The 144,179-nt window shown below is 38.5% G+C and overlaps 2 protein-coding genes across 8 annotated transcripts; one reads left to right on the forward strand and one right to left on the reverse strand.

Moving 5' to 3' along the window:
• Positions 1–2,262: 2,262 nt before the first annotated feature.
• Positions 2,263–67,064, forward strand: FSIP1 (fibrous sheath interacting protein 1). Of its 6 annotated transcripts, none has more exons than XM_063159342.1 (12): positions 2,264–2,600; positions 2,925–3,054; positions 3,391–3,577; positions 4,403–4,552; positions 5,927–6,099; positions 6,968–7,052; positions 8,481–8,579; positions 11,289–11,380; positions 12,095–12,202; positions 15,564–15,728; positions 18,141–18,278; positions 63,948–64,702. In XM_063159342.1, exons 2-12 carry the CDS (start codon positions 2,962–2,964, stop codon positions 64,521–64,523), a joined length of 1,866 nt encoding a protein of 621 aa, XP_063015412.1. In that variant the 5' UTR covers positions 2,264–2,600; positions 2,925–2,961; the 3' UTR covers positions 64,524–64,702. The 6 variants fall into 6 exon arrangements, with proteins under 6 accessions (XP_063015415.1, XP_063015412.1, XP_063015411.1 ...); XM_063159341.1 differs by having other exon boundaries at positions 2,264–2,556; XM_063159344.1 differs by adding an exon at positions 66,911–67,064 and having other exon boundaries at positions 2,265–3,054; positions 63,948–64,494.
• A 6,113-nt stretch (positions 67,065–73,177) lies between these two features.
• THBS1 (thrombospondin 1) lies at positions 73,178–88,854 on the reverse strand. 2 transcript variants are annotated; one of them, XM_063159347.1, is made up of 22 exons: positions 88,764–88,854; positions 88,507–88,601; positions 87,208–87,785; positions 86,647–86,722; positions 86,203–86,399; positions 85,928–86,053; positions 84,282–84,375; positions 83,764–83,937; positions 83,216–83,392; positions 82,741–82,914; positions 82,438–82,565; positions 82,169–82,321; positions 81,461–81,679; positions 80,873–80,980; positions 80,329–80,488; positions 79,828–79,946; positions 77,926–78,160; positions 77,337–77,564; positions 76,862–77,133; positions 76,306–76,403; positions 76,056–76,195; positions 73,178–75,422 (listed from the first exon to the last, which is right to left on the reverse strand). In XM_063159347.1, exons 2-22 carry the CDS (start codon positions 88,574–88,576, stop codon positions 75,415–75,417), a joined length of 3,534 nt encoding a protein of 1,177 aa, XP_063015417.1. In that variant the 5' UTR covers positions 88,577–88,601; positions 88,764–88,854; the 3' UTR covers positions 73,178–75,414. The 2 variants fall into 2 exon arrangements, with proteins under 2 accessions (XP_063015417.1, XP_063015416.1); XM_063159346.1 differs by lacking the exon at positions 73,178–75,422 and having other exon boundaries at positions 75,752–76,195.
• Positions 88,855–144,179: the final 55,325 nt, after the last annotated feature.

Raw genomic sequence — 144,179 nt, forward strand, 5'->3', positions numbered from 1 at the left:
GTTGATAACAAGACAAATTCTGCCAGCTGTTCAGCATATGCATTATACTGTAGAAAAACAATAAATATTGGGGCAGTTACACCTAGCTGCTCGCCATACCTCGCTATGCATAGTGAATGTAATTCCTAATAGCCCCATCTTTTAGTTTAGCCAGTTTGGAACGATACTGTCCATTCCACTGTTTTCTCATGGTCATTACTGGCCCATGTAAACTTGCACATGTAAACATGCATTCTTCTAGATGTTTTTTTTTTTGTTGTTTTTTTTGGGTTTTTTTTGTTTTTTTTTTTTGTTTTTTTTTTTTTTTGTTTTGTTTTGTTTTTTTTTTGGTTTTTTTTTTTTTTGGTTTTTTTTTTGTTTTTTTTTTTTTTTTCCTTCAGATCATGATCTGCACCATCTGGAAAGCACCACAGGTTCCAAACACCACTATGGTATTGCTTTAGCAATCAGAAGACGTTAAAATTTTAATATACCAGAGCCCAGAGCTCAGCATGCTTAGGGAGGAGGTAAAACTACACAGGATTTCCCAGTGCATTTTCTGTTTGTCTTCAGTTCTTAACTGGGAACCACATTGCATTGTGACTACACTAAATACCAGGAAAAATGGTTCTCTTAGTGGCACATGTGACAGTAAAATGCAATATACTCTAATCATCAACCAAAGCTCTACTGCAGACCTCAATACATAACACCACTAGCTAAATAAGATTTATTTCGGCACAAAAATTTGTCAGTCAAAACCTTCATTTAAACGAGATGCACTTAGTTTCTTCAGAGGAAACTGTTTCTTGTGAATTTTGACTGCCAATGAAAACCTGACTAACACGCGTGGGTATCAAAGGAAGCAGTGGGAGCCTGGAGTTGTCTCTGCCGCTTTTTAAGTTAATCCGACCATGGGAATTAATCCTCACACTTTGTTTAAATGCAGGAAAGATAAAAAGGGATGGGATCAGGAAGGCAATCGCGCTCCCCTTATTAATAACGAATTCCTTTTTGGCAGCGAGCATTCACGTAAAAACAGTGACAACAGTAACAATCTGAAGTTTCACCGGGTATATTGAAAAGCGATTCCACTGTCCCCGTGCGCTAGCGCGGCACAGTGAGCGCAGAGGCCCAGCCCGGGCACGGAGAGAGCGCCGCTAACTCCCGGCACGGCGCTCGGTGCCACACGGCTGCGGCACGGGGGGCTCGGAGCAGGAGGCGCAACACGGGAGGGCAGAGCTCCAGCGGGGCACAGGGGGAGCTCGGCCACGTCTGGAGCCCCGCGAACGGAGCGGGAGCGGAGCGGGGCCAGAGGGGAACCGGAGCGGGGCCAGAGGGGAACCGGAGCGGGAGCGGAGCGGGAGCGGAGCGGGACCAGAGGGGAACCGGAGCGGGAGCGGAGGGGAACCGGAGCGGGACCAGAGGAGAACCGGAGCGGGACCAGAGGGGAACCGGACCGGGCGCGAGCGGGACCAGCCGGCCGCCGACGGGACAGCCGCAGCTATCGCGAGACTTCGCGGCCTGGTCGTCACGGCAACGGCAGCGGCGCCCACGCTGCTGCCCTCCCGCGGTGAGGACGGGGCCCCTGCCCCGCTGCCTGCCTCACTGCCTCCCTTCCTCCCTGCCTGCCTCACTGCCTCCCTTCCTCCCTGCCTGCCTCACTGCCTGCCTCCCTGCCTTCCTCCCTGCCTGCCTCACTGCCTGCCTGCCCCGCTGCCTTCCTCTCTGCCTCCCTGCCCCGCTGCCTGCCTGCCTCACTGCCTCTGTGCTTGCCTGCCTCACTGCCTGCCTCCCTGCTTGCCTGCCCCGCTGCCTTCCTGCCTGCCTGCCTCAGTGCCTGCCTCCCTGCCTGCCTGCCTCTGCCCCGCTGCCTGCCTCCCTGCCTTCCTGCCTGCCTCCCTGCCCTGCTGCCTTCCTGCTTGCCTGCCTCGCTGCCTTCCTGCCTGCCTCTCTGCCCCGCTGCCTTCCTGCCTGCCTGCCTCACTGCTTGCCTCCCTGCCTCTCTGCCCCCGCTGCCTGCCTCCCTGCCTTCCTGCCTGCCTCCCTGCCCTGCTGCCTTCCTGCTTGCCTGCCTCGCTGCCTGCCTGCCTCTGCCCCGCTGCCTCCCTGCTTGCCTGCCTCGCTGCTGGCCTCGCTGCCCCGCTGCCTGCCTGCTTGCCTGCCTCACTGCCTTCCTGCCTTCCTCCCTGCCCCGCTGCCTGCCTGCTTGCCTGCCTGCTTCTCTGCCTCCCTGCCTGCCTCCCTGCCTGCCTCTCTGCCCCGCTGCCTTCCTGCCTTCCTGCTCTCCTGCTTGCCTGCCTGCTTGCCTGCCTCTGCCCCGCTGCCTTCCTGCTTGCCTGCCTCCCTGCCTGCCTCCCTGCCTTTCTCTCTGCCTCGCTGCCTTCCTCCTTCGCTTCCTGCCTGCCTCCTTCCCTTCCTCTCTGCTTTCTTTCTTCCCTCCCTCCCTCCCTGCCTGCCTGCCTCCCTGCCTCCTTCTCTCCCTGCCTCCCTTATACTGAAATAAAGACTTGCATTCATTTGAGCCCTCTGAGAATTTCCAGCACGCGTCATGATGCGCTGAGACGTCGATTTCCTGCGAATTCACACAGTTTTGTTGTTGTTTTCTTTTTCAGAGAAACGTGTGTGTCTGTAGTTTAAACTGCAGCCATGATAATTCCTCTGTTCTGAGGTTATTTGTAAGATGTGTGCTATTCAAAGTGTCTTTGATAATAAGCACGTTTGAATGCTTCGGTTGGCTTGATATAAATGTATATTTGTATGTATATTAAAAAGAAAAGCGCATACTTGAGTGGCAAGCCAGTCTGAACTGGAAAAACCTTGCAATATGGAGTTGCTAGAAAGCATTTGAAATTTACCTGTATATCTGAAATATAGCAGGGCTTGTAGTTCTTTATTATTCAACTGTTCATTTGAAAGGTTGTTTTTGCTGGATTTTCCCCCAGTTTTAGGTAACAGTGGATATTACAAGTAGGAGCTTGGATGAAATTTCAAGGCCTGCATCTAGCTCGACCTAATCGTAGATCTTTAAATACATCTATGGAGTTAACAACACCAGAACCATGTTTGCAAGAGGTAATTTTTCTCTCCTTCAGCAGGTTAAAATCTCCATGCCTAATTCTTTGTAGTAGAATGCTAAAGAAGTAGTCTGCTTTTTTAGTACCCTAGCCTGACAACCCCATATCTGACAGTCTGGGGAACGATGAGTTGGAGAATCAATATGAAATCTAAGTAAAAGAGCTCTTTACTAGCATCAGAACCAGACCTGAAAATTGTTCTGTTATTTAAGAAGTACTCTGCAGTGTTGTACAGAATTGTTGTTGTTCTTTGTGATAGCATGTGAGTATTGTGGTTATCTTCTTCACCCGAAACATCCCTGTTTTCATGGTGGCAATAATTTGCATTTTATAGGTAGATTCACCCATCAGTTTGGCTGATGGTTACCAGAGTGGCAGTCTGGAAGATGGCTGTCCAGCAGAAAACAAAGGTGATGACAGAGATAAATCTGATGTCCCGGAAGGAAGAAGTGCTCAGCAAACAGTGGAGAGCATGACCATCTCTCTTCACAAGTGTCTATGGAATCCAATCAAGTTGTCAGGTGGGAATGACTAAAACTTTCTTGTATTGTGTCTAGACCAAATATCAAGTTTTTATAGTTTGGGTAAAATTCTGCTGATTGAGGGAATAGAGGTTGCAAATAGGCGAAATTCTGGAAAAGAAGATGTCAAAATCCATACCTTCATTTTTCTTCACTATTTGAAATCCATCTTTGAAAGAAATGTGTTATTCCTCTTGTACAGTACAATAAATGTCTTGTGGCACCATAAACTGTGATCTGGCTTAAAAGATAATTAAAACTCATGTGTGTGTGTTCCATGGAATCATGTTAGAAAGTGTTTTCATTAAGATGTTTTTATCAAACTTTTCAGAGTAATTGTGATCATTTGTTAGAAACATTGTATCCTAATAGTGGTCCACCTGTCCTAAAACCTGGAATTTATGGTTATAAATTACAGTATTTAACAAATGAACAATGTGAATACTAATAAAGTACTTTCAATGTAAGTATGCAGTGTATAACTTTAGTTGAAGCACTTGCAGAAGGGTTTCATGGCATTCTTCTGTCATTCTATAAATGGTAATGGATTAATGTTCTGGGCTGTCCAACTGTTTACAAATAGAGATGCAAATGCCAGTGAGTGAAGCAGATGTTTCGACACCGTCTTGAAATTTAGTTAAGATTTCATGACAGAATTGGGGTCAAAAGAAATCCCTTGATTCCTGCTCCTGTTTTTAACATGAGTTCTGTTGTGCTACTATATGCTATTTTTAAAATTAATTCATTGCAAGGGCTCTGTGGTGATCCCTAATTGAGAAAAATGTATCTGGTTTATTGTGAAAGGCTTTTCCCTGTGTTTTTCAGGATGTACCTCTACTTCAGATTCTCGAGATGAAAACACTGAAGCACATATGTTGAAATTCTGTGAACCTACCCCGGGACAACCAAGTAATGCAAAGTCAGATACTACTTCACAAACTTTGAAATCCTGTGAAATTTCCCCAGAAAAAACAGGTAATGCAAAATCAGATAGTACTTTTCAAGTGTATAAAATGAGCAGTGCAATAAAACCTTTTCCTTTTCTTATTAATGCTTCTGAGTTTGTAATGGTCATATATTTGTATGTATATTATGTATATATACTGCAAATTGAATGTGTATATGAATTGTGCTTTTCAAGAGGTATTGGATGAATTCTTTATTTAGAGATTGCTTTATTAATGGATATTAATTTTCTTTAATGCTATAGTAGAATTTGACTTTTCTGTAGATTCAATCAGTTTAATAAGGCAGAATTCAGTGGTTATCATATCCAGTGCAGCAGTGTTGGTCACCAAACATGACATTAATATCTACAGAACAGAAATTTAATAGAACTCAGCCTAAAGCTTCACTCAGTAGTTTAAGGTTTATATCAATCTGCTGAGTTCAGGCCAGTTGAAATAAGTGCTCTTTGTTTTACCATCTGTCCTTTGGTCCATCCGTCATCTGTAGCTCACTTAGATTTTTATAGCTCTCCCCTTGTTGTATCTCTGATCTTTTTATGGCATAAAGTAGACCAATGCATCACAGTAAATGGTTGGGTCAATGGCTGTGTAAAGTGTTTGACCTCAAAAGATTAGAAAATGAAATAGAGTGTTGCAGGGTTCCAAAATTTGTAAATCTGTGGGGTTAGGGGCGATGCTACAAGTGTTTCCTCTACTCTTGATGTGGAAGCCAGAAAAGAGGACAGAACATGAGGATGCTATAGGAAGGGGATAAGGTAAAAGTTATAATTACAATCTGCATATTTAGGGAAAAAAAAGGAGACAGTGTAGAAATCTACTTTAATTAAGTAATGGTAGTTTCCATAATGTTTTACAGTTTTTCATTTTTATAGCAATATTTTTCCAGAACCAGTATCGGAATCTGTTTTTGCTAAGACACAAGACTGAAACTTCTCTAATATTTAAAGGCAGAGATATTAGAGGCTCTCTTAACCCTCCTTCAAAAGTCTCTCTTTTGAATTATTAATTTCAAAATGTATTCTACAAGTCAGGCTGAAAAAATTGTTTTATATTTTCAAAGTCAGTGATTTTTTTGCTGATACTGTGGAGATATTGTCACTCCGTCATTATAAATATGAATCAAATTACTTGCCCAAAATAGGTGACTTTTCCTCTCTCACACCTCCATATCCAACTGACACAGCTCAGAGTTTGATTCAGCACTCTTTTGCAAAGACTTCTGTATTTTTCCCTGCTCCAAACAGGTTTAGAAATTAACATGTATTTCAGAATATTGTATTCTTGTCTATGGGTGTTGCCAAATTACTTGAACTGCTTTTTAGTGTTTGTTTGTTTTTTTGACATGCTTCAAGCCAACATTAATTTTAAATATTTTCTCCAGCAGACTCTTCCGACTTGGAATGTTCTGAAGACATGGACATAAGTGCTCGGATTCAAGCAGCTGTAAAGAAAATGAATAAACTTGACACCATACTTGAAAAACAGTGTTTAAAGGAAAAAGCAGTTAAAAAGCAAGGCAGAGAAATCAGGGCAATGCTCTGGGAAGAACTTCAGGTTAGAAGTGTTCTGCTTATTTTGTGACTGATATATCTTAGAGTACTGTCTTAGAGAATTATCATATTTCAGAGAAGCCTTATTATCAAATAACTAACAGTTGGCTAACTAAAATTAAGAAATGGATCTTAAAAAGTAAGATTGGATAGTTTTTAATACATTGGCTAGGCAGGCTTTGAAAGAAGGAGATGGTCCTTAAAAATTGATAAGACAAATTGCCAAATACAGAGCTGTCTGGGTGTAGTTTATTAGCATAGTTATGCATGAGTTCTCTGCTTGCAGGGAGAGTAAGGTGTGTCAGGAGGTAACAGCAGTGAACCCAGGCTGAAAAGCATTTATTCTGCTCAAGGGGGATCCTTCCTAGGCCCAGCTGTTTCAGTACTGTTTGTTGTTGAAGAAATTAAAGATGTTGCCTGAAGAAGACATAAGAATGCTACAATACAAATTCCTTTACCCTATCCCTGTGCTGGCTTCTAGCAGTTAAATGCCTTGAAACAAGTTAGTATTTCCTCTGCTTTACATGAATAGAAATGTGAGTTGCTAAAAAATATGATTGGTTTGACTGCATTTCATAATTTCACTGGATTTGGATTTGGAGCCACACAGACGTTACAGAATTCTTTGTCTGGTGAAGGCGTCTCCACATAAAAGACAGTGTGTAACAGAGACTTTAAAGTTTCACCATACTTTTGTCATAATTCAGGAGATATTCAAATAGCCTCAAGAAGAAAATGAATTGAGAAGAGTAATTTTTAATAGGGTCTGAAGTTCATTAGATCTGATAAGCAGACAATGTATTTCCCTTTAAAGAATTTACTTTAAATACATGACTGTATCTCTGCATACACAGTTTATTTTTTTTGAATAGTGTATCAGAACCACAGGAAGCAATGAGGAGGTGGAAAACACAAACCAGTTTTTGGCTGTGTTATCACCATGGCATAATACAGCTGGTAAGTAAAGAGAAACAGAATTGTGATACATCCTATCATTTTTCTTTTTTGAGAGATAATAGGGATGTGGGATCTGAATGGTTATTGCTGAGCAAAAATCTCAGCTTGAATATTGGAAGTACATGCATAATAACGGTAGCAGTGTGTGGTTAAAATATTTAAACACAACTTACTATTTACAATGTAACCTGCTTTTATTTCTGTGCTAAAGTTTGGGTTACTAAGGGAAGGAAACAATTTGATAGGGGTGATATTTAGGCAGCCTCCAGTAGATGTCAGGGTATATTAAAATAACAGTAGACAAACATGGCTATATAACTGCTAACTCCTTTATCTCAAAAGTAACTCCTGCAGAGACCATGTGCATCATGTGGTTTCTGGTGTACTGCACTGACAAAACTGCATAGTTTAGATTTATTGCTTTCCTCCAGCTTGATCTTTATATTTTCTGTATCATGGTAGAGCCTTACTTTTCAGGTCTTATTTATTTAATTAAACAAATGTCTTAATGGCTGCCCTGGTTGATACTGAAATGGAATACATTTAATATATTTTTGCTTTTCAGAACTTGGATTTGATAGAGTTCATTAAGTAAATTATATATGAGAGCTATTATAGTTTTTAATGTAGCTATGAAATCAAGCACAAGTTCGGGTACAAAATCATTAATAATTTAAGTATTCCAAGCCTTTCAGCCACAACAAAACCTTCTGACACACTCTCAGCAGAAATGTAAATCAGGGGTTAATTAAACAGCCCTAAATTCCTTACCCTGTGCTCTGTTTAACAAAATCATTTGTTCAGTTGAGTCCATTACACTGCATTATTAATGGTTATTGTATGTTTTTTTCACATGAAATCACCTGTAATTAGTTTGGTTCTTTGGAATATGAGTCCTTTTCTGTAAGTGCTAAGTGTATAGACCGTGACTTACTGCCCTAGCTGGTATTTCCAGTTGGCTCATATGAATACTTCGATTGATTTGTTTTTTTGAGTAACTGAAACAACTAGGATGCTTGAATGCTGTTTTTCTAGACTATGCCCTTGACCTAAGCTGCTTGTATGTCTAATAATTCATGCACAGGCAGACACCAGCTGTGAAAACCTGGATGCCTTACTCTCATTCAGAGTTTTAGATGACTTGCCACGTGGTGTCTGCAGAGGCATTTGAGCTTTAGGGCCTTGGGCTGTGTTTCTGAGAATGTGAATTGTCTTCCATGGGCAGTAGTTGTTAAGAACATGAATACAGCCATAAGAAACTGCATAAATATGACTCACACTTTCCCCCTTCTTCATTTCTTGATAAATACAGTGCTTATGTCATTTATCCAAGTGAATTTCTTTACTTTCCAATTGTATGATACACATGATGCTAGATCTTCTATAAATACATTTCAATTAAATTTTACTGGAAAAAATTCCTTACAGATCTCTCCCATGCTAAAGAGGATGAAATATGCACTTCAGTATTTCACACATACATGAATCCTGAGGATGATAATTGCCATAAAGCCCAAGAAAACCAGGGTAAGCTTTATTAATGGTAGAGTTTGTATTTTTAGCAATGGCAAAACGACATATGCAATGGGTGGGTAATGAAGACTCAGCCTTTTTGGCAAGGCCAGTGAAATGTGAAAAAGGAAAGTTACTTACTGGAAGAGTGACAGGTCTTACCTTTTTTGCAAATGAAGGAAGAGAACAGCTATGTGACTTATCTAAGACATTTTACTCAACATGCTAAGAAAATTTTTTAGTGTTGGGTTTATAAAGCCATTTTTCTTTCATTTCAAAAGGAAGAGGTGGGTAACTGATATATTGTAAAATGTGTCATTGATTCTTCATGGCAATTCTTTAAAAACTTTGCTGTTACTCTAAGGTATCTTAGTTTTATTAGTAGGCTTATATTCAAGAAACTATGTGGAAATGACAAGTGGTGCTGAATCTGACTGCAACTGTTCTGTATTTTCTGGTTTTCAGCAGAAATTGTTTGGATTTTTGTCAAACATAAATCTTCAGGCAACTTATTTTATATTTTGCTATCCTGATTGTTGTAAAGTCTGCATTGCTTTTATGAAATAAGTACTTTCTGGCAAAACTCACACACGTGCTGATTCTTTTAGGGACCATGTGTTATCATGCATTGTACAGACATTTCAAATGCTGTTAGTGGTGTAGTGTGTCCTGTCATGTCAAAATAAATGGAATTGTGCTTGTATGCCTCTGTTATTTTCCTATTTGAAATTCAAATTTGTGTGGTTAGTAACTTTTCACATGTGTTGTGATATAAGAATAATAGCTTCACCTGCCATTGCTATCAGCTGCAATTGTTTATTTCTTTGTCAGCTACCATTCTGTGTAAACAGAAGGAATCTATCTGCCTGGTGACTGGCTGAGATGACAAAGATGTGACATAAGTGTATTCCTTAAGGCTGAAGCATCAATGGCAGCAATATCTCTGCAGTTTGTAGAATGTGACTGCCTGTTTTAATTTTTGAACATGGAACTCAGCTCCTTTGTCATTTTAGCACTTGTCTTAGTTACCCAGTGTGTGACCTTATCATTGTGGGCTGGAGCTTTTAATTTCTCTGTCTTTCTACCATGTATTTTCATTCCTCCCTTAAAGTAAAGCTTGACCCTCAGCTTCTCTCTCCAGAATTCCTGAGTTGTGCTGGAGAGCCCTTGGCATAACAATGGCAGGTTTCATTACCAGCATTTAATACAGCACTGACTTCTGGAGCTTCCAGTGCAGGCATGGTTGGGAGTTGCTGTCACTTGCACTATTTTGAGATGTTCTGCACATTCCTGCTTTGGGAATGCATGAAGTAGAGATCACTTACAGCTTGTGAGCAATATATATTGCTTTAAATGACTTTTACTATTTTTGCTGGAGGCTTTTCATGTGGTGTCTGAATAGCTAAGAATTACTGGTTTTGTTGCTTTTGGATTTCTTTTGTTGCTTTGGATTTTCTTCTTTTATGTCATAGCTGTCATAAAGGCAGACCAAGAACAAGAGGAGCTTGTGAAGAAGAATGTGTGCACTAGTTTTATGCTGTTACTTCATCAGTCTCATCAAGATTTATACCAAATCTTTGAAATATGTGCCAAATCTACCAAAATGCATATGGAAAATTTCTTTAGCTGCAATCTCTCATTTAATTACCCTTGGCAGTCTTCAGTGTATTCTTTGTCTCAGTGATCCATGTCTGTCCCTTCTTTCTTCAATGTTCTGAGATGTTCTGTGTGATAGCTCCCTCTCAAAAATGCTGTTCTACAGTCAGGTGGAAGATATAGTTTAGCAGTAAGGCATATCTTGCATGTTATGTTGGCGTTTGATGTGTTCTGCTGCTTTCAGGATGCAACTTTATATCAATGTCATCTTTATATTGATGCTTACATTCCTGTATGATCCATTTCCTTGACACATGATGTTGCATGGTAATGGTAAATTTTGTAGGGAAATAACCCACCCATTTTTCAAATTTCTGCTTTCCATAAAAGCAAAAAGTACCATGCCTGCTTTTGAAACAGTTCTTGAGATTTAGAAGTTGATTATATTTGCTTAGACTTGTTATTTAATGTGACAAATATTTGCTGTTTGTAAAGGAATTGTTATTTTAAGCATGGTGAAAGTCTCTGAAAAACAGAATCATGCCCTTTTTTTTGGTCATGGATAGAAACCTATTGTTGTTTGAAAATCATGTGTGTGTTTAATAGATTTACAGCTCTATGATGAGTTTTAGTTTTTAACAATATTTGTTTTATAAGCTGTGTTATAATAATATCAACTATATCATCTGTTTTTCAGCTGTTTTATTTAGAAAAATGTACTTGATATGTCTCCAGATAGTTCTGTGGTTTTCAAAAGAATTATTGTCTGGTTTTGTAATGATGAGAAAACTGCAATGATGAGAGGGTTTAAAGGAATGCTGTGGCTTTTAAGGCCACCATGTTTAACATTTTTGAGGTCTGAAATCCAGAAGTATTTTAGCCTTTGTAACTTTGAGTGATTTCATATTATAAAAAGTTGAAAATGAAATTAGATTTTGGCAATAGTATGTTTTCAATACAATAATGCATAATATTATTTACACAAATAATGAAAGCATCATACAAAAAGTTTGCTTATTGACTCTATATATTTGCTAAAGGTTTGAGTGGGATTGATGTTATTACAGTTCTTGTAGAATCAAAATAGGAATGATTTTAATGTAGCAACTTTTCTTCCTCAAACATCAGATTATCCAAGTGAATTAGAAACAGAAAAACCAGCAGAAAAAGCACATAGCAAAAATAAAACCAGCCAGCATTTCCTTAAAAAGAACATTGAGGTAAGCATTGAAGCATAAAATCAATAACATTTAAAAAATGTTAGCTAGAAATCAGCCAATAAGTACTTTTGGAGACAGTTTTCTCTTAAAATCAGGAACTTTAGAAGCTAATTAGGCATAAATGAAGAAATTACCTTTCTGTTAAAACTGCTATTTATGGCAGAGTACTGTTTTAGGTAGTTCTCAACTTGGATGCATATTGGTTAGGATAATACTGCCTCTATACATTTGATAAATGATACTGGAAACTGAATTGTTGTGTTTGTGCCTGGACATAGTTTTTTTTAAGGGCAATATCCTAAGACTTTTTAAAAATTTATTTACTGTTAAATAAACTTAACTTTATTTTGTGTTAACCTGATGCATAAATAAGGGATAGATGTACATGTGTTCATGTGTAGACTGGATGGGACCATGTTTTGTCAGAAAATGCATCCCTTGATTTTCTGCTTCTTTTTTTCCAGTGAGGACCTAGTAGGAATCATGATTTTTCATCCAGTGAAAAATATTTGCCTCCCCACTATGTCAAAGACTAAGATAAGATTATAAATTTATTATATGTAGGCTATATTTTTCTGTCAGAGTGATAATTTGTATTGTTGAAATGAACAAGATTTGGCTGTTAATTTCATAGAGTTTAAAAGCTTGTTTTGGAGGTGTTTGAGTTAGTGGAGTTCTTAAGCATGGGTTTCTTTCTTGTTGTAAATATTTCAGCTAGCAAGGGATTCAGGAAACCAATTTGTTATGCTTGAGGGAGAAAGGAAAAGGTTAACTGAGCTACTGAAAGATACAGAAGATGGAACTGAATTGCAAGATCTTGAGGTATGACAAATTTAGTCTGAACTGTTCTGTTGTATTTGGCTTATTTTTGCAGTAAATCTAAATTTGATCTTAGTTCTACCGTGAAATACCCTACTGAGATATAACAGAAAATATGGATAGATCCTGTGGAATTTGTCTCCAAAAATGAATCATCTTTTTTTTTTGTTAATTTTACTAACATCAGAACCTAAAAGAAAGGTTAGGCACAGGAGGAGGGAAACATAGAACAACACTTGGAGAAAATTACCTTTTTTTTTTTTTCATAAAATGTAAAGTTCTGGAGTATCAGTCTGAATGGTTAGTGCTGTAGTCTCAGGGAGGAAGGCCAGCAACTACTTGCAAAAACCTCTGAACAACAATTTTTTGACAACTGATAAGTGGACTTCAAGATGCAATAATTGGGGAAATACACATTTATGAAGCTTCTGTGTCCATTTAGAAAGATAATGTGACATCTTTTTGTGGCTTCCAATTCAGTCTGCCTTAAAAGTACATAAAGTCTGCTTAAACATTAGATATCTATGCTTTAACATAATATTGTTAAACAGTGCACAGTCTACATACTTCAGTAAATAGCAGGAGCTGAAGTGAATAAAAATCATCCTCATGGAGAGTAACAAAGAGTATTTGATTGTCCCATCAATCACTGTTTCTAGGAGATGGTCTTCAGTTTGATAAATGTCATCATTTAAAGATCTGAAGATGTTTTAAACTACCTTCTGTTAGTAAACATAGCCTTCTGACCTAGGGAATAGTGGCTTTTAAAAAATAATTTATTTTATTGATTGCAAAAGCCTTCTCTCAAAACGTGTAGTTACCAGGTTTTCTTTCTCTTTAAGCTAGTGTCTGTCATAGAATTTAGAGGCATTTATACAGACTAACTAATGCAAATTCCAACTAACAGTATGTACTTTTTTTTGCTTCAATTCTCAAGGCATCAAGACAATGGAAAAGTGTAACATTTGTCCCCATTTTGTATTTGGCACATGTCACTATCATGTTGGTGTGTATCTACAGAGATTTCACTGTTAATATTAGATGTGAAGTAGATCATATTACAGGACACGTGTGTTGCTGTATGTTCTTGATACCATGGACAAGAATGGCAATTTGTGGTTACTCTAGTCTGTACTAGATCATTTCTTTAGAGAAAAAAGCTCTTAACTCCCCTATCAAAGTAGAGTGAAAGAAAGGATAATAGTTACTTAGACCTGTCTAGTCTAGTGATGGATTCTTCCTCTCCCACATTTGAATTTTTTTTATGGGTGAGGCATTTCCTGTGGCTACTTTATAACAAAAATCATGAGGAAATTATCAGCTAATGAGTAATCTAGACAACTTCAAGCTGGCCCAGGTAACTATCCAGCTAGTGACCTCTTTCATCTTATTTTATTCTGACTTTTAAGAAGCTGTGCTATCACATTGGCTGGAGTTATGTTTTGGAGGCTGTCAGTCCAGGCAGATCTGGTTATGTTGTATGAATTCCTTTGTATTGTGTAATGTGAATTAGATAACCTCATTTGACTTGTACTGCTATATATGCCAAATATCCAAACAGCACTTCTCACTTTTTGAAAGAATGTTTTATGAGTGTTTAAAATATTTTAGAAGTACACATATTCATGCTAATTTAATTGTAAAAGCTGAAGCTGCAGGGTTATAATTGTTTCAGATGTTCCACAGAAAGCACTGACCGTGCTGTTATAAAAGTTATTGTTCTGAGTTAACACACAGGAAACATTGACAGGACAGAAGCTTATTTTCCAAGCAAAGCTATCATGAAAATACAAAAGAGAATGTGTGAGTCCATTTCATCATGGAGTAAAATGACTGCTGGTGTAATTTGGATATTTGGAGTATGGGATACAGACCCTGAGCTGTAGCTAATGAGCTCAGTTACACCTTATCAGACTCCTGTAGAGTCATTCCTGTGTTTTTGCGCTGTGATTTTCATTCTCTGATTAGGAGGTTGTTAACCTGACATAAATGTAGTACCATGCTGGATACTTATGTTTTTGTGGTCACTGTCTCACCTGAGCAGATGTTTCCACAAAGCTGGCAAGCATCTGAGACATTTGTGAGTGACTGTGTTGGAGTCAGCTCAGGTGTGGTCAGGCTCATTAGTTGTCTCTCATCATACTTGTATGAGAAAGCATTAGAACTGATTTTGTTTCACAAATAAGATTACTCTTGACTCTCTTTTTTTCTTTCTCTTTTTTTTTTTTTTCCATTTATAATGAAGATAATTTATGACAGGTGTTTGGGGTATGCCTCTTTTTTCTTTTTGCAACTAATATGTTTTAGGGTAATGGGGATGAACCACAAATGACCTCATAGCAGTGGCATTGTAATTGGAAGCTGGTATTTCCTCCTCTTGTATGGATGCAACTGCTTGAATAGCCAGAGGACTAATTTGGAGACAAATGGTGGACATGAATTTCTTGCAAGATAGATAATGGAGTCTTAGGGCAAGGTCCTGTTCTGGTAGGAAAAAGAAAGGAAACCAGCAATACACTGATGTCCTTCCACACAACCTTCCTCTTCTAAGCTCCTATCTAGTGTTTCACTCTGCTGTGGTCAGGACACAGAGATGCAATCTGCTGCTCTGGTACCCAGGGGGTGGGTTGTGCAGACTGCTTCCCTGAGTGGAGGCAGGGGGTGCCCAGCTGCTGTGGGGAGCCTGCATCTCTCTGTGGCTTGGCTTAGTGGCCCAGCTCACTCACAATATGTATGTACTAGGAGTATATATTCATGTGCATTATTCAGGTGCTAACTGCTATCAAGAGAAAAAAGTCACGTAAATCATGATCAGGAAAAGAACTCTCTGCTTTGTGTCTCTCCCAGGGTTTCTGTGATAACACACAGGGGCTCTGGAAGGATGGCAGCTACTGACCTCAGAGCAGTTCCTTTGATTTCCTGTGAATGCCTTGTTTTCTTCTTTGGTGGTACCTTGCAAACATCACATTACATCTCAAACCATCCATTTGAGATTTGGCTCCAGGTGGTTTCTGCTGTAGTATTAACCTCTGCAGTTTCATTCCAAACCAAGTTTTGGTTAGGCTTTTTCACTTTTTGAGTCCTTTATCAGATGGAAAGTGGTTGTCCATTTAAGTTGCTCCTTGGTTATATTTAAAAGTGATGAATGTATGAACGTCTCTACTTGTTGTGTCCATAGCGGCTCTTGAGTGTACTAGGAACATGAATATTTGGGAGATTTTAGCTGTATACTGAGATGGATGAAAATGTACATTTTATTATTAAGTAGGGTTTATGTGAATAATAAATTCACTTGGTATGCAACTGCCCTTAAAGTCTGTTTCCTTTGCAAATGAATCTCAAGTATTTTCTGTGCCTCCATCAGGAGAATGTACCTATCTGGCAGGCACCAGGAGAAGGGTACACACCTGAACTGATGGAATTTCATCTTCTGAATGAGATAGACAATAAGCTTCGCCTGCTGCTCTCTGATGGGGAGTTTCCTGCTCTTTCCAGCTCTAGCTCAAAATGTCCAAGCCAGATATATCAGGTAGGTTACAGATCTCTTTTATTTCATTTGATATTTTATTTGAAGTGTATTTTGAGATCAATACTGCGTACAGCTGTATTTGTATCTTTTGCATTTTTCTTTAGGATCCTCTATTTGTTCATAAAGTCTATGTGTTAAGGAGTGAAGTGAGAAATTTTAGCTGTAGAAAACAATGGAAAAATAATTTGTTGTTATTTTGAGTCATAGGTAATTCAAGAACTGACTTGTTTTTAAGAGTTTTTGATTTCACACTTCCAAGATACAGAAAATGGTAACTCATACATTTTATCTGCATGAGGGTGGTATTTTTCAGCATAGAAACAAAATATCATGATAGTTTACCTTTGGGAATTAAAATTAGGTTTCTTCTTATCTCAGGATACCAAAAGTGCCTGTTCACTTATGATTTGAAGGATAAGGCAATGACTGATAAGTATGTTAAAGACTGTAGGAGATGGATTGAAATTGTATGTCCCTTGTTTTTAGTGGCCTTTGTCTTTTTGCCTTGCCAGTAATATTGAGATTTGAAGATTAAGAATCAAGGTCTCAGCCTTGAGAAGTGATTGTTTGACTTTTGTACTTAGAAGACTACAATTTATCCCATGCCCTAGTACTGTTGCCTCTACTATAATGAGGTTTAAAATAAAACCCCCTGATTCTTATTTTTCATTTATTTGAGCAAGCTTATATACTTCTGTAATGTTTTCCTCTTATGGCCAGAACTGATGTATCAGAGAATATGTGTAAAAATGTTCATTCGCAAAACTTTTTTCAGTTACCAGTGTATGAGAAACATCTCTTTAAGAGGCAAAAATACCTGTGGGTTTGGTTTTTTTCTCCTTTTGTAAGGGCACTTTAATGTCATTTTTATTGGCTTCTTTCTGAACATGAGGTTTTGTTTTACCTCTAGCAGTATTTTCTGTAGCTCAGTTCCAGAGGAGTCAAATTTTCCCGTTGATCATTTACCAGCTGGGATCTGATGTGTGAAAAAGCACCTCCCTCTTGTTGGTAATCACATAACCCCTGCAGTTGTTACCCTGAGCTTCCCAGTGATTGCCTGATCTTGTGTTCAGTGTTGTCAGACATCACCTTGAAGTTAATGTGACTTGCCTGTGATAATGAATGCTCTGTCTGGAAATGTTTGTCCAAGTTATTGTTGTTGCTTCCTTTCAGGTAATAGCCCAGAAGTATTTGAACAGAAATCTGCATTTAGGTGTATGCTAATCAAAGAGTAATGTATTATCTTTTTTGAGTAATTTTAAACCTAACAACCAAAACCAGATAGCTAATTCCTTGTTACCTTTCATTAGTGAAAAGCAGTTCCCTTCAGTTTTGTTTTGAAGCATGTAAAAAGCTTTCAGACGTTGTAGTTCTATGTTTAATTTAGAATTAGCTTAGAGTTGGATATGATGAAGTGCACATTCTTTTCTTCCAATAATATGTTTAGAAAAAGTTGTTTACAGATACAGTTTTTTGTATATTGTAGCTGAGAAATTTACTGTTGAATGTTGAATTGTGAAGGTTGTTTTCTTTCCAATTAGTCATGCTACTTGGAATTATTTTCCTTGTGTGTCTATTAAAATTTCTCGAGCTGCTTCTGAAAGTAAGAATGAATAGAGAACTTTTTTATTCTATGGGTGCTCATGTCCCTTTGGGTTGAATTCATTATCAAGTTAGGGGAAGGTTTTTTGCTTAGGCTTTTTACCTTTGCCACTATTGGATTTTTCTATAGAATCTATGGTTTGCAAGAGAAAGCTCTGGGTTTTTTTTCTGATTACCGCATAACTTTGCACTTTTGCCAATACTTTTCATTCTCAATGAACTGAATTATGTGTAAGTACTGAAACCTGACTGTATTTGGGACTGATAGAAACTTCAGAATCTAGTCCAAACCTATCGAAGGATGTGAGAATGTGTAACCCAAATCTTTAACAAAGGTTGGGCAATTAACTCCAACTTACAGAGAGAGGGTTTTTCCTGGTTTACCACGATACCTAGTAAACAAAAGATGTTGTCATTTTTGGCTCAATTTTTTCCTTTTCCTTCTGGCTTAATTCTGATCCCAGTATGGTTAAGAGGATCAAACTTTGAACCAGTCATTCAGTCACCCCTATTCTCAGAGTGCTTTTATTGTTGTAGTCAAAATTAAGTATCCAGGTGTTAGATCTGGAGACTAAGAAATTCCTCTTAAAATGCAAAGGGTAAGAATTTTTTTGTTGAACTATGATTTGCCTGATATTTAGCTATTGTATTTGAAAATATACATAATGAAAAATATTCATTTGCAGAATTTGACATTGATGTGTTATTCTAAGCATTTCACTATTTTCTTAGTAGAAATCAGAAGAGCCGTCATCTGTCTATGAAGCAATATAAAGTTACATGGTTAACTTCTATCAATAATTTTCTCAGGAGCCTCTGGTTTATGCAAGCAGAAGCCTAGAAACAATTCCAGGTGAGAGGGTTCTGCGGGACAATAAGGAAAAACGAGATCAACAGAATCGTCTGAAAGAAATAGATTATCAGCTGGAATCCCTAGCAAGAAGTCTTGTAAGTTTCCTATTTTTTTCATATTTTTCTTCCCTTATTCTGAGAACTTTGGAATTTATCATTCCTTGTGTCTTTAAATAAAATCAAGTTTTTAAGCTTTATGTAAATTTCTGAAGGAATCCCCAAAGAAATATGCAGGCAAAAGCCCCAAATAATTATTGTTAGTCTGAGAAATCTTTTTTTTTTCAGTTGTAATGCATACTTTCTTTGACTTTGAAGTATCCTATAATAAAAGTCATTATTGTCCTCTTTTCTTCCTCAGAGATGCATAGCATAAACAATAATATATAAATGCATCCTTAAAGGAATTTTAGTAGCTCATGTACTTCAGTGTTCTTTGACGGACCAAGTCTGATGAGAATATTGTATACACTAAGTTATTGTGGTAATCTTTCTTTATTATCACTAAATTGAAAGAAAAATAGCATTTTTATGTCTGTGCATTGTAGAAATTTGTTTCCTGTGTGAAGCTGATTTTAGTTTTTCACTTAGTAAGAAGAACATAAATATCTAAGTTTGTTGTGACTCTCCAAAGATCCGTGTAGCCTACCTTTTTCTCTTGGAGGTCTTTATTCAGCAGTAGGCTTACTCTTCGCAATAATTAGATTTAGGAAGAGTATTGTTCCTGTTATCTTTTATCACACTCAAAAAGGGATCTCCAGTGCAGATCAAAAGCTTTGTGATTCAGGTGGCAGCATAACCACAGTGGTATAATCTCAATTACTTACAACACCTTTGCTGTAGTTGCAAAAGCTCCAGCCACTCATCATAAGCAAGGTTTATTCTGGCAGTGCTGGAGTGGACCTGAATATGGGAACAAAGACTTTGGACGAGGAAACAGTGATTGTTTTAGAGGCTGTTCACCTGGGTGTGTATGACTAGAATAAGGAAGCATATTTAATTCTTATTTATTCACAGTTCCAAAACAATAGTAGAACTTCTTTTTTAGTGCACTGTTATGTTGTATTAAACACTTAAAAGAGAGAGACAAATAAATAGGGGAAATCTGTGAGCTTTAGTATGTTGAGTAGGGTAATCAGATAAAGTAAGTCTGCATATTGTAATATTTTTCAGCTCATTGACCTTTATATCACATTTTGTCACTACTGACCTTACTCATGAGGCAAGCACAATCTGAGGAAGTGTGTCTGGGGATTGTGTGATAGTCTACAGCAGGCCTGGGAAATGCAGTGGGCTGTTGACTCATTCAAATATTTTGTTTATAAATGGGTCAGTTCCAAAACTTGTTTGGGTTATAGCAGTTTTGTTTGGTATCAGATTACATGCAGACTCTTGCAATGTACCACCCATTTTTCCTTGACTGGATTGTGTGTATTTAAAACTCTAAATTGATGGACTGTAATGCCAGTTTACACTGTTTAAAAATACAGAATGTCACCTGCACCAATGTGTAGCATTGCTGCCTGCATTGCAGCACCTGGCAGGGCTTCTTTGGGGGACACACTGTCTTCTGATCATTGCTGCTCTGTAGCATGACTGAGATCACGGCATGTGGATGTCAAATATGTGAGTAGTAGGTCCTCTGTGAGATACTTCAGTTGCCAGTGAGGGTAAAGAAGTGTTCAGGTCTGAGTGCAAGTAGGGTTTTCCTTCTAACAGTAAAGTTAAATATATAGAAAGGATGCAATTTCTTGAGTGAAAAAAGAGCTGCCTTTAAAAAAGAGTGCTTTTTTTCTCTTTTTAACAAAACACACATAAATGAATTTTTTTCCCCTTAGATCAGATAACTTATGCGCAGTTTTGTTTGGACCTTGTTTCTATACCAAAGTAATGTTTTGGCAAATCTGGTCTCTGCCAAGACACTGCATGATGAAAAACTAAGCTGAAAGCTTGGGTTGAGGAAGGGAGACTGCATGTTTCCAGAATAATTTATGATTTCTGGAAATACTGGTTTTTATTCAATAGGTGGCACTCTTTGCTGTATGTCAGAAGAGGAATGCCTGGGCACGGTTCTAGGGCATCTTTTGACTGGTAATAAAGTTGTCATTTCTGCTTCATAAAATGCAGGTTCTGAGAGATTTACCTCTCACTTGTGGCAAGAGTCCAAGTGTGCAGCTTTTAGCATTGTTATTTTTCTTTTTTAAATTGTGCATTTAAAATCCATGTTTTTAAAATTCACATTGCATTTCAATTTCTCCTTTACTCTTTCCTAAACCCCTGTAATTTGCTATGTAAAATTATAAACAAATTCTCTGCTCTGAGGAGAGGAGGTGATTTGCCACCAGCTAGGAGTGGTGTTTCTGAATGCTTGGTTGTACTTGATAGTTGTACAATACAGTATTTTACAAACATAGTATCTGAGAGAACTTACATTAAAATATATTTTGAAAAGTCCTTTGGACAAAATATTTTAGGTTTTCCCTTCCTAGGTGGAAATTATGAATAGTTTATCTAATTTATCTAAACAGAATTTAGCTCTGTGTTAGGACTTTGCTTGCAGTAGCTATAAAGGTAAATCTATTAGCTTTTTTTGGTGTGTATGGTAGAATGCTGTATTTTTTAACTACTGTAAAATTGATTATTTAAATTTATTTGTATAATGGTAATGACCTTCTCTTCAAGGGGAATAAATCATATTCTGGAGGAGGCTGTTTGGTAGGTGCTGGCTTCTGGAATGATAATATTTATGGATTCCTCCACTACAGTTAACCTCATATATGCTGTAAGACTTCATGGTCTCAGCTAAGTCTGGGAGTAAACTCACAAAACAAAGCCAGAAGATAAAACTTTAATCTAGTTTGCATTTGATATAAACACAAAGAATCTACTAAATATTAGACTTGAATTAGTGAAACTAAGGGCTTTGGAATCTGAGTTCCTCTTTTCCTTTAAAAAAAATTGTCCCTAGTGAATTAATATACCAAAGAACGCATTGTTGAAATGCATTGTGCAATTTCAATCCAACTGAAATGTATCTGTACCGTGGTATCTGGGCCCTTGCTGAATTTCTTTTAGGTTTCAGTTTGACCTTAGTTCACTTGTTCTTCATTTGAAACCATGTCTGACTCTCTCCGCATTCTTTCATCTTTCAGTTTCCTGGAAACCACTGAGCTTATCTTTGTTTTGTGGATTGCATTGTTAACTGCTGCTTCAAAAAAATACCCAGTTCAGCTGCCAAATGCGTGTTGCTGAGCATTAATGAAAAGAATTTTATATAGAAAGAATAATAAATGTAGTTATTTTTCAATCGTGGCTTTGTCTGCTTGGCCATTTGTGATAATCCAGTGGCATGTTTGATGATGTGTTGAATTTCTTCATGGCAGACAGTAGATTGAAATGCACATCAAAGCAAGCTATTATGTAAGATAGCTTCACCTTTGGTGCCTATAATGTGTGGATTTCTAATGTATTATACTGGAAGCTGATTAATTCCTGCCATTAGTCTACCTACACATTTCTTTTTGGTTTTGGTTAAATATATGAAATCAGAAATACTTTGAATGCATATTGAATATATATGCATGTAATAGCGTGTATGCACACACATAAGTATAGATGCTAATTACCTACTTGGCACTGATACTGATACCTACTTGAAAAAAAGGTGTCCTCTTACTTCTAGTAGGTACTTCTAAAGCAAAAGCTAGATATAGTTACTGAAGTCTTAAATTTAAATTTATCAGATGTCTGTACACCTCTAGGAATCATTTTTTTCCAAGTACATGCAATCTCATGGCCATATGCATTGTTTGATTGCTAATAATTAAGGGGTTTTTTAATGCAAAGTACTATTAGGAAAATATACGTTTGGTTATCGGAATAGCTAAAATTTGCAGAAAGGTTTGCAGCTGGGGAGGATGATGAAGAACAAAAATAATAAATGTGATGATGCTTTCAGGAGCTTTGATTACCTGTAGGAACTTATTCCAAAAAGCATGATTCTTATCATTTTGATGCAAAATAAAGTATATATGTGGGAAAATCTCAGAATAAAATTAATTATTGCTTGGTCCTGAGAAGGTCTTACTGTTCATCAGGGTGATGATGGGGTTTGTTACACATAGTCTTGTTCTAGTTTTAGCCCTGGTGCTGAATGAATTCAGTGTACCTGATCCTGAGTCTGTATTAGGCAGCTTCCAGAAAAGAAGAATAATTTCTTCCTAACCACGGTCATAGTTCCTTTCTTTCCTTCTAAAGGGAAGAAGAGAGTAACATAAAGACCTACCACATATCTGGAAAGTAATTTATCAACCAGACGATGCTGTAATAGGTTATTGTATCACAGTCTCTCCAGAAATTAACTGCTAACACTTTTGATCGCAGAAACCCATCCATATTTTAACTATTCTGTGCATAGTCATTGTAGACTATAGCAGATAAATAGCAAATGTCTTTATATTAATTTATATGGTATCATGTGGTGTCTGGTTTCTAAATAAGCATGTTTTTGTCCATAAAAGTAGAAATTGCTTAATAGAACATTTTCATACGACACTGCACCAAATAAAAGGAAAAAGGACACTCTATCTAAATAAAGTTGAGATATGCCACTCTCTATGTTATTTCTTCAAAAAGTATCAACCAGGTACTAAAGTTGCTTTTCAAGCTGTTGTGGAGCTTTAAGCAAATCTTGTTTATTCAGGTTTTACAAGACTTCATTCTAATTATGTGATTGTACAGAGTTGTTTCGGGGTGAAATGTGGTAGCATTTCCACCTGGGAAAATAGATGTGTGAAAATCTTATTTTCTTCATTTGACAGCTACTACACACTAGAAGAGAGCATTAAAATTAATAGTAGATTGACAAAATGTAAACATTTCACTCATGATTTAAATAAATTTAAAGTGTATTGATTGTTTTCCACTGTACTGTGGATAAGAATGAAGTGAATAAGTGAAGCTGCTTAAAGGATTTGTAAAAAATATTTTAAAACTACATGTTGCATTAACATTCAATAAGACTAAATAATTTTTGTACACATGTTGAATTTTAAAAGCTAAATTACATTAAAATATTGATCAGTTAAACCCTTAAAAATGGTTCTAGTTTATATGAAAAATAAAGATAATATTTATGTAAATGACTATTAAATTGAACTGCATCCATATGATGGTCATAAGTATTACTGCCAGTTGCATCATAAGTATTAGTTACAGTTGATTCTGGATATCAGAAATAATTGCTGGAATTTGCTACCTGTAGTGGGACCTGTTTTAAATAGAATGGATTTCTAGGTGAGAATGATCAAATTTTCTGTCAATTCAATGTGCTGATCCTCCCTCTCCCAAAATGTAACTTCCAGTTAAGACAAGAACTCTGCTGTTTTACAACTATGCTATATTGTAGTGTTTGCAATCATAAAATAACAAGGTAACTTTGATTGCTCACTCATCTCTAAATTCATGTAGCATTACTTATTGTTTGATCTCCTCCCATTTTGTGTCTCTAACATGGCTTAAGTGCAACTACACTGCTTTCTTTTGTTTATTTAACACCATCAAACAAATTATTATTGGAAATGTGCTTTTTCTTAGACAGTGAAGGACTCCATGAAAATTGACTTGCTTCTGTGCTCTTGTGTTATTCAGTATATCTTTGTCACATTGCTGTCCTTTCTGACTTCAACAGTGTTGCTGTATTTGTCTATTACTTTTTTACTATGTCATCAATTTTTCTGCCTCCTGACCTCTCTCATAATCTCCAACCTGGGTTCCATATATCCACTCGTAATGCTCTTTTTCATTCCTTCTAAACTCCCCTTTCAACCTGTTATGCTTAGTTCATGGCTGAGATAAATACATGCCTTCAAAGCAGGATGGTGCCCTTCATCCAATGGTTATATTTGTAAAAAATTGCTCATTGCAGTGCTCATGACTGAAGCCTTCTGGTTAAAGACAGTCAAGCGTTTGAAGCACTGGAGTTTTGGTGTTTTCCAGGTACTTGCCTGTGTACACGTACCTTTTGTATGGATGTACTTAACAAGTTGATTTGAGCTTTTCATTTCTCCTATCTCTTCCCTGTTTGTACACGTAGCATCACATTTCAGTACAATAACTGTGGTTTCTAGCTGTGGTAATGTTGAAGTAATGCTTTAAATTCTGTGGTTAGTACACCGTACAGTTTTCATGATTGGCGTGTGCATGTCCCTCTGAGGCAAGGAGAAGGTATTTACCTGTTGTCACACATCTCTGCTGGCAAATGCAGGACTGCCTCATTCCTTGCTGGAAGTTAGCACTGTTCTTAATCTCTGTAGGAAAGAGGAATTACTTTTGTTGGCCTGCTTGCGCTCTGTACTCTAAGTGAAATAGTCAGGAAAAAGCCCGTTTCTCTGCAAATTTTGTTGGGGAAGGCTGTTTCTACTTGTCCCCAGGATGTCCCATTCAGATGAGAAATTAAAAACAACAGGGCTCCTGTGGATGAGACTTTTTGCAATGTGTACTTAGGTGTAATTTATCCTTTGTGAGTGAGCATCTTAATCTTTTGAAAAGTAGCATATAAATGAATCTCTCCATCTTATAGTTGGTGGCTGTGTGATTTTGAGTCTGTGATAAATGTCAACATAGAAAATTTTGGCTGTAAATTTATCTTATACCTGTGTGTGCCTGTATGTCTCCATGTACAAACTCTGTAGCAGAGCTTTGGTTTTATTCTTGAGACACTTTATCTTACCAGGCCAGGATGGAAGTGTAATCATACAGCATCCCTAAGAGTGAAAGATATAAAGCACATAGCAGATGCACAGATTGGAGATACTCCTGTAAACTACACCAGACTAGAACCCCACGTGGAGTTCCTAGGCCAAAACCTTCTTAAATGTCCTACTGATATGTGACTTCTAGAAATATTTTTAATATTGCTGTTGGCATGTTTATTTCAGTTTAAGTTATATAATATTTTATGTATTTTCATCTGTGAAAGGCAGTAGTGGTAAAAGAAACGTTATTTTCAGTATGATTCCCAAGAATATAAAAATCCCATTGAATTTATAGATAAGAGGGATACTGCAATGAATGTTTTAAAACAAACCGATAGCATACTGTGATAAATCTGATAATCACAGTTTTATGACAACGCTTAGTTGAAAACTTGAAGTATTTCCAACAGAATTTTGGCTTCTAGAAGGAGTTTCCTGTGATGAAAACAGCAGTATTCCTAGCATGAATGTAGTAACTTTATTTTCAGAAACAGGGTAGTCTTGTTTAGAGAGTCAAACAAAGTTGGTTGGAGAAAAGCTTTGGAAGTTTTTTCTCATGTATCTAAATAGTCTAATTATACATAATATTTTTTAGTTGTGCTGCACAGCACAGGTCAGTATCAAAAAATACTTAGGAGGCTGGGATGTCCTCTTTCCAGAAAATCTGCACTTAAAGTATTCCCTCTCATTAGAGCTAAGGGCATTTAAACTTTAGATGGAAAAAATGGGCAAATGCCGACATTCTGCTCCTGAGTATCTGCACTGGTTGCCAGTTTGGCAGGGTTGGGCACCTCGTGGCTTGTCTCATGCTTAAGTCTGTTTTTTGATGCTGGACTGAGCATTCCTTTGTCTATGGCCTGTGTTTGGTACACATGCTCAGAGCGTGCCAGTACACCCAAGCAGCCATAGGTACAAAATGTGTTATCAGGCACGATCAAAATTCTGCCTTTTTTCTTTCAGAGACGTAACCTGGCTTAGAGGACACCCCCACTTACTCAACCTAAACAATTTCATCTCAGTGGCTTTATCTCCATTTTGCTTCAGGCAAGAGAGTGACCTAACCCTACATAGAAATATTTTTCTAAGATTTAGAGGAGGAAGGACATCATCTGTCCCATGGTGCTATTATGATATTCATTAAGGAAGAAAGTATTCAGGGCCAAACCAGCATCAAATAGAGGCCAGGACCATATTTCTCTGGCCTGGTGATGGGTGGAATGTTGAGCACTGGTTGTATCTCTCATGCAAAATTCATGAACAGGTTGTTGGACTAGGAACTTCCTTTTTTTTGATGACAGTCTCATCATTGATCTAGATTAATGGTTTCTAACACCATGATTTTTTTTTCAGGGCTGTGATGAAGCTTTTTCATACTTGCTTATGTCCTAGCCATTGAAGTCTCTCCTCATAAAAAGTGAAATTAGGCTGAGACTTAGAAATGGCTTTCTGGGCATGTACTTTTGTAACTATGCAGGGCAAGTGTAGTTGTCATCACACAAATTGATTGTGTCCTTGTAAGAAGCATGGCCACATACTTTGTGAAAAATCCTAACCTTTAACACAGTCCTGCAGTTCCTAAAGAAGCAGGTTTGTAGGATCATCTCCTTGGCTCATTTTTATGCTGTCTGGTTTGGTTTTGGTTTTGATTTCCCCTCAGAGCAGGGTGCTAATAACAGCAAGGGTGCAGGTTTCATCCCTGTACAAGCCATTCACTTGGTCATCCTTGTGGGTCCCTTCCAACTCAGAATATTCTGTGTGATTTGCCTCCTTATTTCTGCTTTGAGATTCTGAGAAGTGTACATTGGTACATAATACTGCATGGTAATGACCACTTTTTATATGCTCTGTACAACTTATTTATGGAGAAATGCTTTCTATATGGGGTTTTGCCTTTACTTTCAACTTTCAGGTAGTACCAAAAGAAGTCCATTGTAATAAGTTGACATTGGAAGACAGAAGATACTGACTGGACTTTGTAAGAAATGCTTCTTAATAAGACCCATTTTTATTTTTGTATTCTGTCAGTTATGTTTAGGTTTATTTGAATTCCTTCTGTAGAAGAGGTTTCACATTTCTAAATGATTCCTTCAAGAGTATTTGCGCTGTATCTTCATAGGTTCTCTTTCCCTACCTCTTCATTATTATTTAAAGAGTGAATCAATTGTGTAGTTAGTTACATTTCCCAAATGCAAAACCCAGTCAAAATTAAACACACTTCCATACTCAAAATCATCTCCCATTGTATATCCTCTATCACTGCTCTGTTTTTTAAGAACACTTCCCTATTCCTTATGTGGTTGTCTTAATTTTCTGACATGCTTAGACCTCCCCATTCCATTCTGGTGGAATCCAGTCATTATTCATATCATATAGTCTTTTCTGCCTGGACCATTGATATTCTTTGTTTTAAACAGTGTATTTTTCTTTTGACTGCATTAATCTTCCCTAGTGCCTCAATGCAAAATGTAATTATACTGTGGTATGCATATATGTTGAACACTAAACAATATTTGTTGCTAAGAAGAGTATTTAAATGTTCTGAATGCTTTCACTTTTTGAGATGTTAGTGGAAAAGAAGATTAAAACTGAATAACTGCTTCTACAAACATGGGCATGTGGTTGTAGCAGTTCTCTTTTTCTTCCTAGCTGTTTTTCTTTCTGTAAATCAAAGCCTTCCTTCAAAGAAATACCAAGGAAGAGTGGTGTCTCTCAGCAGGGAGTCTGCATTCTGCAGGAAACAAACATTTTGTGCCTGTCCTCTGCTATTGGCTTAAATGTAATAGAAGCCTATTAAGAATGTGCTGGAAGCTTCTGGTTTGTGAGGAGCAGTCTACAGAGCCTTTTTTTTGTTGGAGCCATGTATATTACTTTCTCAGTGTAATTGCATATAAATATAACACAATGCTACAGTTTTTTGATTTTTTATGTATTTAACAGGTGTATGTAATTGAGGAAGGTATTAGAGTTGTTTATGGTTAGAATTTCATTCATATACAATATCTTGTACTTATTTTTTGTTTAGGGTTATTGATTGAGGAAATAAAACTCAATGTAAGTACTAACAAGTGTTTTTATTGCTAGTATTTTTAGAGACAAAGCTAGAAAGCAATAGTGAGGTAAGTGACTTAAAGTGATAGCAATAACCAGCTAAGAATTTTTTATTTAGTAAAGGAGCGAAAAAATGGTGATCTTTTTGGTATTGTATGCAAAGGAAGGCATTGTAAACTATATTTGTGGGAGAAATTTTAAGTATAGTGTAATGGTGGTCCTTCTCAGAAAGGCATGTCTGTGAACTTATATAAAACTAATCATAAACTTGAATTATGTTAATTCAAGAAATGACAAAATTAGTAACTATATAGGACTATATAGTTATAGAGACTATGCACTTATTTGTGGAGAAAGATTAGAGATAGTAACCATGCATACATTATTCAGACTCTGTGAGTGAAACACTTAGACTGTAACCTGTAAATATTACAGGTATGAAGTATGGAGATAAATTAGGGATGTCTGGTGAATTCATGCCAACAGTCATTATGCAAACAATACATTATGCCTTTCTACCTGAATGGTACAAAAATGGAATTTTCAGTGTTTGAAATTACTGTATGAGTAACTTTGTTTTTTCAGTCTCTATCTTATTGCCTAGTGATTTCAGTTACTTTATAAGTGTATCAGTGTATCTCCCTTTTTAATCAATCCACCTGTCGAGCACTCTCTGACTGGGGAAGTGTGAACACCATCCTGCAGTACAAGTTCCAGTACAGAATGGCCTTTTAACTTGTCTTTGTATTCTTTATTTTCAATTATCTGTATTTCTTATCTGTCAGTTTGCTTTTTAAATGTTTATAGTACAATAGTTTTAGTTATTTTATGAAATTTTTGTGCTGTCACTAGGAGTTTCAGGTGCAATATATGTAAGCTAAAAGCTAAAGCATACTGTTGGAAACAGAATTAGTAATGTAAGCAGGAAAATCAGCTGCAGATTTAGATTCCTTATGTTAATGACATGTTTTTATTTTCATAAAAATGAATAAGGACAAATTAGATTATATCTGTTTTATTGTTGCATGCTAAAGAAATTTCCTTTTTTTTCCTAAATGCAAGTGTTGCTTAATAAGAGGATGATCATAGTAGGAGAAGTAATATCTGTATCTTGCTTGTTTTTATACCAGGGGTTCATAACAGCATTTAGCTACAGAGTAAAGTGAGTGGACAAACCTTTTAATTAACCTCCATCATGATGCATCATGCCCTCTTCATTAAATAGCTGTAACAGGGAGAAAAGCCAGTTGTTTCTAATAATTTTCGAGTGCTTTTGTGGTTTGTATACTTCAGTGTTCTGAAGGTCGGATAGAACTACCAGACCATAAAATCCAGCCAGCGAGAGATCTGGAGCTAAGAGAGCTCAAGGATTTATTAAGTGATGTGAAACTCTATTGTTTTGTGCGTGTGTTACATAATTGCTGTCAGTGCGGGGCTGTTAAAATTCCCTGCTAGTAATAACACGAATACCATTTTATAGCTTCAAGAGGAGATAAAAGAAGTTTCTTAGTCAGCACTTCAACAATATCACAGCACATGTCAGTTTTATTATTCTGGGGCCTTCAGTTTTGGCAGATGCTCTCCATTCTGGCCGTGGTGTGGCAATTACCATATAAATTAAGCAGTGAAATAAGCTGAGTGCAGCCTTATCCCTGCTGCCTGTAACCAGGTTGCAAGTATCACAGTGTGAAACAGGCATAATTCAGGCTGATTAAATTTAGAAGGCCACATTTTGAAATCCTGGACCTTTATCCCAATTCGAGTCAATTTTAAAAGTAAATTGAAGCCATTTAGTTGCTGTGCAAACAGAGGGATCATTCTTTCTCTGCAAGGTACTCTCCATAATAGCATTCCAGGAATTAGTTCAATCCATCCTGGTTTGATTCATAGCCACTAATTATATTTCAGCATGCATTCTAACGCTTCAAATTATATGTGTCCCTACTTTAATGAGTTGTAACTAGTCCTTAAATGGGGAGCTTTGCACTTTTCATTTATATCTAACAGGCTTTACTTAGGATTTTATGGGATTAAGCTACTATGGAAAATCTAGGAAAGTAAGCTGAAATTAAAGGTTTTGTTTTATTTTGTTTTGTGCTTCCCCCCCCCCCCCCCCCCCAATACAATTAATTCTGCTCATTTGGGAAGCTTTGGAAATTGTTAAATCAAGAGTCCAAATGCAAATTTTTCAGATTGTAGTGGTAAACCAGATATTTTTCTCCATGTGATAAGTAACCTCATGTGTCAATACTGGGCAAAAAAAATAAAGATTATGTGAGCGACTGATGCTTTTTAAAATCAGAAAAATTGTGTTGGAAAATAAAAGCCTCAAAAGAAAAATAGTCTATTACATAATTTTTTCCTGGTGTTGCACTACAGAAATCAAAGCATTTTAGAGAACTGGATATGTTATGAATGGTGTAGTGGACACAAGAAAACATGGCCAGGGTTTCAGTGGGCTAGTGACAAAGCTGATGATGTAACTGCAGTCTTTTGATTTAGATTTTTCTTTTAAATTCAGTGTTATGGAAAGAACAAGAGCAGAAACTTATGCCATCAGTGTTAGGCTACAGTTAATTGTCTTTTGCTTTACTGGACTATTTTTTCCTACATTAAAATGTGATTCCACAAAATTGCTGCATTAGAGATAACCTCTGATCTTTTAATAGGATGGAAAGTAAAATTTGCTTACTTTCCACCTCCGAGGGATAATGTGCAAGAGATTTAAGGTAATGAATTTATAAGACATATCTTTGCATTCAAAAGTTTCTGAAATTCCTATCTTCTCAATTTACAAGTACTTTTGGAATAAAAACTGTTTTCCCTGTTTTGTTGATTTTCTTCAAGTAGAGCAGATGGATTTCCTTTTACATTCTTGACATGAAACTGGCAGTGTAAACAGTGAGACAAAACTGAAATAATAGGAATTTTAATCTTTATATATCAGAATTGTATTTAACCATTGTAGAAATAAACACTAGTGCCAGAACCAATTCCAGCTCAGCTCATTTTATTATTCCTACTTCAAGTCCTGTTTGGTGTAAGGTAATTCTTTTTTCTGCTCTGGTATGTTGTTTGGTTGGGATCCATTTCCTCTTTTCCTCTTGTCCTTCAGCAAGCCTTTTTCAGTAGCTGATTGACTAATTTTTCTAACTGACAATTTAGATAGTTTCATGCAGCACTTCAGTGGCCTTTAGAAACAAAGGTGGTACATAAAAATAAGCTCTTATTTGAATAGCTGGATTTTGAATTACTAAGGACTGTTAAACACTGAGGTAATCTTTCTATGACCATATTGAATACATTTTGATAGAGTTAAAGAAGAGGCATCTCCAACCTACCAGATGGATGACACATGACATTTAATGACTTTTTCTCTTTTGAAGAATCCTATTTCTTTCTTTCTCATTTTTGTAAACCTTTTCTGAAGATAGTATTAGGTAGATCATTTAAATAAAACCTACATTTTCTCTATGTGTATCTACTCTATGCATTGTTATTAATTCTTGCTATATAATTACCTTCATTAGGGCTCTTCTGTGTGCATTTTCTTAAAAGATTATATCAATTAAGACCTGCCATAATCCCACAAATTTTGAGAAATCACAGAGTAATATGACTGGCTGCAGAGATCTGTTTGGCAGAATAATTTTAATGTTGAATGCTGAAGTTACTACTTGGTTTTGATACTCAGAACTTTCAGTAAATCCTTGGTTTGGTAAGACCTTCATGGGAGTAGTTTCTGTGCTTGACAGATGTCATGTGAGAACACAGGTAACACTGGGTAAAACCAGTAATTGATGCTGAGAATGTGGGAAGGAAAGAGCTTGGTTAATCAGTAGAGATGTGTTAAAGTTTGATAAACTGTTGAGCTTGCTTCATAAGCAAATACATACAACGAAACAACTCCAAGCTACTAATTATATTATACTACATGACTTATTATCTGGATTTTTGCCAGATAGAAAATGATTAGGCCAAATCTTACTTGTATTTTCACAGTTGACCTCCCAGTAATCCCACAGAGGAAGAAAAAAACCCCAAAAAACAAACCCAAAACTCAACCAAAACCCATGGGAAGTAATATTTTGTAGGGAAAAATGTGCTTAAGTGTTGTCAAATTTCATATTGCTTCTTGAAAAATTTAATTCCACTTCCAACCTTTACTCTTATTTGTTCACAACTTTACCTATTACGTTACAAAAAATAGTTTTAAATAAAAGTAAAATGCTTCTTTTATGTAGGTATCTAAGACATTGGTAGCACCTGTCACAGTAACTCCACATACTGGATTATGTATTTGCATGGAGCTTTTGACCCTTTAGCTTTTCCTTCTCTACTGTCTCTCAGGCTTCCTGTTTGTATTCTGTTTGCAATTATTTGTAGTAGGTTTTTTTGAGTTTCAGAGTGTATCAGTGGACTAACCATGTTAAGCAGGGCAATGTAGATCACAGCTGTTCCTCTTATGTTTAGCCAATTTTGAATGTGGAGTTTACTTTTATAAATTCCGTTGAGAAGGCAGATAACAGAAAACAAAATGCCCTGTAAGAACAACATATTTTAATGTACAGTTTTAATTCTGATTAATAATTTTCTCTCATTTTGTTTTTGGAACACAGCATGCAGCAAACACTTTCTAATTCAATTTTTTCTTAATCTTCTCAATTTAAAACCATTTCTATGGTTTACCTCCCAGTTATGTGTTTGAAACTATAAACTGCCAGGTCATTTGCAGATTTGTTAACTGCAAATAAATATAAAGTTTAAGTACGGTGAAAATAAGTAGTGTTGTGTATTTTTGGTACAGGATACCAGAATCTCACGCAGAAATGTTATTTATGTTCTGGTGAAAGCTAGAGAGAGCAGTCAAGTTGTCTTAATTAATCTCCATGTATCATTAAGCCTTACTAGGTTGTTTTTTTTCACTAAAAGGGAAAAATTGTTGCCTGAAAAAAGCCTACACTCTTCTTTTAAAGGTGTCCAAATGTGATGTGGACAAAAGGAAACAAACTAAACAAGGTAAAGATGGGAATGACTTTCAGCTCTCTGATACAACAGAACTGCTGATGTCCTTAACAGAAGTTTTAGAAGCGTGTAAAAGCTAATAAAGTAACACAGTATAGGAACAATACAATATGCAAGACTGAAAATCCTGTTTTTGAGGGATTTATGGTATAGCAAGTTAAATTTTGAATTTAGTGATTTTAACAATCTGTCTGGCTTGAACTAGCTAAACGTTCTCTGTAGGAGAACACTTAAAGTAGTCTAATTAATCATTAATACAGTTTAGGGAAATGAATGCCCCCTGCAATGAGTTTGCTCTGTCTGCATAGCAGCCAGTGGTCAGCCACAGCTGAAAATTGCAAATGATTTCTGCTCTGAAGAAAAGCATTCAATTTCTGGATATTTGTAATTGCAAGAAAATACAAAGAAAAAAAATGAAGGTACACAAGATTTGAAGTGAAATTGTATGGATGTACTCTGAATCATTCTTGCATAGCTGTCTAACTCAAAATGCCTGAAGACAATTAACATGTATTTCAGCTTCATGGACTATTAAGTATTACTTTTGCCTCCAAAAATGCAGTCTTGAAATAATTTAACAATAATTTAAGAAATGCTCTATTTCTGTTAGTTATAACATCATAATTTTGGAAGCTGGTGGAAGTTTTCAGCCTTTTGAATTTCTTTTTGTTAAGAAAGGGGAACTCTGCCCAAAATTCTGTGTGCTGCCAGATCCTTCACAGATTGCCTGTGTACAAGGTTTTAACTGTAGATGCAGTTAGGCAGGTGTCAGGTAAATTCAGAGAGGGAGGTTACTTGTAGAAGTTAAATTTTAAGTCCAATATTAATTTTTTTTTAGGTAACTAAGATTTTTTTCCCCTAGAATAATCTGATAATTCATATTCTGTTTGATCACTGCATCTCTGTCAGATAAGATACATATAAGAACTTAAATCATTGCAAGACCAGTCACTTTAGAAACTCTTGATATTATATAAACACGTGTACACTGCAAGAAAGGCTACATCCAGCTAAATGAAATCCACTTAGTCCTGCATGTGCATTCAAGTGCTCTCTCTGAATGCTGTTTGTACTTGGGTGTCAGCTTGCCTCAAACATATTTAATAAAGCCCCTCATTCAGTTTCTTAGGTTGTGCTTGAAATGTTTACGGAGTCTGCTGAGGTCTCAAGTCAGTTTAAGGTTCTCAGCTAAAGCTGGTCATAATCTATGCTCATGGTTGCCATTAGTAAAATTGAAAAGTCTGTTATGCTGGTTTTTACTAGTTTACCTTCTGAAAAAGTAGACAGATGTCTTTTCATTTTGAGCAGAATACTGTTATTCTATATTTTGAGTACAGGATGGGTATTATAGCTTGGAAAAAATAAGAAGTCTTTCATTCTCAGCCCCATCTAGTTTCAAGGAATGTCATTTATGTGGTAATTTCTTTCAGCATTTATTTCCTGTCCTAAATCTTGAATGAATCAAATGGAATATATTACCTGTGGCATAGATTTTAAAATAGTATCATCTTGGCTATCTCTTTGCATGGAGGGAGAATATCCTGATACTGTGCTGCTTCTTAGGCTTTCGTACAACTCTCTAAGTTAGTTATTCAGAATTATTGCTTCTTTTGAACATTTTATTTAGCTATGAATATACATGCATGATAGTCTTTACAGGTAAACTAGGCAGTTGTGTAATGAGCCATAACATTTATGGCTTTTGGAATGGTTTATCATAAATGTTCAAGAGCCACATTCTTTGTTATGTTTTTGTAATGTGATAGAGAAAAAGCAGAATACATATTTAAAGAAGAATATTCAAAATTGAATTAATTTTCTTTAACGCATTACTTTTCTTCCTTTTTGTAGATACTTTGTGTTTTAGTACAGAAGCCTTAACAAAGAATTCTGGAATAGGAAACTGGTGATAATAGAAACAGTGGTCTTGTATCTCAGACTTCTCTAGTGAACTGATAGTGTACAAGTTGTTCAAAACATTTATCTAATCACAAATATTTTCACTTAACCTAGTGACATAGTTCTGAGCATAGAACTGTTAAAACTATTACTATATAGACAATGCTAGAAATAGTTTTCATCTTGAGTTACCATATTTATTTTTCCATTCTGACAGATTTATCAGGAGTGTTCATATAAAAAATGAAATTGTAGAAAATGTCTTAGGCTTATTTTCTGTGAAAGTGGGATGCATACACATAACAAATGTGTTACTCTTACATTATAGTTTATAACAGCAGGGTGATAGTTTGGCTTAGGGTGTCCAAAATGTCAGTAGCTTATCTCTAACTGTTGGCATCCTTTAATAATGATTATGCTTTATTGGCATATACCTGCACAACCATCTTTAATAAAATGGGAAACCTTGCAATAAGGGGGGTTTTGTTAGTGTGACAAGTAGACTAAACAGTAAAGGTGATTAAGTGTCAGAATTCATATTGGATTTCAAAGTGTCTTACTTCAGACATGCTATTGAGTTCTCTTCCATATCATACATGAAAGACATATAATAATACTGCTAGACATAACCATCTCCTCACTTTTGGTTTCCATTTTTTTCCCTCTCCAGAACCAACATAGTAGTTCTGTTTAAAATATGAGGTCAATATTTGTGTATTTAGATGCTTCTATGATGGTGAAGTTTCATAGATGTTTTAACTATATACTTGCATATATACTTACATCAAGGGGTAAATTGAGCAGCCTTGTCATAATTAGGTGCACATACTTAAGGGCATTGAAGTATGAAAAGAGGAGTCTACTTATTTAATATTTTATGATCTTTTCAATCTGTCTTCACTACTTAAATTCGTATCATAAATGTCTGATCATACAGGTCCCTGCTTGTAACATGAATTAAAAGAACTATCTATGAGTTAGGGTTTTTTTAGGTTTTAAGGGGTTTTTTTTTGTGTTTATTTAGGATGAGGCCTGTAATTTGCATTACTGGAAATTATGGAAGTGGCAAAAAATTAATGTAACTCATTATTCTGGCCTATACCTGTGAGATGGTTTTAAAAAATAATTCAACAAAATGTCTAGACCATTTCAGAGATTTTATAACATAGCAAAAATGCGTGTTTTTAGGATAAAAGTGCAATTTTCTGGTAAGAGGAATGCTTTTTTGCATTTTCTTTATGGCAATAACACCTATGAACTTCCTCCAGCTACACTAAAAAGTGGCCAGAAATATTATGATAGTCCTATCTGTGAAGTTTACTTCTATGTGATTTTTAAATTCTTGCTAGATGAGGTTTATACATGTGTATTTAGTTGTGTATGCTTGCTTAGGTGCTGCCTTGCCAAGTCAAGCCATAGAAACCAGGGCTAAATTTTCAAAACACTGTGGCATCAGTAAAGTCTGCACAGTGCACATAGGCTGTGTACAGAGTCATTTTCTCATGCAAATTATTCTTTGCATATCTAGTTGCTGCTTTTACCATAGTAACGTGGAGATTTGCTTTCACAATAGGAAAGTGCCCATTGTGTGCACATAATAAATTAGATGCATGACTCTAATCATGTGAAAAGAGTTTTTTGCATGACCAGATGAGACATTGCAAGGTAACTATTACGCCTTGAGATGACTGGCTGTGAAAAGAAAGAAAGGACAGATATTCCTTTTTTCCATCTTGGTAGTTGTCTCTTATATTTAATCATTTTGTAGAATCGGTTTTAAAAACTTTGTTTTGTCTCTTTACTGCTCAGGAAATATTAATCTTCTATTATGTAAATCATATCATTGTTTAAGCAATGGTTGATATGCACGAATTTTGTATAAAGGAATAAAGCTTTTTTGCTATGTTATACGGTTTGGCTGGATGTGGTTTCTACCTACACTCTTTAAATGTACAATTACTGATCTACTTAAAGACCAACTATTTTGTACTTTTATGGGAAACAGATGGAATGTCTGGAATTCCACTTACGAAAAGGAATCTGTATCCTGCTGAGTAATAGCAAGACGGTTGTCTTTTTTTCCTAGCTGCAGATGTAAAATTCAATAGCCAAAGGCATGCAAAATATTGAAGGTGATTTATGGTTAAGATTTAATATTGTTCCTTAAATTACATAGCTATATGGAGTATATCTGGCTGCAGGATTAATTTCAAGAGACGTAGCTTAATCTTTTATTAGAGAAATATATTTCTTAAAGGAAAAATAAAAGTAATAGGTTTAAGTGTTTCAGTTGTTCATATTATTTGTATTTTTTATTTCATGTATTTGGTTGCTGTTTGTAAGCATTCATTACATGCATGTGTACTTCCTATGACTTTACCAAGTTTAAACACATACAGCAACTAAAACTGCAATGCATCACTGAATTTTTGCTTATGTTGATGACTGCAGAAACAGGAGATGCTCAGAAACTTGAAAGATATAGCTTTATGTATTATTAAGAAATTTAAATGTGTTATTCTTAAGACTTTAATATCAGCCACTTCTGACAAGAGCAATGAATGAAAATGTTACTTCACTTCCATCAATAACTGTAATACAGATAAGCAGTGCATGTATAATCTTCTTTTATGGGCTGGACATGTATAATTATTTTAAGAAGGTGATAATTTGCATTTACCCAGAAAAATTACTGACATTTTTTTTCATTGATAACGTTTTGTAATTATTTGCTAGTTATCAGCCTTTTTTCTGGCTGGAAAAGTATTGTAATAAGATGAGGACATTAGAAATAATAAATGTAAAGAACCTCAAGCCATTATTCAGTTTGAAGCAGATATGTGGGGATAAAATAGCAATTACCCTCTTTTTTTACTTGTGTGGGTTTTGGATAATATGAACTACGTGACTGCATTCCTCAGATTTGAAGATTTCAGCAAATCATTGTTATTTTTATAATAAATTAAGTCTTAATTTTCTTCTTCAATAAGATACTTGGATTAGCAGGTGGAGAAATGTCACCAGTTTCTGTCTTAAAAATTTTTAATTGAACATTATTTTTTTGCTAACAGAAATCCAATTTTAAATTTGAAGTCCTACATAAAGACTTCTGAGCACTTGTTTGTGGCAAATAGAGGCAAAAGAAATGACTGGCAAGTTGTGTTTTTGACCACTCTTCAGCAGTGCACCATATAAATATACAATTCATAAAGGTATTTTTTAGAATTTAGAAAAGCAACTTAGAATTTGGATAAGCCCAAGAATCTTCACTCTCATTTTTTCTGCAACCCTCTGGTTGTTAAAACCACAGTGCTAATCTGTTATGGACATCTAGTAATTGGAAGAATTCCACATGTCTAGGAAACAGAATTTACAGCTCCTTTTTTTTCATGTTGGGAGAACTCATTGTTGCAAACATTCAGAGTAGAAGTGTGGGAGAACAATATTTAAGTTGTGCCAGTTGTATGTTTGAAGTCAAACACTTCATGCCTCTGAAGAAGTAGCAGTGAGATGTATGCGCTGTTTCAAAGGGGGAAATATGATTTTGGAGCCTGGAGATTTTTTGGTGTAGTGAAAGCACAGCTCATGCTGAAGTAATTGGAATTCAGTTTCCTAACTAGGTTTCATAAATCTCATCTTATAGGGTTAAAATACTTTGGGACTAAGTCATTTAGACCCCTATATACAGATCAGAAGGTGGGTACCTGCCTGTACCTGCCTGTTTACCAGTTTGCCTCTTTTTTCTAGTTTAATTTATCCTCTTTTGATTGCTTCCATAGATTTTGGGATTTGACTTTTTAGAGTATTTAAAGGAAGTAAGTTTGTTTTACTGTTTTATTTCTGCCTTTAAACAGTGAGTATATTACCATGTCCATAAGTCGTGCTCAGTAAATTAATGTGCTTTAATTCCAGAAAGAGGAGCACTTTGTAGGTTCCCTTAAATAAAGGACAAGACTTTTGGAGAGAATGCTGTGATATGGGGGGGGGGACGGACCTGCAAACAATCCACCACATTTTCCTTTGACACATTCTCTGTGGCTGAGGACACACCTTTGCTGAACATTTTAGAAGTATGAAATGTCTATAAGGATGTTAGAAATGACACAGTTATACTAGTGTCTCTGCTTATAAAATACTACTTTATCATGTTGAAAGCATTGTGGTACTAGCCAGAGTGAAAGGTAATATAGCCATTGTAATATAGCCAGAATACGAATCCATCTCCACCCACTTGTCATGTTATTTCTTGTTCTGTGTAGAGCACACCAGTAACAAGAGGCTAAAAGCATTTATTTGGAGGAGGTGAACTGTTAAGGGAACATACAGCATTCGTACTGTTTTCTGAAAATTTGGGTTTTGCTGTTTGTTTTTAGCATGAGATGCCTTTTTAGTGTGTGCTTTTTTCCTCTAGTGATTTCAGGTAGTAATGTAGCAGGGCAGTTGATCGGATGTTTGGAGGTGTGGCTGATTCATTGCTCTTGATAGAATTTTGAGGCAAATCAACTGTTTTGATGAAGCAGAAAATTATCTATTTTTCTTACTTCTTGTTTCTCAAATTTTGATTGTGTTGTATTTCCCACATGTACTTCTGCTTGCCTTTTCTGGTGTCATAGTCCTTTTTGCTTCCTTTCTTTCCCTGTTTTTCCCATAATAGAGATGGCCCCTTTTGGGTTGTTATTGAATCATTATGATCACTGCAACCTGCTCATCCCTTCATTGCTTACAAAGTCTTTCTGCCTTTAGTGCTGTCTCATGCTTTGTGTTTTCTTCTTTAGTTTATGTAGCTTCCTTCTTTGGCCTCTGCATGTTCCTTCTGTTTTGTGTCCTGCAAGAAATTTCTGATTATTTAGTCACTGTAGAAATAGCTCTTTGTCAAGAAAACGGAGAGGGGAGTATAAGAATCTCTTTTAAGATCTTTTTCTACTTTTGTTGAAGAGAAGAAGGTAGAATGGGAAGTTCTTTTCCCTACTCTCAGTACCTTTTTGGAAGCACTTTTTTCCCCTACTAAGGAAAGTGTGTAAAGCTTTTAAATTCAGGAAACTTTTAGTTGCTGTAAGTAAGACTGGATTCAAAACCAGGTGGCAGAGATGAATAAACAATGTCTGTTAACAGTGCTGTGTTGAATTCTACATCACAATACCTACCCTGATGAGATGCCTTTCTTCATACTGAAATAAGAATTTAAGTAGTGTGCAGTGGATCACTGGAAAATGCTTTAAGAAATATTTTTTAAAAAAGGTATAGCTATTGTTTTGGTATCTTTGTCTGTTTCTTTGTTGTCTAAATTCAAACTGTTTTTAATCCTTCAACCCCTGTTGTTTCTTGCATTATTGCCCTCAATGCACCACACATTGTTATTTCTGCCCAAGTTCCCTTCAATGAGACGGGGTTGATCCATTGTCCCTTCTAACCTCATACTGTGGGGAACTGTTGAGAGTGTGAACTACAGAGATATATTTTTGTATTTGGAGTACCACTATGATTATTAATATAGCTGTATTTTTTCTTGTTCTCTTCACTCTTTATTGCTATGAGCATGTAATTGGGTACTGAATTTGGTATTTGTCCTGAATACTTGCCTCTCTAGAATATGTGACTCCAGGGGAGGAAAATTCTTCTACTGTGACATCAATTAATGGTATTGTGTTGTATAGTAGGCATGAATGGCAGAAACCCAGCCAGTCAGAGGAGGCATGTAACTTCAGGTTCTTTTGTTGTAATATTCAGAGTTGGTTTAAGCTGGATACAAAGCTTTGACTAGTGCATAAAATCCCATCACTTTGAAAAATTTAAACATACGTTAGCTACTGACTGATGTTGGGAGGGAGATATGGATGATTTCTTGAGATTTTTAGTCATGAGATTCGTAGCACGGATAATGATTTCCATAGAATGGGATGAAAATGGGAAGAATTATTTACATAGGGGTTTATAAAGTACAGTGTATTCTGGTTCAAGTTTGAAGGTGATGCCAGACTGGGGAAGGGCAGAGAGGGTGATGCAGCTCTCAGCCCAATGCACTTTAGAGCAGGGCTGCTGTCCAGAGAAACTTGAGCAAGCTGGGGCAATGGGCCAACAGACACTTGGTGAAATTCAGCAAGGGTAAAAGCAAAGCCTTCACCTGGGAAAGAGACCTGCCAACAGCAGTTCTGGGGACCCATGGGCTGGAAAGCAGTTCCATTGCAAAGTGCTTGGGGTTCCTGGTGGACTGGGGGGCCTAGCTGCATGGGAGCCAGCAATGTGCCTTGGCAGCAGAGCAAGCCAGCAGCACCTTGGACAATATTTACAGGACAGAGGCTCCATATGGTTGCTTATATTCTGTTGTTTATTATTGATCCTAATTTCCTAAAATATTTTTGTATTTGTAAACAATGAGCCCATAGTCTGCTGCCGTTTCTGTTACTGTCCTTTTTACAGATTTTCGCTTCTTCGACTTTGGGCAATTTTCCTTTCTTTTTGAGGGCAAACTTGTATATATGTGAAATGTGCTGCTTCATCTCAGCATGTTGACTGGAAGCTGGGAATTCTTCTCATGAAATTATTGCCCTTCTCACATAAATAATTCCTATTATTCTAAGTGTCTGTATCTTAAATGAAGAGAAAAAGATGTGTTTACATGATGTTAGTCCATTGTGGTGGAGATTTTGTGTTTTGAAAAGAAAAAGCTTCATGTTTGCATGCTTGTCCATCTCTTAATAAGTAGCTGCTGAGGAATGCTGCAAGGCTCTGCCAGTGCTTTTTATAAGCATGAAGGATTGTACAGGTATTTAAAATCTGTAGTAGGCATTCTCCAATTATAATCAACTCCTACTTTATTTAAACTCAAATCAAACTTGCTAGTTGACCACCTAGTGAGTATCAGCCTGGAGCATTATGAAGGTGGGAACATATCTAGCAAGTGGGAGCCAAGTTATATAGGACTGGCTTTCCTCATATTACTACATTCATATGTTTATCAACGTATTTTAAATATAAAGATTTACCCCTCTCAATTTTTAAATAGTGACAAGCCCTACTGACCTCTGTCTTGCTTAGGCTTAATGCCTGTCGCTTTTAAATTACTTTTACTGTCACCTACAACGTTTAAGACAAATCCAAACCAACGAGTAAATGTAACCCTTCACAGATGTTAGCACGTTTATAGCATAGTTGTTTTAATAAAGCACAGTAACAGCTTTGTTTCAGGAAATGTGGGCAAATATCTCTTCCAGCAGAAAATGTGGGAAGAATTTAAGGAGAAAGAATATTGGGGCACTTTAGGTGGTAAAAGTAAAACCTATATGCTTAAATTGCTGAGGCATCTCTCTAGCACATTTATTTAATCCCCCAGTTTTAGATCTAATTCCTGTTGGGGCTGGTTGTCCTATAGAACTCCCATATGTCTCTAGGACAGGAGGAAAGTAGGGCTTTTTTATTCAAAAAGCCACCTAAGTTGTGAAATAGAAGTTAATCAGATCTCTCTTGTACAAATTTGGAGTGGGATCTGGTTCCGCTTTTACAGCATGCATGATTGCTGCCCAACAAGGCTATGGAGCAGCTCATGAGTGTGATCACAGCACATACAGGACAACAAGGCATCAGACCCAGCCAGCTGGGGTTTGGAAAGCCAGGTTCTGCCTGGTCAGCCCCTGCTGGCTGGGTCTGATCCCTTGTGACCAGGTGACCCCCGTGGTGGATGAGGGAAGGGCTGTGGATGTAGCCCGGCTCCAGGCCATGGTCTCTCCTGGAAAAGCTGGCAGCCCATGGCTTGGACAGAACCCTCTTTGCTGGGTTAAGAACAGGCCCAGAGAGAGTGGTGGTGAGCAGTGCTACATCCAGTGGGCAGCCAGGCACCCGTGGTGCCCCCTCATGATCAGTGTTGGGCTGGGACCTGTTTAATATCTTTATTGATGATCTGGATGAGGGTTTTGAGTCTACCGTTAGCAAATATGCAGATAACACCAAGCTGAGTTAAAGTATTGATCTATTGGAGGGCAGTAGTTCTCTGCAGAGGAGCAGACGGGCTGGGACCAGCAGCATGAGGTTCAGCAGGCCCAAGTGCCAGGCCCTGCAGTGCCCCGTGCAGTGCTGCAGGCTGGGCAGCAGTGGCTGGACGGGCTGGGACCAGCAGCATGAGGTTCAGCAGGCCCAAGTGCCAGGCCCTGCAGTGCCCCGTGCAGTGCTGCAGGCTGGGCAGCAGTGGCTGGACGGGCTGGGACCAGCAGCATGAGGTTCAGCAGGCCCAAGTGCCAGGCCCTGCAGTGCCCCGTGCAGTGCTGCAGGCTGGGCAGCAGTGGCTGGAAAGCTGCCCAGTGCCAAGGAATCTGGGCGTGCTGGTCAGCAGCTGGCTGAACACCATCCAGCATGTGCCCAAGCAGGCCAGCAGCATTCCAGCCTGTGCCAGGAATGGCGTGGCCAGCAGGAGCAGGGAAAGGATTCTCCCGCTTTACTCAGCACTGGTGAGGGCACACCTTGAGTGCTGTGTCCGGGTCTGGGCCCTTCCGTTCGGGGGGACATGGAGGTGCTGGAGTGTGTCTGAGGAAGGGCAGCAAAGAGATGGGGTACTATTAATGGGGTACAGCCTTTCCCAAGTCAGGCCAAAGAATCAGAAAAGTAAATGCGTCAAAAATTTAGAGAAATCTTGAGTTATTGAATGAATTACTAAGGTCTGAAGGGAAAATTGGATTAATTCAAAATAGCAGATCACCACAGATCAATGAATGTATGCAGACTTTTATAAGCAGTTAACAAAGCAATCTAGGATTTGGTGGTATGACAAAATGTTTAATTACCCAGATATCCTTTGAGAAAGGTATAATAGAGTAAGTTTAACAAGCATTCACTAGTGACTTTTTTCCTTTTAGCGATGTCATAGTGTTTTGGTTTTTCTTTCTTTAGAAGGAAAATGAAAGCAACTTGCTGGAAAGTTTCTATAGATGTAGTTTTAAAGAGTGAGAAACCAGCTAAAAATGGCTAAGTGAAAGGCAACTTGATTGATGTGACAGTGCAATGATGGTACTCACAATGTTTAGTAAAGAAAACAAAATAGAAAAGGTGGATGTCAAGAAGCAGACTCTGAGAACTAATAGGACTAAACTTCTCAAGGGAATAAGGATTGAAAGAAAGCTTTTTAAAAAAACAACAAACCTCCCACCCCCCCAACTTTCAAACTCTTTTTAAAAGTGAAAGGTCAGATGTGAAGGTAATCCAGTTGCAAAAGAAGGCTTGGAACTAAAATGTTGATTTCAAACACATTAAGACAGTATATTAAAAGGGAAAATAATATTGTATTCATAAGATAATGTGGATAAACATAGCAGAAAAATACCAGGTTAGAGAGAGAATTTTATGAAGGCTAACGCTGATAGGCTCGAAAATCAAGTATGTCAAGAAAGGAACATTGTATGTTAGAAAATCCTAATACTAAAAGGAGGAACAAACCTGTTTTAAGTCATGCTAGGGACAAAGTTCTTCATTTTAATTTTTTTTTGGTATCACATTTTGCTAAAAAGTTGTATACAAGTGTTAAACGTACTATTTCTAATATCAGTGAACTAGCATCTCTATCCATAACAAAAAAATTCCCCCAAAAGTAAGATAGAGTCTCCATGCAGACTGAGTATTTTCAAATATCTGGTTGATAATCAAACTTAAATTACTGCAAGAAGAAATCTCAGAATTGTTATTAGTCAAAATTAAAAATGGCCACAAGAGTGGTTACTGAGAGACTGCAAATGGAAAAAAGCACTTATTTTTTAAAAATAAGGGAAAAATAACAAGGATGAAACAGCAAACAGATTTGTCAAGAAAAGGGGATCACAAAAAAGAACTTCCTGTGCCACTATGGCTTTAGATAGAAGCAGTAGATTGAAATTGGATTCAAATCAATTTATATGTGCAGGCTAGAAACATTAAATGTTCACTAGGGAAAAGTCAGTGAAACTTGACTGTGACAGGATTTCTCTTTGGCTCAGTTTTATTTTGAATTTTCATATGACCTGGAAATTGAAATTAACAGTATGCTTATTAATTTTTTGGTAGCATGAAGTTGACAGAAATGTCAGTATCTTAAAAAAATTAGTGTTGTATACAAATGGTCCAAAAATAGTTAGGATGCAGTTCATCAAGGTGCTGATTAGAAACGACGGCACAAATACAAAGGACAATACCTGTTTTGGTGGAAGGCTTCTCAGGTCTATGGCAGAACTGCCTGAGTCATGTTAGACCATCAACCATCATATCTGTGCAGGTTTGTTAGGTCTCAGTTAGAATCCCATGTTCTGTTATGCAAACCTTAGTGAAAGAGCAGTGGACTCTTTAGTGAGAGAGCAAAGAAGAGCATCAAACCATGTCGGGATGCCTAGATCACAGACCTAGAAAATAACTACACCAATATGGAAAGACCTGGGGTGAGTTGGAATGAATGAGAGAACTCTTGGGAGAATGTGGTAGCAGTCTTTAAGTATGCACTTCTGCAAAGTGGAATGAAGGAAATGGTTTCTGTAGTGAAAAGTCAAAAGAGAAATTGTGCTTCATTTGAAGAACAACAACAACCATAAAAAAAAATCCAGATGAGCTATTAAGAAAACAGTAAATAACTTGGTATTTTAAGTAACCTATACCCACTAGGGGCGTGAAAACAGATTAGACAAAAGCTGAATTGGAAAGGGCACGAGCATAGTTTAATACTTCTAGAGGGCTTGGAATAGGAGATTTTTCATAGCTTCTTCTAGGTAATTTTTCATGTTTCTTTTCAAAATGTCTAATTTTCTATATAGGCGAGAGGACATGTCAGAGAATTTTATAGAAGAGCTAGATGCAGTGACAGACAGCAGTAATAGGGAAATGCAGTCCTCAAAAGAATTGGTTATTGCAGGACCTAGAGTGTATATATTGAATAAGACATTATGGGGAGGGTGCAGTTTCCCTAGATTATCAATACATCTGTACCTGTGAAATGCTGAATACAAACCATGTTTCATCTGAAGGTAGTCCAGTAACATTCATCTGTGAAATGCCTGTAAAACATCCTCAGTTAGTAAAGAAGAGAATTAAGATAAGCATTCAGTCATGAAAAGAAGATTGATCAAGAGGTACTGTGTAGTGTAATTTATTTTTGTATTTTCGTGTATTGACATTGTCAAGCAAATTTTTTCTTTGATATATTTCATATTTTACTTCATTGTTAATTCTGTTCATTTGAAAGCATTAACTATGGATTTGATTCTTTGAACAGTCATGAAGCTTTAATAAAAGCTAAAAATGCTTTGCATCTCTAAGTTATGCAGTATTAACTTAATCTGAGACCTGGAATTGTTTTCAAAATGTGAACACCTTGTTGTTATAGAGTGAATCACTTAGGAAAAAATGTAACTCTGGTACAGAAGAGTATTTCCCCAAACATTAAAGTCAATTTTGGTCTATCCATGCACAGCTTTAGACTCAGACATTTATTTTATATATTTGACAAAGAAGAGTTGTATGCTAAAAAGTTCTTGGTAAATGTTTGACTTGCCAACAAATTCCAGTGTAAAACTCAGATGAATTTAATCCATTCTTTCATACTTGTCTGGGCTTTTTTGAACCTTTGTGTTGTTAGCTGTTGTATGAAACCCAGCAATTGGCTGATGATTTTAGCTTTTTTACAGCCATGAAGTAAATAGTGACTTTAGCAAGCCCAGAAGATGATGTTCATGAACAATGTGTTGTTAAACCGTTATGATGATTTACCGAGACTCTTAAAGGAAAATTAATTAACTTGGTGTTAGAAGCTGAAATGTGAGATAGAGAGTCTTCCTTGTAGTTATTGATGGTGGCACATATTGTTTGAGTTTTCTAAGAAGGAGCGTTAAAATCTTGTGCTGGTTAGGAGTATTAAATTCCTGGCATTGTGTGAATGTTTTTCAGACACTCCCTTGTAAGTATTTAGGGTTATTGAAGTTTAACTAGACTCAGAATGCAATTGGTGGAAACTAGCTCACAAATCATGCTTCGTAAGCATTATTTTCATATCTTTTCCTTCAGAAAAAAACCAAGAGGGGTACAAACTGGAATACAAGACATTCCTTTTAAACACAAGAGGGAAAAATCCCAAGCCTTTGAGAGTGCTCAAACACTAGTATTGGTGACAAAGGGGTTGTGGAGTCTTCTTCCCCAAAGAGAGTCGGAAACTGACTGGACACAGCCTGATCAACATAGTGTAGTTGATTCTGCTTTAGGCAGAGTTTTTGGACTAGGCAATCTCCAGAGGCCCCTTCCAATCTCAGTTATGATATGATCCTGTGATTCTATATTTCATGACATGAGTTTGTGTCTTTGAAGAAGTCTAAGTATTTGATGCCTACTCATACTAGTTTCTTTCAACCTAATGATTTTTCTTTTTTATTATTTTATTGGATATAGTGTATTGGTTGACTGTCTCATTCTGAAAAAAACAGACAAAACTAGTAATTTTAATGTTTATGAAGAAAGGAGGAAATCCATTAAAAGCATAAATATGAAGTTTTTTGTTACCATGTGTATGAGCACCATGCTTCACATGTTATAACTACAAATTACATGATAGTAGCCCTTGACTTTTGGCAAGGTTGGGATAAAGTACACGTATGAAAATTTAGAGTGGAATTTTACTTAGATATATTTATCTTGTTTTTGGAAAATACCCTGGGTAAAGGTGCTAGAGGATATAGATGAACTCTAAAGGTCTTATGATTTACAGGAAGAAAATCCTCTGAAGCAGGGAAATGCGAACAAGTATTTAATACTGCATCACAAGAATTTCAGTTATATTTAGATGCTAAGGAGAGTGATGAGTAGGAGAATTAAACTGTAGTGGACTACCCTGAAGTGGTTTTGAAGCACCTTGCCCCAGAGCAACCCTTTGAACAAGCCAACATTAAAAAAGGAAAAGAATTTTTTTTTTTAATCCTTTGCCCTTTATGTTCTGTGGGCTGTGAGTTCCTTGGTACTATTAAAAGATGCATCAGATAATCTCACATCTGGATTGTGTCTGTGGCTTTACTCAAATTCCTTGTAGTTATATGACAAGAACATTGAAATATGCAGATGTAAAGAATATATCAGTATGCCTTGGCTTTACCTTGTGATATTTTCTATTGTTTGAAATATTCATATGCTTGAAATGTAATTTTCTCATCAGGTAGTGCTGTAGAATGTCCTAGCTAATCCCCTTCAGAGATTCCCCTTCAGCTGGTCCCCTTTGGCACTCATCTTTAGCAATGGTCTTAGTGTGTTTAGTAATGCTGTAACTTCAATTCCAGTTCAGTACTGTTATAGTGGCAGACACAGTGTGCAGTAGGTGCTGTGTGGATAGTTGGCTGTGTAGGATATATAGCAGTCAGGATTAAATGGCAATAAAGGAGTCACTGAGCTGCACTAATAAACCAGCCGTGATTACAGTCTGTGCCAATGCACAGGCAGAGATTACAAGATGTGTGCTGATGAATAGACCATAGACTTTCTGCTTATGGTATTTTTCTTTGTGTGAGGTAAGTGAAGAGAAAATGGTGGTGTAAGAGTATGGTCCTAAATTACATGAAATATGTAATGAAGGCAGTATAATTGAGGAAGTTGAATTAAACATTCCTTCAGTTTTGTGAGGTCACCTCTTGTTTTTAGTTCTGTTCATCAATGTTTTCCTCATTTCAATATTTTATAGTAATCTTACTGTTTCATGGTTGTCAATAAAACACTTTGCTTTACTGTTCAAATAAACTAAAATTTAATCACTTGAAGTGTCATGCTGTGTCTAATTTCAGAAGAAATATGGAATGCAATTTGCTCTTCATTGTTGGACTTTTTTTGTGCTTGCTTTTCTCAAATTCTAATTTTTTTTTTTGCTGTAATCTCAGTTTTGTGATCACTTGTATGAACAAAGACACAACGTTGTTCTAAAAGATTTGTAGGTCTGATTTCTCATTTTTAGCATATACAATATCGCATAGTTTGCCCATATTAGTATTCTTTCGTGCATCATATAATATATTTTATTCAAGGAATTCAGAGTCCTCCAGTCAAGCTTTCGACCAAACCATTTTGTCCCTTTAATAGTAATTTTTTCAAATAAATTAAAGTGAGATACAGTAAATGGCTAAGCAGAAAAAATTATATAGTAAAACCAGGAATAGAAATTGCATTGTAAGCAAAATTTATCCTTTTATGGGTACAGTATCTTTGGTCTTTATTTCCTTCATGATAGTATATAGAACTTCTAGTAGCGCTTGAAGTTTATCTCCTCTGGTTTACTTTACAGCAGCTTCAGAATAGCCACAGGTGTTTGTTAAATTTAGGATCAGGTTCAATTTGTTTTAGAATAAGATGTATCACTGGTTCCTTGACTGCATAGCTGTTCCTGTCTCAGGATCTGTTGGCCCCTTTTCTGCAGTGCTGTAACTTCAGGCAGGTGTCTTTATGCTGTGGCTGTGACCAGATGTAGGCACAAAGAGCTTGGCAAGGCTTTCGCTCCTCTTTGTCACACCATTGCTCTTTTTGCAAGGCCAATACATTACTGGCCCCTCTCAGCTGTCCAGAAGCCACAAGATTTTCTCTTGGTAAAACTCTCAACCAAGTACTGCTCATCTGTTATAAAGAGGCCCCATTTGGAGAAGGAAAGCTGTCATTTTATGTCTTATGTCATTATATTTGGTTTTTATTACCAAATATCCACCACTTCTTGTTTTCTTTTTTTTCCCAGAGTAGCCTTTTAAACATTTTAGTGTGAACTTTTTTCCTGTGTCATGGGAAGAATAAATCTTAAGTTTCTCATTATAGAAATTGTTAGAATTCTTTGATGAGTCTTGTAAAAAATATTCCTGAATATTTTTAAAAGATTGACTTTTTTCCATATGGTTTGTTTCATGAGCATATGGGTCTGCTTTGTGGTTTTGGAAGATACAATGATCCAGATTTTTTTTTTTTTTTTTGCATGTCCTAGAGTCAAATATTGGGATTTTACAAAATTCTTTAATTACATATTGCAGAGTAGAAATTTGCATTCCACACATTCACTTCGCTTACTAATTTATTCTTAATACTTTATTATTTTGTACAGGTGTCATTTGCAGCTTTTTCCTGTGTCCACCCCAATATTTCTGGTTTTGCGAATAAGCCAGTAAATGTTTTATTAACTCATTAGGGTGCACAGTGGGTATGTGCATACATACTTGCACATCCTTACCCCATTCCACATGCACAGTATGTGGAAAAAATCAAGAGAGAGAAAGAGTCAAATCACTGATTCTTTTTCATTACTGAGCCTTCCTTTTTTTATTTTTTCAACAAGATGTGAATTTCTATCCTAGGAACATGGTGAAAGTCAGGTAGGTGCAGTGGCTTAGCACATTCTGCCCTCCCACCTTGGGCAAGTCAGTTAAAGCTGTGTTGAGTGAATGTATGTTAATTCCTGGGCTTTCTCTGCCGTTCAGGGTGAGGATTATGTGGGTTTAGAATAATATTCAGAGCAGCCAGTTTACTGAGCTGGGAACAGCCTAAGGCTAACTAATAAGAGGAAAAAAAGCCTGAACTCAGAACCCAAATGTCTGTGGACTCACCCTTTCTGGAGTCTGTTTTTTTTTAATGTGGGCTCCAGTCAGGTGCCTTTGTCTTCTTAAGATCTAAAACCTAGAGGAATTTTTTAAAGCTAGGCACTTTTAAAACATTTTTGTCTCAAACAAGGAGGAGCTCTTCTAATTACTCAATTTATCTCATGGTTCAAACATTCACTTGGCAATGGGGGAACTAAATTTAGTTCTTTGTAAGCCTACTGTTTCAAACTAAAAGTGTGGTCCTCTCAGAGAAACCTATCCATCCTTGGCAGAATGCTGTAGAGTAGATTGGTGCATTACTGTGCATGGCTGTTGATGAAACTGCTCTGCCATGTGAGAAAGCCAAGCCAAAGAGGGTGTGCCTGAAAAGGTGCAAGATGCTGTGGCACAGTGCTTAGCCCTTCCAGCTCTGAGCAGGGAGGCTGAAGTGCCTTAATCCTCTTTCCAAGAGAGACTTGGGGATAAAATACAAAAGTACCTATGTCATGTCCCTTGCCTTGTTATTTTCTCCATATTCCATTTTATGGCTTTTCACTATGGTGCCTGACAGCCTATAACTCCCAGTAGCCAATATTAAACTGGCTCACATAAAGCTACCAATGACTCACCCATGTAAGGAATATTTTTCCAATAATGCATAAAATAAAACATAGACTGTGTCAAATGCATCAAGTGCATTTAAATAATTCCTGTGTGAGGTGGTGCTTAGTACAGTAAGGGGATACATGTGTGAATAGATTCCATAAGGCAAGAACAAGCTGTTGGTGTCTCCTGCCAGGCAGACCAGTGAGATCCGCAACAATTCATTCTTAAAATTCCAGAAGGAATGAATTTCTGATGTCTCTGGAAAGGATACAATATCATTGTGTGGCTCAGATCCCTAATGTGTCTTTCTTAATTAAAACTCATTCATTTCAGGAATTAAATATAGCTCTCAAATTGTGCCAGCCAGGCTGGTGTACATACATGTAATCACATTGTGAAGGCTATACTAATACACAGCTTCATCATTCCAGATTGTGGCTGTAGCCAGCCTTGGTATTTACATATACTTTTATGTCTGAAACAACCTGTTAGATGGTTATGTATGTTTTTCTTTTTGCCATTAGCATAAAAAAAATCAGAAATATGGACCTTCCATCTCTTCTGATTTCCTTTTATTGCATCTTATGCAACATAATCATGCTGGAAACTGCAGCTGCTCTATGTTTTCAGAGATGTATATCTTTCTAAGGATATATATTATACTTACCTTATTTTTGATATAGAAACTATTTTTCAATCTGGTCCTTGTTACATTTCATTTGAATAATTTGAATAATCCTGGAAGTCTTTTAAAAGTTTGAAATTTTAATAAGCCTAATGGAAAATCATGTTAACCTAAGAAGTGAGTGTCCTTAGTTAAAGAAGTTAGAATTTTTAAATATTTGTCATTCAATCTAAGTTCTGATTTTTTGTTTCAAAAAATATGATCAGTTCTTTTCTCAATGTTTTTTTAAAAGGAACTCTCTATCTGAATTAACCTAATGAATAAGTAGTTTTCTCCTAACTGCCTGGAAGAAGCAAATAAAGCGCTTGACTCTGTCACTGCCTAGTGATTCAGTAGCTGTGATTCCACATAACTGAGAGTAATATAGTGTCCTCTAAAACCAACAATGTCACCATTAATTCATCAGAAACACAGCTGTGAACTTTGGTTATTCTTTTTTACCAAAGCAACTGGGCAAAAACATTCCAATGTGCAGTAAAGAAAGTTCCAAGCAACTGGGGTGCACAGTGCTTTGTGTTTAAGCCATTGACCTTGTAATGTGATCACACAGACTTTTTGTAAATTAATCTTTCAGATCTTATGAGTGACATGTGAACTTTGACTTTATGGGCAAAAGACAGACTCCAGCTTCAGCAGAGTCACCTGTATCCCAAATGCATGATAAATTTACATAACTTTCTTTTGAAAAACATGAGCCTCTCGGTGCTTTCATGTCTTTTACTAGGGGAAGCATTATACTGTTTTTTTCCTTTTTGTGCTGTGGTGTACATCATTGAGTATAAATGGGATTGTCAAAAGCTTAATTTAAAAATATATTTTTTATCCTATTGCAAGTATACATTTCAAACTGCAAAATATAAACTTTTCTCTGAGTTACATGCATCTGTATCATTTTACATTTTTGTAATTTGTTTGTTGTTTCTAGAATTGTTTTAATTTCTCTAAAAGCAAAATTTCTTAGCATCAATATTTACTCAGCTGTTTTGAATTGCCTTTTACGTATGAGCACATTCTGCACAAAATGGTTGAAAAATTCAAACACTAAAATATTCTTCTATCATCAAAACTTTTTTTTTTTTAAACCACGAGTCTTTTTACTATAAAGCCTTCTACATGAGTGTAACTATTTTTTCTCCCTGGTGCAGGAAAGCTGGTATGCTTATGCTTAGAAATGCTGTTTGGTCTGTCTGATTTCCTGTACCTCTGTCACTTGGCTTGTGGCCTGCTCCTTGGTGACGAGGAGGAAGTACAGGAGCCTGCCCAATATGATTGTGTGACCTGTTGAATGCTGTTGTTGCTTCTAGTTACAGACACACAGCCTTCTCTTACCCACCAGGCATGGATTGGCCAGGAAAAGTGAGTGGAGACAAGGAGAAATGCACTGCAGTGATGTGTGTGTTGTCAAATCGACTGACTGCCTCTCCAAACTGAGTGAAGGGCTTCCTGCTTTTTATCTGTATGCAGATACCTGTGCTTCTGATTACATGAACCAGGAAAATAACAATGAGGAGCTGCAACACTTGGAATGCATGGGCTTTTTCAGTTGTCCTTGCCACAAGACGTAGGGAAGAGAACAAACAAAGATGCTGAAAGTGGTTTTTATTGCTAAGGCCTAGGGAATTGAAAACTATTACAGTTAGTGGCAGAAAGTAGCTGAGGTTTTCTCTCATTGCCTCAGATGGAAAATAGAGGGGTTTGTTCTCTTACCTGTTCTTAAAATGTTTATGCTGTTTCTAGTTTGGCAAAGACATAAAATACATGGGTTTTTGGTTATAATAACATATGAAATTTATCATGCCAGCAGGTATGTAGACAGTACTTTTGCACATTTACTTTGCTAGACAAGCCTGAGAAAAAGTGTGTTTTAATAAATAATCAAAACGGAAGTTTACTTTAACAACTAGACTTTCTGTGCAGTGCCTTTTTTAGTTAGGAAAAAAAAAGTTATAATTTTGCTTTTTTATGTGTCTTCATAAAAACAGCTGCCAAACATCAAGTGGTAACAATACATTAGCACTCATATTATCTTAGTCTCAGCTTTTTTAATGTGATTGTTATGTGGTAAATGAGAATTTTCTGGTAATATATATATGAATGTTTCGAGCTTTAACTCCTACTATTGTAGTTACTGAAAGATTTTGTGCCCCACCCCCTATCCAAAATCAAGAACGGGTGCAGGAAGGCTTGAAACTCCAAATAAAATGTTTTGCCTGGGGCAATATTGTTCATCACATTCTTCCTAAAGGCTTTTGGGTTTTCCTTTTGAATGGAAATACAAGAGCCAGATGCAGTTACCTCATTTCAAAATACCCTTCCATTCTTCAGTAAAGAAAAAGCTTCTTATTATTCTCTTCCTTTCTAAAAAATGTTATTTCAGCGCTCCATAAAATACATGCCCACTTTGACAAACACAGCTACAACCTGATGTTCCCTGTAGAAACTTTGCACTTGCCTTATGGCAACACCCCCACCAAAAGAACTGATGAAGCATTTTGTTTCTCTGGCCTCTCACAAGCAGAGACAGAGATGTGGCACAACTATCCACACCCTTAGTCATTTATCTATGCTTATGTACAGGGATCTTTCCCTTAAAGACAATGACAGTTTCATAGATTTTAGATGGGATCTTCCTTTATGGCAGTAATTATCCATGCCATGAATTGAAAAGTACAGAAACATTTCAGAAGCAGTGAATGGGTACTTGATTTTTTCTTTTTTTAAAGACACTTCATAGTCCTGAGACTGTGAGGTAGGATTCCATATTTGCGATTCACAGAGCTACAAAGATTGACAACTTCTCTTCTTTATTCCTATAAGTTGTGTAATTTTTGGTACTGTTAATGTTCTAGATTTTAGCAGTGTAACTAGTGTGATACATTATGGGTCTTGTTATTTAAAGGTAGATAATAGATTTGCAATTCTATATTTCAACATATTTCTTCACCACAAGTTTCTGAAAAGTAGTATATTGCTTTTTCTGTGACTTGCCAAATTTATTTTTTAATATTGATTTCTACTTCTTCCCATTTATTCTCTTTTGGTTGAGTAGCCTTTTAAATGTTTTGTCAGAAAGGCTTCAGTTTAAAAAGAAATTAGTAAGCAAAATCTTAACTGTTCTGTCCTTAAATTTTATCTGGGTCGAATTACAATTCCCAGTGCTGGTGTCTCTCTGCTGCCTGTGAGGACCTTGGGGAGCTACAGCTGACATTAGCACTTGGCCAGGGCTCTTGGTTTAGGTGGCGTTAATGTGAAACAAAGAGAGGATGTCAAAAACTCTATAAGAAAACCACATGCATAAAATAGAATTTGATCAACCTTAAGTTGAATAACTGAGATTGTACCCTACCTATATTCCTTCACTGGAGAACTCTGTGGGTTTCTCTATCTCCTTATTCTACACATAGCAACCTTCCTTCAAATAATTCTTCTGCTGTCAGAAGAGAATATTTACGCCTTCAAAATACGTACTGCAGGTCAGACTTACAATATACATTATCGTGTTACTCAGAAAAAGTCAGTATTTAGAGGTGCCTGTTGCTATTGATGCACAAAGCCAACCAGTTAAAAGATATCCCTGAAGAGTATCAGAAAACTGGGTCTGAAGCTTCTGTCTGTGGTTGCTTTAGATGAGTCTTTATGGCCTGCTGCTCCTTGGGCCAGTCCTTTCCATATTTTGTGAGACTAAAGTGCTCTTAATTGCATAGGTCATCTAGTTCATGTGTTTGTGGCTTCTCTGTTTTCACAGCATTGCAGAAGGACAGAATGGTTGGGTTGGAAGGGATTTGAACCTCATCTAGTTCCACCTGCCCTGCCGTGGCTCGGGATCCTCCACTAGGCCAGGCTGCTCAGAGCCTCATCTAATTGGCCTTGAACACTTCTGTTCTTAAACATTTTCTGTTCCTCCAGCAGATTATAGACCTGTAAGCATTCCTAAAATCTCTGGATAGCTCAGTGCAGTTTAAAAGATGCTGTATGTGAGGGTGATCCCATTATGCTACACTATTCCTCGGAAAAAAATATTAAGCCAATATGACCAAAAAAAAAAAAAAAAGAGAATAAAAAGAAATGAGGTTTTGTAACAGAAAACAGCTGCAGCCACATCAAGGCATTTTTGTCTACTCTACTGGCTTTACTGAAAATTAAAGCCACAACTTAATATTCAAGGAAGAGATTTCTATGGAATGAAATCTGTTAAATGCTTAATAACAAACAGTTAGAAACACAAAATGGGATATTTAGGAAACTGGTTTTGAATGCTAAATACTCTAGATTGCAGAAGTTCTGCTTCTTCAGGAGAGGCTAGAAAATGAGAGGCTTATTCTGAGTAATGGATTGTAAATACCATTTCAGGAATTTGTGTCTTATGTTTTCACACACCGTCAGTGTGTTTAGTTAAAACCAGCTTGCTTCAAATATAAGAACTCTTGAAACTGTACGAAATCAAGTGCTTTAAAAACAGGGAGCTATCCATTTGTTGAGAAAGGTTATAGAAATAAAAATTTTTAAAGTGGCTCATATATGGAAAAATACTTGGACTTTTTTTCTATCTGCAAACACAGTAGATTAGAAGAGATAAGTTTTGAACTAATCTTCAGTTAAAGAACTGAATTCCTGCAAAACATCTGTTGACAACCTTGGAGTAGATGGATTTTCAAATTCAAAGTGATTTAAATCAGACACTTTTCTCATAGTTCAGTGTTTAAATGAAGGGGAATTTACATCATTATTTATGCAGCTTTAAAAATTCTTAAACTTTGAAATTACATTCTCTAAGGAACACTCAACTCTTATTGTTTAGTGACTAGTAGGATATCCAGTTAAACAGGCTCTTTATATCAAGTCAGTATCTCTTTGCCCTAGTCAGGAAAATATACTCTGTGCACATTTAATTACACGATTTAATATATATTTATTTAGAATTTTAGTTCTTATCTTCAGTTAAAGATGCTGAATAAAATTGCTTCCTTCCTTAAATCCTGTTTACTTGAAATTTGTGCCCTGCTGCTAATGATGGAAACTGGAGTAAAATTGAATGGCAGAACAATGTTGAAACTTCACAAAAGAAAATTTTTATTATACAATATATACCAAAGTAAAATGTGCTATACAACTGATGTTTGGACCTTAGGGGGAATGGTACAATATAACATGATGCATAAGTCTTATATTAACTCCAAAATTACAGAAAAAGCCATCATACTAATGGAAATACATATTTTGATGAGTTATATTTAATATTTTAATTGTTTAGGTTGAATCCAATACTGCTTAGGGTCTAAATGTTAAAAATACCCTATCGGTTCAGATAATGAAAATGGAGCTTCAAAGTCATATGTACTTAATTGAGGAAAATGATGATGCAGAGTAATTTTCAGTTACTTGAAAAATGCTTATTTTTTATTACAAGGTGTGCTTGATAGAAATGTTACAAACTTCAGGCCTGCGTGACATTTGCAGGTTCTGTTTCCTAAAGTTACCTTCCTAAAACTTGGTGGGGACATACTAATTTAGATTTTAGTGCCCATGGGTGAGAACCTGGTAATATGTAAGCACATATAAAACGTTATGCAACCTGTAGATCAAAACCTACCATGAAATGAAGTTAAAATTGAAAATTAGGGTAACAAGTACAACTTGTAGCAATTCAGAAATACAGCTTTTTGGGTCTTTAAAAATGATGGAATCATTTCCGTAGGGTTCTAAGAAATAATTCCTGCTTACAAACCTCTTCATTATACCCTCCTATAGTACCATGAAATCTCCGCAGCTGTAAGCAACGTTGCTTGGTGTCTGTAGTGTCAAATGAAAAAGAAATTATTGCATAAGGTCTTTGTGCTTCCTTTTTTTCTTTTTCCCTCCAACTTCTGTTACCTCTAGCAGCCAGTTGCTTTCTCTTTCTAAAGTTTACAGTGTGGCATAGCTGGTGAAACACTCTTTTCCTTTATTGGCACATTCAAGCCACAAGCAATTGACTTGATATTTTTGAGAAAGGCAAAATTTAAACAAGTGTCACACCTCTTTGTAATGACTAAAATAGGCATGTTTATGACAAGTTCTTGGAGGCAAAACTGATTTAATTGTTTTTACCTCTATAACCTATGGGCTACCTTTAAAAAACTGCTGCAACTATCATGGCTTGTCTCCACAGTTTTCACCTACTTTGCTACTCTAAATAATATCAAAATTCTATGAACTCATGTCTCCTTTTGATTTGTGTTAAAATTTCTCTTTGTCAGAGAAAAAAGGGAAAAAATTCTGTTTTTTTTTTTTCAATTTCTTAATGAAGTTCATTTTCTCTTCTGAAATTCTGATTTTTTTTTTTTTTTAGTGGAGATTTTATTTTATTACACAAGGCATTTTATTCCAATGTATAATCACTTTGATGTTGAGTTTCTGGTGGCTCATAATGTTACAAGTTGAATTTTCTTTTCAGACAGTGATGTTACCGGATGCCCAATAATCTCCTCCTCTTTTTATCTGGTGCTTCTGTTTTTTGCCAAGATACTTCTGTCCTTTCTGTGTTTTGGCTCTTAGCAGCTACCAAAAATTGACTAGTAGACCTGTTTCTTTTGCCCTCACACAGACAGAAACAGTGGAAAAAATAAGAGAAGGGAAAATTTAACTAACAGAAGTAAATACAGCAGAAGGAGGGAAAAACAGAAGCAGGAGATTTTCTCCTATGGCTTAGGAATGCTGCTCATTCTTGGAGATGTATGTCATTGCTGAAACACTACAGAAGTCCCCAAGCCCACTAGACATAAGCACAGAACTGCCAGATGGTAAATCATGATTGTAAGGAGCTCTTAATTTCTGGATCCATGATTCAGCTTTCAGTCTCAATTTTTAACACCCTCAAAACCATGCACATTACTGGCCTCTCCAAAAACACGCTCATTGAGTTGTGAGCATGTTTCTGGTCTACTCCCTTTAATATTTTCTGCCATTACATTCTGAACTGACCCCTCTGAAGCAGCTGTACGGAGGAAAGATTAACTTTTTTCTTTTACATTCATTGAGCTTTTTCTTTTAACACAGTGTTTATAAAACAAACAAGCAACTACTAGAAGCAGTAAAGTGACTTATGCTGAACACTTAATTTCTTTGTGAAAGCAGATGTGTGGGTCTCTGTACTGGGTTTGGCTGGGATGTTGATGTTTTCTCAGCAGCCTACAGGGTGCTGTGTGTTGGATTTGTGACCCAGAAGTGCTGATAACTCACCCATGTTTCAGCTCTTGCTGAGCAGCCTTTGCACAGCACCAGGGCCTTCTGTGGTTCTGTCTGCCCTCCCAGTGAGCAGTCTGGTGATGTGCAGCACCCAAACTAACCAAAGAGACATTCCATGCCAATGCATATAATCTTATGCACAGTAACAAAAAGGGAAAAGAGAAGGTTCTACAAAGTTAATAATTTTTTGGCTGGGTGTTGGTCTACCCATGGGAGATGCTGAGTGATTGCCTTTGTATTGCTTGTTTTGTTGTTATTCTCTCTCTTTGCTTGTTAAACAGTTTTTAATCTCGATCCACAAGTTTTATTGCTTTTATTCTTCCTTTAGTCTTTTTGCTCTTTCTGTCCTCTTACCCTGCCCCACTGGGAAGTAAGCAAGCCTCTCGGTGGTGCTTAGTTACCTGCTGGAGTTAATCTACAGTGGGCAGATTACATTAATTTAAATCAGTTTACAAGTTATGGACACCAAACTGACTCCTGTGGTGCAAAAGAACATGTCTGGAAATTATAAGAAGCTTTTCCACAATGGCATGATGTGTGTGGTTTGTATGCAGCGTATTAATAATATTTCACAGTTGCACTGGCCAGTACTGTTTGTAGACAAATACATGATGCTTGGTGTGATGCAGAAAAGTGAGACCTTGGAGCCCATGGTCCACATTGAGTTATGTGGACATAGAAGGCAAGGACTAGGAAAATTGCCTTTTCAAAGCAGAATAGAGCTGTTTGAGAAACTGTCAATAAGTTATTGAATAACTAAAACTTACAAAACTTCCCTGGGCTGATCTGTCGAAAATCTGAACTTTGTCTCAATAGATCAGTATTCTCTTAAAATGGAGTCATTTTATCAGGAAGAAAGCAGTTACCTCAGAATTGACTGTTGCAGTCTCACACACTAGTAAAAACGTCAGCAAATTAGGCATCAAAATAAATTATTTCAAACAAATACACTATCATGTGAACTACTGAGTGCAGCACTTTCAGACTAAGGAACAAAATTTCCATGCTTATAGATGTGCCAGCTACATGAGTCCTTAAACATCCTTCTGACTTAGTAGTGCTTGCGCACTTACTGTGTGTAATTTTTTTTTTATTATTTACTATAATTAGAAATAATCCTGACATGTTAGCTTTCTCCCCGTGGTAAAATCTGATATGGGCTTTCAGTGATAGTCTGGTTTTGTTACTGTACAGATGTAGAAAGAAAGCCTAAAGATTTGAACTTGAAAACTTGTAGTCACAGCAGGGCTATCCGCAGCAAAGGACAAGTTTGCATTCCTACCACATGCAGTAAGGTTTTCTCTATAGACTCCTGTCACGGAGGAATTCAGCAAGGAACAAGAAATCTTCAGTCAGAGGAGGGCCACAAGTGTGTGAAAAGCTAACCACACATAAACAGTAAAGGTCATTAGCAGGCTCCTAAACTCCTGGCTAGGAATTAGTTTTTTGGATCATTAACGGTAAAAAGCCTAGGAAATGAATAGGACTCAGTGTCCTATTAAAAATTAGCCAGAACAATTAAAAGGTTTTCTAGTTTTTAATGGAAACCAGACCTGATACCTCATTTTCCCTTGTCTAGTGGGCTGTTTCTGCATTTTGAATGACACTCATTTTATGTCCTTGTGTTTTTAAAAAAATGTCTTGAAGTATTTATCCTGTATAGGAGTTGTAAATTATTTACAATAAGGGGAATGAAAGCTTGGGAGATGTAGAATCGAGTGTCTCCCTGAGCCTGTGTTTCTGATTTCAAGTCATGGCTCTGAACTGTCACTGGTTGTGACTGGATTTTTTCTGATGTGTGCAAATACATACTCTGCAGACTCCTAATACAGTTGTTGTATTATGCAATTCCATGAGTTCAAATGCTCATTTGGTTGCAAATGCACAGCCTTTTTTGCTGTGAGATGTCTTTCCCAACGGTGTTTCCCTAAACTCTGTTTCCTGATTTTAACAGCAGCCTTTCTGCTTTCATTTCAATGTAAATTCCTGGCTGCTGAGTGGATGACTGGTGGCTATCTTCTCCACTGTGTATTTTTTCCTTAAGCCTACAGTCATCTCTTAAGTTTGGCAAAAGAAAATAACAGTGTGCCTTTAGTATTTTAAAACGTCATTTTTGGAGAGGTTTATGAAATACTTTCTGTATCTTTACATGCATGTCTTACAAAAAAGCCAAAGGGAGAAAAAGAGAAAGAGAAAGAGTGAGAAAGAAAAAGGAAGGAACAAAGAAATGTTTTACACTGTCTGCTTTGGCTGCAGGCCTGCCACTCTGGAGAAAAACAAGCTCACTAGTTCCCAAACTTTTTAACTCCAAAGTTATTATATTCATTTCCCTCCCCAGATGCCTTAGGCTCTAAATCTTACCTCTCTGGTAATAATCAAGATAATCTATGAATACAAGCCATATGATTTTCCTGAAAGATAAAAAAAATAAGAAAAAAAATTGGATGAGGGAAAATGGACTGCAGATAAATGGGATGGGGATGGGGGAAATAAAAGGACGAAAGAAAGGCAGGACAAGATGATCTTCCTCCCAATGTTAATTTTATACTGATCATTCACTTGCTTCATATACATAATTCCTTTCTGCAGTGAATTGTCCTGTCATTAACATAAAATTAGCTCCAAATGATCTTGGCCAGGAGGTTTGAAATATGTTAGTATAGAACCACACACTGAAAACCATATGGGAATCCATGTGGGTTTCCAGATGTGAGCATCTTCTGTGTTACAAATATAGTAATGTTTACACAGTATAATCTGCTCTGTGGAAATACTCTCGATGCAGCTGTGCTTCCAGTAGTGCTCTCTTATGCTGTGCTCTTCCTGTGTGGATGCTCTTGCTTCTTACAGTGAGTCCATTCTGATAATCGCTGCTTGGAAGTAAATGTTACACTGCAATTAAAATACTTTTTCAAGAAATTGAAGGACTTCAGCATGGGCTAGTAGTTTAGATCAAAAGTGAAAATTTGAAACATTTCATGTTTCATTTTTGATTCATCATAGTGTTTTGCTACTAATTTTTTCCCCTGAGTTATTTTTTATCAGTGAGTACTTTCTACACTAGGATTAAAATTTAGAAGACTAAGTAAAGTTTGAAGATGTTGTAATATCTTGCATGTTTTCTATGTAAGCACTTAAGCTTGAGGTTTGATTTCAGTTAATATTATCAAAAATACATAAATTGATACCAAGATTACTTGAAATCTCAATATAATTCCCTGATGATGTGTTCATTTAAATAAAGATCTGTACCCATAATAGTAGCCTGTTGATGCTCTTTTTCTTTCTCTCTCTTAACATCTTAATTTCTTTAATGCAGTTGCAGTTTTATGTGCAAGAAAGAAACTTGGAGTATCTTTGGAAAGGAAATTGATGTCTGCAGGAGAAGACTATTGGGTTAAATAACTCTATAGAGCTGAGCTTGTGCACATCAGTTAGTGCCTGAACTGTGCAGTATTTTGTCTGTAGCAGTAATTATTAGCTATTTATAATGTTTGAATATGCAAGTACAGAATGGTGACTGAAGGTAACTTAAAATGTCATTCTTGTTCACTTTTTAGTGTCATCTTGTAATTTTAATAGCCACAAGTTTTTCAAAGAAATATTCTTTCCTTCCTGACTGGAAACTGTCCTCACTGATGAACATGAGTAATCAGTTTTGAGGTGAAATCCACCCACCCTGTGGTACCTTGGCTGTAGCCAAGTCATGTCATATATATCAAACAGGATAGTATGACTCCTGTAGTTCAATCAGAGACCTTCAGGGAAAAAAATATCAGCTAAACACCTGATATTGTTCTCACCTCTGAAATGACAGTATCTCCATCCTCTAGCACAATGTAAAGTAAATTCTTGGTAGAAGTCATTACACAATGAATAAAATTTTTGTTTTACATCAATCACTGTAGCTTAAGGGCTCATTAATGTGTCAGGTGATCCTTTGTGTCTTGGAGGTTGTGTAAAACTGAGATTTTGATTGTAGTAAGCATTTTTCTCTATTAAATGTTGCATAGTGTTTCCAACCTTTTAAATACATATTATGATATCTTCTAAGCTCCTATTTCATGGGCAAATATATTACACATATCTAAAAATATTCCTGTCTTTACCATTATAATCTTTAAACTGCCAGGGAAAATTGTGCTACTTTGTTTTTAGGAGCATTAAGGATTGTAAAAGCTGGAAGTAACTCCCTATTGCTAACCTCTTTAAGCAAAATATCCTTTGCTGTTCTTCACCATAACCAACTAATATCAGTCATTACCTTTAGCATCAAATTTTAAGAAATGCCCTGTGTGATAAAAATGATGGGAGTGTGCCAGTCTCTGAATAGGAAATTAACTGAAAAGATGCATCAGTGAGCTATGCAAGCAGTGGCAGCTTGAAGGAAGCACTGAAACTGTCCTACAGAAGACAGAGCTTTCTTGTGTCCTTGCCATGGCAGGAAAGTGATGTGCTTTGTGTCACATGGTTGAGAGAGAGGGACCAGGTGGCATTTCCAGCATGAGAGGCTGGGAATATTTCAGTCAGCATGTGACATCTTTGTGGGCTGGTGCTGTCCAAAACCATTCCTAGCCCCAGCTGCATTGCCCCAACAGTGCTTTAGGAATGTGCTGTTTTGCTTTCAAAAACTGAAATCTTAAAGAGTGTCTGTGTGTGTGTGTCTGTAGGTATTCATAGCAAACCAACAAATATGAAAAAGTGCATGCTCTGGTAATTAAAAACCAGTCAGATCTCATGGAAGACTATGCAAAATCAGGGGCCTCTCAGTGCCTTGTGGACATCAGGCTTCTTTCCTAACTTTCATCACAGAATCTATCTAGAACCTACTGAGGATGCTGCATAAATTTTGTGATTATGGAGATGTATATTTAAATTCAGTTTGAATTGAAAGACATTGATATTTGTTTAAGGATTCTGCCAGTGTATCTCTCAAGCTGTTTTATGGCACTGCTTTTCATTAATTATATTTTGACAGAAGAAATTCTCGCCTTTTTTTTTTCAGACTGAAGAACAAATGAGCCTCTCTGAAGAGCAGCTTAAGACCCTTCTGGAAGAATGTATGCAGCCTCAGAGAACAATGAGTAACGTTACCATGCCACAGTCTCAGGAATCTCTTTCTTTTGGATTAAGTCCCCCTTGTTACACAAGTCAAGACTCCACTCTTCACTCCACATCTAGTCTTTCCAAAATGTTAGTTGAAGACCATATTGTAGGGATGTTAATGGCTCAGGAAAAGGCTGGACTCGAAGACAAAAGCTTATGTGTTAATGCAGAGAGCAAAATCCCTGGCTACTATACCAGCAAAGCATTGGCTGGTAGTCACTTATCAAAGGATTCACTGGCCCAAACAGAGGAACCTGATGACCTAGAAGGTTTACAGAAGGTGGAAGATAAGAGTATTACTGAAGGTTACTTTATGTCAAGAGCACTCAACACAAAAAGATTGAAGAAACCTTCTTTCTTGGGTGAACCATTATATTGCATCAGCAGGAACAATGAGCCGTGCACAGAGGCTGACATTCTCAGCATACCACTGCAAACCAAAGGAGGTGAGACTCTTAACAGCCCTTTAGAATAGGCTTTTGATTGTAATGAAAAAACCTAAGCAGGTTCTCACCAAAGGTATGCACCAATACACACTGATTATTACGGTGGGACAAGAATGTTCTTTTAGAAAACATAAAACTGTGCCAAAAATAATATGCACAAAATAACAGAATGTTTATTAAAATTCTTACCCTGAAATAATTGACTAGGATTTTTATGAAATATATCACTGATGTTGATTAATTCTGTCAGCTGGAAAACAGTGTTGAAAACACATATGGATTACCTTTTTGGTAGTAGAAAGTCATGTTCATTGTTCTGTGGAGAGCAAATATTCTCACAGTAGCTGGTACAAAAATCCACACGAGAATCCAAGTGGTTCATGAAAGTTTTTAATAAGGTAAACTTGGTCATATAGAAACAAACATGACCTGGCTGTATGAAAGATAATAAACTGCTTTTAGGGAGTTCAAATTTACACACATAAGATAACAAAATTAATAGTACTGAACAATTACTTTTAATTTGGGAAAAGAAAGAATAGACTTTAACCAGCAAAAAAAAACCAAAACCAACTCTGTGTCTGGTATTATAAAACACTTGTGGAAATGTCTCTTGTTTTTCTATGTTCTTTACTCATATGTAATTACATAGTGATATTGTAATCTAAATCTATATTTAGATTTTTAACCTAGGACTAATTCTCTTCCTGGAAGGCCCAATGTTCAAATAAGCCAGATTTTACGCAGGTAAACATTTTATTTTTTTCATAAAAGTTTTGACAGTATGAAATTTGTGATTCTAGTGCTAGAATCTCATCTTACTAGAAATCAATACATTTTGCTATGTTTGTTGATTGGTCTTTGTTGCACTGGTTATCTGTTCTGGATTTAAAGAAACTGTTTTTTCACAAACATCAGTAATTAAGAAGAACATTCTAATATCCCTCTACTATGTTAATTTCATAATTATAATCACAACACTTTCTTTGATTTTTTGTACTTAATCTTTCTACAATGATGGGAATTTTAATATTTTTCAAAGTGATTCTGCCTGTCAGAATGCAGGAGTCTTGGTATTGTTGATTTTACACTGCCGGACAAGGCTGATATCCGTACTTACCTGCACTACTTTCCCCTTAGGAGATTCAAGTGCTACTTCTGCATGAAGAAAATAGAAATGGTACCCGTAGAAAAGGTTGGGTGGTTTTGGTTTGGCTTTTTTTTTCCTGGCAGGTTTTTTTGTACCAGCTACTGTGAGAATATTTGCTCTCCACAGAACAATGAACATTTATCACATAATAATTTAATATCTTTGAGTCAAAATCATGTGTGTCATACTCTGAAATACCCTGTAATGGGGTATTTCGATTACCTGTTTTCACTAGAGACTGAAACAGATGATGAGTAATGTTTAATCCTGTAGAGCTCAAATCTGTATGGTTAATAAGCATCCTGGTTTTATGATGTTTTTGCATACAAATTCTTTTTTTGAGAGGGGAAGAAGTATTCTGAATTTTCAGTCCCTGGTTTTTTTTTTTTTCATTTTTTACTAAAGCTAATTAATTTGTTTCCTACAAAGGTGACTCAGTTCTGTCTGAAGCAGTTGGTTCTGGACATAGGCCAAAGGGTGTGTTATTTATTGAATTTGTAAACTTGCTTAACGTATTCCGTAGACAATTTGCTTGTTAGTTCAGACATGATTAAATGTGCTAATTGTATTGTGAAATAGAGATCCCAGTGCAATCCAGTTTAAGGCAAATACATCTGCAGATGAAGGTATGAGAAGTGTCAGGTGTTATTTTAATTTGTAAGAGATATTTGCATAGTTGCATTTTGTTATTTTCTTTATTCTAAAGGACATTTAAATATGTATGCATAATCTTCTGTAAGTAGTTTGATTTTTTTGCCCACTGTACATACAGTTTAAATTCTTTGTTGTGCTGGCTAAGCAAATAAAATAGTGTGAAACTGGTGTAGCACAATTTCAGTTTTGCATTCCTTAAGGTACTGTACTCTGTGATATAGATTTACTGTAATACATTAAATTATATATATTTTCAGGAAAGCGTAATTATTAGGATAATGCATATGCATGTATATATATGAAGGAAACTCTCATGTGCCTTCAAAGATAAGTGATGCCTACTTCTTGAAAGAAGCACTAATCTATACTCAGCTCGTATGTATGTAAGCATAGATGATGTTTACTGAAGTAAACAGAATCCAGACTTGCCCACGTGCAGATATGAAAAGGCTGTTATTTCTCACAGTTGCATGAGCCAGTAAATTATTATTTCCAGCTCTACTTTGAGGGATATATTAAGTTTTAAGTAGAATGAACCATTTTTATATTTTGCTCTTGAAAATAATGTTGTTGTTACAGCAGCTCAGCACCCTTTCCTTTTCTCTTTTTCAGATCATATGAACATTGAAATTTGAGGGGAGGAGTGACTATATGCTTCTCTGCACAACTGTTTTCTGAAAGTGTAGCTAAATCTCTGTCAGTGATATTGCACTGAGACAGTATCATATCAAGCAACCTGATGGGAATAAATTATTATCATTGAAAATGTTCCATGAGTTGATTTTTTTTCTTTAGAGATAATTATTATTGTCATTGTAATATATTATTGCATTTTGGTTTGAAAACAAACTCTTGCATTTCATTAAATTTCCTGGGAGTGTTCTGTCTTATAAAGAAATGTACACAGATATTGTGTAGCTGTGTGTGTGATGAGACATATATGTGTTTGTTAAAAAATAAAAACAAAACCAAAAAGCCAACCAAAACTTTAGTATTTACTGATGGGGCTTTATTAGAGAGGGTGTGAAATATATATATTAATTTCATTTTTCTTCACACACACACGCAGCGTCTAGCTTTTTCATAGTTAGCCAAATCGTGTCCTGTGTTATCTCCGTGCGGATTGCTGGGGCTTGCAGCCTGTCTGACTCAGGGTTCTGACTCAGGGAAGCATCCCTTGCTGAGGTTTTGCCCCGGGGCTCTGTTGGCTGCAGCCCTGGTTTGCCCTAGGCTGGAGTTGCTCAAGTGCTCTGCTGGCTCAGGGGATCAGCACCGGCCTGCTCAGGGCTGCCTGGTTCTCCTCTGGGAAAGCTGCTACCCACGCAGCAAACATTCATGTCTTGGAGCTAAGAAATGCAGCTGAATGAAGAGGGATGCAGGCCCTGGTGAAGGCTTGGGGGGAGTAAAAGTGGAGGCCGTCAGAAGTTTGCCCTGGCAGCTCCTGGGTTGTGAGACCGTGTAGTGATGGTTTGGGTTTGAGAGAATACTAACAATTCATTACAGGTTTTTGATTGTCTAGTCTTTAACTAGTATTTTTTCCCGATTTTTGGCTTATTTACTCAGCTGACGGTCGGTTTCCCATTTCATGTGCTCCAATGTCAGTATAAGAAAACATTATTAAAAAAACATGGTTAATTTTTAAAAGTTTTTTGAGTGGGGACAGATACTCTAGCAAAGAAGACTCAACAGATTTCCCCATTGACAAGCTCTCGTGTGACTTCTTGACCTAAAAGGACAAATTGTTTCTCAGATCCTATACCTATAGTCCTTTAACATTCACCACAAAAAGATGTATGGATAGTACATTAACTATACGTGGGCTGTTATTGCATAGGGTTTACTTGATCTAATATGAATGTTTAAATAAATGCACATATCGGCCCAGATTTTAATCCAGTTTACAGACTCGCCAGTAGGATTGGATGCACACCTCTGGGGAAGCTGTAATTGTGTGGATATAACAGAGATCAGTATGTAATCAATTTGCTTTCAGTTAAAAATCTGAATGGAACATTATATTTGCAACAAGCCTTTGCTATTTCTTTTTTTACTTTCTGATATTTTTACTTGTTCTCCAACAGCAATAACAAACCTTTGCATAGTGCATATTCTGCATAGGATTGCTGTAAGCACATTTCATGGAACTTTTCAAATCTCACCTGCATGTATTTCTTACCATAAAAATATTAAGCCTCTGTCATAATTTTTTTAGCATAAATATAATTAAAGCGATACTGACAAGTGTTTTCAAGAGTATTTTCTGTGCCTGTATGATATTCATTCAGAGCTGTCTGCTGGCTCTAATCTTTCCATAGTCCAGTTATTTTCACATGGAACTTGTGTTTTATAAAGACCTTCTCAAAAACAGTGTTTCAAGTGCTTGGGCACTTGAAGAAATCTAAATTCTGTTTAAAGATTGTATGTATAATATCTAGAGAACATTAAGAAAAATACAAAATAATTCCTTATTTTCTTGTTTTATTTTCTTATCTTGAATCTCTTGCTGCTATAAAAAAGCTTTTGCTAGCACCCTTAAGGAAGGGTAACTGTTGCTAACAAAGATCTACAACATTCCTGAAGCCACACATCTTTTTATTTGCATCTGGTATTTCAGGGGTAAGCAGTTTGGGTGGATATTGGCTTGAAATGTGTATTCCAACAGGAGGTCTGTGACCTGACTTTTAGTGGTGGGGAGTGCTGAGCACCCTGCACCAGCTGGCTTGCTGTTCCAGAGCTGTGTTGGGTCAGTACCCAAAGGTCAGAGACTATAAAAAATTAGTGACCTAAGATTTATCTGTGCTTGGTTTCTACTGCATTATATGAAAAGGTTTTTTTGGAATATTTTATTTCTTGCTTGATGTTACAGGTGAAGTATCAATTCAACCCCTCCTTTCTTTTTGTATTCTGTTTTAAGTAAAACTGTTGGAAAAAAAATTATTTGGAAAAATATGGTACTGGTGAGAGGTAGACGATAACAGGGATATTATATAAAATATAGTGACAAGGCCATTTGCTAAAACATCACCAATACCAGAGTAAAAAGAAAGTTGAGCCCAAGGGGATCCATGGGTTTTTCTCTGTTTTTCCAGTGACTCTGTGTTGTGACCTGCAATAACCCCTCCACTTGAATTCCAGCTGCAATGGAATGTGGCAGCTTCTCCTCAGGGAGTGATGCAGCAGTGATGATTAAGATATTTAAATTAATTTTCTTTTGCAGCCTAACTTGGGATTTAGAAACAGGTTTTTTGAAATACATAGCTTCATTCAACATAAGTTGTATTTGGCAAAAAATTCTGATAACTAACTTCTTTAATGTCCTCTCTAGCTCCTTTAATCCAAAACATAGCAGAGCACAGGACACTGATTTTTAAAGTTATCCTTCTAATTTTTGGGCTTTGAGGTGTTTGAGGAGCAAGAAGTTTCATGTGTACATGTAAATTTATGCTTGTAAAATGCTTGTAAATTTATGCTTGTACCCTACATGTAAAGTTTGCTCTCCTTTTTTCACACAATGATTTTACAGCACAGATAGATGCTTTGTTCCAAAAACTTAATTGGTGAAGGCAACACAGCCACCAAGAAAAGATCCTGGTGTGATTCATCTAATTGCTGAGCAATACAGGACCAGATCATTCTGTCTTTGTCACTGAGACCCCTCAGTGACACGCATGCAGCGCTGGTGTTTGTGGTGGCCAGTGCTCAGCTGCTGATACTGATTTTCTTCAGTGGGTATGTTTTGATGCTGTCATGGTTTGCTCTCCTAAATGGCAAAGTGCATCCTTTTTTTTCTTCTGAAAAAAGAAGAATTTAATTTAATTTTTCTTCTGGAAAATTAAGGCGGTTCAATCAATTTCATTTACATTATGTATGTATATTTATATATATATATGTATGTATAAATTGTATGTATTAATTGAATATGTAATTATTGAATATGTATTATGTTATGCTTCTTAAAAAGGCTTTCTAAGCACAGTTTTTAAAAAGATCCCCTCTCTCTTGCTTTTTACATGAGAGTTTTCACTTCCAAGCATGCTTCCTCCCCCACTCATGAAGAGAGAGCCTCCCCTCTGGGAGTCTCACCATGTGAAGAACAGACATGAGACAAGGTGGTTTGGCAGATACTCAGGAAGCTGACAAGTTAGGAGGGTTTCAGAAAGTAAGGAAAAATAGTAATTGATTTTTTCTTTAATTTAATTTAATTTTCAACAGATGTGCTTGCTTATTGAGAAATAATTGCTCCTTTATTTGTAGTGAGATTTAAAGGTCAGAAAAACTGTTTCCTTTTCAAATAGAATAGAGGCAGCTGAATACTACTAATGCCATAACCTACATTTATCCAATTATACGTTTCATTGAGAGATTGGCTAGAATCCAGATGCAGTAGTTGGAATAAAAGGCTCCCTGTCATTTATGTCTACGTGAAATAGTTCACTGCTTGCAATTGAATCTGCAATACCTCTTATGCTTAAAAAACCCCAGTAAACCGGAATATTCTGGAGTGTGCAGTAACTTGCAGAGTGTTAAAGTGCTTTGCAGGCAGGTATTCTGTGTTCAGAACATTTTTCCCCTAAAAATCTGCTGTTTTCTTGTGGAAATACTGATCTGTGCCATTGTTTTTTATTGTTTGCTTTGTGTATTTGGTATGCATAGTTTTGGTGGGAAGGGCACTGCCAGAGGCATTCTACCCTAATTTTACAATAGCAATAAAATGGCCTCTCCATACACATTTTGTGAGCAGAGCCATCAAGGGACAAGGACAGAGAGTCTCTGCAGCTCTCAGTTTAGCCTTGTATGTTTTGTCTAGGGTAGCAGTTCTTCACTTTGAAAGCAGGTGAGAAATAAAAGACAAATGATGTCTGGGCTTCCTGGGATTTGTTTACATTTGAAAATTCAAGTTTCTCTATGATACTTGTCTAATTTTATGGATGTCCTGTGGAAGATTTTTTTCTTTAAGACTTCTGCTTGCCAAGCACTTTTTAAAATGAGTTCTCACCCTCTTGTCGTAACTCTGCTTAAATATTCATACAACTTTGTGCACCAGTTTTTTCTCTTTGGAAAAGGTGAGAAATAAGAATGAGAACTTCCCTTGTGGATACTTTAAGATGCTTACTTCTGCAATCTCAACAGTCCTTTCCAAAATGAATTTATGTTGAAAATCTACTGCTTACTGTGGACTTCCCTGCAAAAAACATACCAATATCAGTAAAAAATGCACTATTGTCATTAAGATGCAGATCTTTGTACACTTATCTCAGTCTTTATCTCCATAGCTTATGAATACCTACTGGTTAAACTACTACTTCTGTTGAATATATGTTCAATGGAAATGACCACTTTAAAACTGAAGAAGCCCATTTGCATGGGCTCTGAGAAGACCATGTTGTGGAAGGAAAACATTATGTTCTCTACAATAGCAAGAAATTAAAAGATTACTTATGCAGAAATAGTTGGCCAACACCAAGTAATTCTAGAAGTGGCATGCATTGGTTGGTACACTTACAAGTTCCACTGATGGGAGGTTGGGGACAGCAAATTTCCCTGTGAAACGTGGCCACCTGCCATGTTCTTGTGTTTAGTTCTTGTTTAGTAGTTTCTTTGGGCAAGTAAAGGCCTAACTTATCTCAACTACAGCTTTTTTTGTGTCCTACTGTATTCACACCCACCAAGCAGCAAGTGGGTGGGCTTAGGCTATGGGTTAACACAAAGCATATGGCTTGCCTTTTTTATTCTAATGAGAAGAAAAGCTATCAAAAAATGCATTAAATGCATTAAATTAGCATGAAAGTTTGGCATGGCTCAGACAAGATCATTGGAATGGGCTGCCAAGGCAGCAGCAGTTCTCTGTTACAAACTTTTGGTTAGACCTACATATATTCATATATAGATGTGTCCAGATAGAGATACATGCTCAGAAAACTGTTGGTTTTAAGGTATCTCCTTCTTCCTGCAAGTAAATGAAGGGATTTCTCCAGGTTGGAAACGTCTTTGGTTTTTTTGGAGGCCAGAAGAGTTAAGAGACCAAACCTGCAGGACAAATGGTAGTCCAGGTAAGATCAGATGGGTTACACTGACAGGGCACTCCCACTACCCCATCTCAGTCCAGGCAAGTCAAGCAGACAGTCCTGTAACTGATGAGAGCAGAAATTCCTGGCCCTTCCTAACAGGCCAGGAGTTCTTTGTTCTCCTCGTTCTCAGTGGGAAAAAATTCAAATATACAGGACTGCCCTCAAAAGAGTAGTGACATAGAACAGGAGCCTTCATCCTCAGGATAAGAAAATGTAAAGATTAATTTTCTACACCTGCAGGATGCCCTCACTACACTTGTCATGTGGGTACTCCTGTTAGAGCACCTGCCTTTGCTAAGGGGTGCACAAAACAAGCTGCTGCTGCAGGCAGAGATCGAGGAGCCAATCTTGACCATTCTTAGTTTCAGCAGCATGTCCTAGGAGCTGACTGGGTGCCCTGGCATCGGCCCTTTGGCCACACTCGCAGTTTCAGCTGTGAGTCTGCTGCACCAGCCCCTGCAAAAGGCCAAAATGCTGCCTCGTTTCATGGGGAAGGGGCAGCCTGGCTGGGCATGGGTGCAGTCACTCACAGGCTGTTCTGGCTCCCGCCTGCCCCAAGGGCAGCAGGGCTTGGCAGTCCTAAAGGGAAGCCCTCAGAACCCAAGGTGCCAGCTGCCCGGGTGTGACTGGAGCACAGCCTGCAGGTGAGCCAGAGGTTACACACAGGGTAACAGCTCAGGGGCACGCCCTCAGCATCGCTGCGATGCAGAGTGCAGAGAAAATCTGCATGGAAGCCAGATTTGACACAAATAATACATCAGTGATCCAGAGATGCATTACAAAACATTAATGAAACCAGAGAACAAAGGTATAAATATAAATGTCCTTGGTGGTTTATTGTTCTTTGTATGTAAGAAGCTTTATTGTACAACTTACACAACTTTAGAATGGAAAAACGGTTAAAAATGTTTACAAAAAAAGCATGTTCTTAGAAAATTATGCTAGCAAAACCACTGGGAGGAGGGAAGCAAAAAAATCTTCAGTGTGCAAACTTTTTATAAAAATAGAAATACTAACTCTACAGGTAGCATTTCATGATAAATTATTTAAATAGCCTATCTACAAAATTATGTGATTAACTATTACAAAGGCAATGAGAAAAATAATTTATAAAAATACAAGCAATGGTATACAAGATGACAGGAAAAAATATAATACAACATCAGAAATTGTATTTGACTTTTTTTTTCCAATGCCATTTCCTTTCTGGGAATACATTTTCTGCAAAGAAATTTTTACTATGTACAGCATTAACTTTTTAGTACTACAGTAGCTTTAAAGTTTGTTAGACATTTGAACTCTGCTTGCTCCAAAGGTTTTTCTCAGTCACACAACAATGAGGTAATATTTGTACGTAAAACTTTCACCATGTTCGTTTCTTTTTGTTTTTTTCAAAAGACAAGGAAATATTATAGGTATAAGGATGCTGCCCCTTCTGTTGGGGAAAACAGTCTTTTAATGTACACATCAAGGCCTTTCCCTCTTTTGCAAGGAGCTCCTGCCATTGTCTAGTCTGTGATGAATTCCTTCTTTTGCAGCTGCTCCTGGCTCTGGTTGGGCCCACTGAGCACAGGTAAAGCATCTCAGACATTGCCCAGCACCAGAGAGCATTAGGAGGGTGAATGGCATTCCCTCGTCCCTGGTGCTACGGATGGGACAGAAACTGCTGCTATCTAAAAGGATTTGAATTTTAGCACGGCAGAACAGTTGCCTGACAGGTTACCAACTGCCTTGCACAAAGAAAGGAAAAGCCAGCATTGAGCTCAGACTGAGAAAAACAAACATCCCATTGCCCACACCCTCACTCTTCCTTGTGTCTCAAAGACTTTATGGGAAAATTGCTCTTTGTAACAAATACATCACCACTATCTGCTCCAGACAAGACTTTTTTTTCTCAACTAAACCCTCTCTAGTTTCAGTATAGAACAGAGACAATAAATAATCTGTATTTACAATCTTACAGTCATGAAGACTTGTAACAATGATTAGGTGGATAGTCTTGACGCATTTCTTGTTGTTTTTATCAATAATCCCTCAGTCATTATAACATCAAGAATAGGCAAAAATAAATATTTTACAATTTTATCTACAGGCCCCTTTTCCTCCCCTCTAAAGAAGCGAGGGGTTTAAAACATCTATGGCATGTAGAAAAGGAATGTTTTCATTACATTATTTTTGTGCCTCTTTAACCATAAAAAGTGAAGCATGTGCTGGTTTCCTGAAGGACAGCACAGTGCTAGCTGAGATGGTGGTGCTTTCTGGCACCATATCTGAAAGAACACATTTGAAGGTAAGCAAGGCCAGCATCTAGATCAGGCAAAAACAGAATCTAATCATAAATCCCAGTTCCCCCAAAGCTGGTGTGATCCAGTGTACCAGTTTTTTATCCTCTTTCCCTCCTGCCATAATAAAAATCAGTTTTAGGATATCTGTTTTGTCCTGTGTAGTTCAGGAGCTGATCTAGCTCACCAAAACCAGAGCAAGGCTATGTTTTATCTGAAAGGTATGACATAGAAAACAATTTCTCCAAGTTAAATGGATGTAAACCAAAGTAGCACAGCCCTCCTTAAAAAATTCTCTACCCCATAAAGAAAGACCTAGAGTTCCCCCTCCCACCCAAACTCCCTCTTCCCCACACAATGAAAGGTCTTCAGTTTAAGTAGTCCACAGCACATCCAAAGATGTTCTTTTACAAAATGCTACTCCATGGGACCTCCAGTTAGAGAGGCAGTGACACTGCACTGTGATAAACAGCAAACAAATGTCTTTCCTACTGAAAGAAGTGTGCTTGTTCAGTGACGACAATTCTCATTTGCAAGACACGTTTGTTTCCTTCCACTTCAGCAGAGGTCAGATACCAAGCATGTTCTCACTTTCATTCTCTCAAAAGCATTCTCTTGAGGCAGGTCATGTGTTTCGAGTCCACATTTATGCAGAAAGAAGAAAGGAAGGAATAATATAATGGTCCCAGGATTTGTAAGGCTAAACTTTTCAAAAGGTGCAATTACCAGCATTTTTAAATAGTCTCTGAATCCAACAATCTTGTGATTACGAATCTGTGAAAAAAGGAAAATGTATGTTTAAATATTTCTGTGTATTACGCATGATTATATCCTAGTCATTAATGCCCAGAGACATTTGTAGAGAAAACTGAAAGTACTTTCAATTAGGTACTTCCTTGAGTTAGACTTCATAATCTAATCTATGTAACTATTACATAATAAAGTGACTATTTCAGAAGACTAAGACAGCTGATACTAGTTGTATACACTTACCTCCACTAAACTTCAAGACTGCAGTATATGGACAACCTTCTACTTTGCTTACTTTTAAGAAAATCAGCTTTTTACTTGCTCAAGTCAATATGTTGCTTTTCTACCTTAGATTTTGTCAGATGTGCTCATTCATTCAAATCAGCACTTCAAAGAAGAGTCAAAATGTATTTAATTTCTGGAACTCAACATGAATTTCTGATACTTTGAAATAACACAAAGAAATATACTTAGATTTTATATATTTAAAATTTTAACTGTGAAGAGTTTGTCAAGGTGCCCTGTTCCTGCCTGCAGAACTCATTTGAACCAGAACCACAAAAGATCACAGTTCAACTTTCCCTCTTGGCTCTTATGTCTTATGTTCTTGAACCAATTAATTTATATAGGATCTCTTAAATGCAATGTCATCCTTACCTCTGCATTCATATTTAAGGTCTGAGAAGAACACCATTTCTTGAGAGAAGACAAATAATCCTAGCCGACCACCAGCATAGGTTTTATCGTAGATTGGTCCTGAGTCTGCCATGATTTTCTTCCCTTCATACATTACAACCCTACAAAGAGACAACAGCTCAGCCATCTTTGACAAGGTGCTGTGAGGCTTATTTTCACAGGCATCCACTTTTCCCGTGATATTTAACCCAGATAAAAGGATGGTACTCACCTGATGTAGCCGGTCTTTGGTCTGTGGCTAAGTCGCCATCTGTATGCAGTGAAGTCCTTCCAGCCTATGTGACGAGGATCATGCCACAGAGTTCTCACCTGTGAAAGAATGCTTTTTGTCAACCAAAGGCCAGAGATAACAAAGCAATTATTTTGACATGAAGGTGTCTTATTATTAAAGGCTGCAAATAAGTCATTAGGCTCTGTAGTAGCCTCGAGATAGAAATAATAGAAATCAACTGCATTTAAATTTACTTTTAAAATATGTAAATGGAAAGCTACGACTATTCCACTAACAATTGATTCACTGCTGCTGGGAAGCCTGTCTGCAGCAAGCAATCTTGTTAATTGTATATAATATTTTACTTGATTAGGAAAAATTATGAAGTTACTGGTATTTGGCAAGAAGTCTACATGATCAGCATGTGCAGGCCCCCTCTAAGTGTTTAATTTTCTGGAAGAACAGCCTGCCTTATGCAGAAGAGTGTGTTATTACACTGAAGTGCTCACGTTATCAAGTTAAGAGTACTTCAGCATGTAGTAAGTGCCACTCTTACCTGGCCAGGAGTGTTTCCTGTGTGCCACAGAGCATTACGAAGGTGTTCTCCTGGACCAGTGGTGGAATTCACAACTTTGATGGAGAGACCTGAATAGCCTTGGGCTTTGGTTGGGGTGGAGTCCCAGTAAGACTGGGTGATCTGCTTCCACATGACAACATAGAAACGACTGCTAGATTGGTAGCCAAATACAAAGCCAGCATAATCATCATCCCTTTCTGTATTGATAAAGAAGGTACCACTGAAGTCCACAGCATTGAATTCATCAAAACCTATGAGGACATCAAAGAATACAGTTTTAGGAGCTACTTTTTTAGAATTCTTAAGTAACTCCTTAACAGTTACTTAGGTCCTCCTCCTCTCCCCCACCCTGACTAAAAAGCAACAAAACCACTCCTCACCCTCACTAACAAACAAACAAACAAAAAAATCAAACCATCCCAAACAACAGTGCCTGTTAAATTTTTCCCCTTACCGACTGCAAGGCCAGGGTCACAGTTGACTGTCTGAACCAGTTCTTTACCCTGGTGACGAACAACCCAGTTTGGATCATTTTGGGATGTTCCTTTGGGATCCAGGGGAATCATCTGAAATTTTCGGAAATCGGTCTCGCTAATTTCCACATTTTCAGGGCAGATATCATCAATGTCTGGCACACTGTCCTGGTCAAAGTCATCTTTACAAGCATCTCCACGTCCATCACCTGTAGGATAAAAGTAATTTTACTGTTTTATTACCACCAGTGTTTGTTTCTGAGTCATATAGCTTGGAGTTGAGTCTGACTTGCAGATCTCTGACTGCCCAGGACAGAAGCCACAGCAGTGACTGTATAAATGCCCTTTCACTCCAGCCTGATAGTGACTTAGGAGTAAGTTGGATATGTGGTCACTTTTACATTGATCTTTACTCCTGAGAAGCACTATAACAGCATTCTGGGTTTTTTTCTGGCACAGACATTCTGGTTTTTTGTTACTTAGTTTTGTCCAACATTAAACAGTGTGAAAAAAATACCATCAAACTATTGAAAAAAACTCTTAAAATGTCATTATGATACTGGCTCTTACCATCAGAATCAGCTTGATCTGGGTTGGCAACCAGTCTGCAGTTGTCTTTGTCATCAGGGATACCATCATTGTCATCATCATGGTCACAGGCATCACCTTTTCCATCCTTGTCGTGGTCAGCTTGATTGGCATTGGGCACATAGGGGCAGTTATCAAGGTTATTTTGATGACCATCTTCATCTATGTCCTGGTTGTTGTCACACTGATCACCTATGCGGTCAGAATCAGTGTCTTCCTATCAGAGGAGAAAAAAACCAAAACATTTTAAAAGGCCACTTAAAGAAGGCTGAGATAGGGGTCTCTAAAATAGGAGTTTCAATACATGGAATTAATCAGGATTTCTGCTTGCTTTATCAAGAGCTAAGATGGATATAGTGGATGGATTAATACACAATTAAAACTGCCTGTGCTAACTGGTTTTGTGCTACTTTAGTCCTGTTCTGGTTTCAATTTGAATTCACAGCATCAGAAAGCAGTGTGATCATCAGCTATCTTGTGCCTTTGCCACATGTCTCCTCTGCCACTAGTCTACCATACTGGATGCAGGGTGCTTTATCTCCTGCCTTCCCTGGCAGCAATGTGGTTTCAAAGGCCAATCCAGGGTTGCACTACTCTGTTCTTAGTCAGTAGAGACTGTAACATTAAAACAGTCTGCCAACGCTTAGTGTTACATCCTCTACACCACAGCTCAGTTTTCTCTATCATAAATGCTCTTCATGCCCCCCGATTCATCAGTCAAGACAATTGTTCCTATGATGGTGACAGATTGCATTAACCAACTAGTGTGATTGCTGATCACATGTTTTAGCCAGTCATTTGCATGCTCAGCTCCTGAACTAGGAAAAACAATCCCGTCACCCCTGAGGTTGCCCCACATTTAGCCTAGTAGTCTTGTGAGCACAGGTGGGTGACCCTGGTGTAGACAGAAGCATACCATACACTGTTGGATTAGTTACTAATTCTGGCACTGGAAATCCAATATCTCCACTTCTAGAACTTGATTAGGATAGTGTCTGGAAAGCTATTAGAGTCTAAAAATTTCAAAGTCACAAGGGAAATGATCCTCCTGAAAGCAGCTGCTTCAAAGGATCTTCAAGCAATTCCCTCCCTCAAGTGGGGAAATAGTAAAGCAAGTGACAATGACTAAGACATTTTATATTATCGGTTTAAATCCCTCAAGTAACACTGCTTTTGGGCTACATGGCCACACTACACTACATTCCACTGATTTGAAACTGCTTTTCTAACCCTTCAAACATTCCAGTTGTGTCCCTGAAGCTATTAAACTTAGTCTTTTAACTGACAGGATGCCACAGGCTTAATCTACTTCTGCCTTCAGTTTTTGAATCAGTAAGTTGTCTGAGAGTCTGGATCCCCCTGGATTTTTATGAAGGTGAATTTTACAAGTGTCAGAATACGCCTTTTTCTTAGAGAAAAGCAACTTGTGCTGCCTTCTACTTACTGCTAGAAAAGTTATCTTCTGAAATGTAGTTGGCTTCAAGTTTAGGGACAAAGTTTAAAGAACAGCTTTGTGTCAAAGTGAACACAGCACTACAGGCTATGAAGAGAGTAGTTCCACTACACACATTTTACACAATGTTCTCAAAGTATTTCATATTCTCGCTGTGAGGATCACCAGAACTGACATACCTAAGAAATGTTTAGGTGACAAGCACGTGCACCAGTCTCACAGATCTTCACTACAGATACTTTCAGAAAATACCTAGCAGCTGTTCAGACTCTGAGGGCATGTTATTTGATAAAGGCACCAAATTGGAAAGCAGTAAGAATTGATTTGTGACAAGTCAAATTTCAGGTGTAACCTGTTCAAATGTTTTCTACAACACAACACGCTGTATTTTCTAGCACACTAGTCCTCTACTTATAATTCCAATCCCTTACCTGGTCAGGGTTGTGTTCCAGTGGACAGTTATCACACTGATCTCCAACACCATCCAAGTCTGTATCCCTCTGGTCTACATTGTAGACATACTGGCAGTTGTCCCTTTCATTAAGCACCCCTGTAAAAGGTCATGAATGAAAATCAGACATCTAAATGCTGCAAAGGACTGTATAAAGCCACCACACATTTCTTGATACATTTTTAAAGCATTTTGAGCAGCATTTGAAAGCTTTGAAACATGACTCATCACTAGCTCTGTCACAGACTTCTGCTCCTATTGCCTTGTGAGAGTATGGCTAGAATTGAACTGTGCCAAATTCCAAAGTGAATTTCCATTAGCCCTAACTGTTCCTTCAGTAGCCTTCATGTCCTGAAACCACCACAAGGGAACTTTAGTGCGTCCAGGGATGAAATTTGGTAGGAAATCAGGATTATATTGTGTTCATTTGATTTATGGCTGATTAGAAAACCATCTAAAGGAGTGATCAGAGGCCACCTACCATCTCCATCAATATCTATGGCACATGCATCTCCTTCTCCATTGTTGTCAGTGTCAGTTTGGTCAGGGTTGTGATTGTAGGGACAGTTGTCACAGCGGTCACCAACATCATCCCTGTCGTAGTCATACTGCTGTGGGTTATAGATGAATGGACAGTTGTCCTGCAAAAATGAGAAAAGCCAAGTTTTAAAATGAATCAAATTAAAACTTTAACCAGATTCTGCTTATGCTTGTACTGCTATAAGAAAGAAGAAATAAGAGGTGGGGAAACAGTTAAAACTCAGATGCTACTATCTCAAAACACCCTGTTGCTGGCTCGAGTGTATGAATGGCTGATTGAAAAATGAAAATTCACTTCCAAAGCTCAAACAGCTGCAGAAAGTTTGTCTGCACAGTTATGCATATCTAAGGTTTCTAGGATAGCTGTCAGTGCCAGCAATTTCCTATGGTCCTCTCTTAAGATTAAGGTTAGAAGCTAGACCCCAGCTTTGAGAAGGGGAGTGGGAAAACCACATTCTCAAAGGCTGTTCTTTTCTGTTTCTTACCCGGTCATCAGGAATGCCATCATCATCATCATCACTGTCACAGGCATCACCAATCCCATCCTTATCATAGTCTTCCTGCCCTGAGTTAGGCAGATTAGGGCAGTTATCCTACAAAGAAAGAAGTACACAGAGAGATGTTCACTCCTGGTATTATTACAATATGGATTTGAGCAGGTAAAATCTAATAATTAGGCAAAATTGTAACACCTCAGTCAGGTAGGAGTAACCTTACTGTAATTTTCTCAATTTAAGCTAGTCATTACAGTGATAAGTAATTTTAAAAATAAAGATTGGGCTGTTTTTGAGAATCTTACCCTGCCGCTCTTCCCTTGGAGATTGCTATCAGAACAAAGGTGATATAGGTATGGCCTAAATTAGAATCTCCCTAGAACATTTACAACAATCAGGCTTCATTTTTTTCCCATATCACAAGAATATATAAAGCAATACACCAACAGCAAGGATCTCCCAGCAATGCCTTGACAATGGCATCCCTACACCTCCTCTATCCCTAGGTTATCTGCAGGAGAGAACAGTTTAACAGCTTAGGCTGTTAGAGTGGCAGATGGTAAAAGAGGATAAACTTACCTTTTTACAGTGGTAAGTAGCATTGGCAACACAAACCAGGTTCTCATTTGGCCATCCATCCAAATCTGTATCTTCTCCACAAATGATGCCATTGCCAGCATAGCCTGGTTTACATTCACAGCGATACATGGGGTCACTAAAGTGGCCAAGGTAATTGCATTTGGCATTCTTGTTGCAGTCATGTGTTCCATCTGTGCATGGATTACGTGGCTTGCAGACCTAGAAGACCACAAAAAACTTAAACTGACTGAAAACATTGTTTTATCCCTCACTTTTCCCCCAAAGATTCAAATACATCCTAATCAATCAGGCAAAAAGAAGCCTCCTACATGGCTTTCTTCCAGTCCTCAACTCCAGTACCAGTCTTGGTACTAATTATTTTTCTTGTTCAAACCTTATGTATTATCAAATGGAACCAAGCACTAAGATATGAGGCACATACTTTTGTATCATTAGTGAATACTCCTGAGTTACTCTTAAAATTATGTGTAACCTCTGAACCCTGCATGGCTGAGGAGGATAATGATATTTAAAACTAATTTTGATCTTCAAAATAAATTGATCAATGCTTCTTCTGTTCTGAACCACAGAAGATGGTGTTTTATTAAATGCTCCAAGTCTTTTTTGCCTAGAACGTATAGGTGTTTTCTGTTTTTTAGAAACTTTGTGAGACTTCATAACCCAGAACAAGTCTCAAATTGACAATACCTGTTTGTTACTCATGGCATCCTCAACACTGCGACCAAATGGCTGTGTTCCTGTGAAACGTGGTGGGCAGGGCAGACAGTTGTACCCAGGCTCAGTATTCTCACACCTGTGCACTCCATTGAACACAAAGCAGGCATCGGGAACCTCTTTGCACTGAAATTGAGTTTGAGATAAAGAAGAACAACAGTTAGCATTATGAAACAGTGACTCTGTCCTCCCTTTCCATTTTCTTTCATTCCCTTTCAAGGAGAAAACTACAGTCTTGTTACCTCATCAATGTCTTGGCAGTGAATGCCATCACCATGGTAGCCAGCAGGACAGGCACCACACTTCCAGGAACCGTCAGGGGCACTGGTGCACGCAGCCCCCGCAAAGCAGGGATTAGACAGACACCCATCTGTGAAACAAGCAAGGAGATGTTATGATAAAGGACACTTTACCGTGCTGCTACAGCACCGTATTTGGCTGATATACTGTTCTAAAACTCCAGCACTTGAGCTTTGCAGACCTTACAGTGGTATTTTCAAGATTATCAACAACGGTCAGATGTTTATGGGCAAATGGATGCTCACCAATTGGACAGTCCTGTTTGTTGCAGACCTGAGTCCCTCTAGCTTCACCTACACAAGTCTTCCCACCATACTGAGGCTCGGGATTGTTGCAGAGACGGCTTCGCTTCTGAAGTCCTCCTCCACAAGTCACTGTGCAAGCATCCCACGGAGACCATGGTCCCCAGTTGCCATTAACTAAAGGGAGAAGAAGATAGAAAACATGTATTGCTCCAAATTCATTGCTACAATGAGTTTCTACCTGACTGAGGACTTTACTTTTGTAGGGAGAGCAGGTCAGACATTGTTCTGACACAAATGACAGAATGGACTCCATGGAAGAGGCATAAAAATAGTTTCATCTGAAACTAACCTGTGAGGTTTCATATAGCACACCTCTAATTTTAAAGTGAGAAGAATATTAGAACAAGCTTACTTAGTAACTACTCAGGATGTTCACTAAGCTACCAATTACTAGTTACCACTAGGACACACTTACTTGGGCAAGGATCTTTCTGGCAGGCTTTGTTTTCTCTTGCTTCGCCCTCACACGGTTTGCCATTCAGCTGTGGTACTGGAGAGTTGCAAAGACGAATTCTGGTAATGATGCCCGTGCCACAAGTGACAGAACATGATGACCATGGCGACCAGTGACTCCAGCCACCATCCTGTTTAACTACAAGAGAGATTTCTGTTACTCATAATTTCTGAAGACTTCAGCTGTATAGCACCTAGAACATAGCCAGCACCAGGACCAAAGACTCCATGTGTAATGGATAGCCTCCTGACTGTCACAGATCAAGTTTTGCAACTAGGGAAATTTCATACCTAAACTGGCATCATGTTTCATCCCGGGAGCAGTGCCCAAACATGCCTGTTTACTGCATTAACCATCTGCTCCCCTCCACCTTGTATTAACAAGTCCTTAAAGCTAGAAGCCAAGGATCCATGCCAGTGGCAGAGCTAAATGGTAATCCTTGCTTTTAACATTCTGCCAATAAAAGCAGCTTCTGTTTTACTACCAGCATGAGTAGATTAAGTACTTACATCTCTTATCACACTCCTGAAGGTGGCAAGTCCTGGTCTGCACAGAGGAGCCTTCACAGCGGTTGTTGAGACTGTCACAGGACCGGCCTCTCTGCTGAATCCCATTACCACAGGTGACAGAACACGAGGTCCACTCAGACCAGGGAGACCATCCATCGTCTGCGTAGTCGCTAGCTGCACAGAGTTACAGCTCTGAGCAAGACTCCAGGTAGATGCCTTTCCATAATTTTTCTCCCACCCCTCTCTCCGCAAAAAAGGACACCACTGTCCTCAGAAGCCACATTCATCTTCCTTCTTTGTGTAGGGACATGAACTCAAACATTTCAGTATGTTGCATATTGTAGGAAATATTTGAACATGTATGATGAAAGTGATCAGCCTCAAAGACACATCAGATTAACCTACTTCAGAAGCACGAGGCTCCCCTTGGATATCCAGTTCTGGTATACTGCAGAGCAGCATGGGTCTAGTTAGAGGTGAACAACTGCTGCAGGACTCTGAAAGTAGTAAGTACTTACGCCAGCACCGAGGGCAGCACTCCCCATCAGGCACGGTGGCATTGGAACAAGGCATGAGAGGACAGGACACTTTCCGGCATATAGTGGCAGAGTTCTAGAATGAATTGTGAGGTTTACAGTTACCAAGCAGAATTTAAACAATGTCTGGAGTCTGGGTAAATAACAGGGACCTTTTCTGCAGAACTTTAAGACTCAGTAGCGTACCTAAAGCAGAAACCCTTGTATTTAGAGCTAAAATACAACCCAAGGGGTAGTCCCAGGTATTTTCAGTCAAATTTCATCTTGTTTCCATTCTCACCCATTATTTTTTAGTCAAAAGCAGAAATATTTTGGTTCTGTAGCAGTTTATCAGTAGTAGCTAGCAGATGCTGGCTCAAGTAAATGACTACTATGTGATACCCAAAGTACAAGGTCAGATTTCAAAGAAATGAAAAAAGAACGAGAAGCCAACATTCTTTTCAGTTAATATGGATTTAAGCTGATTATATGGTAAAGATAAAATGAGTTTAGTGGACTCTGCTCAAGTGCTGTGCAATCTATAACTTATAATTATGAGGTTTTTGATCTGTAAGCCAAACAGGCAGGGTAAGAACACCCACCCCCAATCTCAATAGGAGCTACAGGGCACTCTGTAGTTTTGCCTCTTAAAGGTAGCAGCTTGGTCAGAAGAATGCTCTCATGATTACTATTTTAATTTCCCCAAGCAAATTACTAGATTAAGGCAATTGCAGCTGACATTGAGTAAACAGGTTGGTAGGAACAAGGCAAATGCAAAAGTCACAGTACCACTTCCTGACTACAAGACAAAAGACACAGTGAGCTCAAGAAGTAGACACAGAATTTGAGTTGCCTTGTATTGCACATCTACAAATACTTGACTTTTAGTTTCTAAAGAGTGGCACACTTATTAACCCACTGTTTGGTAGACTGGTATCCTAAAACGCTTTTGCTAAGGTATACTTAAATGGAACAAGCAAATAATTTAAAGAAATCCTGAAACTGTACATTTTGTGAATGTTTACAACATTCAGCAGAAGTGAAACAAAAAAGTTAAATATCTTTCCAGGTGATCCAGGGATTTAAACAGCTAAACTGAAATCCAAAAGGTATTGCTGTTCCATATAATCTGCAAAAGCTAATAGGCCACACCTAGAAGCATTTTCTAGATAAATAAAAGCACAAGTTTAAGTGCCTTCACTGAGTACTAGAATGTCGTTTTCTACTAAGTCAGCAGGAGGTTCAGTGAGGACAGAATGTAGATCTAGAAAAGCTGATAGTACCATACTTACATACATTATTTGTTGCGTTGATAATGACTTTTAGTTTACTGATGGACTTATGTAAAGAATACAGGCATTACCCAAATTAAGGAACTAAAACTGTTAATGGCTGTATCAGAGTGATACATATAATTTCAGAGTTTCATATAATTTTCTAGAATACTGCTGTTGAGACAAGGTATGGAAGCTGCCTTTATATCAGAGATCCAGCTGAATGAAATAAACTGAGTAATTCTAAGGCTTTTCTAGTATGCTCAGTTCTGTGTACAATTCACTCTTTCTAACAAACAATGCAGTTTAGAAATATCTGTTAATTCCAGCTTATGAGTTTATATTCAGGTGATTTTTGAACATGAGGAATCTTACCTGGCAAGTACATTCAGTGCAGCTGTCAATAGTCCACTCCTCTTTATTTTTGTGCAAGACTCCATTATGAATGCATGCTCCAGGAGTGATCTGCACTACTTTGGCAATGATTTCATTTTCTTCAGTCTTGGGGGTGAGAAGCAAAAAGAAGATATTTAGGATTTAATACAGAAATACGCCTTTTTGCTGTTTACATAGGCTCTTAAAAGTCAGGTTATAATTAATTCACTAAGTGCTAGTTAATGAAAGGTACCATGAAGCTGACCATCACTTACCACTTTTCGGACTCTGTCTTGAAGTGCTGTAACCATGGACCGTAGCCCTTGCATTTCCACAAACATATTTGTTAGTTCATCACAGGAAAATCCACAGACTGCTTGGATGTCCTTTGTTTTATGGCCAATGTAATTAGTGCGGATAGCTGGGCTGGAACCATTGATGGGGTTGTCCAAAGTAATGATTGCACTAGTGGCTAAGAGAAAAAACCAGACATGAAGTAAATGCATTTTATACCACATGCATTTATCATTCCAGGCTAGCACCTGCTAAACAGCTGCCACCAGATTCATTAGGGTGCCTCCAGAAATATAATCTTATTTCTTATGCAATGTGGATTTGCATGTCAGCATACTTCTGAGTTCTGTTTCAACTTGTCTCTCTAACGTAACGAGAAATCTTATTTTTAATAGGTCATTGGACTCAGAAGATTGTAAACTTACAGCTGGAGCAGCCTTTGTTCCGCAGGATAGTTTCCAGAGTTGTTCCAAACACAAACCGCACGTTCTGCAGCAGACCCTGTGGACAGAGGAAGAATTACAGCGACTTGCAGCAACTGCAAGGGAAAGAAGTACCACCTGCACTTGGAGAGACCGAAGGTCATGCAAGATCTTACAGAGTAATTTCATGACAGACAGACGGAAAAGTGAAACACATTGCTCTGTTCTCCTTAATGAGAACCAGCCCTGCTTCCTAACGATCTTATCCTTGAGCATAAGGACTTGGCGACTGCCCAGGCAGGAAGGAAAAAACCCATGGATTTCTGAATCTCATATAAGAAGCTAAGCAATGAGGCTGCAACTACCTGTCTGGAAGCTTCAGTGCCTTCTTATTGCTGCAGAAAGTTCCATCCCTGCAATTCTAATGCTTTACCCTTCAAACTCCATTAGTAAAGTTTAGCAGATTTAGAGTTCTTTGTTGCTGTTTAGGCTCGTTGAGTAGGTAATGCACCCTCAAAACAGATGACTGAAAATTCTAGGCAAAAACATAAGTGAAAGCCTTACCTGGAAGTTGTCATTGACTCCCCCTTTGGCGATACGGAGCCTGGCACTGCTGGCGAGGTCCCTAGTGAAGATGTTCTGGATGGGGATGTCCAGCTCAGCATTCTCCATTTTCTCACACCCCACATAGAGCTGAGCTCGGTCCTCCTGCACAAACAGGGTGATATTCTTCCAATGTCCTGTAGCTAGCAAGACATCCTCTACTGACACTAACTGCTGCTTGCCATCAGCAGAAAGGCTCAGGTCCAGGGAGCCTGCCTTCCCATTTGATACTAGACTGAAGACATGACCAGAGCCATCTTTCTGTTCCACAGAGAGCAGCGTGCCTCTGCTCTTCTTGGCTTGCCGGAGAGTGGCCAGGAGAATGAAGCCCTTCTCAGCATGGATGGCATCTAATAAGTCTTGGAACTTGGAGTCAGACACAGCAGGGATGCGACTGGCATCCTCAATGCGGTAAGCAGGGCTGGAGGATTCTGGTCCCTTCACCAGGTACACCCCGGGGGCCCGGCGCCCAGCTCCCTTCTTCATGAAGCCGATGAGTTCAAAGAGATCGAAGACGCTGTTATCATCATTCCTGGACTCTGCAGGGAGAGATCCGGATAAGCACCATAAGAAAAGGACAAGAGGCTGAGTAGGTGTAAATCTCCCAGGACTGCTTAACATTTTGGCTCCTGGCGCACATCGTGCAAGGCACAGTGCCTCACATCAGAGCACAGACAGCAGCTCTGATGGTGCAGCAGTCCCCCCAGGAGCTGCTGTGCAGCACTGCATGTGCATTCTTGTACAGGAGCCAGTCGGCGGCACAGGAGTGCCAGGTACCCGCTGACTGACACACAAAGGTAGCAGCCATTCCGGCACCTCATTACACTCCAGCAGCACAGAAACAGACAGCGAAGCCCAGTCTGCAATATTCCTATGCTAGGACATGTCAAAGCGAGCTTGGATAATCTAGCTGAGTGACACTAGCACAGTAGCAGCCTCTCTATGTCACCAAGACGGCAGCACAGTACCCCATTCCTTCTTCAGGCAGCTCCTACATCATGTTCCTCCTTCCCTCTGCTCAGTGCAGAGGTAGACAAGCTACATGCTCGAGATCTGGAGACTGCGTTCCCATTTCGGAAGGCTACACAAATTCCACACCAGAGAGAAGTTTCCTGTTCCCAACTAGCTGATGCTCAAATTAAAACGTTTTTGTTCACTGAGAGCTTTGGAGGTCTTTACTACCGAGCACAACTTCATCTGCCTACACAGGCACCAAAGTTTTTTATTTTTGCCCCCGGTACCAGCACAGAGCTGCCTTACCTGCAGTGCGCTTGGTCTCTGAGCCGCCGAGCACGAGGAGAAGGAGGCAGAGAGCAGTGGCTGGCCCCATGGCAAAGGTCGGTCTGTGAACCAGCCTGGGGACACACACGAGGAAGGTCACCGCGCTGCCGTCGCACCCACGGCCGGCGCCAGCGAGGCTCCCGCAGGCAGGGAGCTGCGCGGCGGGGACGGGGCAGGTGCCCCCGGCCGCCCTGGGACGGGACAGCCAGAGCGACGGGAGCCGCTTCAGCACTCACCTGCGGGAAGAGCGATCCGGGCGGTCGGCGCCGGCCTCTGGGTACCGGCGGCCAATATCCGCGGGGGCCCCGACTGTCCCGGAGCGGGAGCGCGAGCAGCGGCGGGCAGCTGTGGCGGCGCTGCCGGGACTCTGCGGGCGCCGGCCGCCGCGCCCGGCTATAAAGGGATGGCTCGCATTCCTGGGCGCGCGGCGGGCCAATCGGCGGCGGCGGGGCAGGAAGCGGGAGGCGGGAGCCGGGTGGCTCCGGGGCCAGGGACAACTTTCCGCAGGGGCCGGCGGGCGGGGGCGGGCGCGCCCCGCGGGCCGGGGCAGCGGGAGCACGCGGAGCCGCCGCCGCCCGGCCGCGCCGCCAGGGGGCGCTGCTCCCTCGGGGCCTCCCGCGCCGCCCGCGGCCCCCCGCGCGCCCGGCTCCATCGCCTTCCCCGCCGGCAGCGGGCCCGGGCGAGGCCGCCGGGAGCCCTCGTTCCCTCAGGAGCCGTGAACCCTGCCTGGCACCCGCCTGTCCCGCCGCCCGCTCGGCGACCCTGCCCCGCTCTCCGGCCCCGGCCGCAGGGGGGGCGCCTGGCGGGGCCCTGGAGGAGAGGTGCGCCCAGACGCCGCTGCCTCCGGCTGTCCGGAGCGCTGCTGAAAGCATCCTCCGCTTAATTAACGCAATTCACTTAATGAGACCTTCTCTGCCTGCCCACTGGTTCCAATACACAGCACACAGCACACTGGGTTCACAAAAGGGCAATAGCGCGAATTCTCGTCAGCCCTTCCTGCCCAGCCTGGTAGAGCCGGGCCCCGTGAGGGCCGAGAGGACAGGGGACGGCAGGCTGGAGCAGCAGGGACCTGCTGTCTCCTTTCCACTCCTTGTCACTGGGGAAAAGAGTGTGGGGATGACCCTCAAACAACGTGGCCTTAGGAATGAAATGACCATCACTGTAGTGCAGCTGAGACTCTCCCATAGCAGCGTTGTTTAATGAACAAAATGACTAGCACTGCTTCAGCTAGGAATTTCTCATGCAATATGAATTCCAGGTAACAGGAAATCTAAAGGTTAAGAGGTAGGTTCCACATGTCATGTCACATTCTGAATGACTAAAAGCGACTTGAGCGTGTGAAACAGCTTTGAAGTAATCAAATTCCAAAAATGGTTAACTCCTCTGCATTCCCTGGCCTTTGTATGCTTGGCATGTGCTTCCGTGGAAAGTGGAGTGTCAGTGAACGAGAAGGACCTAGTCAGGCAATTGCGTGTGTGGTGAGGAAAAATTGGAGTGAGCAGTGACTGAGTTGGACTCTGAACAGTGTAAAATGCATCAAACAATTGTGCTGGCCAGTGTATGAGGAAGAATTACTGCACTACGAAACGCTCTGGGAAATTCTTGACCCAAAGAATGAGGTGGCTGGAGAATTGTGTATATTAGGGCAAAGCCAAAATTGTTGTTTGCCCTTTTAACTTAGAGTATACCATCTGAAGAAGACCTCTTTACTGTACAGTGATTCACAGAAAAAAACCCTCAACTGTCTCAAGACAAAGAACTGAGAGAGAAGAGAAATGATGGTGATGATGAGAGCTGTGTCAGTAAAAAATTCCTAAAAGATCAGCAAGAGAGAGAGCATGCAAGATACATGGACTGTAACCTGGATAGGTTGAACATTTTATGCTAGTTGAGATCGTTTTTGCCCCTTCTTGCAATCAGTATTCTCAGCATAAAGCTGAATAGCATAGTGAATTCTGTATCATATATCACAGAGTATTTCACTTCTGGACATATAATGGTACAAAAAAGAACAGCTTATCTGTTAACTGTTTGCTGAATAAGGAATTGGTTGGATGGTCACATCCAGTGGGTGGTGGTTAAGGGCTCAGAATCCCGATGGACATGAGCAGGGGTCTGTGCTGGGACCAGTTCTATTTAATGTCTTTTTTCTCAATTACATAGGTGAAGGGATCATCAAGTTTGCAGATGACGCCAAGCTGAGTGGTGCAGCTGACACACTTGAAGGATGGAATATCATCCAGATGGACTGGGACAAGCTCATGAACCAGTTTGTGGAAATCTCATGAGATTAAGCAAGGCCAAGTGCAGGGTGCTGCACCCAGGTCAGGCAATCCCCAATATCAGCACAGGCTGGGGATGAGCAGATTGAGAGCAGCCCTGCCCAGAGGGACCTGGGGGTGCACATGCCCCAGCCATGGGCACTGCCAGCCCAGAGAGCCAAACGTGTCCTGGGCTGCACCCAGAGCAGCGTGGGCAGCAGGGCAGGGAGGGGATTCTGCCCCTCTGCTCTGTGCCCACTGCAGGGCTGCCCCAGCTCTGGGTGCCAGCACAGCAGGGCAGGGAGGGGATTCTGCCCCTCTGCTCTGCTCAGTGCCCACTGCAGGGCTGCCCCAGCTCTGGGTGCCAGCACAGCAGGGCAGGGAGGGGATCCTGCCCCTCTGCTCAGTGCCCACTGCAGGGCTGCCCCAGCTCTGGGTGCCAGCACAGCAGGGCAGGGAGGGGATTCTGCCCCTCTGCTCTGTGCCCACTGCAGGGCTGCCCCAGCTCTGGGTGCCAGCACAGCAGGGACAGGGAGGGGATTCTGCCCCTCTGCTCAGTGCCCACTGCAGGGCTGCCCCAGCTCTGGGTGCCAGCACAGCAGGGCAGGGAGGGGATTCTGCCCCTCTGCTCAGTGCCCACTGCAGGGCTGCCCCAGCTCTGGGTGCCAGCACAGCAGGGACAGGGAGCTGCTGCAGTGACTCCACAGGAGGCCACCGAGATGATGAGAGGGATGGAGCACCTCTCCCGCAAGGAAAGACTTAAATAATTGGGATTGTACAGCCTATAGAAGGCTGTGGATTGATTTTATTGTGGCCTTTCACTACCTGAAGGGAGCCTACAGGAGAGCTGGAGAGGAACTTTTTACAAGGGGTGGGCATGTAGGGGTGGGAAAAGGGGTAGTCCCTCACACTGAAAGAGAGTAGATTTAGATGAAATCCTAGGATGAAATTCTTTATTCCATCTCTGTAAGGCCAGGCTGGATGGGGATCTGAGCAGCTCGGTCTAGTGAGAGGTGTACTTGCCCATGACAGAGGGACAGAAAAGCAATACTGGAGTGTTTTGCCCACCATAATTTCTCCCTCTGAAGGGAATCCAATCCCTGGAAATTGATGTGAGATGGTATTGAATAACATTAGGGCCTGGCCACCCCTCCTTCTGTCTATTGTAAAAAATTAACCCTGTCCTGGCTGAAACTAGGGCAGTGGCCAAAGTCAGATGAGAAGGATCTCACCATTTATGACTTTCTATGGGCTGCCCCTGTTGATGTTTATTGTCCTGACAGTAAAGAATGGTTGCCTACCAAGGGGAGGAGTGCAGATTTACTGCAGGACATAACCCTTTCCCTTTGGGGTGGAATCCAGGACATTGCTGTTCGGCAAATCTGTGCCATGTCTGTGAAAGAGTCATTCTACATAATTTGGAATAAGAAAATACTTTGGTGCATTGCATATGGTCTTGAAAAGAATACCTTGCTTATTGGTTTTCCTTTTTTTTGCAGACATGTTCTGTGTGTTAATCACAGCTGTAATCTGCCTGCATGCACAAGGAAGATTGGGCATTTTTTGTTTTTGAAGTTCTTCCATCAAGATTAGACCTTTTCCCGTACCAAAAAAAGTGTGGGGAATTGCAATGTCTGATTAATTGATAGCTAACTCATTGAGCTGAGCCCTTACCCCTTAAAAAACAGAAATGTTTTCATTTCTTCTAAATTGTAGTGGGTGTGCAGCACATTTGTTTACTAAGAGTCAGATCTGGGGGTTTGCAAAATGTACTACAATTTAAAGAGAAGAATATTCTTTAAAGGGATTACCTGATAAATTTTTTTGCAGGGTTGCATATGCAACCTAGCAATATATATACTGGCAATGCAATGCTAGTAGCATTTTTTTCATCACAAAAAGTGAAGCCATTCAGTAATTTTTAAGCCTTTTCTTTTTCACTCGAGGGACAAAGCATTTCTTTTGAAGAAATATTTAAAATTTGCATCATGTACCAAAAAATACCCCTGAACTCCATTCCTGAAACTAAAACCAAGTGGGTTTCTTTTGTCTGTGAAGGCATAAAGAGGAAAACCCTAGTATTCTGTATCAAAAGGCTTTTTCATGTACTTCCTTTGTAAGCAGCAGAAGGAAAGTAACCGTAGATATAGGCATCTAGTCTCTGCCTCAGTGAAGTATTTCTAGTCAGTGAATCATTAGAGCATGTATTCAAATTCAAGCACATGGTAGAGTTTCCTTGGTTTTCATTAGAATTCTTGTGGACATACTTGTGGACCAGCGTTTTCAGATGTTTTATTCAGCAGAGGTGACCATAAGTACCTGCTTGTACATTTATATACTGGGACCTTTGATCCTCTGAAGTGAAAGAAAGCTGTTCATTTACATCGGTTAGCAATCTGTGTCCCAGTGTGTTTTTGTGAGTTGTAAACAGGCAGCTGCAGAGCTTATATTCCTCACAACATAATCACAGATAAAGTTAAAAAGAGATTTAATTTTTGTTCACCTACCAGAGCATCTCCTGTCTCCATTAACTTCATATTACACAATCAGGCAGGATTGATTATGTGCAAGACAGAACATACATGTTTTGCCACAACATGAAACCTCACTTGAGCAAAATACCATATCATATACAAATCTTTACCCTTTTCTTTCCTTCTTTTAATTAGTCAGAAGCAATCAATTATTTGCAGATCCGATAGAACACTCTTAAAAATGCTGTTAATTACTTAATATTGCATAATATCTTCAAATCATCAGGAAAAAAGGCATTGAAAGATCTGTGCAATACATAGCTGGGTGTTGCTGGCAGTCATGTGGTAGAAAAAACAAATAACTTGTATATTAAAAAAGGACTGTTCTGTCATTACACAACTTGAAAGATATGTGTTTAAAATAACTAAGAGAATTGATGAATAAACAGTAATGTGCTCTTAAGAGGGAAGATTAATTTTGTGCTAGGAAGTGATGTGCCTGGAGTTTCTTAAAGGCCAGTTGCTTAAAATAGAGAAGGGACAGAGAAATATAAAATAGAAGGCCTGGTTGGTAATTTCCGATATCCTCTCTGTGTTATGGCAGTATGTGTAGTTTTCTGCTTTTTTTCTACTTGCACAAAACTGTTCATGCAATCCATCTGTATTACAGTCTGTCTTATGAACTTGGTCCAGAGTTAACAAGATTAGACCAAGGATGAACTTCACAACTGAGCTGTAAAATACAGAATACTGGCATTTAGTCATTCCCTTATTCTGCACAAGTTTCTGCACAGTTTAATGCAGCAGCACATTAGGAAGAACACAGACTGGAAGAGATTCCATTTCATGTTGAAGAAGGAGACTGAATAACAAAATAGTTATTTTCAGGCTTTTATTACAACAATGCCTTGGGGGCAGGGAAGTAAGATGTCTTGCCAAGAGATTATTTTGAGCAAATAAAATGATCTATGAAATTTATGACTAAGACTCCTTGACACGCCCCAGCTGAAACTCCCAAGCAGTCTGCTACTTAGTGGAACTGCAAGCCACATAATGTATGTACATGAGGTGAAAAGTGCATAGAAAGTATGGGTACATATTATGTCTAGCCTTTTCTTTATCCCAGAGGTCATAATAGTTGTATTGAATACTGCAAAGCCTTTCCCATTCCTGTAGATTTTAGATACATCATTAGCCCTGTTGACCAGGTTACACAGTAAAAAATTTTTCACAAGCAGGTTCTTACATGGCTTTATTAGAAGTTATCCTGATTTTGTCCGGGATAGAGTTAATTTTCTTCCTATTATCTGGTGCAGCGCTGTGTTTTGGAATTAGGATGAGAATAATGTTGATAACACATTGCTGTTTTTAGATAGTGTTTATACTGAGCCAAGGACTTTTCAGCTTCTCACCCCACTCTACCAGCTAGTAGTGTGGGGGGCACAAGAAGCTGGAGAGGGATACAGCCAGGACAGCTGACACTAACTGGTCAGAGGAATGGTCCATACTATGGCATCGTGCTGTATGATAAAACTGGGGAATTGGCATGGGAATGGTGTCTCACTGCTTGGAACTGGCTAGGCATCACCATCAGTGAGTGGTGAGAAATTTCATTGGGGATCATTGCATATTTTAATTCTTATAACAGTAATAACAAATAGCAGTGTTATTGTTATTATTTTTCTTTTTCTGTCCTTTTAGTCTTTATCTTAACCCACAGATTTTATTTGTTTTTTTTTCTGCTTCTCTACCCTATCCCACTGATAGGGGTAGTGAGTGTTGTGTGGTGTTAAGGTGTCTGCTGGGTTAATCCATGACATAAGTGCAGCCTGCTGTGACTCGTGCTTTCTAAATTCAAATCACATATAGCATTATATCTATATCAATTACAGTTGTCTCCCAAACTGTGCCACTTTAATTACTTTAACTGTTGGGAATGGGAGGAAATTTTGAGAAAGTTTTCTTAGCAGTTCGCTTGATTCTGTAGCATTGCCAGGTTGCACAGCACGTGGAGTAGAGTAAGCAGTTCTGGAGAGAGTCATGCTGGACTGAAGAAGCCTGATGTGTAGCACATACCTCCCTCTTTCCCCTGGAAAAATAAAACTAATATTTTCCACTACCCAGACACCTTGCTAATCTCTGAAATAAAACCTCTTATAATATCTGAAATAAGACAGTCTGACAGGTCCAGTAACATTAGAGACATCAAATAATTTGATCCTTACTGAGGGATGATTCTAATGGCCCTTTTGAGGCTTCAGACTTGGCCTGCAAAATAGAATGAAAGCACAAGCAGTGCTCTTAACAGTTCAGCCTAGGCATACTTTCACCCAGTATTAGGAAGTTCTCTAGGAAATTACTCTGGGACACATGGGCCTTGAAGTTACAGCCTAGCTTATTCTTTTGGTAGCCTCACTTTGTTAGCAAGCACTTCAACCTAACAAACGTGTTAGTGAAAATAGTTCCTAGGAACTGGGAATGCATACATCAAAATTACTTTGTCTATGATTTGAATGGGGTAGATTTTTTTTTAGCCAAATTTTGTAAGGAGATGAGACATCTGTGATTATGTTCTGTATCTGTTTGGATATGTCTGTGTAACAAAGTGCTCTCTTCCTACCCCCCAAATAACTTTAAAACTGTTTTCAAGCACAGTCAAACACAAATTCAGCAGAAGAGTAGCATTTTAAAGGAAGTTTTACCAGGTCCTATGAAAATTGGCATCTGAGTAAAGAAAGACAACTGAAATTGGGATGGCACTTGGAGAGATCTTGACAAACTTGGGAGGTTGGCCTATGCAGTCTCATGAAGTTCAACAAGGCCAAGTGGAAGGTCCTGTATCGGTTTTAGCACAATCCCAAGCATGAATGTAGGTTGGGCAGAGGACAGATTGAAAGTAACCCTGAGGAGAAGGACTTGGGGGTGTTGATGGTTGAGAAGCTCAGCACGACCCAGCAGTGTGCAGTTGCACCCCAGAGAGCCAATCCCGTCCTGGGCTGCCTCAAAAGAGACACGGTCAGCAGGTTGAGGGAGGAGTTTCTTCGTCTCTGCTCTGCTCTTGAGAGACCCCCCAAAATACTGCATCCAGCCCTGGGACTTCCAGCGGGAGAAGTTTGTGGGCCTGCTGGAGCAAGCCCAGAGAGGGCCATGGAGATGATGCGAGGGCTGAAGCACCACAGGCTGAGAGTTGGAATGCTTGTCCTGGAGAAGAGAAGGCTCCAAGGAGACCTTATAACACCCTTGAGTACTTAAAGAGAGCTTAAAGAGGCTCAAATACAGCAGACAATTTCCAATTGCCCAACCTGTTTTTGTAAACCTTTTGTTCAATTTATTTCCACAGCGTCCTCATGCAGCTTGCTTACATCTGTCTTCTTGTAGAGTTGCTTTCACAGAACAGTTTTCTGTATTGGAAATTACTCTGATTTCTTCTTGTTCTTACTTCAGGAGGCATAGAGATTGGTTGCTGTCCCCTTACAAGCAATCTTGCACACATGAAAGCCTCCTATCATGTCTTTCCTCAGTCTTCTAGACTAAACAAAGCCAATTTCTTCAATCTCTCTTCATAGTTCATATTTTCTGAACCTCTTCATCTCCACTTTGGACTTTTTCCAGCTTTTCTTTAGCTCTTATGAGAAGCATGGTTATAAAAACTCTCATGCAATGCAATTCTTCATCTAAAGCCCTAATAAGACTTAGGGAAAAAATTTAGTCTCTTAAGTATAGAGTATTTCTGGTACATGTACTGGCATGACAGTGGTCTTCTCTTTCTTTCCTTGAATTTTTGTTTTGCGAAGTTTCGTATCATTAATTTTTATGCTGCCTGCTGTGATTTAATACAGGCCTCCAGTCCTGTCAATATTTTTTGTTTTCTTGCCAGTTATTTTTGCATTGTATTTAACTTCTTGTTCATATATACAGGAGCTGGTCTTCACTGTGATGAATTTCAACTTATTTTTTTGTGTACAAGACTGTTTATAAGGTAGAGAAGTTTGCATCTTAACATGGTTTTAGCCAAGTTTGCTAAGGTCAGTGAAGACCAAGAATCTGATATAACTGCACAGAGCAAGTCAGCAAGTCTTGGAGGTTACTGTCAGTATTAGAGCATTTATTACAGAAGTACTCAAGAATATTCTTTAAATATTTGTAGACTTATATTATTCAATTGCAGGGGTGGAAAACAGAGGCATAAAGGAAGGCCGTGACAGTAAGATTTTTAAAAAATGCCAGTCCAAAATTGGTGTCCCTGCAGAACAGCCTTGGATGTATTAGCCAAGCATAAACGATTTGCTTCCTAAGAATGTCTGATTCCTGCAATGGTAAAGGCATCCAAACTTGAAGGCCGTTTGGAAAATTTCTCCAAAGGAACCTATCTGAAAACATCAAGCCACGGCATAAACAAGGCATAGGCTGGAATGTAATTTGTGTGTCTGTATCTAGGGGTGCATACTATCTTGTGTCTTGGCAAGAGGTCTGCAGTGAGATAGACAGCCTTGCAGCTGTGCCTGTTAGCTCGGGCACAGCCGTGTCTGTGAGCAGAGCTAACGCAGGACTCTCCCCATTGTTCATTTAGACAAACACCGAATCTTTGCTCTCAGTCTTTTCCTCAACAGGTACACAAAGCACTACACTGCCTCACAATGGCAGCCCAATATTTTTTGCTGATAAAATTAAAGATTTGAGGATACCAGCTGCGATTTTCTCTCACAAATTTTTAGCTACCTGTAGTTTCCCAGTGCAGAGTGGTGCCAAATGTACTTATTAAAAGTGTAATTCATCAATGCAGAATCTCCTTTAGATTGCTGACTGCTGCATGCAATTGTGCACATCTAGTATCTTTGAACACATTCTCAGGCATGTACAAATTTAAATTATACCATTCTTAATCCAAAGTACCCGTCCTTTCTGGACACTGTGGATTCTATCTTTCTGCTTTTCTCTTTCATTGCTAAATTACTGATTGAGAAACAACTTTACAAAGTTTATCTCTGAGAAACGGTGAGTTTCAGTGTATCTATTCTCCTCTTATGGCTCTTCCTACAAACATGCTCCATATGATAAAAGTGGCCTAGAAACAAATGCTGGCTTTGTAACTCTGAACAATTATTTTATCATGCTAAAGACAGGATAATGTTCAACATACAGGTGCAAGAACACTGAAACTGCTAGAACATGTTTCAGAGTATGACCAAGAGCCACAAGCCAGGAAAAGGTACAGCCTCCAACTCACTTTTAGAAACATAAATGCATGAAGTATATGCATATTGCATTTAATAATGTATATATCCTCAGGGAGAGATAAATGGTATTTCTGCTTTTAGACAAAAATAGACAAAAAATCAGGAAGATGAAGATGTTAATTTCTGGAGTTCATAACTCTGCATGCAGCTTTTCAGTTCATCATATACTAGAAACTTGCTCCTGTGTTGCTGAATAAATCACTCTATGTTGCTTTGTGTTTGAGGTTTTATTTCTGAGCCAAGTGATACCCCACACAAAATAGCTATTCTATGAACAAGTAGGAAGACATGTTTAATCAGAGCTTTCAGGAGTTAGAAACTAAAAAGGCCGTGGAATGTGGTATGTGGATTGGCACGAAAAAGTAGGCGACTTCCTTTTTTTTTGTTGGAAGGTGTTATTTGAGGTCAGGTAGCCCACGTAGGCTGAAGGGGAAAAAAGAAAAAAAAAAAAAGCATAAATCCAATCCCCGTTGCCTATAATATGTTAAGGAATGGGGTGTTTGTGGAGAAATTCTCCGGGCAGTGCAGGTCATGATTTTGGAGGCAAGCATGTACATATATGAACTTACATGGGAAACAGGACATTCTGCATGGTTTTCTGCACCCCAACATGCCTGACCATAAGGCTGTGAGAGAGGGTTAGCTTTAACAGATTGGAATGTGCCAGTAGTCAGAGGTTACTGTCCCAGTTATGACCATGATTTGGGACCTAGCCCTGAATGAGCTGGCTGCTGTTGACTGCATTATGATCCACCTATTTTTCATGTGTAGTAGATTGGCAGTCAAAACGCTCTTGTTCTTCTTTAAGGACATACTCAATAAGGGGAATATTGAGCCACATCATGTTTTGATGGAGAGGAAACACAAGTTTTCTACATTCAAAAGAGACATTCTGTGTCTTGAACTTCTTCATGTATAAACAAGATACTAGTCTATTAATAGATTAAATAGGACTGTATAACTGAATACATAAAAAAAAAATGCAGAAAGTATACAAAGGTTATGGGGTTTTTAGTTGGCATATCAATTCTAACCACCAAAGGGAAATTCTGGTAGAGTTTAGAATACATGTATTGATATGTTTATGGAGGGAATGCTAGCTAATGTATGGTTATCCAACTGCTTTTAGAATTTGTAGGCTTATTTTGTCTCCTGTAAATGATGCGTTAAGGACACTAGCTTGTAGTTGTTTCATCATGCAAGGATGTTAGCGACACCATGAATATTTTCATTAATTTCCTTTTATAGCTAAAGCAATTTTATAATTGCAAAACTCCTTTTTAATTACCATTGTTAATTCAGTAGTTGGAAGCTCACCCTGCTGAGGAATGTTCGTTTTGTTCTTGATTCTTTGCCTTCCCAGCTTGTATAATTCTGCATAAGCAATTATTAAAATGTAAACTTGTCTAGCAACAAAACAACCACAGAGGTTCCCACATAAAGATGAGTAACTGTAGAGGCAATTAGGAAGTGAAAAATTTGAACTTTAAAGGGAAAAAGGAAAGGAAGAGAACATTTATAAGTACACTTGGCTGGAGTACAAAGGATGAACAGCCTTCCTACCTGGGCCTTGTCCTTCACTTGCTTTGGTTGCCCTGTAGAATCCAAATCAGTTTTTCATTCCTCAGATCACCCATCAATGAGGTCCACAGCACAAATGGTAGGATAGCTGTGAAATACATACAGCATATCAAAGGTGCAATACTGTTATGAATTCAGAACATTAAAAAAAAATCTCTGTCAAATAATACATTGCTTAGATAGATTTCACCAGACTTCAATTTATCCATTTCAGTCAGAAGCCAGCAGGATATAGGAGATAATGTGTTGTACTAGTTCGCTAGAAAAGTGCTTCAAAAATAATTTAAGGAAATGCACAAGGAAAATGTAGTGATTTTTTCCTAATGGATAGGTTTTGCCCTTCTGTTAGAGCTGTATTGTTACTCTTTTCTGGTCCATTCATCCCTGCAGTCCTAGACTCAATTTATTGAAACTATGAAGAAATACATGTTTTCTCAGGATTTGCAACCAAACAGAATACATTCCCAAGAGTTACAAAGAGGTTTCACTTCTAAAATGTTCAAATAAATCTCCAGTCATAAGAATGCATAACCAAAATACCATAAAGGCCATTTTACTAAAGGAAAACATCAAAACTGAAGTTTTGTGTAGTGGAGATTCTTCACAGTGGTGAGAGTTGGCACATGCAATGGTATTAGGAAAGGAAAATAAGCATGCACAGTATAAAGTATTTAGAATGACTAGGCTTTTAATTTTGTTTGTAATTTCAAAGATTAGCTAATCTTCACACAGAGAGGGAAAGAAAAGTCATCTTTTTTTTATTAAATTATTTTGGGAAAAACAACTACTTTAAACTTTCTTCCTTTCTGTGCCTGAGTACAAATAAATGCCTGGCTGTAAAGGTAGCCTGGGAATGGTACAAGTACAGCATGTACTTACAGGGTGTGCATGGTAAAAATGCACTTTATGAACTGTCTATAGGTACAGCATTAATTTAATGAATACTGTCAGCTAGAGTGTTAAGTGCAATCTGCTTACTGAAACATTTGGAATCTGTGCTGCTGAGAATGTGACCTAAAAATGTTGCTTTTAAACTTTTATATAACCTCATCTTGACCTGGCTGCATTTCAGCTGAAGTTTTCAACAGTCAGTAACTTACACTGTTTCATGTGAGCAGCAGGGAAGACTTCAGACTGAGGGACAGCAAGTTGAGAAATTAATTGTCTAAAAAAGGGAGGAGGAAAATGATGGAATGAAGAAAACATGAGAACAGAATTGCTGTGAAACTTGGTGACGATGACAATAAGATTATTCTTATTGTTTGGTTTTACCCTGTGCCCCATAAAACTTTAATCCAGTCATGTGGGGAAAGGAAAGTAGATTACTGTACAAATTATTCATGCAAAAGAACATACACCAGAACACACTTTTTTAGCAAAAGTGTTTGGGATCAGCACTCGGGATGTGCAGAATAGGAACAAATATTTGGTTTGTAAAGAAATACTAAATAATCCTCTTGAGATGGGAGGAGAATCACTGTTAGAATGAGTGTCATATCATCTGAAGAGTAGTGGTTACTTGTGTGTTGCAATGGCCAGAAAAATGAACAGTTGCTCTGTTGCTGGAGAACAATACTGGTAATTTTTCCTCTGATGGTGGTCTTCTAAATTTTTTTTTTTTCTCTTGTCTGGTTTAGAATTTGGTACTGTCTCTGATAATTTGTTTGAGGGATAAATGTATCTGCAAAGATCGAGACTCTGCAGTCATATGAAATCATTAACAGGTTTTTTCTACAAAAACCCTCAACCAACCCAGATTTTCATTTTGGCACAAATTCAACCATTAATTGGGTTTTGTTGCCGTTAGTAAATTGAGCAAGATACTATTATGCTTTTTGAGGCAGGGTTATTGTTCCAAATAAAAGTCTGTTTTGAAGTTCTATTTGGGTCAGAAGTTGGTAACCATTCAAAGGAGATGGGAACACATAAAATGAGGAAAGATTGCAAGAGTAAAAATCTCTAAAATGATTGAAGCATCTCATGTTGACTAGGGGTTTGTCTAAGAGAAACTTTCCCTACAGATGAAACTTTTTCATCTGTACCTTTTGGTAAAAGAAGACTTCAAACATTGGTCAGCCTCAGTTTTTTGGGGGGCATTTTGCTGTAGCATTGATTTACAGCTGTAATCCAGTGACTTTCAAAAGCATAGAGAAACTAAAGGTCAACGTATTTTCTGGAGATGAAAATTTTGGCTCTAAAGTTCTTTTAGGTAGTTTTGGCAAAGGTTCTCCATGGTCTAGAGTGCCACACTTATCTATATGTTATTTGTATTACCTGGATAATAAACTGAGGCCTTTGCTGTGTCTTTTTCAATGTCATTGACCTTGGTTAGCTAGAAATAAACTGAAAAATACACACTGACAAATATTATGATTTATCACTCCATATGACAAGATAAACGACCTTTTATTTTTTTCTTCAGCATGTAGTCTTTGATAGCCTTCTGATGGGATAATCAATGGACAAAATGCCATCTTCACTTAAGTCATCATATTGCCACTGGAAAATCTTGCAGCCAAAGCCCTTCCTAAGTGTTGCTCTCTTAGAAATTTCTAAATGTGTTAACATTAGCAAATGCTTCTTGTAAGTATCTTCTCTTTGTGAATTAAGACAAGATGTCTCGATGTCTTTCCTAGACTGGATTTTAGAGCAGAGGCCCAATGGGACAGTCTGAACCAGATGAGCATTTATTCTTTAAGTGTGTGACAATTACATGAGACTTTTGACACTGAGCAAGGAAACTTGGCTTTTATCCCTATTAAAGAAAGTGATATATTCTGATGAGAGACTCAGATGTAAAGCAACCTCAACTAGGCATTTAGACAGGCAGGGAAGACTGGTGCCAGATCTTACCCTGGTCAAAATTATTTAAATAATTAGGATCACAAAATGCCATGTAAAGTAAAGGTTTTCTTGGTGAGGTACCAAAGATGTCATGGCTGAGATTTCCAGAAAAAGGCAAAATTTAGTCCTGTGGCTTTATTTTCCCCTGTTTTCAGTATATATATAATTTATGGTGGCACTTCTGGAGCCTTAAACTTTCTATATTCTAGAATTCTTCAGGATGTGTGTGTTCTCAAACTCACACATATGCACAACTGCCTACTCACCCTCCTGAAGAATCAATGCAGCATCAGTCTGGCAGGATTACGTTCATTAGATGTTCATTTTTGCTCCTGACCTTTACCCACCCCCTCTCCTTTAATTTTCATTGTGAAGAAACAGCTTTAATTGTGGAATTATTTCTGGATTAGCTGACCTCTTTAGCATATTGTCTATGGGCCTGTTTACCTTGCAAGAATCAGTGAGCCTGATCTGAGTCCCATAACAACGTCACAATGGCCTGGAATGAGCAGTAGGCAGAGAAACTCAGGACTATTAGCCTGGCATAGGGAATGGCAATGGTCAAAGGCTTCTGGCAGCTTATTTGAGCTGGCAAGAGATTGAGACCTGCTGCCAAAAAACCCCGCAGAGACCAATTTCTGAAAAAAATCAGAGCAGCCTGCCTGAGGAAACTACTGTGTCCATCTGTCCTGTGCTAGATACTCAGAATAATTCCAATGGCCACTCCAAGAGGTTTTGAAAAGCTGAAGAAGAACGCTTTCCAAGATGCACTGTCCAGTTTTTGAACCTGGATGGTGGGAGATATGGTCTTCAGCACAACTGAGATCAATGTAAAACTCTTAGGCAAATCCCCTCCTGATCTGCCAGATCCTAGCTCCTGGGCCTGGAGGACCAAACTGAAAATTTATATAATGAATAGTTTTCAATGTGGAGGTCTCAATATGGAGAGGGGTTTATTTTAGGTTTTGATAACAAGTGCAGAAATATATATATATATATATATATGTTTATTTGGCACATTTGTCCCATTTCTTTTCTGGGAGGCTGTTTAAATTTTTAGGCTGAATCATTTCCTGTACTCATTGTGTGGGTCTTTTTTCCTTTTTTTTTTTTTTTTTTTTTTTTAAAAGGCCTACTGCTCAGTCAGGATCTTGCATCTTTCCTCCTTTCTGTCTTTGAATGCTTACTCTGACTGTTGTGATTTGTCAACTAATTTAATGCTAGATTCTAATGTTTAAATTCAGAACCAACTTCCCCCTCAAAATAGTCACTTGCAGTCATGATTAAGAGCCTCATATCAGCCTATTGTTTTTATCTTGGGAAGTGAAAATACTGATTTCTAGCATGGCAGATGGCAATTGTTAGTTATGCACTGAATTTTCTTTTGCTTTTTTCTGTCCAAATGTCAAACAAACCAAATTTATTTCATTTTTTCCCAATGTGGATTTTTTCGGAGAGGCTGTTTGGACTTGCCTTTGACCACAGTACTCCTGGCAGGCTTATAATAGACCTATAAACTCCAGTTGTGAGCAGCTGTTGGATGAAAGCATTAGTTTAAAGAATAGTTTCAGGGTATTAGTAGGAAATTCTTGAAGTCCTCTAACCCGATAGATTTTCACACAGTGGGTTTTGCATCACTGTCACATTTTCTCCTATGATTTCCCCATTTAGTTTATTTGACTATGAATCTTATTAAGATATCTTTGTTTATAATTGTCTTGGAGGCAAGAATGTGGAAGAATTGCAATTCCAGAATGTTTTAAATCCAAATTACATCAGCAAAGAAAAGTCTGGAAAACAAGGAGGAAAATCAACACTGAGGAAGAAAGGAAAACTGTTAACAAGGTGGGCAGGAGGACTGGAATCTCAGAGAGCTTTTGCTGAGCCCTTCCAGTCCGAGCCTGCTCCTCTGGACTTCCTCAACATGACTCTTTGCTAATATGCATGTGTGGAGGAAGGATGAGGAGTATTTAAAGCACAGAGTGGAATTCATCGCTCCCAGCCCCTTGAAATCTCCCACTCATTATTATGAGCTTTTAATCAGGATCTGACTCTATTGCAGGCTCCTGAGTGAACTTCCACTTCTGAACAGAATAGGAAGCTTTACTTTAGGCCAGCACATTGTAGTGAATCACTCCTCCATTTTTTTGCAGCACGCAAAGCAGAACTGTTTGTTCTAGAAATGAGCCTAAACACTGAATGCCGGATTCAAATTCAGCCTTTCCTAAGGTGTTCTTCTCTGATGGATGCACCAAATCCCTTCCTTCATGTCATAACTAGAATCTGTCCCGCTCTGTCTCTGGAAAAGTGATGCTCTTGACTCGCACTGCCATTGTGCCTATCACAGAGAAATTCAAGAGTCAAATTTTGTAAAGTCTTCATTTTTTCCCAAGGAAATGAAAACCACACTTTACCCCTTCCTTCTCTGGCTAAAAAAATGTAATTATGAACTGCTGTCTTAAATTGATTTCAATCCTGTATGAGGGACAGGACTGATTGATTATCAGGCTGGACTTTGGGGCATTTTCAGTTTGCAGGCTAATTGTGAACTAAATTTTACAGTGTTTGCCTTTTCTTTGAGAACAAGCTAAAGCTAGCAATGTGAGTGTGCTAGAAATTTATTGCATCTGGCAGCTTCAAATAGTGATTCTCAGCCAATGTGTTTATGAAAGAAAAAGTTACCAAGTGTATGGTAATAAATAGCATGGTTCAAGTGTTGTCCTTTTTCAAGCAACTGCCACAATATGTGGCATACATGAACAAACCTTAAACTGGTATTAAACTTTTGCAAAAGGTTTGATAGACCTGTCTCTTCTTTCTCTTTCCTGACCTTATGTGTAGCTGGCTTGATTAATTTCTTGTTAATTTATGATTTTGTGCTAACAGCTAGATCATGTATTTTATTTCAGTGAATCTGCTAATTTTGCTTCTTGGCAAAGTAACAGAAAATTTCCCTCAGAATTTCTGAAGAGATAACATTTTTGTGTGACAGGATCAAGGCATGTTGCCCCTTTGAGCCATGTCTACCAGTGGCAGAAATACAATCTGGCCCATCTGTACCAACATATCTCCTGTGCTGATTCTGTGTGCAGGTACCAAAATCAAAGCAAGAGCTTGATTTCCAAACAAAGCTAAAGAAAACTTTCTACAGACCGCATCTCATAAACCTCTGGTGAGTTTTATGCTCATCTTTAAGGCACTTCAGTCAGACTCCAAAGGGAACCAGTGCTTCTCCCTTCAGGCATTTCATTTTCTCCTTGTTTATCAACTCATCAGACTTCAATGATCTTTCAAAAAGTCAAATTTGCACATTCCTTGAGAGTGGGGCTGGGAGAAAGCATTTGCACAGTCTGGTTGTCCTGGTTCCATCCAGGACAGGGTCAGTTTTGGCTGTAGCCAGGAGGGGCCTGGCTGGGACACAGAAGGGTTCTGTACCAGCCCTGGGTACCCCCTTGCCGGGGTGGGGGTCTCTCGTGAGGAGCAGGGCTTTGTTCAGTCAGGTAAGCGAGGCAGAGGGAGCATTTGGGTGGTGCCGGCTCTGAGCTGGAAGGAGCGGTCAGGGTGCTGTGGCTCTGGTCAGGCTCCACACTGAGCGTTTTGCATGACTCCATCACTTTTGTACAATTTTGTTATTAATATTGCTGCTCTTACTATTCATTTTTTTATCCCGTGCCTGTTTCCAGTAAGTTATTCTTATCTCAACCCGTGATCTTTACCTTTTGTGCCTCTAACTCTCCTCCCCATCCTGCCACAGGGCAGCAGCAAGGTTGGGAGAGGCTCAGTGGGACCATTAAAGGGGGGAGTGCCATTTCTAAACCATGACAATAATCCATTTGTAATTTAGTTGCTGAGATGGTATAGGGAGAAGAAATGTTGCAATTGAAAATAACATGTGATAAAATTTATTTTTTAATTTCCTTTCATTTATGCAATGCCAGATATATACATTCCAAATCCTTTGCAAATCACCAGTAACCTAGTATCTACATCAAATACAGCTGAAGGTTTAAATAAATGAGCAATTCTTCTGAAATGCTGCTTGTCATGTTTTTCTTTCTTGCCCAGTTTTGTGGTAACTTTCAGGTTAGATTGCTCACTCAGGAGATTTTTTTTATGTTTCCCAATCTATGGTATGTGTCTGCTTACTTTTAAACAAATGTTAAAGCTGTTAACGATCAGTCAGACGCCAGTGCAAAAGTTCAAGTCCTGAAATGTTAATTTCTTTTTCTCTGTCTATTGTCACTTTAAGTGGACTGAGGAAGTCTATAGTCAATTATTGCTGTTTCTCAGTGAAACTTTAAAAGCCAAAATGCATTCAGCTGCATTGAGTGAGGCTCAGAAGAAATGGTGTCCCGACAGGGTTTTAGATGGAAGCTCTTTTAAAGGTAATTGGCTCCTTGGCTTGTTAAGGTTAAATGTATATACATTGACAAATATGAAATAGGATTGTCATATCCAGAACTGAAAGATGCTTCGTTGTAACAGTACTGAGTATTGGGAAAGATGAACTCATTGTAAAATCTCTGCAATTATAAAAAGTAGAGGAAATTTATTGAAGATTCTAAAAGATTAATTAATGTTATTCCATCCTGATAGATAAAATTTAACATTATATTTTTAGTATCCTGGAGGAAATATTGTTTTTCTTTTTGTGTCAATTCAAAAGGGCTTCTAGAATGCATTAATGCAAATCTTTAGAATGAATTAATACAAGTATTCAATATGTATTTATGAATCTTTGCTCCCCAAAGAGTTTATAAAACTTTTTCCAGACTACAGTCTCTCTGTATGACAGCAACATTTCAATTTCATGGCACAAAATCATCTTTCAACATCACCATAATGCTAATATTTTTATTTTTCTCTGTTTTACGATACTGCATTATATATCTATAAAAAATCAGGCAATGAATTCCCTAAAGCTCAAGAGGTGTCCCTGAATTCTGGTACTCACTTCAACAGGGACAAGCCTTTGGAAAACCAAATGAATGCCACAAAACTGAGCTTTCCTAAAACAGAAATTTTTCAACAAGTCTGATGACTAAAAGAACTTTACTTAAACCTCCTAAAATCCTTCTGCCTGCCAAAAATCCTCCCACCTCAGATTCCCACAAACTTAAAGTAGGAGATAATTTCAAAATTTTCATCTATAAGAAACTTTACTGATTTACTTTAATGTTGCAGAACCAAATACCCTTCCAATGCAAATGAAGGAACATGCAAAAGTAGTTTCTATTAAAACCCACACTAAGTGGATTGTTATGCCTGCTTCCCAGCATGATGCAAAGCCTTACTTACCTCTGGTTTTACTTTTAAAATTCCCAATCCTCTAAAACATGAAAATTCAAGTCCAATTTTTATTATATGCCTAAGACTGAAAATGCATAGGCGTCACTTCACCTTTTAATGCAGTGTGGTTTAAAGCAAAAATAAAATAATTTGCTTTGCCCTCTGAAAATCAGTGATGACCTCCCAGATGACTGATTCACTTAATAACTTTGGGGAACACAAGTATGAAACTAAAATGGAGTAAGAATCCAGTGGGTGCTACCCTATCCTTTGACACTGCTTTAAAACAGTGCTTTTTGTACGGCTAACACAGTTTTCCCTTGGAGTTAAGAGAATTTTTCTTCTGATTTTAAACAAAAGCATGATCTCAATTATTTGGCAAGTCCTTAAAGATGTTATTCTGCACTTAAGAAGAGAGTAATGATTCTGGTGGCTTTTTGGTTTATTTTTTCCCCCACAATTTACCATGACTAGCTCATGAGCACAATCCCTTCATGAAATGTTAAGTCTCAGTAAAATGCATTATCTAATACAAGTGTATAATGGAAAATGTCCTTACTGTGCTACCATCTTCCATACCATCTATCTGCGTCCCTCAGCTTAATAAACCAATTCCTGAATGATTCAAAGATACTTTACAGAAAAGCCTGAGCCATCTTAGAAGAAATGTAAGTGGATAATATCAGAAGTTATTTTGCCTTAATTAGTTGATATATGCTAAAAATTACTTTTAGAAAATTGAGATAAACCCCCCAACTTTGGATTTTCCTTACTATTCAGGTAACATATAATTTCTAAACATGAATAATAATTGTGAATAATTATTATCATAGCATGATTGTGAACAAATGAAGAATCACTAAAATCTGCCTGATAAAGGATACTGGGAAACTTTCCTCCTCTAAAGGATGGAAAAAACCCAGTGCAAGAAGCCCATTCTTTTTGCCTGCTTAGCGCCCCATCATCTGCAGAGCGCGTCAGTGATGTGGGAGCAGCTGACCGTGTCCCATGGTACCCCGTGGAGCTTGGTGGGACTGCAGCCCCAGGCTCTGCTCTTTGCTCCTAGGCTGGCTTGGTGCTCGTTCTCCTGGTGCTCTGCATCAATCCTTGGCCAATTCAGCAGCAACATTACACATGCTCATGAGGAACCTCTGGGCAGCCTTTCTTTCTGGGAAGGATGAGCTGCCTCATGTGGGACCTTGCATGTGGGAGGAGTACACAAAAGAATAGGATGATTCAGAGTCCTTAGAGAACCAAAATATAGCAGCAGACTGACTATTGAGGCTCTGTCTGGGCAAACTGGGTTTGACTCCTGATGTGGCAGTGCAAAACTGCAGCAAACATGTTGATGATCTTCCCATCAGGCTTGCATTTTACTTCCAGCCTTTACGGTGCTAGGAGGCTGCGAGGCTGTTCTGGTTGGAGGGCAGAATATCAGAACAAACAAGCCAAAGCCAAATTTTGGTGCAATCCCATTACCATAGTAGCTGCTTGTTTTTGTGGTAAAAGGTTTGGGTTAGTTGTGTCTTTTTTTTAATAAAGAATATTAAAAAAAAACAAAACCAAACTATATATTTTTAATGAAAAAAAGTAGTAACAGGGCATGTAAATCTTTCCATGTAATGCTTTGATATTTGCAGTTCAACCTCAGCCTGTGTCAGCTCACACTTCCAAGACATGAATATCTATACTATCATGAAGAAGAAGGTAAAGTTACAGATTTCCTTGAGGACATTCAATGTCAGGAGGCTTATATAAAGTTCAGACAGGAATTTCAGGAAAACCCAGCTCTCTTCTGGCCCAGTAAATTCCTACTGGCTCTTGAGTCAAGCTGATCCTTTGTAATGCCTCATATTTCTGAAAAATCTATCAATGAACGATGTCTGCTTCTACCAGCAGTCATTTTCTGTAAAGAACTTCTGTTTGTTGCTTTATGGCCTCGCCATACACATCCCATGTCTAGAGCAGAAGGATTCCTGGAGGGATCCCAGTGCCTGTCCCACAATATATTAACACCAGAAAATCTACATGGCTCCAGCTGAGATGTATGACCTTTAGACTTACTTATAACTGCAGTAACCATTTTGGATGTTCTAATTTTTTCACTGGTGCATATAAAAAATAAGTGCAGATATATTTTTCTATATTTGCCACCATTTCCTCCATTAAATCAGGCAATAGCAGCAGGCAGGTCAACATATCCCTCATTATTTTAATTGGAAGATGTTCATATAAGCCAATAAGCCAAGACACTTTTTTCCTTGCAGTGGATCTAGGCTGCTGCAGTTTTCACTGACACACCCCTTGAATCAGTTGAGAGTAAAACATACAGTGCTAATTCTACGATTTTGCACATGGATTTAATTTTTTGGATTAATATAGAGTATGTGTGGTGTGTGATGTGACTGTTCAGTCTTTTCTGAATTGATAACTCATTTAAGGCAGGAGCTACCTTTTGTATTCCTTGAAGTAGTAAATGTAGGACTAAACCAGCACACTGTGATTCTCAAATTATTAAACATTTAATTAGTTTATAATTTAATATTAGGTTATGCTAGAGCTATTGCTCATAGTGATGCTAGATATTTTAAGGGGTCTAATGAGATCTAGTGGCCTGGCTCAAAATTAATTAAATACTTCCACTCACAAACTAAAAACTGTGAAAAAGCTATGCAAATAATTTAGAAAATAAAAGAGTGACAACCTAGACAATGGTAGAAAAAATATTGGTTTTAGCATGTGATTAAACACTTGATGAAGGAAAATTCCACTGTATTTGTTCTCATTGATTTATTTTGCCTGTTTTAAGCCAAAGAATTGGAGTCCAGGAGTTTTGATGTTTGTTTAAGATCACAGACCTTAGCATTACTAATTCCTTCATGCCATGGGAATGTACCTGCCTGTCAGAGGGGTAATTTTACCTGATGGTGTGAGAGTATTCAGGGTACACATTCTGGGCTGCCTAAGGAATCCTCATCCAGCTCTTTTTTTTGTCCTAAGGCGAGCAGTTGATGCCAGAAGGGAAAGATTCTGGAGAAAAAGAAAACTTCTAACTCAGATGTCTTCTAAAATACTGGATTTCACCCAAGAAGGAGCTTTCAGACCCTTCAGTAGCACCAGCACCATCCCAACATCAGATTTCTAGTTTGTGAAGCAGATGTAGCACAAGGCCAGGAAGGAAGAGCTCAGGGCAGGAGTGTGTTGTGTGGTGTCAGTGAGTTTAATTGTCAGCTCAATGGAGCTCCGCAGGGAGGTCTGCCTGTTCCTGCCTTCTGCCCCAGAGGTTCACTTGCAAGGCATATGGTCAGCCCTGCATGTTCTTAGATGCATTAGGAACTTGGAGAGACATTGAGGTCGTGAATTTGAACTCACTGCATTGTTGTGTTTTTCTGGCAAGTCTTTTTTTCAACTGTCTAAACGATTTCCATCTACAGCAGAATTTAATCCAGACCAGAACAGAGGATCTCAGTCTGCTCATTCTGTGGGAGGGTGCAGATTGGGATGTGGTTCCAGTCTCTCTGGCTTAAGCCCATTTCTTGTCTCTGTTGTGGTTTTATGAGTTGATATAGCAAATATGTGACATTTGGTCTCCTTTTTTCTTCTCTTGGAGTTTTTAGAGTCATAAGAGTTCCCACTGTAGTGTAAGGCAGAAAACAACAGAAGAAGAAGAAGTCTGAATAATAATGGTATTCTCTGCAGAAATCTCCATGCCTGGAGAACAGCAATTATTTGGAACCTCCTAAAGGTTAAGGACATGTTGGATGTACAGACATTTGTGGATCATGAAAAAGTCCCTTTTGAGGAAGAGCAGAGACACAAAGATAATTTTCCCCAGAGGATGCTAACAAGCTATGAAGGCTCCTTCTCTATCTCAGGAATTTCTAAAGGAATAGCATTACTAGGACAAAAATGCAGTCTTATTAAAGATTCTCAGTACAGTAATATGAATGTTCAGACTTCAATTCAGAGAAGTTCTTTCTGATAGTTATTTGGAATCTAATCTAGCTGCCTGAACATCTCTTCTGTTGAGTAGAGTGAAATGGACACTTCCAAAAAGTGTTTCATCTCTGAAATCATGGTGCCTAAAATAGCTGGATGAATACACTTTCTGAGTGGTTCTGTCACTTTCCAGCAGTAATGGAGGTAGCATGGGATAGACACCTGTATTTTAGATTACCTGAACCCCTCCCTGTATTTCTTCCCATTGTGGTGTGAAGAGGCAGTGTCTGAATAACGATGCTGTGGAAGGTGTTAAGTTGACTCCCTTTAATCAAGAGTGGTAGTTAAATGTTTGTGTAGCACTGTATATTCCACTTAAAAAGTTAAGACAGGTTAGCAAACAGTGCCCTAGTATGAAACACACTGTTTCATAAAAATAGCGATCAGATAAAAGTTTCTGTCTGAGCAACAGAAACTTTATCTGACCACTAAAAATTCCTCAGAGCTGTGCAGCCATTGGGAGTGTCATGATTAAAAGCCATGTAACTGAAGACTAATAAGCAGCTTTAGATATCCTAATTTCTAAACCTAACTGCAATACTTGTGGGGTTTTGTTTTGGTTCAAGTGTGTCCCCTTGGTGGATGCTCATAGGTCACAACTTTAGTGCACATCCACAGTGTTGCCTCAATAAACAAGGCACCAATGTAGAGCTCAGGCCTTTGTGCTGGGCCTTTGTGCAGCTTTGGACTGTAAGGAAAAAGAGAAGATGGCTACTGAAGAGACTGATGTTCTTGATTTTTTGTGTGTTTCTTGGTAGTAAGTAACGGGGGAGAATTCATCCCTTCCTTTCACCCCAGAGAATCTGAAATGTAACCAGATTCAACTTTTTCTCTTTTAAAATATTTTTTCCAGAATGCTTTTCTCTGTTGTTCTATTTCCTTCATGACATGTCAGGAGCAATTAAAAAGAAGAGAGATTGGAACAGTTCCTTTTTGGCCAGAGCCAACTTCACTCATGCTACAGTGACCTGGCTCTAATTGATACTTCCTTTGCTGCCAAATATTCTAGATAACCCTCTAAATTCAGCAAAGTGCTATGGTGTGTGCTATAGGCCTCTTTTAGCTTTCTGGTTTCATATTTTACACTATGTTTAAGTTAAGGAAACCATTTTTCCCCCTTCATATTGATTGTGTCTAGTTTTTAGGATAAGGTTTGATTCCTGATGACTCAAACCTTGTTTGAAAGGCAGTGGATAAATATGCACTGATAATTTTGTATTTAGATTTGTGTGTACAGAATTCTGGCCAGACATTCTGCTAGCACTGGCATATAGGAATTGAATAGTTTCTGCTCTGTTTAGGCAGCTAAAGTTTCCTGCTGGTAAATGAAGGAATTTGAGATAGAAAGTAAAATTTCACTGTTAAAACAATTGTGAATGCTTTAAAGTCCCTTTGCAGGTACCACGGGAGGTATCACACATACATAGCTTGTTATATCCAGATGGACAATATTAAGACTGAGAGATAAATATGTCCTGATTTAAAAGGAATAGTTTATTCTAAGTGCAATTAGATAGTTCACCAGTGTCAAGGAAATATTTTCAGATACAAAATATCCCTGTGGGAAAGGTAGGAAATGACATTGACACATTTTTTGTTACCATTTTTTTCCCCTAGGAAATATTTTGCTTTTCCTCCTATCAAGTTGATAGGAAGCCAATAACTTGGCCTTTACCAAGGAGATTGCTTTTGTACACCAGTTTTGTGCGTATGAACAAAATGATATGGCAGAGTCATCAGAGTAGATCTAACCAAATTTTCCTCCATTGGTACATTCAGCACGCTATAGCTGACCTCATCAGAGGTTATAACAACAGCAGATGTGGGCTATTCTTTAAAATGTCCTTTAGTTCAACTTGCTTTTATCCAGAAGCCTAAATGCAGGATCATATGTTGTAAGTTATCTAAAGAGCTCTTGCATTTCAGGTACCATACAGAACTTTCTGTTTGTTACTCAGCACTTTACTATGGAGTACTCAAGAGGAAGGTAAGCTTACGTGAGTTTTGTGCACTCGCCCCTCAAATAATTCCTGAATATTTTTCCTGCCAAGACCGGGACTCAGTGAATAGCAGCATGTGGCATGTTCTGTAGCTGGATCCTGACTGCCTCCTCAGCAGTGCACGTCTGTACATCTCTCAAATGTCATATCTTAGCTGTGTGGTAGCGAGGCAGAATTTCAGGGCAAAAGGAATTACATGCCAGAGTCTGAGGAAAGACAGTAATGCTCTGCTTGCTGTCACTGGGTGTTTCTCAATCTGACATACCTATTTCAGAGGTAGCTTTTTCCCTTTAGAGAATTTCCAGTAGGAAAGCCAAAACAAGACTACAATTATTTTTGTTTTGTTTTACTATTTACACAAGTGTTTCCAATGAAGATGTAATTTCTCAGTCTACAATTTATTGTTTCACCTGCCTTTAAATAAGAATGCCAGCACTTTGCCACTGAGCAGCGAGGTGCTTTGTTTCATTTTAACTCGTACAACATGCTAGCTGTGGTAGTGAAAATCTTTTGTCTTTCTGCAGTAGTACTTTGCCACACCTAGCAGACAGACACACCTATGTGTCCTCTAGGAGCTGTAATTCAGAAAAAGCAGTACTTTTCCCTTAAGTGGCATGAATGGTATAGGCAGATGTTTCTCTCTACACTGAATTTTTACATTTGATGCTGAATCAAAGTGCCTCTTCATGCCCATTTTCACTTTAAAATAAGCTTTATGATAAAGATTTCCATGATGGAAAAGTGAGGGAAGGATGTGATTTGTTTTCATGTCTGGAAGAACATGACTCATGCACAGGTTAGCTGATTTTTGTGTATAACTTCCTTTTACCATATGTTGACACTGTTAGACTTATAATGTTGAATACCTGTTAAGGAAGCCCATAGCTTAGGTGGCTCTCTTGTCTTAATATCTGCTTATCTGCTTTTTTGGTGTATGCATTTTCAAAGCTTTACATAATTTATAATTACCCTTCAATTTTACTGCTAGGAAAATAATTGATAAAAAGAACTTGAATAATATTGCAGAGGAGAAAATATCCAATGTTGTTTCTGACACAAATCTAAATAGCACATACTTTTTCAGTAGCTGATAAAAAAAAGAATTTGGAAAACATAATTATTAGTCAGTAATTTAGTTAGAGCTAGTTTTTATTTTTGTATTAAAAAGATTATAAAATAAAATTTTGTAAAGCAACAAATTCTGATTTTGATTAAGAGGGAACATTTTTTTTTCTTAATTTAGTTTGTACTTTTTAGCTTTCACAGTAGAAAATATTTCTTTAATTTCTCACATAATTTTGAGGAAAATTATCCTTTCCAGGCTTGTGTTTTGAGGGCTCCAAAGAGATTAAAATGTGACCAGAATGTCCATTACAGTGTTTGGATTCCAGATTGGTGCTATGCAATTACTATGCTATCGCCACTTTGCAAAAAGATTTGTTGAAAATTACTCCTGTGTAGTGTTTCCAAGCCACTGGATTTGAGGTTTTCTTATAACATTAAGGATATATCAGCATATGTTACTTAATCTGCAGGAGGGGATTGACACCGTAGCAAAAGTATATAACAATGTAAGAGTATCATCTGAAGTAATTTAAAAAAGAGATCAGGATTTTCTTGTCCACCCTTGAAAGAGAATAGCCAAAGGAAAGGAACACAGTGTAATAACATTTATGTGTCAAAAGTACTCTTGGCATCTGTTTTTTATTGATGAAGATAATATTTATTGCCATCTGGATTTCCTAATTCATTTTTCTGATATTGCTTATCTGGGGTTGCCATAGGACACAAACAGCTGGATTAAATTCCATCACTTGCATCACTCTGACTCATTTATTTTTTCTTATCTATGAAAATTTCTTGTTGTAAATAACATCTCAGTCTATCCCCTTCTGAAGTACTTTGCTCTCTTGCAGAATTCATATGGTCTCTCTCAGTGTTTCTCTTGCTCTTCCCTTCCTCTTTTCTATTCCTGCTTTTTATTTTTATCTCTATCTCTCAGATTCATTCTTCCTTTTCCTCTTTTTCTACTCTGTTTCTTAGGTCAACCAATGCTAAGTAGCTCTATAGATAAATTTTAGCCTCATCCATGGGATCTAAATGTAAGTTTCATATTGGCTGAATGATGTAAGGTGTTAGTTAAAGTTCATTTAATCTTCCCAACTGAGATTTCAGTCTACCTAATTTAGAAATTTTGACCTGATGTCATAGGGACAGGGCCTTATGGCTGATTCTCTGTAGCTGTTTAGCTGCTTTACAATATGTAAACTTTTTATAGTTATGAAGATGCCTAATATATTGGCTGTCTTCAAGCTTTTGTAGTGTGTCTGAAGCCCATTAGTTCTGTATAAGATTGTAGTACCTATATGCAAAAGAATTAATTACAAAAATACAATTTATCAATGTACACCACACTTCTTTGGAAACTGGTAGTTTTTGGTTTTTTGGGTTTTTTTCTTCACAAACTGGACATTTTAGGAGTATCAATTCAGATGTAGCTGGAAGCCTTTCAAAAATGTAGATTCAAATCTGCCTCAGATTTTGGGTGAAACCACAGTGTGGCCATTTTGTGCATATTTATTTGAAAAATGCTATTTTTTCATTGCCAATGTCAAAAGCTAAAAAGGGATTCTTTATTTGTTTTGTGAGAAGGGACTTCTGATCATGAAAATGGTCATTGTTGCACTTTAGAATCTTAGTGTTGCACAGATACTTTGCTTTCAAGTTTTACTCAGGTTTTTTTTTTGTGTTTTTAGTCTTTTAAAGCAGCATGCAGCATATTGCTGCAAACATAAAAGATCTTTAACAACTCAGGACTAATTTCTTAGTATAAAATTGAGCAAAGAGACATTCCTTTAGGCCAGCTACAAAACAGTGAGGAAGAATCTGAATTCAGGGCAGAAATGGTGGTTTGTCTCCCATCCCCACCTGAAGAGGTGCAGCTCTTTTGTGGTCTCTAAAATCCACCTGAAGCCCATCTACCCTTCCTGTGCTGCTCTGTAGGTATGTCTCTGCAAGCGGCCCATGTAGGCATAAATGCACCCATTGCAGATCCAGCAGCTCTGCAAGGTGTTTCTCCACAGGCTGGTTTGGGATCTGCATGTTAGCACAGCACTGTAAGGGCAGCGAGTTAAATTTGTGAACACAGAGGAAGAGGAGGATCCAGGACCTGCTCTGATGCTGCTCAAAGGGCTCAGAGCTGAGGCACACAGGGTGTGGACTAGTTGTGGACAAGGACAGCCTGACTCTGAGTTTCTAGGGAAGATGTGAAGGAGCAGACTGGGCTGACAAACAGATCTAGGAAGATACACCTTGTTGTTGTTGTTGTTATTATTATTATTATTATTATTATTATTATTATTATTATTATTATTATTATTATTATTATTATTGCCCATGAGAACAGATGGCATTTATGCATGCCTATGTAAAGAGATGGAAAAGCGAGCAAGGTAACAGAACCATTGCTGCATCCTAGGTGCAGGCCAAGAAGGATTTCTCTTGGGAAAAAATAAACATAATCATGCTTGCAGGTATCTATTGTAGTAGTCTACTGCATGTATAGAAACATGGTATTACAGCTGAAAAATAAATATTGTCATCAGCTTGGAATAGGAAAGGAAAACAAGAGGACTTGTGAAAATTCAGGCACATTGGTTTGCTGCATCTTAAGCATTGAAGTGTCTTCAGCAAAAGATATCACTGGCCTAGGAAATATTTTCTGCATGGGTTGTGACAATATTTAGTGAACTTGCAAAATCTGTTGAAAATATGGGTCGAGCAACTTGCTGCCATGAATGGAAAATTGGAAGGAGTGTTACAAAGACAGATCAGAGGTGGTTCTATGCAGCTTGGTTGAGCACCCCATTTATACTGCCCTGAATTTTACTCCTTTTTGGGGAAATGGTGCTAGAGAGCATCTCATGAAGCAGGAACTTGAATCACTCTGTCAGGTTTCTCACCAGTGTAAACTTCCCCTTTGTCATGCTCTTGCTGGTTGCTGGTTGCTCATTATTCAGTCATGAATCCCTATAACTTGCAAGATGATTAAGTAGCTCCCTTCAGAATGATGCTTTTATGTGGGCCATTTTGTTCTATTTGGCACTGTGACAGCTGGTGTTGCATGAGAAAAATATGGAAGTGAAAAACTGACATGAAATTAATAATAGTCCTTCCAGTGTGAAATAGCTGGATTGATGTTATGTTGCTAAATGGAATAAACTGAGTTCCAATCTATGGTATACAGTTTTCCCTTGTGTAGACAGTCTACAATATAGAAAACCTTTTCTATTTTGCTGCTTCACTCAGATGTTATTGATACATATCCCATTGAGCATAGGCATGCATGCATTTTGAGAACCCAAGAAACATGCTGAATTGATTTTTCAAGTTGGTTTTGTGTATGTCTCTTGAGGTTTGGGGTTTTTTTGAGTGGTTTTGTGCTAATTGAAAGAGCAGATATTTCTTCTCACTAAAATCTATCAACTTCTAGGCTGGAGAGTAGAGAAAAACATTTACTGACAGTTGTTCATACATGGAGCTGCCCAGGTTCTTTCAAAAAACTAATCTTTCCTCCGAAGATACATACACATAAACAGTGAAAGGAACTGGCCAACTCAGGTGCACTTACCTATTTTTTATTGTCATGGTATATTCTTAGACAAATAGAAATATGTGCTCATCGCTGTGGTTACCATGATGAGGGGATGGTTTCTTATTGGTGAGGGTTACTTTTGGCTGTTTCTGAGAGTCATCAAAGTAAACAGAAAGGTCAATTAATATATGCTCATTTAATAAGTTTACTGTGTAAGGGTACAGCAAAGATTCAGTAATTTGTTAGGACAGATGTACCTTGTAAGCGTCGTAAGCTGAGCAATGGCTACTCTATGCATTGTTCAATGAGACATGTTCTTTATATTTCTCTGACATCCATCCCCACCAACTAGTTTTACTTTGTAACCCTGTCAGTGGTTGTTCTTACTTGAATTGATTTGTTGAGCTTTTTATGTGTTTGTACTGATCCTTGTGTTTTTGGCGCTGCTTAATGAACACACAGAAAGAAAGAAAGAAAGAAAGAAAGAAAGAAAGAAAGAAAGAAAGAAAGAAAGAAAGAAAGAAAGAAAGAAAGAAAGAAAGAAAGAAAGAAAGAAAGAAAGAAAGAAAGAAAGAAAGAAAGAAAGAAAGAAAGAAAGAAAGAAAGAAAGAAAGAAAGAAAGAAAGAAAGAAAGAAAGGAAGGAAGGAAGAACTCATTTTCCTGTAGTATCATTACAGCAGCAGACTTGTGAGACTGTTTTGCTTGCAGCCTCTCATGAAGTCTGGGACAAAGCTGCTGTGAGAATTCCACACTGGGGACAGAGCTCGGATACTCAGGGGAGCTCTGCTGTCACTGCAACATGTCCTTGACATGAGAACAAACATAAGAATTTTACTCAGGAGATTCAGAGACCTGTAATTAACATGTGCTGATGGGCTCCTGTCTGCATAAGGGATATAAACAGGCATCGTAGCATTTACTCAGTTTGGCAGCCAGCAGAAGGAAACATAATATCTTGTTTCGTTAATTTCAAAAAGAGAAAAACATTCTAAGCCCTCCATTCTGCTACACTTAAACTCTGCATTCAGTTTTGAGCGCTGCTTGTCTTTATAGCCTGAGTACAACCCTTAAACTGTACTTGAAAGCATTCTTCTCTAAGCATCAGGTGCACTGAAAGAACAGACAGCAGAAAAGAGGGAAATGCCCCTGAGTAGACTGGCATTATATTTCTTTTAAGCCTTAATTTATGAGAAAACATGTTTCACAAATTAAGCTTGAGGAAAATCAAGCCCTTTTAAAGATCTTGCTAACAGATCTTAGTAAAATAAGCAAAAAGCCTTAACATTTCTCTTTTTTTTACTTATAAAAGTATAATTTGCCATTCTGTATCATGTCACAAAACAAAGACAAATTCGGATATGGAGTTATTGTACACTGAATTTTCCTCTTAATAAAATTTGAGCAGAATTAATTGCAAGGGACTTTCATAATGACAGGCTAAGGACATACTTGACTCATTGTGTGGGCCCTTGATAGAGACTTTTCAGGAGTATTTCTGTGAACTAATTCTGTTTTTTCACAAAAATAGGTGGCATGAAGAAAGGAAATGTGCAGGAATCAATTGTCTGCAAAAATAGCAGCAGAGGATGTTGCAAGTAAGATTTCTTCTCTAGTCTGTGTGTATTGTAACTACCTATGAAGGTTTAGATCTAAGGAGGCAATCACTGACTAAGTCCAACAACAGTCCTTAGCACAACCTGTCTTCTCCTGGGATGCCTAATCTTTTCCCTCTTGCAAATGTGGAAGTCTCCACTTGTCCTTTTTTTAACCCTGTAGTGACTAATTTTAGCTATCTTACCACCAGGCACCCACTGTGGATGAGATACCCTCCTAAGGCAGGCCTGGATACCCTCCTAAGGCAGGCCTGAAATAGGTGGACAGATTTGTGTCTCTCAAATGACTTTTGTTTCTCTCTCTATTGACAAGGAGGAAGACGAGATGACAAACGTGGGCTAATTGGCTCACTTTGAGATAGCAATATCTGTGTGAGATACAACCCCCTTCAGGGACCCAGGCTTTGTGGTGGTATGCATGAATGCTCTATACTTGCAAACTGATCTCTGGCATTTTTTCATCAGCTAATCCTCCTATCAGCACTTTCCACACTGCTTTACTCCTGAGGACAGAGTGGAGAGCCGGTGTCAGCGGAGGGGCATGCGAGTGTGACAGATAAGGCTGAGAGCCTCTTTTCAAGTGGGTCAGTTCCAGACTCACAGGAGTTATTTATTCACTATATAAAACAGTAACAGACTAGCCTAGGTAACAAGGGCAGGGACAAAGAATGTGAGAAAGTGTTGGTGAGAAAGAAGAGTAAAACCCCAGAACCTGATAAACAGAAAACCCCTGGAACAGTAGGAGGACAAACCTACTGTGGAATGTTGCAGGTGGAAGATTTAGCAAATCCTTATAGTCTGAGCTAGAAGTGCCAGCTGAGAAAGGTCAGGCTTTCCATGATGTTAATGGTCCCACTGACATACTTCTTGAAAAAGCTGAATGTGTGCCGTATACTTTATTTATACCAAGAGCTATTTATTCCACTATAAAGACTGATGTTTTCATTAACAACTCTGGTTTTGTTCAAGAGTAAAACTGTCAGAACCAAGGTAACAATGGTAAGTTAAAGCATTTCTGCTGATCCATTATTTTTCTCCAATACTTTTCAGAATTTTTACAACTTCTATATTTAAAGGTGTGCATTAAGTAAAGTAACTAGCCACATCTGGGAGAAATAAGGCTTTCTCACATCCAAATCAAAAGCTTGCTTACTGGCAGAGCTGTTAAAATAATCCAGTTTTAACATGTGTATCCTGAAATAGTATTGAAAAGATCAAATAAATCATTAGCAGCAGCAAGATTTTTATTTTAGTTGTTGTCCAGCAGTAAGAAAAACCTTATAGATGTAGACTTCTTCGTGTTTACCTTAGGATTAGCAAGCTGATCCTGCATGTGAACTACATGTGAGAGTCCCTGTGATGGCAGTGGCAGCTCTGCTCATGGGCGACATGCACAATCTGTTCCCACGTGCAGGCTGCACGGTCTGTAGTGAAGGAGATTTCAAACCAGCAAGGTTATTACCTGGAGAAAAACTGGCATTGCACCAACTCTGCACATCAGTGTCGCTGTTGCAGCAGGAGGCAAAGACCAAAAGGCAATAAATGTGAATCTGTGAGACCTGGGAGAGATGACGGGGTTCAAAAGGGGTTACTGGCTCTCTTACCAGACAGGTATTAAATATAAGGGCAAACTGTTACTGCTTCATTTCTAGTATGGTCTTTATCCATCCCTTACAAGTTTCCTGTACAAAATTGTAAGGAGAAAGTCCTCCATAATGTGAATTACAGGTAAGAATTCAGTCCTATGCTCATGAAGCATCCTGTTCTAGTCACTGGAAGTCAAGCCTGTAAAGGAGGCAAGAGTGCATGTAATCTGCCTTTTAAGAATTTATTATTTCTTTCCCTGAAAATTGATTAAAAATAAAATGAGAATAATGTTCTCTACCACTGGCACAAGCTTTACAAGGCTTCAAAGCAATGGGCTGCTCATAATCTCTAGACATTTCCTGACTGCCTGCAAAGGTCATGTTAGAGTGACTGGGGGAAACTGAAAAAGAGTTATCTGAAGGCTAAATAAGGTGAAGGTTGCTGTGGCTAAAGTTCAAGTTTATTTACGCAGAATAAAAAGGAGAAGTGAAAAGTTTGCTGACTTATTTTCCAAAGCTTTGGTTCATCTAAAAGACAATGAAAATTAAAAATAAAGGGACCGGAATGTACAGTGACATAATAGAAATAGCAGTTAATGATTGTTCCTGGCAACTTGACTTTTTCCTTATTTATCTTATTCTAACCCAGACAGTGATATCTGTAATATTGCTGTTATTTTCTATCTTGAGAAATCTTTGAGGCTGAGGCCTTCTATTTTTTCCCATCTGGAAAAATTGCAAGTATCTTGACATTATGGAAGGAACATAAAATTCCTACAAGCAGTGGAAATAAGGAAGCACAGGTTTATGTAGTTGTACATGTTTTTGTTGACATTTATAACACAGTCCTCAACAACAAAATTATGTATGATTCTTCTGCATTCCTTAGAGTATTCCAGAGAGCTGTGGCAGCACATTGTGGTGACTTGACCTTGGCTGGATGCCAGATGCCCACCAAAGCCACTTTATTGCTACCGTCCCTCAATGGGAGAAGGGAGAGGAAATTTAATGAAAGCCACATGATTTGAGATAAGGGCAGGAGAGATCACTCACAGATTACCATCGTGGGCATGACAGACCTGACCTGGAGAAATTAATCAAATTTATCACCAATGAAAATCAGAGCAGGATAACAAGAAGTAAAACAAATCTTAAAAACATTTTCCTCCCACTCCTCTCTCCTTCCCAGGTATAACTTCATTCCCCTTCTCTACCTTCTCCCACCCAGTGGTGCAGGGAGGCTGGAATGGGAGGTCACAGCCAGTTTACATCCTTCCTTCCTTCCTTCCTTCCTTCCTTCCTTCCTTCCTTCCTTCCTTCCTTCCTTCCTTCCTTCCTTCCTTCCTTCCTTCCTTCCTTCCTTCCTTCCTTCCTTCCTTCCTTCCTTCCTTCCTTCCTTCCTTCCTTCCTTCCTTCCTTCCTTCCTTCCTTCCTTCCTTCCTTCCTTCCTTCCTTCCTTCCTTCCTTCCTTCCTTCCTTCCTTCCTTCCTTCCTTCCTTCCTTCCTTCCTTCCTTCCTTCCTTCCTTCCTTCCTTCCTTCCTTCCTTCCTTCCTTCCTTCCTTCCTTCCTTCCTTCCTTCCTTCCTTCCTTCCTTCCTTCCTTCCCTCCTTCCCTCCTTCCCTCCTTCCCTCCTTCCTTCCTTCCCTCCTTCCCTCCTTCCTTCCTTCCTTTCCTTCCTTTCCTTCCTTTTTACAGAAAAAATATCTGGGGTAGGACAATGGAATGTGTTTTTGAATATGCTTCAGGAGCAAGTACAAATGGAAGGAAATCTCTGATCTTACTTCTTATTTATTTTATTGATAAAAAGCAAGACTCTTTATCTAAAGTATATAAATGTGAAGAAAAAAACCATGGTAGTAAGCACAAGAAATGAATGCGCAGTTCTGCTGAAATTAAGATCTAGTATTTCTTCAAAGTTAAATTAAAAATGAACATGTTGGGGCTTTTTCTTTCTGTGTAGTTCAATGAATTAGCAAGAGCAGGATCAATGATGTCACTGTCATCCAGGATTCTCATCTGGTGTCAGTTTTCACTGGCATGCAGCTTTCAGGAAAGAGAAGGCTATGAAAAAGTGGTGAACAAGGGAATAAATAATTAGAAAGACTCAAAAGTGAGAGGAGCAAATTAAAATGTAGTTGAAAAGAGGAAAAAAGATCAGATGGAGAAAAAACTCAGTTAAAAAGATGGAGCCCCAACAACACTGGTCTGCCAAAGCACCCATGTTTTCTAAAGCTATTTGCATCAACATGCTGAACTTGCATCTTGTCTTGGTTGTCTTAACAGCTTTTTGAGTTGTTTCTGGGGGACTTAGAGGCTTTCTATAAAGCTCAATGGAGCCACCTGTGGGATGGACACTAGCTGAAGACCCTTCCCACATTCTCAAATGTCTGACCACTAGGATTTAATTCTGAGAGGTCATTTTAACAGGAAAGTGTGCTTTGGAATCACCTGGTTCCTCACAGGAAGCTTACTGAAATATTATGTGCATGGGCAGAACTTAAGAAAGAAACAGGTCAGATACATGGGAAGTCTTTATTTCTGTGTGCCCCTGCTTAAACTTGTAGTGTGCTATTGCAAAATCATAGAAGAGAATCAGAGAATAGTCTGAGCTGGAAGGGACCCACAAGGATGGCCGAGTGCAGCTCCTGACCCTGCCCGGGACACCCCAATGTCACACCAGGTGCTGGGAGCAGTGTCCCGCTGCTTGTGAGCTCTGTCAGGCTGGTGCTGTGACCCCTGCCTGGGGAGCCTGTTCCAGCGCCCGACCACCCTCTGGGTGAAGAACTTGTTCCAAAATCCTCCCTAAGCCTTCCCTGACACAGCTTCCTGTCATTGCCTCACAATCACTCATACCATGGTGACAAAGCCCATTTCACTGTAGGGTACATAGTAACAGCAGGCCAGCAAAGAAAATAAACTATCTGGGTGATAAGGCCCCACCTTATGTGTTAAAGGCACGCAGTAACCAAGAATAGGAGTGCTGCACTAAGTGTCAATATCTCCTGTTCCTGACTAAACTTTTGTGGTTGGCTGTTGTGCATGTGCTATGTGTGCAGTGAGAAGCAAGGGAAGGGCTAAGTGGGGAGCCTTGGGGAGCCTTGGGGAGCCTTGGGGAGCATTCTGCTCCTTATCTGGCTGCTGTGATTGCTGGGGGTCAGGAGGGAGGTGGGCCTGCTGGGAGCTGTTGTGGCCGTGCTCTGAGGGATGAGTTACTGCCTCTCCAGCAGGGAGGACAGCCAGTGCTCAGGATAGCCTCTCTCTGGGTGTGCTGCAGTGGACCTAGTGTCCAGGGGAAAGAAGAAGCTTACCCACACTTGGAAGTCTCCAAGAATGTCTGTGTTTTCTGAGGCTGTACCCCACAGCACCATTTCAGTAGGAAAGCTGCAGTGATGCCTTCACTGAGGCACTGCAGTAGCTTTGCTTGTCCCTTGTGTTCCCTGGTTGCAAAAAAATTCAATTTGTTATGTGACTCTCATGATAGGAAGGAGGTAGATTTTTGTGTAAAAGCAAGTTGCAGTCAGCCCAAATGGTTGAACAGATGAGGGAGGCCATGGGACATTTGTCTGGTAGCATGCTGAAGCGGGGCTGCGTGTCTCACTGCAGTAACCAGGGAGCAGCTGTCTGACCTGTTTCTGCTTGTAGGTACAACTGATTCAAGCTCTGCCACGTATCCTGCTAGGGGCTCAGCAGAGATGAAAACAACAGCTATCTACTTTTTGGGTAGATGTATGGGGCAAGAAGTCCCTGTCCTGCCTTGAACTTGGACTTTGGGAGGGACTGAAACAGCAAACCACCTTAGAAGAAAAAGGGAAAATTCTGGTGATAAACTTAAAAGCCTGATGTTGTCTGAGGGTGGACTCCTGTGCGTGTTTGGCTGTGAATCCCCAAATGTATAGCACAGTGTTAGGAGTGGGTACTTGGAATATGAAGAATGCCTCTGGCTTCCTGTATGCATTCCTCCCAATGTGTATCTTAATTGCTGATGGTTTTTCATTTGGGTGTCTTTACATGATCTTTTATAGGCTTGATTTCACAGGAAATAAGCCCACAAAATGTGACCCATAGAGCTGTAATTCCAAGATGCTCTTGTATGATTTGTGGTCCTAGATATTGCACCTCAGCCATGGAGCAGAAAGCAGAATGGCACCATACAGCAGAGAAGCCTTGCTGGCCTTGGAGACAGTGGTTGTCTCACTTTTACTCTAAATGTGTTTCTGTATCTTCCTTCCCTGACAGGCTGCTGTTTGGTCCTCCCAAAGCTGTCTGTTGAGCAGGCTGAACAAGGATGGATCCATCAACCTTTCCTCACTGGTCAAGCGCTTCAGCCACCAACCATCTTGGTACCTCTCTCTTGAACTTCATGAGCTTCATTAGTGTCTTTCATGTCCTGAGGGGCTCAGAACTGAATGCAGGTTCTAGACATGGTCCAACAAGTGCTCTGAGAGGCTGATTGCTTCCCTCGCTGTTCTACCTCTGCACCTGTGAATGCAGCCCAGGGTGCTTCAGGCCTTCACTGCTGTCAGGAGACAATGCTGGCTCATGTGCTGCTTGTCCTCCCTCTCTGTCTACCAGGTACTTCTCAATATCACTGGTTCCCACTCAGTCCCTACCTCCAGCAGTGCAAGAGTTTTTTCTTTCCCAGCTGGAGGTCTTGCCATTTGTTCTCACAGAATTTTGTGAAGTTTCTGTCAGCCCTTTCCCCCAGCCTGCTAAGCTCTCTGTAAGTGGCAGTGCTGCTCTCAAGTCTGTTAACTGGTTTCTGCCAGTTTAATGCCATCTGCAAACACGACTAACCTTCATTCTATTGTGTTCTCCAGACTGTGAGAGGCAGATGTTAAACAGGATGGTCCCAGGACAGACCCCTGCTATTCACCCAGCTAAGCCAACCTCTTGGCCAGTAACGATCCTTCTTTCTGCTTTCCCTTATCCACAAATTTAGTCATTTTATCATAGAACACAATCAGATGGGTCAGACATTATTCACCATGAGACCATCCATGCCTTTGCCTGTTCACAGGCAGAAGTAGTCATGCCTGCCTGAAACACCAACTTCAAATGCCTGAAAGGAGTGTAGGTCAGTTTTATGACAGGAAAGAAACTGCTTTCTGTGTATTTTAAACTGCTCTGTCGCTTCAGTGTTCTAATTATCCTGTGATGATTGGTTCATAAAGTTATAAATATCATGTAGGGAGTTGTTTCAGGCTTATTGCAGATTCAGACAGACAATAATGAACTGGTTACCTGCATTCATAACAGTAAGCCATTTAAAAAACTTTAAAGAAAGTTTGGATTTCAGGGCACAAGGGGAGTCAAGTGCTAAATAACATTTTGCCAGAGTTTTTCTGAAAACAATGGCTTTAAAGTCAGGTTTTAATTTTTTAAATTTTTTTTTCTTTTTTTTTTGCAATTGGAAACAGCTCCTCTTTAACATGTAAAAGATAGTTTTTGTATTTTCAGGGAAGTGGTATGTAAGTGCATGCAAGAGAAAGAGAGGTTTCTTTATACTGTTGCATAACCTGAGAAGCTTGGTAGTTAGACACCCTATTTCTGTTCATAATTAGACTGGAATGTGATGTGCTAACCAGAAAGTAATTATCTTCTACCCAAAGAGTTTTCTGGGAGTTTGAACTGCGCCAAATTACTTTGTCCAGGGCTCTCCTCATTCAGGTACCTGTGGGCAAAATGAAGGAAAGAGTCACTTCACAGTTTTTTTTGAGGTCCTCTTCTCATGCCACTGCAGCCTTTGAAAGTGTGATTCACTAAATATAAGGGAGAATGCAGTGAGAGTCACTGAATGGCATCCAGACAAGGTGGCTCTTGCTTCACAGAAAGTGTACAAACAGAAGTTAATGTCTTTCGGGCCTCATAAAGCATGCCGTAGGAATGCTAAATAGCAGAAACTTTTGGGTTGTGTATGCTAAGTAACCTGTCACATGCCTAAAGCAGCCCTACAGTGTTTTTTTCTCTTTAACTAGTGCTTTATTGAAACTGTCCTTTGCTTTCTGCTTTAGTACTGCCAGCTTGTCTCTTCTTTCCAAGCATCAGATTCTGGCTGCTTTAGTTCATCTGCGCAATGCTGCAGCAACTTTGGTTCCTTGCTCTCAACCTCGGGCTGCCATCTCAAATGGTCCCTTCAGCATCCAGCCTGAAAGAGCCTAGAGGCAAACGTGCTTAACAGTCAGTGGTATTACTTTTAAAAATCCTTTCCAGTAATGCTCTTTCTCCCATGTTTTCTGGAATTTGCATGGCTTCTCAAGATCATGTTGTGTGATCTTTTTCTCCCCCTCCCAGTTCTTTCTTTCCTGCTCAGAAACATGAAGGAAAAGGTGTCCTCATGTACTTTTGTATTGCTGGACTTGTTTACATCACTCTCTGGAGATACAGAGAAAGAAGAAAGACAAAGCAACAGGGACTTGTAAGAACAAATCCCATGTTTACGGCGTTGTAAGAACAAATCTGAACAAACTCCCGAGCGAGACCCAGCTGCGGACAAACTGCAAAAATCCAATAGTTGCAGTGTCAAGAAGCCTTGCTGTGTCAATTCCAGTCTGTCAAGCTGCAATTCTCTCTGGTGCAAATTGCCCTCATTTTTTTGTTAGCATTGCTTTTAGTCAAAATACAGGAGAGAGCTCCTGTGTAGAGCTCCACAGTATTACCTGCCAGTCTTCAGTGGCTGAGGGTTATTTAGCTAGAGGTTTTATTTTATTTCGTATGTACCTATGTATATGTACAACCTTTTAGAAATAAAATGGTTTTAATCAAAATTGAAAGTCTAAGGAGGGGTTTCTTTAAAAAATGAACTTTGAAAACTTTTTGCAATATGATTGATATTGTCATTATTTTAAAAGTGTCTAATTAAAAAAAATAAAAGGGAAAGCTTTGATCTTGGATCATCTTATGAAAACGGCAAAAAATAAGTTAAAAATATTATACATTTTTGACTTTTCATCATTGACTTTCCCGAGGCCTGCTTAAAAATCACCTTTATGAAATCAGCCACAGAAATAAGTCCTAGATTTGAAGAAAAATAAGGTCTTGGCTTTGGTCTGCTGCTACTTGAATCTGAAGATAGTAGTGAGAATCCAAATAATGTGGACATGTTGCTGCTGGAATACTGCACTCATTAGCACTGAACAAAACTCTAACATTTAACTTGAATATACAGCATTTGCAAAAGATGATCAGCAATCTTAATGTTGTTCACACAGATGTAGAGATGACCAAAAAATAAAATCAATAATTCATTTTAAATAATCACAGGTTTTTCTACTCAACAGCTTATTTGTTACCTTTTGTTTCTGAGTTCATTTGTAGTCACGTTTTTTTCTCATTATGGTATTCATATCTGTTTAAATTGGAGAGCAAAATTTTATATTATTTCATTGCAGAAGCATCAGTAAACATAACTTATGTCTTATTAATTGCTTCTCTTTGATCTCCTATTCTTGTAGTAGGTTTTTAAAACAAATAAACTAATACTATCCTTATAAATAGTGAGGCCAGAGCTCTGTGAAACGGTGCTGGCTGTATTATTAGGGTAAATCTGCAACAGCTGTTTTCTCTCTATGTGAAGTTATAGGGTAAGCTGAACTAGCCTTCACCCTGAGATTCTTTCATCTCTGAAATACAACCAGGAAGAGAGGTATTTGGGATGGAAAGAATAGGGACAATAAATAATAATTATTTATTATTACTTGGCAATAATTAATACTTAACAAACAAAAAGCTGTGCAGTAAAACTGTATATGTTTTGATACTTGGAGTTTTGTTACTTTTCCTTCATTGCATTCGACAAACAGCTGAGGATCAGATAGAGGGTTTGGGTTATTGCATTGAAATAAATGATAAATTGAACTGCAGTCTGCACATAGTAGTCTGGAAAGGAAAGCAGGTAATTAGGAGGCAAATGGAGAACTGGTAGGAATCTTGTCTGGAGAGGAAAAAGTGGATTTTGATTTGAGAAATTAACAGTGTGAAGAACCAGTGGTGAAATTACTTTTGTGTGTGTTCTGTTTTCTAGTTCACTTGTGGAATTTGTTGTACCTTGTTCTGATAGGTAAATGTCTCTTTTACAGGTTCCGATTTCCAGTAGGATTTTAATTAGCACAGCAAAATTCCAGTGCAGTATCGCAGTTTTAAAGTCTGTAATTTCTCAGCACTGTTCACTCCTGCTGTGATATCATACTGTAATAAATTGTTGTATAGGTTACTTATTTAATTTCCTTGTCTTTTGAAGTAGATAACAGTTGCATAGTAGATGAATGTTCATCATGGGTTTATTGTTTCTACATTGCCTAGACAGAGCAAACCACTGCAATATATTATTAGAGTGTCATTCTTAACATTTATCAAAGCAGAATATGATTAAATATTGCATTTGTGATGATAATGAGCTAAGTGAAAATTATATACTGTATTACGGACTTTCTTTGTTACAAATTTCAAACTCACAATTTTATTTTTAAGAGTTTTTATAATTGTTTCCTTCTGAAATAATTTGCTTCTCCTGATAGAAATATCCTAAGTTTCCTTGCATCATAATTTTAGATATAACATAGTCAAGAAGAATCATTCAGAGGCACATACTCTGGGACAGCAGATGGAAAAATGTAGTTAAGACATTAAAAAAAAAGCTCTTAGAAACAAAAAACCAAAATTAATAACAACGACAAAAATAGGAAAAAAAAAAAAAGAAAATTCTTTCTCTTGGCCCAGATCCACGGTAATATTTGCCCAGCGTACACAGTGAAGTGTTAGCCTTGTAGGTAATATTTGGTGACATCTTGAGTGCTGGAATGCACTAGTGTGGCACTGCACGGTGACATTCCTTGGCCGGTCACATCCGAGCGGAGGAGCAGCCTGGGACATTGATGAGTTAGGGGGAAAGCATTTATGGGAGCATGCTGCACGTCAGAGGAACTCACAGCCAAGGCTTCTGCATATAAGGCCGTGGTTCCGGTGGAAGCAGAGTGTCTGCAGAGAAAACATCACAAAAAAATAGCTTACTGCTGAATCTTTGAGCATTCCCAGATTACATCTGTACATTTTCCAGCAAACAATTGGCCTACATGTTTCCCTAAAATATGGAGATTCTTTCATTGTGCAGTCATGTGTTGGCTAATAGAAGACTTCCTGTGAAATCTGTAAATCATCAGTATTGAGATAAAAAAAATAAAACTTAAAAAGATTATTTCGGTTGGTGTTTTCCCGAACAGCATATCTCAGTGGAGCACTGATGCATTTATATACAATATTACAGCTGTTGTGCTGGATCAGAAATTGTTAGTGACTGAGGAACTGGTAAGAAAAAAGTTCAACTCAATGGTTTGATGACTGCTTCTAAGTAGCAGCTGCATTTCCTTTTCCTTCACTTTTGTGTTACTTTCCAAATTAACTAGTTAAACCCTGTCTTACTGCAGTGTGACCATCTTAAAGGTTTTTTTCCCTAAAGCTGAGCTACTGAACTGGTGACCTAGCTCTCAGTCTGTTCTCTGCTGGAAGTAATTGCTGCTCTTCATTTCACATCAGGAAGGACAACAGAAGGAAGAATCAGAAGGAGATGACCAAGCAGTGTTTGAACTCCGCTTTTACCCCAGAGGTAAAAGCTGCCTACTTAGAGATGATAAATGCAAGAAGATGTCATGGGGAAACCTTAGTTGTGGCTTGTGGTGCTGCCTCTAGAGAGGATTTCATCCTGCAGTGTTGGTATTCAAGAACCTTTAATTAACAATCAATTAAGTAAGAGATTAGTCATTTAAAACAGAAGAAAATATTAGTTGTGGAGTCCTTTGGATTTAAATGTTTTAGCTGGAGCCAATTGAATGTACTAGCAGTGGAAATAGACTGTGGTAAGTTCTTGGCCACCACATTTGTCACCCCAAATGGCACAGGAATAAGTGTGTTGACAGATGAACCGGTCAGAAATCTTGCTTGTTGGTTTGAAAAATTAAAACCCGTGTGCGTCTATTGCCTGCTGTACGCTGGTCTTTCCACAATGGGTTCAGTAGGAGAGAATGATCTAGCTCTGCAGCTTGGAGGGAGCAGCCAGACTTTAAAGAGGGGAGCCTGGAGGGTGTGCTCCTGTTCTGACCCACTGCTTGCTGTGGGAGGAGAATGCTCACGAGGCTGGAGCTCTGTTTGACAGCGTTCATGTACTGAGACTGAGCAACACTTGCTCTGGGTACTTGGATGCTGTTCTGTGTCAAGGTCTGATCCAGAAAAGAATTTCTGATTAACACAGCTAGAACAGCTAGCATGTATTCAATTTGAATCAGTTTGGGTAGTATTGTGTGTTTAATCAAAGTCATATTTAATTGCTTTTCTGACACAGAGCCTAAAATTTACCATTATATGACAGTAATATTATATAGTGACTAAATAAAGTAAAATTTTCCTCTGGGTAGTGCAGCTGCATTGTTTAAAGGTCTCATGGATATTTTACAATATAACTTTGCTGGGAAATTGCCCTCTTAAGACAGAAATATTACCAAAGATAGAAAAAATATAATTCAATTGATTAATTTAACATGACTTCAAAGACCTTCAGTGTATAAATGTGCAGCAGCTCAGGATGTAGTGTGACCTTGAGCAATAAAAATTTTGACTGATCATTTTAAGTTTTAAAGTATCTCTCTATATCAACCTTGATTTGAGCAAAACCTGCTTCTATCATATAGCTGGGACATGATGAAGAGCTACTTTTCTACTGAAAATTGTGATCTTCAGACTGCATTTATCTTTTGTTCTCTCATACTCTATTCCTACAATTTCTGTGCTTCAGAACAGTAGCCTGTTGAACAGAATCTGCTGATTTGTTCAACAGGTATCTTTGCTTTTTGCATAGTATTGCTAATGTGGAGTTGCTTGATGAAAAGATTCATAGTGGCTTATTGTAATATGGCTTAATAGTAATAAATTAGGTCTTTTTGCTTGCAGCTTTCTTTAGTAGGGTATTTGCTTTATTCAGTTGATAGATATGATAACACGATCTAGTGAATCCCAGGGACCAGATTATTACCGTTGTGATTTTAAAGAAACAAAAATCAAAACCTCTAGAAATCCTGTACCCAAGGCTAAAGTAACATGCAGACAACATGAACTCAAGAAACCTTTGTGTGATAAATAAATAAAACGACGAGACAGTGAATTGTCACAAACATGTTTCCCTTGGTTCTGCTTATTAGGACTGGCTAATGTTAGTCATTAGTGAACAGGAAGAACTTTCCCCATGCGTGGCTGAAGTTGCTGAATATGTTGACTCATGTGTTTAGAATGCATCATGCCGTGACTTATCCATGTTATATATAGATGTATATTTGGGATTCCTTGTGCATGACTAGGCATCAGTTTCCTCTTCAGCTACCTCTTGTAACTGAAGGTTGTATCTATGAAAGGGAATATCCCAATTATTACAGAATCACACACAGTCACTGAATCACCTATCCATCTATTGTCTGTGGGACCTGGACTTGGCTTGTGAATGACAACATCATAAAAAATTTGGGAATAAATGACAAAGATATTTTCAGTAACTTTGCTTTTTTTATGCAAGAGAGTCTTTGGATACAAAGAGCCTTTTCACACTAAGGTTCTCATTCCTTTCCTTCCACTACCTCCTTGCTCCAGTGTGGCTTAGTTCCAACTCATACAGTGAGTAGACTGCAGTTACCTTTTTTATTCTAGTGAGATTGAGTACAAGATTCCAGGATCATCATTATCCTGCATAAGAAAAGCATTTGTGAGACTTTTTGGAGTTACTAGTTTGGTTTTTGAACTTCAGAAAGACTTTGTGTGGTAATATGGTAGTTAAGGATGGCTGGCCTGCTCCACAGCCAGGTGTGGCTATAGATCTGCTTTTTGCTGTGAGATGTTGTGCTCAGTTGCCTGCTCTGAGGTTCCTCACATGCTTGCTGACAGCACACAGCTTGGTCATTGGTACCTTCTCCCTCCACTGACTGTACCAACCTTCTTTGGCTTGACATCATGGCAGATGGTTGTGATGACATCTGAGGTGACTGTGGCTTTTGAATGGCTACTCTTGGCTTTGTATGTCTAGTTTTAGTCTGTTAATTAGCTGTCTATAAATTTTACTGAAAAAGCTTCTGAAGGCATAGACAAATGCCAAAATTCTTGAAGGATTTTTGCAATGCAGAAAAGTCTTTTTTTATCACATAGGAAATTAATGTTTTTGACCAGGGAGGCCATGGATTACACCACTCATTCTTTTGTCTGTGACCTGTAGAAACTGAGGATGTGATAAATAGGTCAAGCTCTTTTCAGTATCTAACTCCTCCTTGTTTCTTGCCCAATAAAAAGTAAAATAGCTGTTTCCCAGAAGTGAAATGTTCTTTAATCATTGCGTGAATGACATTATGACTTCATTGCCTTGTTTAAAATAAATAAATTCCATAAGCAACCCATTAAAGGAGGTAATTAGAAGAGCAGCGCTTTAGCACACTCGCTGGAGAACTCTCAGTCCTCCCCTGCTTGTGGCTCATTGCGGTCAGAGGGATCTGGCCCGCAGATGCTGTGGCACAGAGCTTTGTCAGACAGAGAGCGAGGAGGCCAAGGGAGTCTAGGAAGAGTGACGAAGCAGGATGAGCAGACCAAACACCTTAAAGATGCCTCACACATGCTCTCACCACAGGAGAGTGTGTCAAATGTTCTCGCATGTGCCTTTACAAAACATTGGGTGGAATGGATTATTTGGTGAGACTTCAGGGGAAAATTTTACTCTACAAAAGGATTCTGGAACTTCAATTCTAACTCTCTTTCTTCATTCTTTTTCTCTTCTATGTATTTAATTTTTCCATGTCATTTTAGTTCTTCTGTGTTAAGGGCTTTGACCAAAGGTGATGTGAATATGATTCTTGTGAAAGAATCCAGTCTTTTGAAAAGTAATGAAAGTCATATTTGCTGTGGTGGCAACAGGCCCGGGCTGTGTTTAGTTGAAGTGTTTCTCATTTTGCAATATGAGGGAGAAGTTTTCTTTTTGCCAGGCTTGTTACTAAAACCACATTGATACTGAGGATATATGTTGCCTGCTATCTAAGGGAGCTTAAAAAGTTTATAAAAATGTTGGACTCGTAGGAAACTGCTGTCGTGTTTTTCTTAAATAGGCCCATGAATTTTGTGAAATTGGTGTTTGAAATGCATAAAACAGGAAGAAGGAAGATTTAGTTATCTGAGAAAAGCAGAAAGACGTGTTTTTGCTGTCCTGCATTTTGTATTTAGAATGAATGACAATATATCTGTTTCCCTTCAACCTTCCATCAGTCTGATGACCTAAATGCATATTTAAGAGAAGATTTTAACTTGATCAAGAGAGTTTGTCTCTCCAAATTCAATGGTAGCAAATGTCTAATAGTAATCTGAAGAAAATTTCACTGTCTTCCCTTTTTGGAAAGCAAACCCAACTGTCTGGCATATGCTTAATACATATTTGGGCAATACTGAAAGTGTTGCTGGTGCAGTGTGACGACAGCCAAAAATGCAGTTTGTTATGTCTTGTGAAGCTGAGTTATGGTATACTGTAAAATCAGTCAATTCAAGCAATAAACTGTTTTCTAGTACAATGTTCTTCATGCTTTCTCTTGCATTGTATCCCATAGACGGGATGAGTCCAAGGTCACCTTCAATTCTGGCCACAATTCTGGGCTGTTTTTCCATGACACCCTCCCATTCCCTACCCCACCCCAATGATCTTCCAGCTTCTAGTTTGAGGAGATTAATTTCTTTCACATCTACTGGTCTTATTGCCTTACTGTATTCCTAGCATTCCCCTTGTGTTGTCTCCATGGTCTACAGCAATGATTAAAATATGTATCTAGCAATTATTTAAAATATATCTTTTTATGAGATACCTCCATAAGTGACTAACATATGGGAAGAAAATACATAGGTTAATTCCATTCCTTTCAATAATTTTCCACTCCTTTCCTTAACTTTTGTGTTTCCTGCAAATTTTGGTTCTCCTTCAGGAGACGTTAAAATTATACATTAGCAAAAGTGATTGAGATCTGGATTCCTCTAAACGTTGTCACAGATCATGTGAAGAGAAAATGCCACTGTAAATCCATGGAAGTAGCTCTCCTAAACTAGGAGGGGATTTATTTATTTATTTATTTATTTGTTTGATTTTATATACTTGCAATATCATCACAAAGCATATTTGAAATAAAAAGGCAGTCATTAACCAATTGACATGATCTTTTCTAAACAATAATCTCAGGCGGTAAAGAACAAGCCTACTGCATCACATTTAAGTCTTTCCATTTTCCTGCTTTTTTTTCTCCTTTTTGGGGTAAAAATGAGATCTCCCTGATTGCACTGAAGATCTGGATCTTTTGACAAAACTTAGTTTGGCAGTTTATTTGAAATTTATTAGAAATGAAATTGCATTCACTCCCTCAAAGGAGTTAAACATCTTAAAATAGGTATCTTTTGAATTTGCTTATCTTACCATCCCATAAAAACAAGCACTTTGTCAAAATTTTTAATATGAATTAATACAAACTTTGAGTAGTATTTGTGCAGAAGGTACCTGGAGTCTTCTGCATAGGCACGGTATTACTACTGTCAAATGAGTGGATTGCAATGTAAGTACATCTATTTTAAATAGCTTAAGAATTGTGTTTGTGACTCGAGAGCCAGATAGAGGTTGTAAAATGTCATTATTTCATTGCCATTAGTGATTCAGTGACAGATTATGCACAGTGTCCTCCAGCTATACCTGTCTATACTGTCACTCACTAGCTGAACAAGTAAAGACCTACTTGTAAATTTTCATACAAAATAAGAGATTAAAGGAAACAGGTCACTGTAAATAATAATTTATATTGCATTTAATAAGTTGTCGGAGCAATCATCAAAGAAATGATTTATGGCTTCTGTTTACTTAGTACTTAGTATGCAGAAAGTTTTTGGAGTAGCCAAGCACTACAAAAATCTTCCTCAAGTAATCAATCTAAGAGGAACCCCAGCACTCCCAAGTGAGAACAGCAGCCAGCTCCAGTGGATATAAAGCCAAGTATGTCAGTAGTTGTTTGGCTTTCCTTGGTGTTACAGACTAAGATCGCTGTCCAAAAATCCATGTCAGGTAGATTGCAATTTTTATTCCTATTTTACATATTGTACAAGGCACAACAGTTAACTGATTTACTCCAGGCAGAATTTTAAAAGCCTATCCTAATTTCCAGTTTGAGTGTTCCCATTATGACAGTGTTTCCAGGATCAAATAATAATCTTTGTAATGTGGATACAATTTTGACAAACCCTACAGAAATTTAAAAACTGAGTACTATGCAACTAAATTTCCAGAAATGTAAAGCTTCACTACAGGCTAACTTAGGCCTTAGTTGGTTTTTCTCCTTCATTTAGGATGAGACATTGCTTTTATATTCAAGGTTACACTATGCCACTGACATTAAATGGAAATGATTAGAGTAGTGGAGTTGACAAACCCCTCTCCCTTGTCTATTCCTTGCAAAATTAACAACCACACTGCATACATAGCACCTAGCTGCTTTATCTGTTTTGTAGCATCTGACCAGTTGCTCTCTTTTGAGAATATTCAGGGAAACAAAAAACCTTCACAGGTAATCTGAAATAAAGAAAGACTATTTTGTTTTTTATATTAGAGGGTTTTTTTAAAATATTTTCTTTTTAGAAGCTGTCCAATTAATCTTCCTATCAAATTATCTTTAAACTTGTGGCTTCTTGTTTGCATCCCACTCTGCAAAAGGAATGTAATCTGTTTATATCCTTCTTATTTTTAGAGATGTGAATCTCAACCAGAAACTACTCTATTTTTTTTCCTTATTATTTTCTTCCCCTTTTTTGGCAGTGTGATTTGACCTGAAATGCAAGTAAACGTTATGCTTATTTCATAGCAAAGCCTCTATAAACCAAAGCTGCTCTGTGTGTGGGTGGATGGGAGAAAATGCACTGAAGGAAGCTGCAGTCCAGTGAGGGAGCTAGACAGCTTGGCCAGATGAGCATTTCCCTTTCCCCTGTTTTCTTCAGAGAATTTTGAATGCTCCATCTAAAGCTGAAGCTTTGGCCATCCTCTCTTTTGGCTACCATTTGCTGATGATTTGTTTCTGAGGGCAAATATCTTTCTATTTAATGTGTTTATTCTGCAGAGGTCTGGGAAGGGATGTTTTGATGTGAAGGGAAGCTTATGCAGGATAAGGAAACAGTCTCCTGTGCTGCTTGTCTAATTTTTTTCACTTTTCCTACATTAGTATCTGAAACCAGCTGCTGTCATAGGTCTAAGGGAAAACTTGACTCAATTTCACATTTTTGCAGCTTGAGTTCCATCCACGTACTCAACAGCATTCTGATAGGCAAAGCCTCAAAACAGAATGGAGATTGCTTTGGTTTTCTCATGTACAGTAGTTTCAATCTGTTGGAGGACTAGTACTTAGAGGGACTGTTTGAATAGAGATTGAGGAGCAATATAAGAGGTAGATACCATGTAGATTTAGAAAGAGTCCTTATATAATAGCAGGGGGGCGGTAGATATTGTAGAAATGTGGTAGTTATATAGAATATTTGAATAATATAAGAATGCTTATTATTTTTAGATGTTTATTTAAACATAACCACTTTAGAATTTGCTTCTATAACATGAGTATGTGTTGTGTGTAGAGGTTCAACGTTTAATCACACACAGTAAATTGAAAATACGTAATAATGCAGCTTAGTGTTGTAAGAATCTGTAGGTAATTTCAGATTGGAAAGGATCACAGGTTGTCTCTAGTCCAATCTCTTGCCCAAGCAGGGTTGACTGAGGTCAGTAACCAAATAGCCCAGAGCTTTATCCAAGCTTTCATCTTGAAAACACCTGAGGCTGAAGAGGACACAAAATATCTGAGCAACCTGCTCCAACTGCCCAATTGCCCTTATGGTAAAGGTCTTCCTTATTTCCAGTTAGGACCTCTCTTAGATCAAATGACGCTTCTTTTCCTTCCTCCACGTGCACCATGAAGGGGAAGAGGCAGGCTTTATCTTCCTCATGGCTGTCTCCCTGTTCCAGGTCCTGGCAGGCTGCTCTCAGGTCTGCCCAAAGCTATGTCCTGCCAGGTTGAACACCTCTCATTCCCTCAGCCTTTCCTCACAAGGCAAGTGCTCCAGCCCCCAGCCATCCCAGCAGCTCTGCTGAACTTGCTGCCATTGCACGTCTTTCCTGTATTGGAAGCTCCAAAGTTGTTACCATAAGGAGAACACAAAATAGTAGTACCCTTTATCAGTTCCTTGCTTATCTTTGAATTGTGCTTCTTACTTCTTCTCTGTTGATGCTTGTGTTCTGATGAACAAATTGACTAATGGCAGAACTTTCAGAATTTGAGATACTGTGCATTCTTTTCCCATCTATAGTAGATGTACTAAGAGGAGGGCTGGGCATGAGATCTGTTATTACTCAATGCTTGGTTTAGAAATGCCAATGTTCTGTAACAATGTCCATGACAATAAATAAACAGCTTTACTCGTTTCAGTGTTCTCCCATTGCCAGAAATAGTTTCAGGGGACTCCATAAAGATTTCACCTCTTTCTCTCAATCTGAAGGATTCACACAACTGATCTGTCCTTTGCTTGCAGCTTTTAACAGTAAGGGCATCTTACTGATGTTGTTCATGTCTTGGATACTTAAGTGACCATCTTTTATGGGAAAACTTCTGTGGGAATTGAGTAATGTCTCAACTTTGTTAGCCCATGGATAAGCCTATCCTGAGTCTTTTTATGTGGATCATGCATGGGATGGAGTATATTAGAGCCTAACTGTGGAACTTGGACCAACTTTCTGGTCCTGCTTGGAGTAGGAGACAGCCACTCAAAACTGGCTCATTGAATGCACTTGTGCTCTAGGGAAGATTCCTCTAAAGCCTGAAGCTTCCCTGGGATGTGTAACAAGTGTCTCTACCTCACATTTCCCCACATCAACTTTTTTCTGCTTTCCATCATGTGGTGTCTACATCCAGGTCCATCTTGTTTCTGTTTTGCTGCATTTGCTAAGTTTATTTCATTCTGCCAAAGTAAACACTTTTACACTAGATAGAACTGTGATACTTCAATGACAGAAAAACTGTTAAAATCTGGACCAGCTGTGTTATCCCAGTTGTTTGGAACCTGGGTGTCTTTAGGGGTATCCCATTCTCAGAACAACAGTGTGTTCATAGCTGCAGTTCACAAGTTAGCAGTGCCACTTTCCTCTGCTTAGAATTTTCATTATTTTGGCCATGTTACATGATGCATAAACTCTCATAAAATGAGGGCCTTCATCAGTACTCATGTGGCTGACCTGCCTAACATTGGATGAATCCTTGCCCTTGTCCTTCATGCTGAAAAAGCTTTGTTAAGTGAGAGGGTTTGCTTAACTGCTGTTAGAAGGCTTAAATTTACTTTAACAGTAAACTTTTCTCTTTTGCTGAAAAAAGTTGAAGTGTCTAAAACTTAAAAGATTTAAGAGCAAAAAGAGGTATAGTATTTTGATATAAACAAAATTCATATTACAAAATCTTGCAGGCTCAGGTTTCATAAGAGACTTGGCCTAAAAGAAATTGTTTCCTCAGACCAAATGTAAGCTAATAACTGAGTGTTTTGTTACTGCTGTGACCTTGCTTGACTTGAGCTAATATACTATATTTTAGTTGGGGGTTTTTTGTGATGTAAAAAAAGGGTATGCATGTTTCAGTAATGCTGTCATTCAGAAACATCATGCTTTTATAAGCTATTCCCTATTTTTGGCTAAGGGTTGTGTGGAGGGTGGGTGACACACTAGAACTTGATGATCTACACAGTACATTCTGTTCTTTGAATAAAAACTGCAAAACCCCTTTCACTAAGATTGGTTTGAACCATTTCAATAAGCTATCAACACAGATTAAATAGTAGTATGGATATTCCCTTCTGAACTATCTGCACATGTTAAACTTTGAACTAACAGATTTTAAACACTGCACAATGAAGAAGATCTGAAAGGCTTTTGACTTGGAATCTCCACATGTTCAACATACTTTTATGCACGAATACAATCTAAGATTCTGGAAGTGTTCCTTATAGTCTACTCCATTTATTTTTTTTTCGTGGTGGGGAGATGTTGACTGAGTTAACTGAGATGTTGAAATTACCTGAATTCAGTCTGAAATGGTTAATCTGATATTCTCTGTCCACACTTTGAGCAACACAGTCTACAGTACTAAATACCAACATTTCATCTGACCTTCTTGACAAACTTCAAGGGTAGGAGCAATGACTGTAGACTGCTTTTCCCTAGAGAAGGTCTTTTTTGGCTTGCACCAGTCCAGTAGGAGGTTAGCAATCTGTCATACTAATAGCTTAAGTGATACCTTAAGGAGGCTTGCTTTTCTACTGCCTGCAAAATATGCTTTTCCTGGGACAAAAAGCGTTTTCTACATACACTTCCTATTTTAACCACGTGTTAACGTGATTCTTTAGGAGGTTTAATAATGCTCATGATTTAACTGCACTTCAGTGTTTACAACATGAATGTCAGCCTTTAGAGACAAATTGGAGAAGCAATTCCTGGCTGCTCTCCAGCATAAAACCAAAACTATTTCTGAGAAACTCTTGTTACTATCAGCTAGACTGTCTGGAGTGCTTTCACCCTCAGCTACTGAGGGCAAAATACAGGAAATTTGGTCCAGATACAGCAGAGGAAAAAAAGACCACATGCCCAAGAAATGAAGCAAAGTTTGCTTGAGGATCTTATCCCTTTGTGCTGAAAAAATGAGACTCACAGTTTGTTCATTGAACTAATGAACTAAGAGAAGCACTACGTTCCCATGACTTGTGTAAAGCCCTCTGAGTCTTCAGTTCTCCTTTCTGAGGACCTATTGTTGATCATCTCAGTAAAAAGATAAAAGCAGCACTAACAAAAAATGAAAAAGGAAGATACTAATAGTAACAAGGAGACAAAAGTACAAGTTAACACAGAGGTCTTGTGATTCCTTGCAAAATATGTACATGGTATGCATTTATACATTTAATTATGACTTTCATTTTACATTTCTGATACCAGCAATACTGCAGATGACTTTCAATGTGGATTTCACAAAATCCCTGAATGACAGCTACAAGAATACATAGTATCACACTGTGAAAGAGGAAAGAAAATAAAGACATTTTCAAAGAGCTTTAAAGAGAAGCTTAAAAAGAGCCGATTAAAGACACCTGGCTCTTTCTTGATATAGAGAGAGCTAATCCTAAGCATGCAACAGTCAAAGTAAGACATGATTTACACCCACTTACCTGTACCAGTAATGGAATGGGGATAGGAATAAGGAATAACATTTCACAAAGATAATCAAAATGCTTTCCTTATGTGTTTAGATTTTCTAGAACCTAATCTTGCAAGTATGATTGTGCAAAGGGGCTGATATTGAATTCACTCATCATTTTCATCTTCCTTTGTAGATATGTATAGGAAAAGTTGACTCAATAGGGATTTCAGTTGTTTATATGTCTTGAGACCAAACAACTTGAGACCAAATCTAGAGGTAGGTCCTATGAGATCTAAAGACTGACTGAAAATATAAATTACAGTTCTTCGCTAAATATTGCAGAACCTTGCACTCAGCTGCTTTTGAGTGGGAAATATTTAACAGAAGTACTTTAACTATGATCCTGTTTTTCCTTGAAAATCAAACGTATCTTTGACTCAATCAGACATATCCAAGGCAGCATTAAATGCCTTCTGACATTGCACAAGGATTTTTTTTCAGGAATTAATTTTCTAAAGGATACATTGTGCTTATTTTTTTATCCCACAAATGGAAAGCTTTTGTCTTAGGAGAACAACCTTTTTATTTCCTTTGTGAATAATGGCTTTGGAAACATCCACGTCACCTTGGTATTCAACATTTTTTCAAAAGTTTCTACTTGGCACTTGAGAAAATGAGCTAAATATCTTCCTAATGTAAAGACTGGTATTTGAATTGAGGAGTGGCCTGATGAACAGGACACTAGTTAACTACTGTCTTGTTATTTTACTGTTTATTCAGAATGCTGCAATGAGACTGGCATGGATTCTGTTGATGAAAGAGAGGCCTCACAAAGCATGCTAAAATTAAGACTATCCCATAAACTTTCCATTATAGATCCCAAATTTGTGCATAAATCATGGTTCAAGAATGATAAATTGTTTTTGAAGACCATGAATTTAGGCATTTGTCCATTTTTTTTCGCATTGTTTGCTGAAATTTAAATTTCTTTTTGATCCCCTGTGAAGCAATGAAAAAAATGTTGTGGAGTATGTGTCTAATGTAATTCCCCAAACATTTTGATAGAAGTTGTGACTATTCCGCTTAAGCTGAGGTGACCCAGCCTGTGTTACCTTTCCACTGTACTTGCTAAGCTTTTTGGCCTGGCTCTCCACACATACAAACTGATGCAGGTTAAAATAACCCTGGGCAATAGGGGAGTATGGGAGAGGTTGATTTTCACCCAGGGAACCAATAGGTGCAGTAATCTAAGTGCCCATACTCATGCTGAGGAGGTGATCATCATGCAGATCAGAGTTTGGCTGGGCTGCCAAAACCAGCAGCAGCTATTTGTAGGAGGATGGTCTGCAATCTTGTGGAAACCTGTTAGCTAATGTTTCTGTGCCTCCTCCTATCTTGACATCAGTTGCTGGACTGTCTTCCTGTTTCTTCACAGAAGTTTACTTCTACTCGAAGCCTTCTCCGCACAGCCTTTGGCTTTGGGGGCTCCTGGGGCCCCTGGTGTGACTCTCAGATCAGCACAAGGGATGGTGCTTTGAGGAAGCCGAGGTTCCCGTAAAAGGAACTCGACCCTGTGTGCTGAAACTCAGGCCATGGAACCACCAGGACATCCGGCACAGACTCAGACTCTAAAGTGATGAGCCACACTGAGGAATATGTCAATAAATCTAGAGTGAATGGTCTAAACTGCAATAGCTCCGCTGACCTCACTCATTGCACTAGCCAGCTTTCCAAACAACTGTGTTAAAAAATGTTAATAGCATAATTAAAATCAAAGCACATTGCCAAGAGAAAATCATAGCAGCTTTTTTCTTCTTCCTCTAAAATGCTGGACTCTGAAATTGGATGAAAAATTGAGCACCGTATTTAATTTTAGCACTCTCTGTGGATAAGATTTAATTAAAGCAATCAATTAAATATATACAGCGC

The sequence above is a fragment of the Melospiza melodia genome, chromosome 6, assembly GCF_035770615.1.
Source record: "Melospiza melodia melodia isolate bMelMel2 chromosome 6, bMelMel2.pri, whole genome shotgun sequence".
In the NCBI taxonomy this organism is placed as follows: domain Eukaryota; kingdom Metazoa; phylum Chordata; class Aves; order Passeriformes; family Passerellidae; genus Melospiza; species Melospiza melodia.

Bases quoted from the DNA above. Each gene is read 5' to 3' on its own strand.
- THBS1 (XM_063159346.1), bottom strand. From the start codon at position 88,576: ATGGGGCCAGCCACTGCTCTCTGCCTCCTTCTCCTCGTGCTCGGCGGC. The intron at 83,393-83,763 runs GTAAGTACTTAA...TCTCTCTTGTAG, and splicing joins TCAGGAGTGTGATAAGAGAT to TTAAACAGGATGGTGGCTGG. The intron at 79,947-80,328 runs GTAGGTGGCCTC...GACCTTTTACAG, and splicing joins CATAGATATTGATGGAGATG to GGGTGCTTAATGAAAGGGAC.
- FSIP1 (XM_063159340.1), top strand. From the start codon at position 2,962: ATGAAATTTCAAGGCCTGCATCTAGCTCGACCTAATCGTAGATCTTTA. The intron at 3,055-3,390 runs GTAATTTTTCTC...TGCATTTTATAG, and splicing joins CAGAACCATGTTTGCAAGAG to GTAGATTCACCCATCAGTTT. The intron at 11,381-12,094 runs GTAAGCATTGAA...TAAATATTTCAG, and splicing joins TCCTTAAAAAGAACATTGAG to CTAGCAAGGGATTCAGGAAA.